At 40.6% G+C, this 106,685-nt stretch overlaps 1 protein-coding gene across 1 annotated transcript; it reads right to left on the bottom strand.

Annotated features, from left to right (window-relative positions):
- Window positions 1-26,375: 26,375 nt before the first annotated feature.
- opn5 (opsin 5) lies at window positions 26,376-102,964 on the bottom strand. The gene is made up of 7 exons (XM_030404516.1): window positions 102,768-102,964; window positions 82,774-82,920; window positions 55,391-55,510; window positions 41,996-42,166; window positions 41,420-41,754; window positions 39,178-39,422; window positions 26,376-28,775 (listed from the first exon to the last, which is right to left on the bottom strand). Exons 2-7 carry the CDS (start codon window positions 82,895-82,897, stop codon window positions 28,709-28,711), a joined length of 1,062 nt encoding a protein of 353 aa, XP_030260376.1. The 5' UTR covers window positions 82,898-82,920; window positions 102,768-102,964; the 3' UTR covers window positions 26,376-28,708.
- Window positions 102,965-106,685: the final 3,721 nt, after the last annotated feature.

The raw sequence follows: 106,685 nt of genomic DNA, 5'->3' as shown, positions 1-106,685 counted from the left end.
TAGCAATGTGAATACCTCTTTAACTCCAGTAAATCTTCCCCTGTATGGAAGTCCACATCTACCAGAAAAAAAAAAAAAAAGAAAATGTATACTATGTGAATACTATGTTTGCTTTGGAATGAACCAAGTCAAGAAAGTGGTGTTTCGTAATTAAACACGATATTAGAATAAAATATTAAAATAATATTTAATCATATTAAAGGAGAGTCCCGACCTAACAAGTTTTTTTCTTTTCTATTCTTGGAGAGTAAGTGAAAGTGCAGGACTTTTACCCAGGAGGAGGCTGCTCATGTCGGCTTTGAAAGTGCAAGTCAACTTTCAGTTATTTTTACTTCCTATAGTAGTGAAGTGATCACCTACATAACATAGCAGAACTTGTGTATGTGAGCAAGGCACGCTGTCCTGGAAACTTAATTTCCAGGACACATCTGCATGTGTGTTTTGGCATTTTTGAGCAGTAACGAGGCAGAAGAACCGGCTGACATTTCCCACATCTGCCTTTGAATTTATGACATTACAGGGAAGCTCATCGGTGCTAATTACAAAAGCCAAGCAGATGATGAAAACAGCCCATCTGGCACGGTGAGAGGAAGGTGGAATAGGCAGTAACAGGCAGACGAGTAAAGTGAGAAGAATGGGAGATAGAAATAGCTGCTGAACCTCTGAATTCTTCTTAATCTGCCACTTTTTTCCCCTCCAACTCCTTCTCGCCCTCTCCTGCCTGCTCGCATCTTCCCAGAAATGAAATATTTATGGAAGCCCTGGATTTTATCTGCTGCTTATCACCCTGCCAGCTGCCTGCTCTGCTTCCACTGCTGTGATCGCCGCTACAACAGCGGTGAGGCCACCGCTGCCGCCTGCATCGACGACACCTACTGCAAGTTCCTCGCTGTTTGTGTGGAGAGCAAAGAGTATATATGCAAGGGCAGGCTCCAGCTTCAGCTTCAGCTCCAGCTCCAGTCCCCCTCCCTTCCTTCTCCCCACCCACACAGCAAGACAAGAAGAAGAGCAAAATGGTGAAATGGAAAAATAAAGGCGAAGGAGCACAGATATCACAGAAACGAGAAGGAGGGAGGGAGGGGATAGGGAAGTAAGAACTGAGAAGAGGAATATATAGATGAATGGAGGTAGGAAGACACAGTGCAGCATGGAGGGCTGGGAAGAGCCCCATTGTATTCATATGATATTTCCTGTTGCTGAAATCACAGGGGCTCATGGGATTTTTTTTTTTTCCCACAGAGAGAAATACAGAAACATATTCCATATTAATGAAGGGAAACAAGCAGCACTGACTCCATTTTCAAAGCTTGGAAAATAAATTCAGAGATTTTGCAAGCATCCATGCTTGTGATGCTGAAGCTGCATCCTGTAAACCTGAGCAGCTCCAGAGCTTCACAGGAAGAGCAACTGCTCCCCCTGCAGGATCCTCTGTGCATAACTGTTTGATTCTTTTTTTCCTCTTTATAAAAGGAGAAGCGATTAAAGTCTCACGTCACTTCTTGGAGAAACAAACCTGGCTTTGTTTGTTACTTATGAGAAATTCCACAACAACCCTCCTGAGTTAAAAAACTGAGTTTATTTTACTTATTTTAACACTCTTTCCTTTTTGAAATACAACAACATTAAAAATGGCCCCCCAGATCCTCCCTAAAGACTGGCAGACATGCAGGCAGACAGACAGACGGACAGACAGGCAGACAGACAGACAGACAGATAGCATATCAACATTACAGACACAGTGTAACATATATATACCACAGATCTTTATATGAGTTAGATGTGCCACAAAAACTAATATACGGCAGACTGTTTATCCCCACTGGGATCAGACTGTTTAACCCACTCACTTGTTTGATTTTTGTAAATATTTTATGATTTATTGTTATTTGTAAATATCTCATTTCTATCTATTTATTTTCTATTTAACTCAACATATATTTGTCTGATTCTTTTCCTGAACTTGTGCATTTTGTCCTGTTGTAAAAAGTGAATTTCCCCGTTGTGGGATAAATAAAGCCCATCTAATCTAATCTAATCTAATATATGGACAACAGACTATGAGTGAGTCAAAAATCTGATAGGAATAATAATTTTTAAAAAATGAATCACGGTAATAATAAGATTAATAATAAAGTTATACTTTACTTTTATTGTTATTTAAAAATATATGTTTGAGTGTTTTTTCATATTTTGCATTACTTTTTACATCAATTTTAGTCTATGTACTATTTTATCTCCTCTTTTATTGTTTTACTGCATAATTAAAAAATACTTTATTACATAAAAATACATGTAATGATCATACAGATGTAGATAAAGTATTCAAAATCATATTTCGTTTTTTATGTTTACTGTTCAATAAATATACAGCGAGGCCCTACAGTCTGACACCACTAGTTGATATATTTCTTTTTGCACTTGTTTCCAATGTGAAAACGGAAAACAGAAAAGTAGAATCTTTGAAAATTGTCAATGTATTTCAGAATCTCTTAGCTTTTGGTTTGTCCCCCCTTTTGCTTTGATGACAGTGGACACTCCAGGTGGCAGGGACTCCACAAGTCTGTGACTCATGTTATCCCAGCATAATATCACAGTGTTCCACAAAGGTTCTTGTGATGTCCCAGAATGCTTGGCTGTCTCAGTCACCACAATGACACAGGTAAGTCTTACCATACTGTTGTGCTAAGGCTGCAAAAGATACAGCAGTAGGAGCAATAGGGTCAAAGTTCAAGGCGCACTGTCATGAAGTTGTACATCCCAATTGTATACATGCAACAGTATGTACAAACACACTGCAATTTCCCCCATAAACGTTGGATAGAGTCACTGAGGTCATGTGATTGTGAAAGACAAAGCATGACAATCAGGACTCCTCTGTCTTCTTTGGTCTTTAGGTAGTTCATGCAAAGCTTTTAGGCGTGTTTGGAGTTAGTCATGACTTGATGCTGACGCCTTCTTTGCTCAGAATGACATTTTGACTTCTGAGAGCCTCCAATGTAATGCCACATGGACACAGACAGACAGAAGAGACAGTGGTATATTTGTTCTGATGAAGGACACCTGACACTTACCTGAGCCTGCACTGAGGGCGGCAGCCAGCTGAGACACTTGTGCCCATTGTTCTTTAAGCATCCCCCAAAAAAATAAAGATCCAGAATGTGAATGATGTCGATACATTTTTGTTCTGTCGTCACTGGTTTGCCTCTGCACCGTGATCAAAAATAGGTTGCTTGTTCTTAATCACCCACAGACTAACAAATGTTCACATTCAGTCGACTGCGGCTGCCTTTACAGTGTGAAACCTTTAGTATGTTATTCATATGGGTGGCCAGTGGAGGGCAGTGTACACTGCTGATAATGGACTTCACCACACGACTTCCTAAGAGGTCTAAAGTCCATGTTTTGACAGGTCAGAGCTGTTTTGGCTGCACCAGGGGAAGCTTCACAATATTAGGCAGGTGGTAATAATGTTATGCCTGATCGGTGTATATGTACCATATGTCATTATTTACATTTTGTTACATTTTTTTATATGTATATATCTGCCCTTAAATATCAAACTCACTTGAATTACTGTGTTTAGTTCAGAGTGCATTATATTTTGTTTTGTTTTGTTTCTTTTACTTCTAGTTTTATCTTGCTGGTATATAGACATTTATTGCAGGTCTTCCTTGGTAATACATCTCTAGATTGAAACAGGAGGTCTCCAGATGTATACACAATAAAATAGAATACAATACACTCTAGTACAATACAATCCAGACCCGTAAATATAGTATAAAAATCAGCATCCTGTTTTCTGGCCATACCTGCCGGTTTGCAACCTTGGAAGTATTCAAACCCTTTTGTCTGATGCCTTAGTACTAAAAATTGCTCCTGGTAGGCTAGTAGTAGTAGTAGTAGTAGAACTAGATGTAGCAGCCTTGTAGCAAAGCGTAAAGATCCTGCATTCAAAGTCTTTTCTCTGCTCAGAAGTATTTTCAGTTAGATACACTTAGTATAAATATGATAAGTTAAAGTAGTGGCTCAGTGGAAGAGTGTCCCCTGTGACTGTTACAGGAATTGATTCGGATGTTATGACTGAATAGATCTGTTATATTCTTTTGTTGCTTTTCATTAATGTTTGCTTTTTTAATGAGATAATTTGACCTCTCCGTTTAAAACAATTGTTTAGACAAGGACAAGGACTGAAACAACCCGAAATAAACCACCATTGGAAGGCCTATTCAACTAACTCATGGCAATTATGGTAACTCAACTCAGCACCGAGTGCTGTATCGTAGGCAACCGGATGTGTTTTGGTTTCTTGAACACATATCACCTCTCATCCAAGAGGCTTCTTCAGTTGTTAACCAACTGGAGGGGAGTTGCAGGCTTTAAACCCTGTGTGGGAGTGAACCCTTACAGGGTTGTTAAGTTCTATAGTAAACTCTGATTCAGGGTCGTTAGTGCCGTTGACCCAACAGGCTTCCATGTGGGTCATTAGGGCGAGGGGGGTTTATCTGTGAATGGGTGAGGAGCTGTCTGGGGAGGGAACTCAATACTGTGTTATGTGTAGGTGGGTGATAAGTAATGTTGTAGACCACCTCCTCTGTTTAACGATGGTATGTGGAAACTAGGTGTTACACTTATATACATTTTTTCATCGTTGCTGCCTGTTTGAGTAAACATGAATCAGGTAGAAGAACTATGAAACCCTTTCAAACAAAAAATATAAATACTTAATATTATAGGAGTCAAACTCATACTATTTACTTTACAAAATGTGGTTTTGGTCTGATGCCAAGTAATTCAAGACCATTATTTCAGAAGGTTACTATCATAATAATCCGCCATTTTGATATTTGATTTGAGATATATTATCTTAGTATCATTAAAATAATTCATTTAGATAATACATTCCTATGGGCTCAATATAACATTTGGCTGTGTGAATTTACTGTATATACCTGGATATTCCCTGCCTCTCTGAATAGATGAACAGTGTCGACAGTCAGGGTCCTGATGAGGCATTTACCCTCCTTTCTTCTCTGCTGCAGCTCCATGTTCTCTTTCTCGTGTTTGTTTGTCTTTAAGTAAGTCTGTGGTTTTGCCACAGTAGTGAACAGCCTTCCTAAACAGTTCGCAATCTTTTCATTTACTGCTGCTAAGTAGCTCTAAATGGCGCTCCTCTTGCTATAGCCATCACTGCAAGTGGGATGAAACCAATGGTCAGGGTGTGTACTGCACAAACTGCATGTGCACAACGCCCGAGCTGTGCACACGACAGGCCGTGAGCATAGCAGTGGAGAAGTAACCGGAAGACTTCAATGTGTTCAGTTTAATGACAGCTCTACTTGTTGATGACAAGTAAATAAATGATAACAACATAACAAAACTGAAACTGAAACTGGTCCCTTAATATCCATCCAATTGACGCTTGAATTTATCAACAAAAGGAGTACGTAGTATTGGCAGTATGGATATTTTGGGATCAATCTGTCCACCCCTACAAACTATTGTTGGAAACTAAATGAATGTCCAGTGGCTAATTCACTACACAATGTCAGTCACAGTATACACACAGCCATCTCTTGAAAGCAGAAGGTGTCCAGATCTACTTTTGACCACAGCGTCTGTGAACCATTTTGGTATTTTGATGGTTTCTAACCCAAATAAGCAGCTGTTCGAAACCAGTTAATTCAAAACTAATTAATGGAGCTGCAACAAATCAATGCAGCAAACATTTGTTGGGAAATCACCTGGACGTAGTAAAGTCATAAAATTGTGGTCCCCCCCACAACCCAGGCAAGAACACACAGGGTTCAAACTGCCAGGGCTACTTCTGGGTTGTTGACCCAACCGGCCTTCATGTGGGTTGCTAGGGCTAGGTGAGCAAAGCTGTGAATGGTTGTTAAGCTGTCTGGAGGGATCTCATTACTGCCATCAACTCTTTTCAAAGACAGCTGTTCCAGTTTGACATAGATGGAGTCTTTTACTAATGTAAGGTAAGCACAACTGCGAGGCAGAGTTACAGGGGACACCAACACAACAAAAAGCAGAGCAGAACAAACAAGTAAGGCCCAAATAAAGCAACCGCTAACTGGTAGATGAGCTCAGTGTGCAGGTGGCAGGACAGGGCCTTTGTAAATGTCTTGATTACAGAGATGGGAAATAGCTGGAGGCTCTGACCTGATTGCAGCACACCTGCAGACAAATCACACACACACACACAAACACATACACACACAAGCATTGTAGTTGAAGTCAGACGAGCAGATTAATCCATGTAACTTTTGAAAATATTGGATAACAATCTGGATATGAATAATAATACTAATAGGACTACGACTGGACGAGGAGAGGTGGACTCTGTGTTTATAACATCGATGCTTGGTGCTCACACAATCAAAGTTGATGGACTCTAACTAATGAGATCGAGCACACGCATTATCCCTGCATTCTAAATTGTAGCGTTTCATGAACACATGCATGGAGAATATTTATCCTCGCTCTTTGTCACCCCTAAGGCTCTTACAAGTACTCTTCCCAACTCCTAAAAAAAAAAAAAGTCACCCCAGGAGCTCTCCGAAGGGTTAAGATGCTTTGTGAATAACCTTTTCTGTGAAAGGATCCAGCTATAATTTTAAGTAAAAAATTCTTAGAATTTCCTCAGAATGTCACCACTAGGAGCACCTCTTAGTTCTAGGAAACTTCATGAATACGGCACCTGATTTCTGGGGCTGTGGGCAAAATGGAGGTTTTAAAGGCTAGTCTATGCTTGAAGGGTGCAAACCGCACAGACAATCAGGGGAACAGAGATCGGAGGGGGCATGGTTCATTTTTGCTCATGACCTCTTATGCAACCAAGAGAGAGACAACATGAGGTCAGAAACAGCACTATGAAGACTGTTGGAGCCTCTGTTTGTCAGAGGAATAAAAACTGATATGGTGGATTAGATTATTTTATTTAATTTTCAATAAGATAATGAGAGTACTTGTAGCTTGTTTTGATAATTTGGCTAGTACACTTGGAGAATTTATGTACAAAAAAATATATCTTTAGTGTCCTTAGCTGTAACAATGAGAGCAGGAAGGCAGGTAGATGCGGCAGGCAGGAAAAACAATAAATTAAGTATATTTAGGATCAACGGCTGAACTGGAGGAAACACAATAGCAGGATCACGTAAAACTCAACAGATGACTCGACAATGACTGAACAGATGACTGGACTAAAACACAAACTCGATGGGATGAGGTGTAGGTGGAGGGAGGCGGAGGAACAAAAGTGAGGGTAATGTCTGGAATAACACAAGAAGCGGGAAGAGCTAATGAACGAGATGCAGTGCAGTTATGGAGGCAGAACTGGAGTTTCATTTATAAAGTTGTTGTCTATAATCTTTGATCTATGCAAACTCTGACCCATGCGTACAAACATGCTGGAGGCAACGCAAACAGTGAGGTGCTGAATTGAAGCTAGTGAGGCATTTTTTTGTGCATAGTAATACATCTATCAATTGATTTCAAATGTTAGTTATAGATCCACGTTATCATAAACACTCAAACCATGTACTTGCTCATGTAGTGAAGATAACGTATTCCATAGGCACCTTTTGAAATGTAAAAAATATCAGCCAACTCAAATGTGCAATCATATTTTCTCATTATCATCATCGGTTGTAGAAATCCATCCATCAGATGTCATCAAAACATCAATGCTGTCACAGGTATGATGTTAGTTTTCAACTACGAGCAGACCAGGACAAAGCGAAACAAGCTAGCTTCATGGTTAGTTAGCTAATTGCTAAGACGCTGAAACCTCTGAAACCTCTTGCCTCATGAAAACTCCATATTTTCACTCAACAATTTCACCTCAGATTGATAGTAGATAACCTTATAATGTACCTCAAATCATTTCAGAGCATTCCGATGTAATAATAAACAAATACAGTCCTCAGATGTAATTTTTAAAGTGATTTAAAGCTGATATATGAGATTTAAGAGGGCTGTATTTTTTCATCAGAATAAAATGATTTGAGGTACATTATAAGGTTGTCTACTATCAATCTGAGGGTGAAATTGTTGAGTGGAAAGAGGGAGCTTTCTTTTAATAGCAAGACTGAATTGAGGGGTAATACATCTCAGATCTGTCATTTTCGAGTCATTTAAAGCTGATATATGAGATTGTAGAGGGCTGATTTTTTTTTACTTCAATCAGAATGCTTTGAAATGATTTGAGGTACATTATAAGGTTATCTACTGCTTAAACAACTAAACATCAGTGAATATAAAACCAACAGGAATGGATTATTAAAAAATTAAAATTGTCTAAAACATTAAAGCCATTAAATTTTTAACTGAATATGCAAAAGTCTCTGGTTTCTGATGATGTGTCTCTGTTACCTACAACAGCAAATGAGCCCATCAGCGTGAAGATACGCTATTTCTAAGTAGTCTAATTCTATACCTCTGAAAGGCATTGGTCGGGTCGGACCACTGACGAAACGATTTACGGCAGTCAGACCGGAACTGACGACATTCAGGATACGGCATAGCTGTTTTGTTGCTACGCTAGCCAGTGCTAACCGAGCTAAAACTTTTGTCATGGCTGATAATGAGACAAAGAAAAGAAAAAGAATTCGAACCGAAGACCAACGAAAGGCCAAGAGGGAATCCGATCGAGCTAGGGTTAAAACACGGATAAACATTGGCGATTCCTTCCAGAGATGGAGAGAGTTGCAGGGCTTGAAGGGAGGGTCAGATCCAGAATTCGCCCAATTCCTCCTAGACATGTTTGTAAATTTTATTTCATTTATGAAATGTAATGCGGGACGTAGTTTACAGCAATACATGAATTTATGTTGTTACAACAAAGCTGGCTAACGTTACCACTAGATTAGCTCTAGATACTACACTCGTGAAAACGACAACAAACGTCTTAGATCACGCATTCATTTCAGCTGTGTGTATCAGCCCAGCCGACCTGCAACGATGCATCGGTAATATCCTCTGTCATTATAAATGATTCAGTTTCTTACTTAGAACAAAACATCCATCACAATCACTGTGACTTTGCTGTAACGCTAGCTCTTTAGCACCGTGGGTAATATATATAGCTGGGAAATTGCAGCGCAACAGCAACATTACTTTGTTTCACCGGCAGCATATTATATTAAGTAGAAATACAAATAGACACATTACCTCGTCCATATGCACGCTGCAGATAGCTGCTAAAAAAAAAAAAAAAAGTTTTCAAAGCAAGTCCCATCGTCTTTCCGACGTTTCCAAAACAAATCTACACGCGCTGGCCAGACAAACGTCTTCACGACAGTGGGCGCTAGAGCTCATGGGAAATGCAGTCTTCATTCAGGCAAAACACTACCGCTTTCGTCCAGCGGGGCCGCCAAAATCAACACTAAATGAAAAGTCTGTACAGGGGCTTTAATTAATGGTCATGACATTTATGTTATTGCAATTAAGTTAAAAAGGCCATAAAAACATGTTGTGAGCTGCTTACCTTTTAAAACATTTTTCATGGCCCCTGAGGGATGGTATGAAAACTGAAATGACCCTCGACAGGAAAAAGGTTCCCCACCCATGCTGTACATCCTCACCCCTTGCACATATGGATTGTATATGTTACAGAGGTGGATAGGACATAAAAGGAGACAACTCACGGACATGTTTTCCTGCATTTATTAATTGCCTTCTGGTCTTTTCTGCACCTCTGTTCCTCCAGCAGTGCAAGGCAGCACTGTGTTATCAGTCCATTCTCTCTTTTTTTCCCTCAACACACATACAAATACATTATAATAAATTCTCAGTTTAATTTGTACATTACAAGCACAGATCTTTTGAAATTGACAGGTACACATTTAAACTTTAACAAATCTCCTCAAACCCATGAAAAGCAATATACAAAAAGGGATAACAGAGACCACTGGTGGGCAAAATAAAATGGTGCGTGGGTGAAGGCGAATCAACAGAAGCAAAGGAAATATTAACATAGGGCTGGCCGATAAATCGGCAAAATCGATTAATTCGAGTTTTTGGTTTAGGACGATTTTAAAAAATGAAAAATATTTTTTATTTAACTTGCTCCGCGCTGCTCCTCATGGGCTCCCGTAGTTCATAGTAGGCTCTGCCCTCCTCCCCCCGCATTGACTTTCCACAGAAAAAACAAACACAACATCCTAAAAAGGCATCGTCTCGTCAGTAGCTTGGTTTTGAAGCGTCGGACCTCGAACAAACCACTGTCCGCTGCAAAGTTTGTTCAAAGGCTGTTGTAACTAAAGGCAGCGGACCGACACATTTATTTCAGCATCTCAAACAGACGCCTGGATCACAGTGGGACACTTGTTGTTCACTACAAGATGTACAGACCGCGGCAGCCCACAGATACCCGCTGCCAAAAAAGCAGCCAACATTAGCGGAATCATTTAATCATTGTGTCCCGTATTAGAAGAAAGGGTCCCGGTGGACAGCTGTTACAGATGCAGTCACATTGCATATCGCTAAAGACATGCTGCTCGTATATACAGTGGAAAAGCCGGAGGTTCATCCACATGCTGAAAATGTTAGACCCAAGGTTTGTGCTAAGAAGCCACAATAGGGCATGATGTCTCATGCCAGAGGAAGCAGACAGGCTTGTCTTCCTGGCCAAAAGTGTATAAAACACACAGCAAGCGCACACCTCATGTTCTGTACATCTATCAACATGTGATGTTTACTATGCAATGCATGCAGATGTTTAATTTAGTTTACATATCTTCAGGGATACAACATACGTTTTTGTAAATAAAGGCACCTTTTGCAAAATAAAGTATTTAATGAAAGTTATATTAACACTTTATCAATACCAATATGGAAACTTATCTGTTTTTTATAATAGCAAGCAATCTGACATGTTAAATTTATGTTTACAAAAGCATTTTATCAAAAAGGGACACAGTCTTTTCAAAAGGATGCGCTTTTATATATATTTTCAAGTGAGTTTGAAGCTGCACTGTTTACAATGGCAGGGCAAATTTGCTGTAAATCATAGCATTAAAATAAAAGCAATGCTTTTCATAATTTCTTTGTAATTTGAAGTTTTTTCCTGATTATAATCGATTAAAATCGTAAATCGAGTTTGGTGTGAAAAAGTCGGAGATTCAATTTTTAGCGATTTCGGAAATCTGCTGAATGTCCTGCCGAAAATGCATAAAACTATAAGAATTGAGAAAATAAGGTGATAAGCTGTAGATTAAGAGGGCAGGAAGATGTTAAAATGGTGAAAAAAGGCTAAAAAGGTGAAAAGTTAAAGGCTGAAAGAGTTTAAAAAGGTCAGAAAAGGATGACAAGCTGCAGAGTAAGAGGGCTGGTATAGATTAAAAAGATTAAAAAAGGTGAGAAAGGATGAAAAGCTGTAGAGTAAAAGGGCTGGAAGAGGTTAAAATGGTGAAAAAAGGCTAAAAAGATGAAAAGTTGAAGGCTGAAAGAGCTTAAAAGGGTGAAAAAAGGATGAAAAGGGATGAAAAGCTGTAGCGTAAGAGGGCCAAAAGAGCTTAAAAAGGTGATAAAAGGATGAAAATGTAAAAAAGTCAATGGGTAAAAGAACTTAAAATGGCTGCACATGCGCTGGAGGAGGAGCAACCATGAAGAAAGCCAACAAGATTTCCTACATTTTGTATGTATACATTGTCTATGTGAAGTAAAAGATTTGGGATCAAAATCAAGCTGAAGAGAATTCTTTCTCCAGTTTGGCTGCTCTACACTCTAGCGATGATGTCACGCACTCAAGCTGACGCAATACACACGCATTCTTCAGATACACACGCTGGAGAAGTAGCAGAGCCAAATGAAAATGTCCCCATAAGAATGAATAGGAAAACACCTCCCAAACTCCTGCGATTTTTGACAAAATTAACATTGCGGCTCATGGGGCAGCTGCTGGACTTCTTGTCGCTCTCTGGCTTCTAAATCCAAAACTGTAAGTCCTACATCTGAAATAAGACCATCAGCTGACACCCAACAAGATTTCCTGCATTTCTATGCATATATTGTCTATGTCAACTAAAAGATGTGGGATCAAAATCAAGCTGAAGACATTTTTTTCTCCAATCTTTGAAGCTGCTCTCCACTCTAGCGATGATGTCACGCACTCTAGCTGATGCAATACACACCCATTATAAAATCAGAAGAGGAGCTAAAAATTCTCAAAACTAAAACTGCGATTAAAACCATACTATATTTTTAAAAACTGAATACATCGCCAATAGTTCAAGGTCTTGCTGAATTTCTGAAAAAGTTGAAAAGCACAAAAAAAAAGCTTAACATTTTGATAGTTGAATGGTTTATATAGCTGAAGGTATGCTAAAGTTGTAGCAGAATGAAATTTGAAAAAATCCCCGTAATAGCCATCATGTCCTAAAAAAGGAAGGATAATAAATTCCAGAAGAACAATAGTCTGCCTTCAGCATTCACACTAATAAAGTGCATTTTTAACCCTGTAACACATAAGTGATCAAAGCTTGCAAATAAAAGCAGCAGCAACTCTCACATGTTTCACTCCATGTCTTCATAACCAGTTCTAGTCATAATGCAGACACCAGAATAAAATCAAAATATACATTTGTTAAATGTTTTTTAAACATTATCTCAGGGTGGTGGATACCAGTAATTCTGCAAAATGGATGCACTGGCACTACTGAGGACCATGCAAATGGAAGGATCAGGAGGGAGAGGGTATTCAGAGACCACGAAGATTTACTGGCCCGTAATGATGATGACTGACTAATAAGTCAATTTAGATTCCCTAGAGTTGCGGCTTGGATCCATGCATTGAGCTGGGAGCAACAGCATTAGACCGGCCAACCAGAGGCAACCATGCCATCCCCGTATAATTTCAAGTACTGACTACTCTGGGTTTTCTGGCAACTGGCTCAAACCAGCAAGAAGAAGCGGCAGGTATGTTTGATATCATACATACGAATTCACCTTTCTGTTGGAAACCCACTTTGGAAATAATACAATTATTTTCTATTGTGCCCTTAGATATTATTAATTTGACCAGTCAAGACATCAGATATCCCTACTCTGTGGGAGAACATGCCAACATGAAAAGGCAATTTGTGGCAATGTCAGGTTTCCCAAATGTAATGGGCACAATTGACTGCGCTCCTATTGCTATAATGGCACCATATGACAAGGAATTTGGTAAATTTAGTAAGTAGGATATCATGTCTTCTTTCCTAAACAACAACATTCAAGAACCAGTTTCCAACAAGCATATCTAAAGAAATTGAAACATCTCGTGCTCTTCTGATCTGTATCACTAGACAGTGAGAATTTCCTCTGACATCAAAGGTCACAATGTTGCTTTTGATTTAATGGCATTTCAGCAGTTGGCATTTACATTTCAGCAACTTTTCAACCACAATTTTCACAATTAAAAGCATATGTTCACCCAAAAATGAAAATTCAGTCATTATCTACTTAACCTCATGCAGATTGAAAATTAGGTGAAGTTTCATAGTTGACAGAACATTTTTGGAGCTCAACAGCAAAACAGCATTGAAGCCAAATCCACACAGGATCTGTCAGTCCCAAGTGACATCAGGCACTGGCTCATCCTGTTCTGTCCACATTCCTCAATTCAGAGTTTCAGTAGCTTGACCTATTTCCTTAACAGAATTTTCAATTTTCTAAACAGCATTACTTTTTGGTGTCATGGGGAAGATGCTAATAGGAGAATTACATTTAAATAGCCTGCCATGGTTCAGTCCGTGGTGGTCTAGAGGCCCATCAGGTACTGCTTGATCACTAGTCAAGCAGAAATCCGTTGGATCCATGTTGACGGTGTTACATGTGCAACACAATTATATGATAGCTGTGTGTATTGTTTTGGTGGAAAAAAAAATCTGTTTTTAAGGAGACGGGACATGGTTTGAGTGCAGTGTTTCATTTTGCAAGACATCTGTAGAGTTTTTGACAAAATGCTGAACTATTCTCAGTTTTGTGCTTAGTATTCAGAGAATTTGAGTTGTAGTTTTAGGAAACGAGTTAAAAGGATTGGAAAAACAGTCAAGCCATGGCTCACATATTTAACAGTCATTTATGGCTGTGATGTTTGGGTATCCCAATGAAATTCTAATAAAGACTTATGCAATCACTTATTAGTAGAATGTTGTATAGCAGGGGTACTCAAATACAAATCTTAAAGGGCCACAAAGATTTTTTTAAATGACTCAAAGGTCCATGTATTGAAGTCGGTCAGTCGGTTTTATTTCATTGTGACATAGATGTGACAAGAATCCTGCTTGCAGCTTGATATGACGATTTCAGTGCATTTATTTGTGTTGTGCTTATCTCAGAATTTTGAGGAAATGTCAATCAAAATTCCTATGCTTCGTCTCATAATGCCGTTTCAAATTGGAAATCTTCATCACAGCTTTTCCTGGCATATTGTAACGCACCTTGTGAACTGTGGCACAATGACTCTTGGGTATTCTGTTGGTGTTGGTGTAATTATGGTTCGTGAATGTGTTTGTGAATAAGATAATATGTAAGATGGTTGTGGGTTAATTCACGTCAATTGTTCTGTGAATAAATGGTGTTGAGTTTTAACAAGGATGATAAAAATGTTGCCACTGTGAGTGAAAGGGTGTTTGCCGGGAAAACTCCCCGTCCGTTACGCTCTTTGTGAAAATACATGAGACTAGCTAGAACATGTTAAACTATGTAAGGCCAAGTATTTGTTACCACTGCACTGTCAGATCCGTGGGTCTTGTCCTAGTTGGAGGGAGAATGAATGCAAATTTTAAGTTCCTATTTCTCTGAGTTGCCGATTTTCACTGTCTACTTTGTTATAGCATTTTACTTGGAACACGACATTTTCAATATACAATACAGGCAAAATGTGAATACGCGAACTGCTCCGAAAACGAAAGTTAAAGTTAAAAGTTGCACTCGCAGCGGTGAGTGACCCAGCTGTCTGTGTATCGTTGGCATGGAGACAAGTCCCGATATACACATGCTGAGCCAACCAAAACACATGGTGAAGGAATAACAGTTAGGGGGCCACAAACAGGAGGCCGGCAGGCCGGATGCGGCCCGGGGGCCGCCTATTGAGGACCGCTGTTTTATAGGAATGTATAGTTATAAATTCTCAAAAAGTCTATTCTCATTCTCAGTCTCATTTTATTGACCATGATTCCATTCATAATAGTACAGAGCCCTGAAGGTGACATGGATAGGTTTATTTTTTATCTCGCCAGCACGCACCAGTTACTATCTCTCGCACGCGAGATAATAACTTGCACTCGTGAGATAGTAAGTAAGATGCAGTGGCACTCAGGCTCAAATGATTGAATGAGGTGAACGTTGTGGTGTTAACTCAACAATGATGGGACGCTGGAATCATGAACAAGTGCCATTTTCTTCAACAACTTTATACTGTCACATTGTTCTCCTTAGCAGCGTCGTATCGTACATAGTCACCATCTTGTGGAAGAAAACTGAAGGTATTTTAGTAAATTTAGGTTTTCTGTCACATCTTTGAATATGACACTACCCAGCTAACAATTTATTGTTCTAAAAACGTTCTGAGAATGTTACCGAGAATATTCTTGTAATGTTTTCAGCGGGAAGTTTTCATTAAGTTTCCAGAATGTTTGAGGATAACATTCTCTAAAAACATTCTAAAAATGTTTTGTGATAACCTCCTTAAAATGTTCAGTGACAACATTGCTTGAACGTTATGCCCTAATGTTCTTAGGGAAGCGGGGAGTTTTCATTAAGTTCCCAGAATGTTCCATGATAACATTCTCTAAAAACATTACAAACATGTTTAGTGATAACCCTCTTAAAATGTTTACTAAAAGCCCTGTTAGAACATTATGCCCAAATGTTCTTAAAACATTTTAAGATGAAAGTTTTTAATGTTCCTGGAATTATACTATTTTAGAGTTGAAAAAAATCTATAAATGTTTTGCAGTAACTTTTCATTAAAATATTTACACATTAAAACATTATGACAACATTCCCACTTCATCTTAAGACAAAAATGTCCTCACTAGGATCACTGATAATTTCCTTAACTAGTGGAATTGGACTATTAACATATGTAAAAGTTTAATAACATTAATATTCAAAACAGAATTATTTATTTATATTCTTTTAGCTAAAACAAGGGTTAGGGTTACTGCTAGAACTAAAGAGACAAAAAAATCAACAAAAACTGGCAAAGCCCCCAGACATGTGTACTTTAAACCTAAACTTTAAACTTAACTTTTTGGCTACAACAATAATGTAAAACGTACTGTAAAACACTAGCACTTGTCATGAATTTATCTCTAATTTTGTCACCCAGATTGTCCATACTGGCATTTTACATGCATATTACATGTCTTTCAATCCCAGGAGAGGGATCCAACTCTGTTGCTCTTCCTGAGGTTTCCTCCATTGTGCACCCTGTAGGAAATCTCTCCCATGTAGCTGTGCTGTAGAATATACATTGTAAAGCCCCTTGACGTAATTTCGTGATTTTTGATATTGGGTTATAAAATGATTTGTTTGATTTTACCTGAATACCCTTGACTCATTGCTTGTGATTGCTTGTGATTGTCACAAGTTAGAATTACGCTTAGGTAGCATGATCCACAAATGGCCTATTGGAGATAAATCTAAAACTTTGATTATCAATGTATAGCTCACGAAACCCAGCTAATTACATCTAGGATACAGTACACGCCATGTTGTCGGCACTGGTAATAATGCCACCTGGTCACCTTTCTTTTGATATTCACAATTTATCCTAGAAAAGTCGAGACTAGGACAAATGGACATCAGGGAAGGGGACAGTCATGTCAATTAATCCCCTATCCCTATATCATTCAGAAGATGTTTTGCTACACTTGGATGTTCTCACCAATTTAAAGGTAGGCCTACTAGGCCTATGTGTAAGAATCAGAATGACACTGATGGCCATTAGGGCAACTGCAGACAGCGACCTTGCACAGGAGCGAGCAGCCAGTGGCCTGACAGCATGGATCTGGCATTAGTTCCTTTGTAGCTGATAAAGTAATTTGCAAACAGCAACCTAACCAATTTATCAGCCCTGGGACGGCCGGGAGTCTGGATGGATAAGCGACGTCATTGTGGTGTGTTTGGTCGTGTATTGGCTTACATTGACTTTTCTGAGGTAACTTAGCCTGCTTCCCTGGAGCTGGCACGGGTTTATGACATTTTATAAAAAAAAGTTCTGTTATCTAAGGCCTTAAAAACATCCCCTAAACATTTTCCAAATGTTGCTTTGAGAATGTTCTTCCTTTGTTAACATATCACATTACAGAAACGTTTTATGAAAAAACATTCTGTAATCTGAAGCCTTAAAGGAGAACTTCGGTCGATTTAAACATGCAGCTTCATTGCTCAAGCTACCCTTGACTTGCCAGTACCGAAGACGCGAACAAATTTGGTCCAACCATTACAGAGCTCCGTGAACGGAGACTTAGCATTGAACGCTAACAGCATGGGGTCAGAACTTTGCACTGTGTTTTAAGCGTCTTAACATGCTCCACATCTCACACCAAAAGTTATGCAACATCAGCAGACACCTTAGCACACAGCACTGTAGCGTGTATGACTCAAAATAAATTTAAAAAGTAGTTAAAATAGTGTGTTTGTGCAAGGAGCTACTTACCTGTTTGTTGACATCCGTGTGTTCCGGTAGCTAGACCAAACTAGCATATCCATCGAGTGTGCACTTAACAGGCTTAACAGGCTATTGTAAGGCTCATGGCTCATGACAGGCTGTAACATGGACATGTACATTATGAACATAAAAACGAAAATGCTGGATTACGTTTCCGTCTCCGCCAGTGAGGGAGTAAGTGCACGCTCGACGGATTGATTAGTTTGGTCTAGCTACCGGAACACACGGATGTCAACAAACAGGTAAGTAGCTCCTTGCACAAACACACTGTTTCTAACTACTTTTTTATTCAGTTTGAGTCATACACGCTACAGTGCTGTGTGCTAAGGTGTCTGCTGATGTTGCATAACTTTTGGTGTGAGATGTGGAGCATGTTAAGACGCTTAAAACACAGTGCAAAGTTCTGACCCCATGCTGTTAGCATTCAATGCTAAGTCTCCGTTCACGGAGCTCTGTAATGGTTGGACCAAATTTGTTCGCGTCTTCGGTACTGGCAAGTCAAGGGTAGCTTGAGCAATGAAGCTGCATGTTTAAATCGACGAAGTTCTCCTTTAACAACATCCTGAAAAGATTTTCTGAACGTTGCAGTGGGAATGTTGTTCTTTTGTGATCATGATAAATTGTGGGAATTATTTATAAAAAAATGTCCCCCAAACATCCTCAGAGTGTGGCAGTGAGAATATAATTCCTTTGTGATCATGTAATATCGTGGGAATTATTTATAAAACACTGTCCCCGAAACATCCTCAGAGTGTTGCAGTGAGAATGTTATTCCTTTGTGAACATATCACAATACAGGACATTTTATATAAAAAAAAATTCGGTAATCTGAGGCCTTAATAACATCCCCAAAAAATCCCAAGAATGTTACACCTTAAACATCCTTCCTTTGTTAATATATCATATTTCAGGAACGTTTTAGAATGTTCTTTTCTGTGACTGAGGTATCAAAGCATTTTCCGTGTGTTGCTTTGAGAACGTTTTTGCCTTTGTTATCACATAACATTGTGAGAACGTTTTATAAAAAAACATGCTGAAATCTGAGGCTTTAATAACATCCTGAAAACACTTTCCACATGTTGCTTTGACAATGTTCTTCCATTGATATCGTGTAACATTGTTGGGATGTTTTATTTAAAAACTCTCTTTAATTGGAGGCCTGAAAGACTTTGAAGACAGAATGTTGCTTTGAGCACATTTTATACTTCTTTAAATATTAAAAACATTAAATGAGTGCTTTGATGATCTGAATCCATTCATGCCCTTCATCAGCCCTGATATGGACCTTTTGACTTGAAAAATGTTTTTTGAAATGATTTCATTTAAGTGAAACGTTTTGAAGAACTCACGGTAGCAGCTGTATCTTCAGCACGCCGCCGTCCTGGCAGATCCCAGAGGCCTAAGGAGCAGTCCACCATTACTCTCCTTCCTGTTAGGTCGCACTCGGAAATCAACACTTTTTGTCTGTCATGACAGCGGCACGCCGAAGATAAAGCTGCTTGAGATACAGTGAGTTGATCAAAAACCTTCTTTTTAGTAAACTCTGTGTACACAAACAATTTTGTTAATGCTCGTGTTCATGTGTAGAGACCCTGGTGATACTACGAGCAAAGTTTCATGTTGTGTTGAGCCTTCTCAGTGTTTTAAGAATAGAGATTTTGATGCTAGCGTAAGAGTGTCCCAGCAATCCATGAAAATGAGCTTGCCTGAAAACGAAACTATAGTAAATCTAAAAAGTGCCTCTTTCATCGTAATTATGCTTCTAATCAAAGGTTTGACTCATTTAATCACAAATAAAGCCTTGGTTGCATTTTGGCGAGAGTTGTCACTTTAAGGATTTTAATAATAATTATTATCAGAGTGCCTCTGAATCCTGTCTGACTATCAACCAAAACCATGGACCATCGTAAGCTGGACAGTCATTTGTTTTCCATTCACATTAGATGATTATATATTAGATATACAGTATGTATATTAAAATCGGTCACGCTTCTACAAATTATTCAGTTTTTTTCTATGTTTATATTTTTGTCAATGCATGTGATATATTTTCTATCTATATTTTTCTAATTTTCATCTCTATTTATATTTTCATTAATTATTTTTAGTGTTGTTTGTTGTTTTGCAACTAAAGACCACATCAAATTCTGGTATGTGACAACTGACTTGGCAATAAAAGTGATCCTGAGTCTGATGACTTTGATTACATTTTCCATTGAGACATGCAGAGGAGCATGGGTGTATTTTGACCCGTGAGTTCTGAGTACTCATGAATTAAATGATGTTACACTGACAGCTGAATACTCATCGATGGAATGTCAACATGTTGATGCCGTTGCTGCTTATATGATCCCATCAGAAGATGGGCTCCAGTTTTATTTCTAGTGCTCTCTTTATGCTAATGCTATATTTAGTTTCTTTCCCTCTTATATAACACCCTGAAGTTTATTTTTCAAATAAAATAACTTGCCTCTGTAGTTTATTTGATGTTCTTTTTTCACCCCTCTACATATAGCTGCTGTCTCACAACTGCAACTGTCAGAACTGAATGGAGTTGCTATTCAAGTAGTAACTATGAAGTTAATGATGTTTAATTTGGTAAGTTTTTTGTGCAACTAAATTCATTTATGGTTAAGTCATTGGGGGTCACATTCATGTTGGGATATGTAGGCCTGTTTGTGGCAGAAATAAATGACTTAATTATGTATATAATTAATAAAGACATTAAATTAAACATTGCAAGCCATATTACTGTTTAATGTGATATTGTGACATTATATTCAAGGCTCCCTTTATGGATGATTTCGATGTTTTTGTCAGCACCGTCAATCTATGTGTCAGACAGCAAATCTGATGGTGTTGATGTATGAACCGTGACAAAAACACACTTTTTTGTGAGTTGTTTACAGGAGCCATCTTGTTTTTTTTCTTGCTGCCTCTGGGTTGTTTTTAAAATGCTTACATTTATATCATAATTTAAAATAATCCTTTCTATACCAAAAAAAGTGTTGACATGTCATGATTATGAGAGTAGACACAGCAATAAACCTGTCAAAATGATAGAAAAAGATACCAAACTTATAGCAGACCACATGGGTGCCTGATTTTATTGATTTTATTTCAAATATCTGACAGTGTTACTTTTTTTTTTTTACCAAAACAATTATGAATATTGTTTGAAAATTCACAGATTTTAGTTTAAAAGATGTTTACATTCTACTCTTTCATCTGAAATATGATATATTTCACATGATTTTTCTTCACAGTTTTTTTCAAATTGAAATGTTATTCTCTTGTTTTTGGACAACTGGTGGGTACTCGGCTGACATATAATCATATAAATTATAAAACTATAAATAAACTTATGTAACAAGAAAATATTTTTCATTTTCAACGGAATTCACTTATTTCTTTGCGGGACAAGTTTTTTGCAGAAGTACAAAGAATCACCAACCATAGGCATAGAGATCTGCCCCTCATATGAATTCATCTAAATTCATCATGACCTCATCTAAAACTGACAACTCCCCACACCTCAGACAGAGAGGATCTCCCCTCCTCTCACATCCTGATGTGTTCTAATCCATACATTGATTTCTGAATCTAAAATGGTTTAATTCCCACAGGAACGATTAAGTGAAGAGCGAAGCGATACAAAACATTTGCATTTATAATCTTGATGCTTTGGTCAGTCAGGCTCTGGATCTTTGGTACGGCTGTATTTCCCAGTATTTCTCTTTTAACCACTCACACATTGTAAATAAACCACATATTGTGATTTTTTTCTGCATTTTTGTCATTTGGTTCCACTGGTCAGCAGTCATCCTTTGTTGTTAGTGTTCGGAATTAGCCCGGAGGAAGGTTTTTATCTTAAAAAGAAGTCATTTTTTATTTTAGTGAAACTGTCTTCATCAAAGAAAAATCCAATGAGGCCAATCTTTCACACTACACACCAGAGTCTGTGAAACTGGTCCTCGCTGCAGGGACTTGCACTCATGCAGCCACATGAGCATGAGCGAGGTCCAAAACTGATGTTGGTGATAAGACCTGACTCACACGGCCTGTTGTGGTCGAGGTCGGGGCTACGTGCAGGCCAGTCATGTTCTTTCACACCGAATTTGTAAAAACCTTCTCTGTTTAGACCAACTGTTGCTCCAGAGCTGGAAGCACTCAAAAATAAGACATTGAGTGCTGCAGTGTTTCCTTAACTGAAACTAAAGGGGCGAGAACAAACCATGAAAAATAACCCCAGGTCAAAATTACACCCGTGTGGGCAGCTGTGTCAACATATAATGTATTGCCAGTTGTTTTCTGTCACTCCACAGGAGTTCATGATTAACCAAGCACAAACATTAGCTTAACCTCAAACTACTCGTTTTGAAATTCAGACATAACATTAAGCTAACAAGGTAAGAATGTGATTTGTATTGGAATCGTTCTTTTCATGCTTCATGCTGTATATGCAAATAAAGATCTTAATCAGTGGAGCACAGAAGCATGAAGTCCATGCAACCAAACCCAGTCAGAGAAAACACTAAACACTGGTGCTACTGTCGCATCAAATTCAGAATGGAGGGCAGATCAGTGTGAAGCTAAATAACTGAAGTCAGTTGATTCACAGGTTTTCAACTCGAGAGAGCAGGTAAGAAGTTATTTTCATGTTGAAGCATTCAGTATGAGCAAACATTTATAGACTATGTATGTCAGGTTAAAGCCCCTGTACGGAGTTTTTAACTGGATATAGAAAAGTCTCTGGTTTCTGCTGATGTGTCTCTGTTACCTACAACAGCAAATGAGCCCATCAGCGTGAAGATACGCTTTTTCTAAGTAGTCTAATTCTATACCTCTGAAAGGCCTTGGTCGGGTCGGACCACTGACGAAACGATTTACGACAGTCAGACCGGAACTGACAACATTCAGGATACGGCATAGCTGTTTTGTTGCTACGCTAGCCAGTGCTAACCGAGCTAAAACTTTTGTCATGGCTGATAATGAGACAAAGAAAAGAAAAAGAATTCGAACCGAAGACCAACGAAAGGCCAAGAGGGAATCCGATCGAGCTAGGGCTAAAACACGGATAAACATTGGCGATTCCTTCCAGAGATGGAGAGAGATGCGGGGCTTGAAGGGAGGGTCGGAACCAGAATTCGCCCGATTCCTCCTAGACAGGTTTGTAAATTTTATTTCATTTATGAAATGTAATGCGGGACGTAGTTTACAGCAATACATGAATTTATGTTGTTACAATAAAGCTGGCTAACGTTACCACTAGATTAGCTCTAGATACTACACTCGTAAAAACGACAGCAAACGTCTTAGATCACGCATCCATTTCAGATGTGTGTATCAGCCCAGCCGACCTGCAACGATGCATCGTTAATATCCTCTGTCATTATAAATGATTCAGTTTCTTACTTAGAACAAAACATCCATCACAATCACTGTGACTTTGCTGTAACGCTAGCTCTGTAGCACCGTGGGTAATATATATAGCTGGGAAATTGCAGTGCAACAGCAGCATTACTTGTTTCACCGGCGGCATATTATATTAAGTAGAAATACAAATAGACACATTACCTCGTCCATATGCACGCTGCAGATAGCTGCTAAAAAAAAAAAAAAAGTTTTCAAAGCAAGTCCCGTTGTCTTTCCGACGTTTCCAAAACAAATCTACACGCGCCGGCCAGACAAACATCTTCACGACAGTGGGCGCTAGAGCTCATGGGAAATGCAGTCTCCATTCCGGCAAAACACTACCGCTTTCGTCCAGCGGGGCCGCCAAAATCAACACTAAATGAAAAGTCTGTACATGGGCTTTAAGTTTGTCAGGTGTCGAACATTACATTCCTGAAATATGGCTTCTCTTTTACTTGAAACACCCTAGAGCTGATTGAAACTTGGCTTTGTACGGAGAGCTCAGTGTGCCAAATTTGGAGAAGAATGGATTGAAGGTTGCAGACATGTATTTCCCCATTTGTGACATATAGACAATTTATCATGACATAGAATATTTGCAAATGGAAATTACAGACCAAAGCACATTGGCGACCTGTGGTGAATTAGTATATATGGTGAAATTGGTATAAATCGTAAATGTTAGATTATTCTCTTAAAGCGTCACCATCTGACCCAAGACTCATTTAATTTGGGAACAGTTGTGGATTTGCTCCTGAAGAACTCTGTCTCCTTGTTGATACATTTAGATTAGAAGGATAGGTGGCACCAAAGGATGGCTAGAGAATCCACAATGTTTCCGACTTACTCAAGATGCGGTCATAATAGAGGTCAGTCAGGTGTTAAAGACAGTAGGGCATGTCCAAACACTTAGGCTTCAGCATCAGAGTGCTGACACATGCAGGAAAACAAGAGGCTCTATGTGTCATGGTTACAAAAGGCTCGGCAAGACAATGACAAAAAAAGGCTCAGCAGGAAAGGCGTCGTCGCCTCACAAGGGAAAGCCTGCCAGGAAATGCCACAAACAGTTGGGAGAGAAGTGTCATAATGACGGTTTCACTGGCAACAACTGAAGAATCCTAGAAATAGAGTAACAGATTCATTTTCTGAAACTTGCACAGGCTTTGCAAATAAGCCAATTGGCTAAAATATAGGATATATTATATTCAAGGTCTGCACTTTACTACCGTGTATTACTATTACTATGACTGATTGCTTTAGCATTGTCAAATATAATATTTGAAGTAGGTTCAAATCTGTTCTGGTGATAGATTTCACTTGCCACATACCACCATCCTACCCTTATATTCAACTGTGGTGGTGCAATTTCATTAAATACTGCATACCATCTCTGTTCAAGACAAATAATTCCATTTAAGTGATTAAGATTCAAATATTGAAGCCATGAAGACGTGAGCACAAAAACATATTACTTTTTTTTTTCTTTGCCATATTTGTATCCGTTTCAAAGTAGGACTGAGCAGTGTGGAGTTATTTTTGTGGTATGTATTTTTACACCACCGTATCAAAATACACCAGGTAAGAGTAAACCTTCTTGTACATTGTTTTAGATAAAGTAACCATGTGGAAATGTGTGTTAAGTTAATGATATAAACGTCATCACATTGATGATATTCCACAATGAGACATATGCAAAACAAGGGACATTGTTAACGGTTTAAAAAACATTGCAAAAAAATAATCTCTGTGGTAAACAAAAGTTTATGATACTTACATGTTTGTTCAGCAGGTTTTTCTTCACAAATGAACACCACTTTGTGCTTGAGCTTAAATGCAGTCACATGGATTAAAAAAACTGTTTAATGGCTTTAAACAAAGTGCATCATGCTTGTATGACTTAAACGTCACCCACCACTGTTTCTTACAGCACTACTATCCACACACATTACTATAAACTAAGTTAAAAGTAGTTAACAGCTAAGGTCCGCCTGTAAAGACAAACTACTGAGTAGATGAGTCTCTCTGTTTTCCGCTGATGTTCAATTTCTCCGACAACTCATTCAGTCTCATTCAGCCACTGGTTAGCTACCCCTTTTTTAAGAGCACGTAAACACTAAATGTACTTCTGTATTTTATGCTGAGAGAAAAACTTAAATAAATATATTTAGCTTGCTGTAGACACAGACAAAAGCTTGGGCATTTAACCAAAAGCCCATTAAAAAAACCCACTGGCTTAACCAGAAGTGCAAAAATGTCCATTTCCAGGGTTAGGACTAATTTCTATTGCATTCTGTAGAATGACTTAAATACTACAATATGCAACTTCCACTGGCAATTTATGACATTTATATCATGTTAACTAGGGATAAGTGACGACTAATCTTTTCTGTTTATGTTAAGCTACCAAAATGATCTGTGTCCATATCCGTACTCAGAATGGGTGAGGCGCAAACTGATGAGAGTGGGTCAGCTGTTCAGCTGTTCAACTGAGCTTCAGATCAACATTGTCTATCTTATAGTTGTCTTTTTTTTAATCCTGAATAAATAACTTCATTCAGCTACCCAGTGAGCATTTCCCTTCATCACGAGTGTGGATGATTGACACATGCTCTTGCTCCTCGTTCTTGTGGAGAGCACATTATCTGTACACTATATGTGCTGGACACTCATTTCAACAAAGTGCTAGCTCAAACTTAATGATAATCATAACCATAATCTTGTAAATCAGTGTGTAGTTGGTGTCTAGAACAGTTATACAACTAAATCTGATCTAAGCGGTACTAAGTGAAGAAACTTATAGAACTCAATGTGGATTCATACCCTCAGGTCTTCACTCGACATTAACCTGCTACGTGCTCAAGTATCTCAGGCATTATGATCCCACCAGAACATTTCATCGGACACAATTAACACAAAATAACCTGAGCTACATTGTTCTAATTGCTGACTTTGATTCAGCACGACGCTGAACTCACTTATCAAGCACTGTGCCATCACTCCTCTTTGCCTCCACAGTAGACATGTGAGCAGTGACCTTTGATTTACCCTGATGCTGCAGGCACCATCTTTCCTCAGTCAGGATTTTTCCCACTCCACCCACTTCATTCCAGCTAATCCTGCTGTTGAACCCTCTGAGCGCTCACGAGCCTCCCTGTATGTCAACAGAGAATCAGTCCCCTTCATTAACTTCCTCCCATCCACCTACTGGATGACATTTTGAAAAGCCTCACTTTAGCACTCATTTATGATTCATGGAGTGAAGGTCCGCAAGAAAAGACATGCACAATTTTTTGGAATATTGCTTATCTTCATTCCAGTAATGTGCATACATGGACAATAAACATGAACTTCAATAACATTTTCATGAATGAGACCCCAGGTGTGTACAACAGAGGAAATGCTTGACCAAGTAGATGTTCACTTTAAACAAATTCTTAAGATGCTTGTTTTTTGTGAAACGTGCTTATTTGCTTTCTTGACAAGAGAGTGAGAAGATTGGGAGACTCAAGTTAGTGCTTTACCATGCAACAGACACATGCCAGAAGGAGAAAGGCATCAAATACACCACATTCTGGTAGCTGGGTATGTTAGCTTGTACGTTTATCCTTGTAAAACTAGTAAAATCCTGTCCAGAAAAAGGGCAAAATGCAGTAACGCTGCCATGTTTCTTTATTCTTTTACCACTTTCATGTGCGTGATAAACTGAGAATCTAATAATTCTTATACATTATTCAGATGTCAAACCCATTTTATGGATGTATAATAATTCTGAATATTCCACTTTCTGCATTAGTTTGTGGTCAGACAACACAACAACTTGCTCTCCCGGTGCTTTACACAGCCAGCAACAGTAAACATGCTAGAACATTAGCTCACTAGCGGTAACTCAGTTAGCCCCCTCAGTCATGTGATTCGCAGGTTGTTGCAGCGCATTGAGTTACCATTCTCATTTATCGCCATTGAGCATGGAGCTGGAGGCAGAAAGGGCTTAGGTTAGCCTAAATTGGTGGTGGGGTGAAGTGGCTACCAGTATCCGATTCAAGTTCCAAAATGTAGCCCCTCTGGAGCTCATCAATCAATATGTTATTGCTTTACTTATTGTTTATTTCTTGGTTATTCTATCTGTCGACTAACCAGAATTCTTGGCGAGAAATCGAATAAGCACGTTTCATAAAACTATTTATGCAAGGAAAGAAGATGACTGGTTGTTCTATATAATCCAATGTTGATCAAAATATGTTAGGTCTTGGAAAATGGGGCAAAAAAAACAGGGTAAATCAACCAAAAAGACAATCCAGGCTCTAAAAAAATTTAAGAAAATGCAAGAAAGGAAATATTAACAAGCCTTTAGTGGCTAAATCTTCAAAAATAGACGTCATGCTCAGACTACTGCAGGTCAGGGAGAAGCCCTGATATTTGGAGTGCCTGCATTGCCTTTTTGTATGAAGTACTCCATTTCCTTGATGCATCATGAAAACAACACTGCTATCTCTGGCTGTGTCAAAAAAACAGCCAACAAACAAACAATAAATAGATTCAAAATGGTCCCTGAATTAGTCATAATTGTTCCTGTGCCTGTGGCCACAACTGTAGTTCTGGTAGTCAGTGAAAGAGTGACATCAACTTGTCTCTTTTAATGAACATGTGAATCCACTGTATGTATATATGCGTCTATCACAAAACTGTTATAAATGCATAATGAGTCGTTTTTGAAAGTTAAAGTGCAATCGTCCTGTGGGTGTGTTTTCTTTTGATGGGTCGAACTTCAACCTCCCCAGTTTCTAATAAATGCTGTAAATAAAAATGTGAACACCCTGTAAATGCAATGTTTAAGTCTCACTGATTATAGTCACATGAAGTCTCCTTGAGTGCAGTTGAACAGCTGATGAGAACATAAGCTGGAGTGATTCAGTGCATTCTGAAACATATCTATACAAGCCACAGGTGTAGGAGTACAAAAGACAACAGCCTGTACAAACAGTAAAAATACAACTTTGAGCTTGATCATCACACCAACACCTGATTCAACATGGCTCACATTGGGATGATTGTTTTCTGTTTTAGAAACATTGAAGATAAATTCAACATCCGAGCATTGTGTTGCAATTTAAAACTATAGCTACAGACGTTGCATGACTTTGGTTGGAATACTCCCACTGTTTCAAACCTGAGTGGAGCTGTACTATGAGAACATCACTGTAGGCAGTCAGCTGGTGTCAGGTCCGTGTGTGTTGTTTCTTTCATAGCAGTGACAGAAGGTGTGTCTGTGATACTGAAAAACAACAAAGTGGAGACGCTCACACGACATGTCACTTGTATGCTATAACCACTGTAAAGACAACGCGACTCCACACATTGAGGAAAAAACCTTGCTGGGAAAGATGTGTTTCCAAGGAGGAGGAGGTGGAGAGCTGCGGGAGCACATGGAGTTCCGGCGTGGGTGCAAAAAAGCAGCGAGACTCTGGAACCACCAGCAGCAAAGGTGAGCAAATGATGATGTCAGAGCAGGTGACAGGCAGCGTGTGATTGGATAGGTGTAGGGCACAGGGGGCAAGGGAACAAGGCAAAACTGTCCGAGTAGAAGAGGTAAGAGGTTCACACAGTCTAAAGTGTCTTTTCTCACATCTCGATATGAGCTTCTTTGGCCGGTGGAGTGTCCCTTAATGAGCCAGAGATGGTGTAGAACCTGCCAGGGAGGGGAAAAAAAAGACATCAGTAAAAGCGACGCAATTTTAATTAATCCCTACATCCATGAAACGTACACCTCAGATACGTTAAAGTGAAACTCTCGCCAAAAAGCAACTAAGGCTTTATTTGTGATTGAATATGAGTCAAACCTTCATGTAAAAGCATAATTACGACGAAAGAGGCACTTTTAAGATTTACCATAGTTTCGTTTTCGGGCAAGCTCATTTTTAATGGCGTGCAGGGGGCACTGGCACGCCAGCATCAAAGTCACTATTTTTAAAACATTAAGTTAGGCTCGACACAACATGAAACTTTGCTCGTAGTATCACCTCGAGTGCGACCTAACAGGTAGGAGGTCCACTTTTACTCTCCTGCCTGTTAGGTCACACTCGTGGTATCCACACTTTTTGTCTGCCATGACGGTGACGCGCTGGAGATCCAGCTCCAACAATGAGTAGTTCCAGAACCTTCTTTTTAGTAATCTCTGTGTACACAAACTCTGTTCTCAATGCTCATGTTCATGTGTAGAGACCCTGGTGATACTACGAGCAATGTTTCATGAGGTGTCGAGCCTTCTTAGTGTTTTAAAAATAGTGATTATGATGCTAGCGTACATCGTAATTATGTATTTACTCGAAGGTTTGACTCATATTCAATCACAAATAAAGCCTTGGTTGCTTTTTGGCGAGAGTTTCACTTTAATGTCATGGTTCGGGATTCTGTGTCTTCTTGCGTCTTATGTTTTGACTTTATGCCCTTTTTGTGTCTCTTCTGTCCTCTATGTTGTTTCCCTCTGTGCTTTTTCCCCTCTGTTTCCCTTCATTAACTCACCTGTCCTCTTCCCTCTTCACTCTCCTCACCTGTTCCTGATCCCCTCGTGAAGTGTCTTTGTATTTAGTCTTTGCTCTCCCTGCACTCGTTGTCAGTTCGTTTTGTCCCGTATTGTATATTTATTATTTTGGCTTTAGGGTTTTTCTATAGATAGATAGATAGATAAGCTTTATTTTCAGACTCAAGGTCCATGCAAAAAATAAAAGCAAGACACACAGTACAAAAGATTAAGAAACACACAATAAAAAAAACAAACAAAAAAACATAATAATCTAATGACTCATTTTTAAAAGACACTTATACCAGTGCCCCCAAAACTGAGACGTGCAGCGCGTGTCACTATACATAATGTTCACCATTGCCACAACATTTTGATTCTCAGAATCATTTAACCGGCAGATGAACCTGTGCATTACAATTCTCAGAACCGCTTGCAGTGTGTTCACTCCAGCGCTCACAAACAGCTCACTCGCACTGGTCCATCTGGGCCTTTTTAAAAGTATCCTCAAAGCGTCATTGTATGCCACTTGCAGTCTCTGGAGGCTGGCTTTTTTATAATTCAACCACAGATGTGCAGTGTGCATAGGTGAACAGTACGCTTTGAACAGAGTCAGCTTCACACCAACAGTGCACCAACTGAATTTACGTGCCAACACATTTGCTCGCACATACAACGTACGACACTGACGAAAAATGTCCTCATCATCTGTCAGTTGGTCTGTGATCACATGACCAAGATATTTCACTTCACTGCAGATATTTAGGACCTTACCTGAGAGTTTAAAGTCTGGAAAAGTCATATGTCTATCTTCCACGGTTCTGCAAATCATTATCACACTTTTTGACTCGTACTTTATATCATGTTGTTCCCCATACACAGAACACACATTAAGGAGCTGCTGTATACCAGCTGAGCTAGGACTAAACATCACACAGTCATCAGCATACATAAGATGGTTCATCACTGTACTGCCGACCATACAGCCTGTTTTACATGAGCCTAGATTATTTGATAAATCATTCATTTAGAAATTAAATAAAATAGGAGATAAGATGCTCCCTTGTCTTACTCCGTTACTGATATGAAAGGGAGCAGACAAGCAGTTGTCCCATTTAACTTGCATGGTCTGTTGGGCATTCCAATAGGACAGGATTCTGACTATACACTTAGGGACACCAGCTGCACCCAATTTTTTAAATAATTTCTCATGATTCACCCTATCAAATGCCTTGGAGGCGTCTAAGAAACAAATAAAAACAGATGAGTTTTTTCTCTTATAGTTGCTCAGCAGTTCCTTTAGCACATATACACACATATCTGTACCGTGTCTCGGTTTAAACCCAAATTGATTATCTGTAGAGATAATTAGTTCATTAATCCTCTCCAGGAGAATTTGTTCAACAACTTTGGACAATATATTAGCTAGAGCGATGGGCCTATAGTTTTCTGAGGAACCCACTTTTCCTGCTTTATCCTTAACCAAGGGAACCAGATGCACTGTCATCATAGAGTCTGGAAGAAAGCCATGGACTATGAGGGCATTGAAGCATAAGGCAAGAAGTGTACATAACCTTGAGCTAGCAAATTTAAGATGTTCAGCGGAGATATAATCCATACCTGTCGTTTTGTTAACTGATAAGTTTTTAATCGCTTGAGAAACCTCATGAGTTGTGATCATATCTATATTTTCAACATTTGCTACTTGATAGCCATTAGTCTGAACACAGTTAAACAATTTACTATAATGCCTTCGCCAGAGCTCAGCAATAGCACTAGCACCAGAGACTCCATCTACTGTATATGGTAAGGAGGGTTTGCAGTTATTAATGCGTTTCACCTCTTTCCAGAAATCTTTATTAGTATTATTTAAAAGTTTCTTGGCCATAGAGTCAGCCCTCAAAGACTGCTCGTTTTTACTAATGAAACGTATTGCATATTTATATTTTGTGTTTGTACTCTTTTTATATTCAAAAATGGGCCCCTGTCTTGGTTTACCAGCCATTGCCCAGGATTTAGTAGCTTCACGAGCCTCAGCATAGAATTCAGCCACATAAGTATTCCAACCAGGCCGAACTTTTCCTCTCTTTATGCGCTTAAGGTGAGGCTTACTAGCTTCAAGTAAAGCTGAGACAATATCAGTATACATTGCAGAAATATCTGTCTTATGTTTGGTGTTTGTACAATTACTGTTTTTACATATGAGTGCCTCTCTAGAGAGATATATATTGCTCAATAACTGATCAGTATTTTTACAGTAGGAAGCAATGTCTTCACATGGAAGAGAGGACCACTCCAATTTACCAAGATTAGAATTATTTGCAGTTGCAGGTATGTACTCAGATCTGATGACCATCTTTACAGGAATGTGATCAGAGGTGGATACATTGTATAAGATTTCCATGTGTGCCAAAGAAGCATGAGCATCAGCTGTAGAGAGACAATGGTCTAACCAGGACGTGGTGTGCCAAGCTCACTTATATGTGTGTAGCTTTCGGCTGGCAAAAGCTCTCTGCTAGACAGTACCAGGTTATTATCTGTACAGAGATGATTTAGGTGGTTAGCAAAAATTGACCTCTTGTCTGAAATATCTGCATTCATATCCCCAACAATAAAAATATTTGTGAAACACTCATTTTGTAAATAGGAACTAATAAAAGCAAGCTTATTTACATAGTCTTCTTCATTATGTTGACATTCATATGGAGTGTAAATATTTAAAATGATAAATTCCTTATCACGCTGACTGAAGTGTATAGCAATGCACCAGTCCACGCCAAGCCTAATAACATTAATCGCTGAGTCCAGTTTCTTATTCCACAGAATTGCCACACCTCCTGGAATTCTACCCCTTTTTATACCCAGACTGAGGTCAGTGGTGGCCTCTCCAGCACCATGAAAATTGTCACTGATGGAGTTTAGTCCCTTTAAATCCTGCTTTGCTAGAAAAGTTTCCTGTAGGCACAGAATGTCACAGTGCTCCAACAACTGATCAACAGTAATGCGGCGAGCTTTATCCACTGCACTTTGGCCTAAGCGCAGGCCACGACAGTTGTATGACAGGATGCTTATATCCATAGCAATATCATATTTAGGCATTATTGCCAGTAGCGAGCACACTCATATCCCCAGCAGATAAAGTAGCCGCATTAGCAATGACTCCAGCTTTACGTGGTTCATAAAAGCGCCGTACATATGCTCCCTCTGGCCAGAGCTCCGGATTATACATATCGCCAACATCTTTGCATTCAGCGGATATTTTAAATGATGCGTATCTGCTGTTGACAGTAACAATCCTTTCACATGACACGCCACGTTCCAGTTTATTCTCAAGATGAGCGCGCAGCAGTTCAGCACCTATGTCAGGTGGAAACCTAGTTGCAAAGACGCTCACCCATTTAGTTGTTATCATCTTGATGTTGATTTGAACCTTGCTATTCTGTTGCACTTTGTTTAGCAGTGTCATTTGCTATTTTGTTTTTGGTCCTTGGATGCATTTTCATTTGTTCTCCTGGGGCCAGTCGTTCAAAACATTTAATCTGGATCAAAATGATCCGGATTTGGAAATCCCATTTTTTGCTATTCAGGATCAGGTAATCCGTCTTACTTTTTTGATGGTTTTTCAAAGCAACATTGGACTGGATCACCCTGATCGATATACACAGTTTTCAAGATCACAAAATCCGGATTACTAGTGCTCTAAATGGGACAACATATCAATATCAACATATAACATCCACTTCCATTCATAATTTATTTCATGACCCCTCATCTGAGCCACAACAAATCAAATATCATAAACAAATACATTGTGGATATTTGAAAAAAAGGCCTTGAATTAAGAAAAAAAGGCTAAATGTCCAATAGTTTACAAAATAAAGAATGTTCAGGGTTCTTCTTCATCTGAGGAGGACAGACCAGCATTTTCAAGCCCTGCTTTTAGAAGGTCGGATCTGAAGTTTTGGTTTGGTTTGCTGCAGTTTGTTCAGCTCGATTTGTTCCTCTGCCAGGAGTATCTGTGCTTCTGCTTTTTCAATTTCTCGTTTAAGAAGTGATTCATAGGCATCATCATTTTTATTTGGCAAAGGATGCTTCAAGCCTCTTTTCTGAGCTCCTGTGACTGTTTGCTCTACCAGTGAGGATCCAGGTTCTTCTTCAACAATAGGGCTGAGATCCAGAATAAATGTTTCCTCTGCATTAGGAGGAACTGGCTCACTTTCCTCTACAATCGTAGGCTCACCATCCCCTAAAACACCTCGAATCCCGTGCAGAGTTTTAGAATTCTCACCTCCAATAATGACCAGAACCACATCTGTATATTCACCTTTCTTAAAGTGTTTGTTGCCTGTTCGGGTGGTTTTTGCTTCAGCAAGGTCCTTTGTTGCTCTGGCCCTCAAATTCTTCCATCTAAATTTCACTGGCTCCAAGGTCCTCTTCTGGCCAGACCCCATTGCATTCATATTCTGGGTTAGTCACTATACCACCCGCAACAGAGCTTCCTATTATTGAAGCATAATGGCACTTAACACCCTCCAGCAGTGCATTGGTTTCTGCAACAGTGAAATTAGGTCCTTTTGAGTCCATGGTTCCACCTCATCTGTTGTAGTGAACATAGTATAGGCCTTGGCATGATTGATTTAATTGCAATACACCACCAAAGAACTGTATGCTCGCGTTCACTTTGGGAATGCCGATATTAAGGACACTGCAGACCTTGTCAGGCCAAAGCTCCACGGAGAACCCGAAGGAGTCCCAGTCTGTCTGTGGAAGAACAGGTCCTCATTGCGCTGCACTTCTATGCATCTGGGACTTTCTATCAAGTTGTTTGTGACAATATAGGAGTGGACAAATCAACCGTGAGTGATGTAGTGAAAGCTGTGTCAATTGCATTGGCCAGCCTGGTCAATCAGTCTGTTTTACTTTCAAAGGATGACCAGATTGCCCAGACCAAGCACAAGTTTTTTCTTTTGGGGAACATGCCCAATACTATTGGGGTTATTGACTGCACTCATGTGCATATCCAAGCATCTCATGAGAGGGATTGGGAGTACATCAACCGAAAGGGGAGGCGCAGCATCAACATCCAACTTGTGGGCGACGCTGACCTCATCATCACCAACTGTGTCATGAAGTGGCCTGGGTCTGTTCATGATGCTCGTATCCTGAGAGATAGTGCTTTATACAGAGAGCTCCAAACCATGGGGACAAGATCTTTTTTTTTTTTTTTTTTTTACTTTACTATACTGAAAGGCTTAATTGATAGCCTATTGCTTATTATCTACTTTATCACTGTAAAGGTTATACAAGTCAAGTGCAAACTATAAATAAAAGTATATACACTAAGTGATACAAATGTATTATTTGACCAGTTTTACTACATTTTCTTCCTGAAATCCACCTTGGAATCCTACCCCCTGTTGGGATCAGGATAATCCTGTTTTTTTGGATCAAAGTTATCCAAATCCTACTGAAAAGTTTTGAACAACACAAACTGAGGGTTTGACCCAGATTACAACTAGGAATGGATTCCATGATCTAATCTGATTTCAGATTCCTTCTGTCCTTTTTGAACAACCCCTTTCAAGATTTGATCCAATCCGATAACCAAAATCCTATCAGATTACCTTTGAACAACTGGCCCCTGGTTTTTGTATATCTATATATTTTAATAAATGGTCATCATTTGTTTCCCTCCCATTTCCTGCCTCCTGTGTTTGGTCCTAAATTACAAACTCACCCTGACAGTTAAATGTCACCAAGGAAATAGAGAGCTGTCATACTGCTGGGCTAAAAGCAAGTCAACTGAGGAGGAAACTGAAAAATCGACTTTCAGACTTAAAAGCACCAATACATTCATGGAAAAAAATCTCTGTTACAAGTAAAGGTGCATTTAAACAAAAACTGCTTTAAGCTAAAACAGCAGCTACAACAGCAGTACTGTGATTGCACCTTTTTGCTAGTTGACTGGCCGATCAGACACATCTCTCCGCTGGCTAGCGAGAACTAAGGGCAGTTGGTGTAGTCGGGAATTGTAGTTGCTGGTCTTTCCAATCTGACCAACCCACACTTTAAATAAAGTGCAGAAGTACTTCCACCTACATTGTATGTATCAAAAGTAAGTAAGTAGGTATAAAAAGTAAAAGGACTAATTTAGCAGAAAATCAGCCTCTGTGACTGTAAATAGGCCACTTTTATCAAGAACATATATCTTCTTAAATAAGTGATTATAAATTAAAACAGACAAATAGAAATTCTAATTTAATTTAGAATAAAACATTATAAAAATAGGCAAACAAATAAACTAACAATTCAACAAGTCATGTGCCAGTTTTTGACATAACTGTCTTCGTCTTATACACAGTATATATGAGTTCTGGCTGATATGTCACTTTCCTGTAATGTTCCATCCTCTCTCCTCTTTGTATTCATGTTGTTTATACCATGGTCTGGGGGAATACTCGATTCTGATTGGCTGCAGGGTGTCCATTAACCCCTGATATATGGACACCTACTAAGTAGTTCCAGTCAAATTGACTGTTCACCGCTGTAAATTAATGCGCTAGCTGGCATATCAAATCTGAATATTTTATTTCCAGCACTGAGTGCAGTCTGTCAGTCCTTCAGCACCTTATCCTCTGAACACCACAGGGTGGCGACTGTAACACACAAACTGCAGAAAGTACACTTCCCCTCTAAATTTACTGATATGCGAATAATCTCACATCCCGTTCGCTGTTCAACTCTCTACTTCAGGCTGCGGCCACAGTAACTTTACTCACGGCCGATCATTTGTTCGTGAAAATCTTGCTATTGATTTGTCATTGACAATGACATGACTGGTTAGGTAGCTAATCGTGTTAGCTAGCATACTGTCAAATTATATTTACTGTTTGTCACCCGTATGCAATGTTATTGACTTTGAATCTTGCTAGCATAACGATAGCTTTCTGGCTCATCGCTGAGCGGACTAGAATATCTCCCGTTGCCAAGTCGTATCTATGGTCCGTTCTATTTACTGGAGGAGTGAACAACGTCTCCGTTGCATAAGAATCTTACGGGAGAGTAATGATTGTTCCAGGTATTAGTCAAACCCTCAGGCGTTACCAGGGAAACTAAGTTATGGCTTGTGAAAAACTTTATATTTTGATTGTAAAACGCATGAAAATGTAAATTAATGGTCCGAATTTCTTTTCTTTGGCAAGTGACCATGGTATAAGCGGGATAATGCCCATCGAGGTGTCCATAAACAGGAGTTAATGGACTTCGCGGAGGCAACAGGCCTCCGCGTCGTCCATTAACTCCTGTTTATGGACACCTCGGCGGGCTTTATCCCTTACTTAATACATACTTAAACACAGCAGCTTATGGCTAAGTATCTGTAACCGGCACTGTTTCATTTTAGGTTTTATATGAGCAGACATAGTAACACATTCCAGGAGTATCTACTGTGAAGTATCTACTGTGAGTGTGCTTACCTTCAACTTCACACAGTGGCATTGATTTATTCTCTAATTAGTCTCTGGTAAAAGGCATGTCTTTTAGTACTTTACAACAACACCCATTTTTTGTGATGGATTTTTCTTCAATGCATAGCACAGCTTGTAGACACTTAAATATGCAAAGTCACTTCAATAACTATAAATATGTATAGTGCATCCTCTTCAGGCCAACAGACAGCTGACGCTATGAATCTTGAGTGCATGCAAGTGCACTCGCTCTTAAGTGCTTCTTTGGAAATGTGTGTGGAAATTATGTGGAAAATGTTTTGGTTTTACAAAATTAACTCTAAGATTGGCCATTTTCAGGTAATATATCCCAGGGCAGTGGGGCTGATTTCAGCGGCTTCATTTAACAATTAGACATGATTGCATTGGCGTCACATGTCATTTCAGAGATTATGTCCATGTTCCTCAAAACAACATGCTGACGTGATGTGATGGATATTGCTTCTCTGCCACTGCACACTATAAAGACCTGAGGCTGATGAGGGTTCTAATATAACCGCTTATAGAAACTGCTCAGACGACAGAGGAACAAATAAAAAATGTAACTTAATTTATTGTAAAAAATATTTAACTCCGAGGCCACCCTGCTCGTATTCACAGTATCACTAACTCCCAAGTTGTCAACAACAGCAACTTGTTCAGTGGCCTTAAAATAATCTATGATGCTCTACCAGTCCCTCTGTCGTCAGTTTGCATGTGAAAGGCCCCGCAGTCAAGTTGGCGCTACTACATCTGGTAAGACTTTGAAAATAAAGCATGGGGACAAATTCTTCATATTGTAAGACATATGAATGTTCATATGTTATTAAAGGAGCACTATGTAGAAATCCATACTTTTAATATTTACAATCTTAATGAGTTATTCATAAGTTAATAACCAAGCTGATCTCAGAGGAAAAAAAGGTCTCCAGAACACTGTTTGAAGCTAGAAAGGTGGCAGGGTTCGTCCCATATAAACAAAGTAAAACAGTATAAATGTATGAATGAAAACAGTATGACCTTTGAGGTCAGTTTGTTTATTCGGTTTATTCATTCATGAAAGCAGAGTGTTTGTTTATTTTGTTTGTTTGGGCAGAAAAAAATCAGCCAGTGAAGATTTTTCTCTTCTCATTAACATTTCTTCACCAAAACTACAGACTACTCCTTTAACATTGTCAAATGGTTTCAGTTTGGTTAGGATAAGGTGAAATAAACAAATTGGTTATTAAAAGTATGTATATTCACTTACTTACGTTATATGAATTAAATACACATTACTCTTGACTCTTGGTCACAAATGGAATGCAAACCCTTGGTTCTTAGTCGTGCTTTCTCTTGCCTCCCCAGCCCTCGCTGACAAGGCTGATGCCTTTCAGTCTTGAAATTCCCAGAAGGCATTGCTTCATTTTTTACTTTTGCAAACAAATAATAAAATAAAAAAATGGAGGTAGATTTGTATTATTTTAAACCATGCACGTTTTTGAACATCTAAATAAGACATTTCGCTACAAAACAATGCAGACTGATGTAAAAGTTCATGACTGTAGACTGTATGTATTAGGTAACCATGACTGTGATTTAGAGACTTGGATGTGGTAAGTAAATACTGTTCAGATGTTACATTGGCAGATGTGAAGAAATTGGAGAGACTTTATAGTCATTTAGCCTCAGAATAATGCTTGACAGGTCATAAAGTGATTAGTCGGCTGGCCCACAAGGGCTTGCGGTTCCTCTAAGATCTGGCCATGTTCAAGATTGCCATTCTGTCACTGATGGTGGTAGATGTGAAGGGAGGTTGGGAAATTGGTGGGGCAAAATGTAAGTTTCTTTATAATCTGTGACAGTAGAAACACAAAAATCATGGGGAAATTATAAAATAAACATAGTCTGAGCAGTCAATAACTTTTGGTTAGGTTATAATGAATATGTTGGATGGATCTGATCAGCAGGTAGCCAGACAAGTGGTGCATCAGCCAATGGTCTTGAAGCATGAATGAAACAGATGGTGCCAACAGTGTTCTGCCTGAAGCACTGCTATGCGTCAAGACTTTCACAGGAATAAAGACTGTAAAAACCCTCTGTCTTACCTCGACTTTCTAAAGTGCCTGCGCTCCTTCAGGGCCTTAAAACAGGAGTATTTTGCACAGGAATTTTTCAGGTCCAAAACCTGGTAGATGATGGGGTTGTACATGGCTGCGGACTTGGCAAGCAACGTGGGAATGACAGACACGGGTATTGGCACAGAGTCAGGCTCGCCAAACGCTGACACCACTGAAACCACTGCATAAGGGATCCACGCTATCAAGAAGCCTGCACAGATCAGCATTGCCACCTGGGAGAGGATACAAAGAAATATTAACATTGTGGATTTGTCCTTAAAGTCCATGTAAAGCAAATTCAGCCATTTTTTTCTAAACACATTAAAAAGGTCATAAATGTATGTCCTTAAAACATGTAAAAAGCCATTCAACCATTTAGAATTTAATTTTGGAGCAAGGCTCAAAATCTGTGTTTCAAAATTTCTGTGTTCAGGATTTAATGGGCAGGTCAGAAATCGCGGCCATGATTTGCATAAACCCGGCCCTGCTGTGGAAGTGGTAGAAATACATTCAGCGCATTAGCTCCAGTGGTTTTTCCGCTTGCTCTCGAGTCTTGTTTGCAGCTAGCTAACCAGTCAACCAGTCAGCTAAACAGTCATGTCTCGTCCACATCGCTCGTGCATCTTTCCTGGATGCCACAGTGTGCAGGGTGACGGCGCTGTTAGCTTATTTAAGTTTCCAACGGACAACAACGTAAGGAAACGGTGGATTGATTTTGTCAAGAGGACTACTGTGCTACTGTAGAGAGTTAAAAATCACCACCATCACCCGTCTCTGCAGTGTCCACTTTACCCCCGATAGTTACAGCAACTGTCACCAGGTAAAGTCTGGATATCTGAAGAGTCCGTTGACGCTGGTCAGTGGGGCCGAACCGACCCTCTCTGGCACCGGCTTGCATCCTCCCGTCCCGCCGACAGCGCATGCTCTCATCTCCGCCGCCCGCATTATGTGCCCGCCTGCGACCGTCGCGCCGACAACAGGTCTCTTATCCTTCATTACGTGCCCGCCAGAGAGTGTAAGTTGAGTTTAGATTCTCTGCCCAAGCCCGACCCTGACCCGACCGGGCCTTGTCGGGCCGATGTTTCCCGTCAATATCCTCGGGCCGGGTCGTGCCGGCCCTTGATCAAGCATTTGTGTGTGTGTGTGTTTTTTTTGTGTTTTTTTTTTTATAACTCAAAATAATGACTGTATTTCCAGCAATAAAAGGCGCATCTCTCTCCTCCCTCCATGTTGTTTGTGCTGCTGCGAGGTTTTACACGTGAGTGAGTGTCCTTGTGCTGAAAACGTGACTTCTCGCGCACGTGACGTCACTCCCTGAGACGCAAGAAGAAAGCAAAAATATATATTTTTACTAAGGAAAATGACAAAAATAATGGTAACGCACAGTGATTTGAATAAGTAACTTTAATCTGATTAGTGGCTCGGCTCGGGTCGGGTCGGGCTTGATTTTCTTTGGGCCAGATCTAAGCTCTGAGTGTAAGTGTGTGCTTATGTATGTTATAAATATTGTAAATTTGGCCAATGCATTTTGCTGAAGGTGCAAATCCTGAAAGTGATTTTACATCGTGCATCCTGTCATGCCCATGTAATGTTAGCAAATGTTAATGCATTTAATCATGACATGATTTGGCCTCATTTTCTGAGCGGAGTCCATCTGACAGCACAATGATAATCTTCAGGTAATATTTTATGTGCACCAATATAGCTATGACAAGGAATTATATGTAGACTGGGGTTTTACGTTTGTGTGTAATGTAAAACATGGACTGTGAGGATCGAGGCTGAGCACTATCAGTGTCTGACTCAGGGTCAGTTTCTGGCTCTGATGGTTCAAACAGGTCGGGCTGGGTCCGTCCGATGACACTGCTAGCTTCCATTGTTACTGTAGGTTACGTCCTTGTACAGTACACAGAGGAGGATCCCCTCCCGCGCGTGGGCGTGGCTCCAGCACCTCTAGCTGACACGCTCCCAGCGTTTCACAGCAGAGAGAAGTGCTTGTTTTTCCATCATTTTGAGACCTAATTTTATATACTTGGCAATTTTTTTAATCTTTCAAATTTGGCTCAGTGGTCAATGACACATGTTTCTGTGGTGTAACAAACTCATAACAAAAATGTATTTCTGCTTTACACGGTCTTTAACATGGTTCCTCTCTGAGCATGACTAAAATGACTTTTCTCTGCTCCCTTTCTCTATCAGATATACTGTTTCTCTCCCACCTCTCACTCACCTTTGTGAGTTTCATCTCAAGGTTGTGGCTGTTTCTGATCCGCGCATCGAAGTGGGAAATCTCCTTTGCAGACGACTTGACCTTGAAGATGATCATGACATAGGAAAAGACAATGATGCCTGTGGGGAGGACCAGACAGAAGAACAGGATGGCCATGACGAAGGTCTGGCCGGAGATAGAAGCCTGTGCCAGCCACCAGTCCAATGTGCAGGAGGTGCCAAAGGGCTCCGGAGCGTAGCTCCCCCAGCCGACCAGAGGCATGGTGGCCCAGAAAGCGGCATACACCCACACAAAGGCCAGGCACAGGAAGGCGTGGTGGCGCTTTAGCCATGTGCCTAGGAATGAAGAATGATAGACTAGTGGTGAGCGAGACAATAGACTTAAATCTTACCTTCTCAAATACATAGAAGTATATACCATTCTAGGAATGGGTCTTGGTCTGCATCGTGGAAAGTTACAGATTTTTGCTCAAATCAAAATTCACTCCACAGTTAGTGGCCTAATTTGTCTTTATAGGTGAAAAACTAATGACTGTATGGAGTTTAAGTGACATTGTTAAAGGAGCTCCTGACTTACCATATCTAATATGGCAGATCTTGAGGTACCGGTCCAGACTGACCACGGTCATCGTGATGAGGCTCCCGCAGCCAAAAAAGAAGCCAGCCCAGCCATAGAAACGGCAACCCTCCCAGCCGAACAACCAGCGGTGGGAGAAACTCGATACAACGAAAAAGGGCTTTCCTGTCACTGCGAGGGTGGAGAGGAGGAGGAGGATAAAAAGACAACAGAATGAAAAGGAAAAAATCAGTGTCAAATTCTTAAGTTCAGGTATCTCTGAAAACTAACATTTCAAAAAAGGTCAGCAATCATTTAACATCAGCTACATGAAAGTGGCCACTGGGTCACATTGGACAGAAAAAAAGGAAAATCAATTAGAATTCATAACACTACTAATATCTATTATGACCTTAAAATTGACTACTGAACTAGTTAACTAACAGCTTTGTGGATGCATGTTTTCAGGATCTCAGAACCTCCACAACCATTTTTCCACCCTAGATTACACGCACATTTGACATTTCTTTTGCTACGTATAGGCATTTTGCAGCCAGTAAGCCAGCTTTGCATCACAACAATGTTGGTATGAAAAATAAGCAGGGCTCAACAAGAAGCCATCAACATCCCCCAGATGAAGAAAATGTGCCATCCAGAGAATTCTACACTATATTGTCTCCTGTATTGTGAGAACGGAGAATAAAAGATCTCTAATCAAGCTATAAAACACATAGGGCTGATCAAATATGAATCAGGTCCTGTCAATTGTCTGTTTTGCTCCGAAAATGTTGTTGAAACATATCAATATAATATTTGCTGTTTTGGCTGTAATACCAATGTTGCTTGTTACTTGCTTGTTGCAAGTCCAAGCACTGCCCAACTCCCAATACATCACCGTCACAGGAGTGTTCGGGTGCTGAAATTTGTGTAATTTCTAGAAGTATAACCAGCCCTTAGAAGACAGCAAAAACTTGTATAAGCTATATGCAAAATAGTGCATATGCCACATAAAAGTAAAAAAGAAAAAGAAAATCAACACTACAAAAAACATTCAGGGATGGATGGCTCAAGACACACAAATAGTCCAAGGTGCGTACCTGGCCCCCAAACACTCAGATCTCAATCCCATCAAGAACCCTTTGGAACATGCCAGAGTAATTCACCACCTCGCTTTTTAAAAATCATACAAGAGAGAGTTAAAAGTATAATATTGTTTAATTTCTGCTTTTATTTTGAAACTATGCCCGTGTGTGTCTCTTCTTACACCTCAGTTTCTCCTGTGTGTTTTTCCCCTTGTTCCCTCACCTGTCATCTTCCTTACTCACTCACCTCATCTGTGTGTGTGTGTTTGTGTGTGTGTGTGTGTTTGTGTGTATGTCCTAAAGCATAACCTCACCATAACAATGTAATTTCCTCTTTTTATTATTCATTATGAGGCAAAGATAGATAAAACAAACATAGTACAAATTACAATGATCAATAAATACAAAAATATATTTTGAAGTGATATCTCAATATATAGCAATATTTTGTAAGTTTTCACAGATTACAAAATCCAAATGTGTATGTGTAACACAGACATGAGTGCTGTGAGCCTCAGCCACACAAAAGCAAAACTTGCTGCGCTCGCCTTGTGACTAAGTAAAATGCAGACAACAAAATCCCAGACAGTGTCCTTTAGAGCTGATGACAAAAGCCCCTTTCTCCTCTCTGATTCAAAAGATTAAAGGCAGGAATCCATAAGATAGTTCGCGTGACAGCTTGTGACAAGTGCCTCATTACTGAAAAGCATAAAAGGAAATAGACAAAGGAGAGAAAAGGGACCAATTATGTTGACAGTAACACAAAGCAATACCAGTGATTCTTACGGAGAAGCTTGCTTGAAAGGTACAACTCTTTCCTATGAATGTGTGAATGCTATGGTAGCTTACCCCTTAACTCTTCACGCACAACAAGGGTTGTTGAGGTGGACAAAAAGCCCAAGTATACTCCTTCTTTTAGAAAACCACAGTGACTCCCTGATTAATGTGTGTGTATTTCAGATGTTGGCCCCTTTTCCTGGAGAGCAAGACAGGCAAAGAGCCATGTGGCATGCCAAGCCCAGGCAACATAATGGGGATAAAAATCAAAATCTCCTGAGGCCAGATTGCATGAGACAGGATGGGCCAAACATTTTCTTGGAAACACTGAAAACCCAGAGGGTCATGCACAATCACTTGCAAACAGTTGCTCACATGGTCAATGGCTTAATAACATTTACACATCTACTCTGAGTCACAGCAGAAAACGGCAAAGACCCTGTCACAGTTGGCCTCTTCCCAATTTCCACCAATTTACCAAGTTTACAGGGGTGTACTACTGTACAGCATAGTTTAAATGTAGTATAGAACCGTTTGGGGCTCTAGAGGAAGCTACAAGTAATCTGATAAATTACCTCCAGTGTTGCCATTCAGTGGCTGAGTTGCATTGTGGGTAATAGAGTCCACAGGTTTTGAAAAGGAAGAAGAAAATGTGTAATAAAAAAAGATGATACCTCTGGCTCTGAGGTATCAGTTTTTGAACTGTCTATACTAAGTCCACCAGTGTTATTGGAGGGCTATGTTAGACCAGTGGACTGCTTTTCAACACCTGCTACTTGCATTTCCCACAATGCACCTTAGCTCCTAAATAACATTATATATGATGACATCGATAAAGTGCCACAGGAATGAGTCCTAAAACCCAGAGAATACATTTGCATTTTCTGGGCAATGCTAACACTTGTGTTTGTCTGCAAAAACACATTACATTTCACGTTGAATTGGCTGATTGAGGTCATAATGACTTGCTCCAGACTGAAGTGTTAGATGGACAGGCCAACCAAATCAATCAGCTGATAACCTCATCATCTTTAGGTCCAACAGCGCAAAACTCGTTGCAATAATGGATTATATTCATAATGTTAATGTATGTGGTCTCTCTTGATCAGCAGAGTGTCTGTTCTGGATTGTTCTGTGCACTTCTGGACATGATTAGGTTCTTCTTGGCTATAGCTATCATTATCACTTAGCAGTGTTTTTGTCTCGAAATAGTAAATAACCGCGTTGGTAAGATATAAGACAGTTTTTGTACACCCTAAGGGATTAGTTTCTTCTAATACATTGTCTGTTACATGATGTTGGGGAGGCACACACCATGTCCTTGTAAGCCAAACAAAAAGGCTTAATAAGAGAGTAGGTGAAACCGTGGGTGGATTAGTAAGGATTAAAGTACTGAGGATGACATCAAGTCTTATGCAAGGTGAAAAATAAGTAATTACACAATTTCAGTTGCATAACATCAACGTACTTAAGCTAATTTTTTAAATTGAGAAATAGTCGGTAGCACTTTCTGTGATGACAGCATCTTTAGTGCATTATGGGGGCAGACATAATGAATCACAATGCATTTACAATGCTTTATACCTACACACGAACATAAAAAATGCTTTCTGGTGCACCATGTACACTATATTGCCCAAAGTATTCACTCTACCATCCAAATAATTGAAATCGGGTGTTCCAATCACTTCCATGGCCACAGGTGTATAAAAGCATGCACCTAGGCATGCAGACTGTTTCTACAAACATTTGTGAAAGAATGGGTCGCTCTCAGGAGCTCAGTGAATTCCAGCGTGGTACTGTGATAGGATGCCACCTGTGCAACAAGTCCAGTCGTGAAAATTTCTCGCTCCTATATATTCCACAGTCAGCTGTCAGTGGTATTATAACAAAGTGGAACCAATTGGGAAGGACGGCAACTCAGCTACTAAGTGGTAGGCCACGTAAAAAGACGAAGTGGGGTCAGCAGATGCACTGCACTTTCTGCAGAGTCAATCGCTACAGACCTCCAAACTTCATGAGGCCTTCAGATTAGCTCAAGAACAGTGCATAGAGTGCTTCATGGAACGGGTTTCCATGGCCGAGCAGCTGCATCCAAGCCATACATCAGCCAGTGTAGGATGCAGTGGTGTAAAGCATGCTGCTACTGGACTCTAGAGCAGTGGAGACGCGTTCCCTGGAGTTACGAATCGTGCTTCTCCATCTGGCAATCTGATGGACATGTCTGGGTTTGGCAGTTGCCAGGAGAACGGTACTTGTCTGACTGCATTGTGCCAAGTGTAAAGTTTGTTTGAGGGGGATTATGGTGTGGGGTTGTTTTTAAGGAGCTGGGCTTGGCCCCTTAGTTCCAGTGAAAGTAACTCTGAATGCTTCAGCATACCAAGAGATGTTGGACAATTCCATGCTCCCAACCTTGTAAGGACAGTTTGGGGATGGCCCTTTCCTGTTCCAACATGACTGTGTAACAGAGAACAAAGCAAGGTCCATAAAGACATGGATGAGAGAGTTTGGTGTGGATGAACTTGACTGGCCTGCACAGAGTCCTGACCTCAACCCAATAGAACACCTTTGGGATGAATAAGAGCAGAGACTGAGAGCCAGAACTTCCTATCCAACATCATTGTGTGACCTCACAAATGCGATTCTGGAAGAATGGTCAAAAATTCCCATAAACCCACTCCTAAACCTTTTGGAAAGCCTTCCCAGACGAGTTGAAGCTGTTATAGCTGCAAATGGTGGACCGACGTCATATTAAGCCCTATGGATTAAGAATGAGATGTCACTTAAATTCATATGGGAGTCAAGGCAGGTGAGTAAATACTGTTGGCAATAAAGTGTATATTTTAACTTCAGGTAATTTATGGATGATCTTGACTAGTTGTACGGGTTGACAGTTGGGGTTTATACATCATGATGCCTAACCAACCTCAACTTTCAACTGTAATAATATAGAGAGGACTCCAGCCCAACCATGAAATGTTATGATGAAATTATGATGACCTTACATCATCACCCTAACCTCATTTTTCCATAATGAGTTATGGCTGCTGGAGTTAATGACTAACAGAACACACCTTACATCGGAGCCCACCAATATTGTTAGTGCACTACCTAACATGTATATTTGTTTCTGCCTCTTCATTTCACTCAGGCCAGTCCTCTGTGATTAACTTGTATTTACGTGACATGAACCTTTGTCACATATGTTCAAGAGAAAAGAAATTCCCTTCTATGGGGCAGATGCTTTTGTCTTGATCAGCAATTTTCAATCATTTCTATATGCTTAACATTGTAGAATTTCAGGCAAGACTAAGTCTGAGTCACATATATACATACATACATACATACATATCATAAAAAATGTTGAACTATACATTCCTCTCTGTTTTAAGTCAGTGCCCCTAGCCCCAACTGTATCCATCATCACTAAACCAATTCATGTCAGACTTTCAACTCATAAATATACAGTTCATCTTGTGGTACTGCTTTACTGCTGCTATTCAGACGTTTTCAGTCTGGACCAAAGTGGATCAACTTATCAACCAACATTGCCATTTCTAAAACGTATTAGTACTTTTCAGAAGAACAATAGGTTGACTGTGAAAGCAGCTTTTCACAACCCATATTTATGCTTCTTGCTCAGCAATGACAAAGTTAGATTTGATCTAAGTGATCCAGCAGATTTAGTCACATTTTCAGACGACCTATAATAAATCCATTATTAAGGGCCTGTTATTAAACACAGTAGTGTGTTTAGGGCGTGTCCATGTCCATTTTGCTAGTTAAACAGTGGATAATCTGGGCACAAAGAGGTTGTATTTAGAGTATGAATTAGTCATGGGTGTGTTTTAGGCGGAACATAATCAAACCAATCTGTGTGTTGTCTCCATAAAGTATCAGGAATTTTTGTGATATCATCTAAGGAAGATTATTATTATCATTATTATTATTATTATTATTATTATTGATTGATCTGCCAATTATTTTTACAATTCATTGATTAGTCGATAAGTCAATAAAATGTCAACCACATTTCCTGGGGCCCTAAGTCACATCCTCAAATTGCTTCCCTTGTCCACCCACATGTCTTAAACTCTTGATGACTTAATCTATTGTAAAAATACTTTTAGTATAGTAAGTAGTAAGTAAGTATCTCTAGTAACTGCTGAATTACTAGTGTCTACTGCAAGTTGTTACTGCTATGTAACAGTTAACTTACCTGCTCAGAGGATAAAAGAAACCACACGGGAAAAAAAACAAAAAAAAACACATCATACGTGCATCATAAATTATAGCATATGCCAGCAACATATGATTTCCATCATCTCCACTGGTTAACTTATGGGTGTAATTATGTTATGATACAACATAAAGCCCTCTAGACTACAGCCTGCATGAACAGGTTGTGTACAAGTAGTCCTCATGCTTCCATGACAATATCCAGCATTTTGTCTGAAGTATAGAGTATACTGTATAAATGCTTCTCTAGGATGAAGTGCTCCTCATTTAACACAACATTCATACTGTATTTCCCTTTCATAATTCGACTTCAAGCTAGCTGCTTGCAAGTCTATGGTGTAAACAACATGGCACAAGGGATGGCAATGTCAATCTGTTATCTGGCTGGTCTATAGAGACTTGACAACTACTGAAATTAGATTGCCCTGAAAACTTTAAGACAGGATCCCCAGATGGCAGATTCTACTGCTGTATATTCTATTGGTGATCTCCATGAGGTGGACACATATTTTGTAGGCAAATATGTCAAAACTATTGTAAGGATTAAAATGGAATTTGACAAAGACATTCATATTCCCATCATGGTATCTTTTAGCTAGGGTGATCTCCTGAGTGCTATCAGATAATGATAACAAAATGTCCATTTTGTCCTGTCATTTCCTTTATGAACGCACGGCGCCAAAACTAAGGTCAACTGCACTGTTTGATGCAAATGTCAGCATACTGGCATGCTCAACCAAGATGACAATATAAGAATAAGAATATACAGAAATAAGTCTGTGGAAGTAATAGGGGTAAATGCAAAAGGGAAAACCACACAGAAATGACACCAAATAAATGAGTACAATTTTAAAATGTTTTATTGAACATGAAATGAAAAAGTCTATCAATGAGGGAACAAATAAACAGATATCCTTGACAACTCCTTAACTGAAGATCCTTAATTCATCTAATATTGTTTGTAATAGGTGCAGGTGCAGCACAGCAAATTGCAAAAAGACTTGGTGAAGCTGAATGTCAGAGGATGTTCATTAAATCAGTCTCACATGATGTTGGTCACATCACTGGTATTATAGCTCTGAAACAGCTGAGCCCATTAAGGCAATTATTGAGGCAATTAAGTACGGCCACTATACTGTAGCTCAAATGAAGAATCTGCCCCTCTAGGAAATTATCAATGTCATGGTGGTTCTGAGTATTATCAACACTGCATAGTTTAGACAGGTTGGGTTTGGTGAGTCGCCCCTCAATTAATCCAAGACAGAGAGAGAGAGACTGAGAGAGACAGGCAGATAGAGAGATAGAAGAGAGGGATACAGAGAGACTTTTAAAACAACATTTATTTACATCATGTTATGAGAAAAAGTCCTGTTCCATCCTCATCTACTTCAACTGGTAAACTGACACTAAACAACAACAATACATTCTGAAATAAAAAAACAATTTAAGACAATAAACTTCATTAATATAATTCCATCGTTCATTTTACACACACACACACACACACACACACACACACACACACACACACCCGCATGCTATAACAGGTTAAAAAGTAAGGACTAGTGAACCATCTTCCCTCAGTGAACATAAAGCCTGTCTGGTCCCCTGCAGAGCCCTGAAAATTCCAGATTGCTGGTCAGGGTATAGAAAATGTGGTCTATCTTTAGCAGGCTGTCACCAGACTCTTCAGACCATACATCAGTCCGACCCTGACTTAACATCTGATTCTTCCCTGTCTTCCAGATCGCTAGCATAGCAGCTCTAAACGGGAAATTCATTAGAACCAAAGTCAATCTTTTTCTGAACAACGCATCTAGGCCCAAAAACAAACAAGGGGACAGATGATTTCTCTCTCAAAGCCTCCACCCAATCCTGCAGTATTCTAAATAATCCAGTTAACCGAGGCCAAGTAACCACTCAATGCTCTAGTGTTTCCCTTTGTGCACAGAATGGACATCCCTCCCCAGTGCTTGGGTCCAGGTAAGCTATGTGTCTGTTCTTGGCTATTGCTCCATGTATAATTCTCCACTGGAGGTTAGCCAGCCTTTTATATAGAACCTTCCACCTGCCTTTAGGGGTACAGCCTGAAGCAAAAACCTAATTCTACCCCGACTCCTTGATTTCAGCTAGACAGCGAAGGTTCAACATAACTGTGATAGAGCTGCCTCTTCCCACAACAGCTGAAATCGCCCAGCACTGGTGTTTGCAGAGAAAGATGCCTTCAATTCTCCTCTTGCCACTCCCAAACAACAGACTGGGAAAAACTTACTTTTCATCGTTCCATTTATCAACCAGAGCACGATTCACAGCAATCACTCTCAGTGGCACAGACAGGGACTGCCAGACTTCATCCACAATCCTCCTCAGCATTCCAGAGGATCTGATGTCAGTGATACAACCAAGTGCTTCCATGGATGCTTTTGGGAGATGGCCCAGTTCAATTATGCCAGCCTCAACAAACTTAGTCCTTAATGTAGCGGAATGTAACTTGCTGATTGCAAAGAAGTCATTACACAATTTGTCCCATGGCCACATGCTGCCCTCCCCAACACAAACCCCAGTCGATTTCATTCATCTATCACTGTGTGTTTCTTGTAGAAAAACTACATCTTGTCTTTTCTGTTTGATTACTTCTGTTTTTAAGGCTCTTCTTTGTGCATCTCCACCTCAGCACCCATTAGTGTCTCAAGAATGATCCTTTGACCCTGCATATAAAAAGAGGAGAGGCAGGAAAAGACAGTGGAAAAGAGAACACCCGGTGTTGTATGATCACGGTACTTTTATCTGGAAAGTTTCATTTTCTTTAGCATTAACCCTTAACACTTTCCTTAGACCAGTGACACGTTTCCTGAGACGATAACGTTTCTTGCCATCCAGTAAATCGAACCCAACAACCCTCTGAAGAGTAGTCACTGATTTAATGAATTTTCCAGCATCAGGAAAACAGTCTTTGACATTAACAGATTTACTAAATATTTCATCCAAAAAGCAATAATAAAACAAGTCTACATTCTGAGACACTGTCAGCTACAGAAACACTACCAGATTAAGACTCACAACCCGTGTCAGCCTCATTATCATCATGACACCCGGCAGACTCCATCACCGGCTCCTCTGCCCAGCTGTCCAGTTTGACCTGCAGCAGCTCGACCTCGATTACAGCAAAACCCGGCACATCTTCACTCTGCCCTGTACCGATCACGAGTTCAGCCTCCACCGCCCCCGCTGCATTTTCTTTAAACACAGAGCCACCAGCACCACGGTTCTGTGAACACAAGCGGCCCTGGATGCAGACTGGCTACCATCAGCAGTCTCATCCACAGAGCCACAGAGCCACCAGTAACAGCGAGATATGTTCCTTCATAAATACAACCACCACTTTTTATTCATACGTGAAGCAAACGAGATGTTTCGGTGCCCCACCTGTTCTCCTAATGCCAACAGCACGTGCTCCACCGTGGTGTTGGGCTGCGTTACCACCCTTACTCCATGTTTCAGAGACAGGAACAAGATACACGGTTCACCATCAGCCAAAACAACCATGGAACACATGCCAAACTGCACTAACAACAACCAGAAACAACTACAACCCAGTCATACAATAAAACACACTGTGAATAAAAGAAGAAAAATTACAGAAACCATCCAAACTCCCCACACTCTCCACCACCAAACTGCCCGCATGCACTTAGAGAGAGAGAGAGAAACTTTTCCAGATTTTCCATCATTCTGTAATAATTAATATATATTTTCAAACAGGCTTTTAACGTTTTTACAAAACATGAAAACAGCATTATCGTCCACAGCTTTCTCTATTCTGTTCAGATACACGGCCATCTTTGCCCTCCCCAGAGTGAAGTTGAAAAGCTGGCATTTGTCTATATTTTTCTGTGAGTACCTGTAGCACAGAATGAACATGTGTTTAGAAAAAAAATCCCCAAAAAGTCTGAAAATGTGCTCAAACATTGTAAACAGTGGCAGCAGTCGACAACAGTCCATGAAACAATGAAAAACATGTCGAACCCTCCACTGCAGGTCAGCATGGTGGTTTATACAGCGTTCCCCGTTCAGGCCCAACACCATCACTAAGGCCTAAGTGAGCTCTCCATGGAATGTCAGTTTGACCATTCAATGTGTCTCTCTGCAAAACTTTAACAAACGTTTTATACATTCACTTTCTATTTGAATCTTGAAAAAGAACAATCTTGAAAAGTCTTTGGAATTTGGAGAAATGCTCAGCGAAGGGAAAACATCATTCTCATCAGGTTTAATACAGGCATCAAAATACTGCTGTCACTGACTGTGACAGCTTCTCTCCACTTACTGAGCAATAGAGAGATAGCCCGAGTCAATTTCACCAGTAAGCGGCAGGAAAGAGGAGCTGCATTGTCCATATTTGCACCTGCGAGCTGAACTACATGTCCCAGAGTCGCCACATTAGACACACAGGACTGCCTGAGCAGAGTCGACCCAAACTGACAGACTGCACTGAAACGGGTCCCATAGATGGCTGGTTCTTGGAGCAGCCAGTACACTGAGCTGTGGTGTCCCAGCCTCTTCTTCTTCAAAGCTACACACCTTAAATAGTTCACAATATATGAAAGGAAATTCCATGATGTTAGGCTGCTTAAAGTCCACCAGAAACAAAGATCTGTTCAGTCCAAGGAAACCTAACTGATTCAAAATAGTGCAAGCCAGTGGCCTCCTAACTTCATCAGCATGACCACACAGAAACATTTGTAAAAACTGGAATTGGAAGGTAGCCCCCCTGCTGCTCAGGTGGATGAGGCCCTTCCTCCGTCATTCCTCGGCAGATACAGCACACTCGGGAACACAGTAGGTCTGATCACACTTTATCACTTGTTCAATTACTCTGTTCAGCCTGGTCGCCAACACCTTGGAGAGGAGCTTATAATCAGAGAAGAGCAGTGACACAGGCCTCCAGTTTTTGAATGAACTGCAGGTCACCTTTCTTAGGCAGTAAGATGAGGACTGCCCTCCGGTGAGACCGTCACTCTGTACTGCCAGACTCCAAAGCTTTCACTGAATTTATCAAGGTTTCTATGACATTCCAAATATACTGTTGATAGAATTGCCTAATTTAAAACCTTTCCAATCTGTTCAAAATCAGATTCCGTACTTTGGTGGTTTTTCCAAAAAAACACAAACGTTGACTGTGAAGTTTTCATCCTTTTTACACATTTTATACAGAAGCTGTCACCAGTGAGTGATCAGAGAAGCCAACAGGGCTGATAACACAACTTTTAAATACTTAAAAATTATGTTTGAAACAATAAAAAATGATCAAGCGTGGCCATGGACAGTGAGTTTCTCTCTAGCGTGTGTCCAGGTGTATTGTCTATGAAAGCCTCTCCACACACCACACAACTCCTGAGCCTGCATGAGGTGAAGCAGACGAGTGTGAGAGGCAGCGTGAAGCTCTGCAGGGTTCCTGTCTAACCTGCTGTCCTCAGTATAGTTAGAATCTCCACCAATAAGTACATATTCTTCATTGTTATTTTTCAATTACTTCATTTACATCTAGAGACACTACTCTCTCCCCTCCCATAACCGGAGCATGAATATTAATAAACACCATCCTTACATTTTCACACACTGCTCTTTAATAACTTCTTCAGATTCTACAGACTGAGGAAAAAAGTTTCTAGACAAGAATTCCAACTCCACAACTGTTACTGGTTTGGTGAATTCAAAAAGGTTTCACCAGTCCATTCTTTCCTCCAGTCAGTCTCGAGATCAGGAGTACTGTTTGTCTCTGGTACCAAAAAAACATCCAGCTCTTTAAGAGAACACAGCTTGAAAAGAGACGCCATTTTTTTTTTTTTTTTTTTTATTTATGTTATTTATTTCGGGCATGTCAATTCATAAACATCACATTTCATCATTGTTCAAATAATACAACACACATGGCTGAAAGGGAAAAGCGGGAGAAGCCAAAGCTTATCAAGTCCCGCCCCCATTACCCACAGGATAAAATCTTCATCCTGATCTTTTCTTGTCTTTTGCAATTTACTTTTTTCTTTTCTTCTCATTTTTTCTTTTGTTATGACCTTTGACAAAACATATTACAGCAGTAGCATACAGAGCTGAATTTTCCCATCACCCCCGGCTCCATTTAAATTCAAACTGCCTATACTTATGTCCAACATAGCATAGGAAAAAAGTTGTTGAACAGAAACCAAAAAAGTCTATAAGGCTTATTATTCATCATTCAACTGCTTTTTGACCATTTGAACCAGTTTCTTCAGACGGTAAGTTGTTAAGTGCTTTCACTGACACACTCAGTGAAAGCTTTCTCCCCCAGAACTACACGAAAAGCCTTCACTGGATCAAAGAAGAGCTGTAAATCAGGGAACACCTCCTCAACTTTAACATTTCTGGCTCCCTAAGTGTTCTGCAGGAAGTTCTTGATTCTCATTAAAGTGTAACCCCTGCTCTCGTGAGCCCACATCTGTGAGGAAGCTACAGACTCCATGTCACCCTCCTCATCATCTTCACTCTCACCTGTCTGCAGGCACTCACTCTGAAGAGAAGCTTTCTTCACTTTACCAGAAGACTGTTCGCCTTCCTCTTCTTACTGTCGTTAAAGGAGTCTTCATCGACCAACATCTCACCTTCCTCCTCCAGAGAACATTCTGCCTCCTTTGTTTCGGTCTGTGTGTCGACTGTGTCTCTGTTAATGCAGTCAGTGTGTGACTGATCAATAACCTCCACAACAGCACCGAAACCAGTAGAGTCCAGACCAGCCGCACCCGAATCAAGAGACCCCAGATCATCAGCACCACGACCATCAAAAACTGGACCAACAGCGCCTGAACCACCAGCCCGTGAACCATCAGATTGAGTCTGTTGTGCACTCATTTTCATGCTGTGAACTGCGTCTGTCTTCTTGTTCTGGACCTGGTGCTGAAGTCTCACCACTATGTGTCTCATTTGTTTCTGTTGACAGGTGGGAATGAGGTGACCCTCCATTCCACAGCCAAAACATTTCATTCTCTGTGAAGACGCATCAATAATGCGATTAAAATCATCCACTCTGAACCTCAAAACCAAGTTGAACTCCTTAATGTTGCCCTCTGAAGAAACGACATGTTTCATATGTTGGGATATACAGCCCAGAGGAATCCGTTTTATTGGACACATTAGTTGCCCCTGGCTCACCAGTTCTCGAAGCCCCGTCCCTTCCAGTTTGCCTCATGGGACCTTAATTAAGATTGGTTATGTTTTTGTGTAACAGTGTACAATCAGTGAGCCACATTGGTCGTCTGCAGTAACTCTACACACAGTGTCGTACCTGATATGCCAAAGTCGAAGATGGCGAGATTAACAGTCATGAGCTCAGGAGGCTTCAACTTGGTCTTGCGTTTGATGGTCATAAAAATGACGTAGCCGTTCCCTGTGGCAGACATGATTCCTGTAAGACAGAGAGCAAGTTTGAGATAATTTACACACAAGTCACAACGGTTTACATGAACGTGCCAGTTTTGGCAGCAGATGTTCGTAAACACACATTTTCTATTCAACTGATCTCAGCACAGATGTAGCCACAATATCCCCAATTCAGTTCAGTTTCCTCCCCCTTTACTCTGATACCCTTAAATAAAATCCAGCGCAACCAGTTGCCTTCAGAAGTCACCTTGTTGGCAGAGCGGCAGGTCACAGAGGCTACCTGTGCGAACCCGATATAAAGCACCGAACTTGGAAGAAAAGAAGTAGACGAGAGAGACGCTCTGTTGCTTCTCGTGGCACTCAACACTGCAACTCCGCTCAGCTGCATGCAGTAAGGCCTTTTTATTAAACACGGCCACACGCAGGTGGCTCAAATTAAAGCACAAATTATATTTTGCCCATCCTCAAATAAACAATCAAAAATTCAGAGCACCATTCCACTTGCTCTCACATTTTTACAAAAAAAAAAAAAACACACATTACATTTACATACAGTCAGAAAATATCATTTTCCAGGGTTTTCTTTCAGTTATCCCCAAACATAAATTTAACAAATTTAATCAACTTAAACTTTGTTGCAGGTTTGGTCATTAGGTCTGCCACCATCTGGTCAGTTGGACAATATTCCAATAATACCTTCCCATCGGTCACAGTGGACCGTATGAAGTGGTACTTTATGTCCACATGTTTACATCTCTGCCTACTGACAGGATTCTTAGCTAAAGCAATTGTGCCTTATCCTCATACACTATAGGTAGCACAAACATGTTTATCAATGCCATCTTAAAGCTGTGTGAGGTACAGACACTCTTGGATGGTTGCAGCCAGAGCAATATACTCTGCCTCACAAGTTGACAGTGCTACAGTGGGCTGCTTTTTGGCCTTCCATGACACTAAAGTGCCACCCTGGGCTAGGGTTACACAATACCCAGTAGTACTACATCGATCATTTACATCACCAGCCCAATTTGCATCACTGTAGGCTCATATACCCAGGTTCTTATCACACTTCCTATAGCACAACTTCTTGTCACTTGTGCCTCTAGGATACCTCAGTACGTGTTTAACTGTACCAAAATGCTGATCAGTGGGTTCATTAAAGTACTGTGACAGTTTACTCACAATAAAACTCAAATCAGGTCTTGTACAGACAGTCAAATAAATCAGACTACCCACTGCCTCTCTGTATCTTGAAACATCACTCATCAATGCAGCATCATCTGTGTAGTTCAGTTTTTGTTCACAAGGTGTTGATCTAGGTTTACAATCCTGCATGTTGAACCTTTCCAGGATTTTTCCAACATACTTTGCTTGTGACATTGTTACACAGTTGTTGCTTTGTTCAAAATCAATACCAAGAAAATGTCTTAGTTTGCTCAGGTCCTTCATTTTAAACCTTGCTGTAAGCATGTCCTTTGTAACCTTCATAGCATTTTCATCATTTGCTGCAATTATTAAGTCATCGACCCAAATTACCATGATCACCTTCTCATGTTCTCTTTCTTGTGTGTAAACACAGTGGTCAGCTTGTTTTTGTAGAAACTTGTTTTGTGTCAGATACTCATGTAACAACTAGGGCTGTCCGTTTAACGGGTTAATTAGATTAATTAATTACACTGCAAAGTAACGCGTTATAAAAATTAATGCAATTTATTTTGAGATTCGGATGACCTGTAGGCTACTTGGCAGTGGCACGTCACGGTAGCACCGAGGAACTTGTCCAGACGCGTTCGTCACTTCCCGCCTGCGTCGCTAATCAAAGCAGGGTGACAACAGACACCCTGGACGCGACTCAGGGGAGCGAGGCCAGCACATCGTTGCTAGGGCCTTTGAACGGCAAGTTTATTTATGAAAAGAATGAAGACGGGACTATCAACAAGAACACGGTGATTTGTAGCTTTTGTAAAAAAGAATTCTCCTATCACCGAAGCTGCTCCAGCTGGATTTATCATTCAAACGCTAAACACGTCGGGATTGAGAGTCTGCTTAAGTGCCTATTTGAGACTCAGCCTTATTTTATTTCTGAATTTTATCTATTTAAGTTTATTTGTATTGCATTTTCGAATAATGCACCTGGCCTAATTGGTTTGCTGGGATGTGCTTGACCATTTTCTTTTAAATTTCATTTATGAAACGCATTTCACCAATAAAAATGTGGATGTCAAATCTTCTCTTCTTAGTGTATTCAATTGGTTAGTCATGCAATAAAATGTTGTAATGTCCTAGAATTCGAATTCTTTATTTGGGTACCTTTAGCAGATATGAGATTAAAATGCGATTAATTAGATTAATTAATTACAAATCCTGTAATTAATTAGATTAATTTTTTTAATCGCCTGACAGCCCTAGTAACAACTTATTCCAATTTCTCCCCGATTGTTTGAGCCCATATAATGACCTCTGTAGCTTGCACACCAACTTTCTGTCTGGGTGAGATCTCACCTCGTACCCTTCTGGCTGTTCCATGTAGATCTCACAGTCTATGGGTGCATTTAAATAGGCAGTCTTCACATCCATTTGGTGCAAGATCAAATTTTCCTGCGCTGCCTTCTGCATCAAAACTCTGACACTAGTCATGTTAGCTATGGGGGAAAATGTCTCCCCATAATCCACACCAATCTTCTGACTGTACCCTTTAGCAACATATCGGGCCTCCTATTTCTCAGATCCGTCAACATTGGATTTAATAGCATACACCCATCTAACCCCCACTGCTTTCTTACCCTCAGGCAAGTTGGTCAGGGTAAATGTGTTGTTCTCCTTTAGTGAATGCATTTCCTCATCCATTGCTTTGACCCACTCTCCCGATTTATCTGAGGCTACAGCTTCTGTAAACGACACAGGTATGTTACATATCACTCGATAACAATAATCTATGTTACTCTGGGCTAGATCAGTCTCCTCCTCACACACATATTTTGACACACGACAATCTGTGTATCTGTCTGGCCTTCTCCTCTCTCTAGAAGGGTAACGGCTAGAATCAGGCTCACACTTGACGTCAACTGTCTGTGGTTGGTGGTGGCTTACTTCAGGTTTTTGTCCTAGTGCAACATGATGTGGACTTCTTGATCTCTGCCGTATGAAGTCATCATCCTCAGGTGTAAATGTAGTCTGTGTCTGTTGTTCTACACCTGATTTAGCCACAAACTTCACCAATCTGTGCTTCTGCACCTTCTTACTGACAGGAAAACAGACAATATATGCAGGACTGTTTTTGGCATATCCGATAAAAACACATTTTTCACATCTTGGATCAGGTTTTCTCTTGTCTTGTTCATAAGCAAAACACTCTGATCCGAACCTCTGCATTTTAGACAAGTTGGGCCGTCCTCCTGTCAACATCTGGATTGGTGTCTGCCCTGTGCGTTTATTGAAACACCTATTCCTAACCACAGCAGCAGTCTGGACTGCATAAGTCCACAGTTGTTTTGGCAAACCACTTTCGATTAGCATGCATCTTGCCATGTCAAAGTGTGCGCCAATTGCGCTCAGCAGTCCCATTTTGGTGAGGAGATTAAGGTGCTGATGTTTGATGTCTGATTGCATTTTTAATGAGCAGAGTCTGGTAACTTCTTCCTGTAAATTCAGTACCATTATCGGATCTGAAGCATTTCATCTTGCCATATGGGGCTGTATCAGCCAGAAACTTCTCTGTAGCTAGTACTGTGTCACTTTTATTCTTTAAGAAATACACGAACACTGTACTGGAAAAATCATCAGTAAATGAAAGTGCATATCTGTACCCATCTCTAGACTCTGGGTGGATTGGTCCTGCCAAGTCTGTGTGCACTAGCTCTAGAGGGGTTTCGGCCCTCACATCAGGATCTCTGTTTCTGGTCTGGTAAAACCTCCCCTGAGTGCACACTTTACAATGTGGAGGTTTGTTTGTTGAACCCTTAATTTTCATACCATCAACAACATCTTGTACCTTCTGAATGTCATTGTAATTACAGTGCCCCATTATCTCATGCCACGTCTGCATATCTTGACATCCCTTGCATTGGTCATCACAATCACCGTCATCATCATCATCATTATTAATTACTGTATGCAAATAATATAGTCTATCATGTACGTGAATGTGGAATTTGGTGGATCAGCGCGTCCTTGCCTCTTTTGAAGACCACGGTCGCCCCACAGTTGCCGCTTTCACAGATAAAATGTCTTGAGGGTAGGATGGAATATACAGCGCCTGCCTCAGCGTTGTGTTCAGGTGTCTTCCTTTGCTGTCGATCAGACACACTTCTGCATCACCTCGGCGCTCTGCAACGCCCCTGCATCGCGTACCGTCCGCCAGCTCCACGCAGTGTGACTTGGCCTGGAACCTGTCATCAAACCTCTTAAACTTTGCAAGGTCTGTGACGATGTGCGCGGTTGCCCCGCAGTTAACCATCAGGCCCCTCACGTCGACATCTGCTGCTCCCTCGCTCACTCGGAAGGCATACTCCTTGTCCTGCTCATCTGTCTCCCCGGAGACCTTGCGTGCGTTGTCCCGGCCCCACCGCTGTTTCCGTCTGCAGGTGGTGTCCAAATGTGTGGGACTCTTGCAGTGACTGCACCATAGTCTGTGCTGGCAGGCTCTGGCCAGGTGTCCCTTCAGCCACATTTGAAGCACACAACCTCCGCTGCGGCCCTCTCAGCTCCCCGGTCACCTGCACCGGCGGGTCTTTCTCTCTGCTGCCGCACCTGCATTACGTTGTCATCTGCTCCTGCAGCGCGCATTTTCTCTGTGCCCTCGTAACTGCGAAGTTTTGTTTTAAACTCAGCAAAAGATATCGTCTCATCACGCTGTGTGACATAGATTGTGAATGGTTTGAAGGACTCCGGCAAACCTTTCAGCACCATCGCTACCAATAAGCCGTCACTTAATGTCTCATCAGCATTCCTTAGCGCTGTGATGGCGGTCTCTGCCCGGATCACGTACTCAGTCACACTTTCACTATCTGACTTCTGAAGTGAAGTCAGTTCTGTATAGAGGCTTATGATGTGTGGCTTTCCTTTACCTTGATAGTAGTCTCTTAAAATCTGTAGGGCTCCCTGCCCGTCATCGGCAGCCTCCCGCATCACCAGCGACAAACTTTTATCGTCCAGAAACTGAATGAGTTCCGCATAGGCTTCGGCATTCTTTCCCGCGTCGTCTAGCAGCTCTTCTGCTTCTTCAGTGGTGGGCTCAGTTAAAATTGTGTCCTTTAACCCTTGCAAACGAAGGTGGCCCAAAAATTTCGCCTCCCATAACTCGTAATTAGTTTCGTCTCCATCAAACAGGAGCCGCGACCAGCGGCTACTGAGGCGGCTACTCTTATCCGAAGCCTGTCCTCTCATGGTGCTAACTAATCGTCACCGGTACACCAGTGGAAACACGCTGCAAAACTGTCTTTGGGTTTACCTGGGCCCCATAACCTGTTGGCAGAGCGGCAGGTCACAGAGGCTACCCGTTGCGAACCCGATATAAAGATGAGACCAAAATTGATGTTTTTGGCCTAAATGCAAAACGCGATGTGTGGCAGAAAACTATCACTGCACATCACCCTGAACACACCATCGCAGCATCATGCTGTGGGGATGCTTTATTTCAGCAGGGACAGGGAAGCTGGTCTGAGTTGATGGTAAGATGGATGGAGCCAGATACAGGACAATCTTGGAAGAAAACCTGTTAGAGTCTGCAAAAGACTTGAGACTGGGGCGGAGGTTCACCTTCCAGCAGGACAATGAGCCTAAACATACAGCCAGAGCTACAATGCAATGGTTTAGATCAAAGCATATTCATGTGCTAGAATGGCCCAGTCAAAGTCCAAACCTAAATCAACCGGAGAATCTCTGGCAAGACTTGAAAATTGCTGTTCACAGACACTCTCCATCCAATCAGACTAAGTTTGAGCTATTTTGCAAGGAGGAATGGGCAAATATTTCAGTCTCTATATGTGCATCACTGGTAGAGACTTACCCCAAAAGACTCGCAGCTGTCATTGCAGCTAAAGGTGGTTCAACAAAGTATTGAATCAGGGAGGCTTATTACTTTTGCACACCATACTTTTCTATTTATTTATTTATTTTTTCAATTAAAACCATGTATCAATGTCCTTCCACTTCACAATTATGCACCACTCTGTGTTGGTCTAACACATACAATCCCAATAAAATACATTTACATTTGTGGTTAAAATGTAACAAAATGGGGAAAAGTTCAAGGGGGGTGAATACTTTTGCAAGCCACTGTACTTGAAGTCCTTTCTATCTCGTCCCAGTGATGTAAAGTATGCATTTATTTGCTCATAAAGAAGAGAAGAGAAGAGAGGTCTGCTCGCTTGAGACATGGGGAGATGTATTGAAATTCCAGGTACGAACAGGCTGTCATGCTTTAATCCCAAAGCACGTTCACACAACTTTGTATTATTCTGCAAATCTCAAATTCGGCTTTTGCTGGAGTGAAAGGTTTGTGAAATTATTGTATCCACACACAATGCACAGATATCATTGAAAGACGCAGGTAGAATATAAACAGGGGTGTGTTTCATGAAGCGGCCAGTTGAACAAAAGTAACAGACATGGTACACACAGTATATACAGTATCACTTCCAATCATGGTGTAGATAAGGCTTACCTTGAGGCAAGGTTTCTGATAAGAAAAGCCCAGTAAACACACAATGAGACTAAAATCTTCATCAGTGTAGCTCCCCTACAGACACCGGTGCATTTTATCAAGATGCCAAAGAGAATCACTCAAATCCCTGCTTATGTATAACTTGTATATACAACATATTCATATTTACCTTTAGGCACATTAAACAAGGTTTTAATGTCAATATTATTAATATATTATTATATAAGCTGATTATATGGTTTCATGCAGAAACCAATACACACACTTTACATACTGGGGTCTGTGAAGTCTTGCTTACATGTCAAAGCTTTAATTAAAATGGATTGAGACACATTTGACAAGACAAAAGGAGACAAACCTGATCAAAGAGGAGCTCAACATTATCAGAGGCTTTTCTGAAAACAAAAAATGAAGTGAAGATAAAGGAAGAGTTGGTTGATTTAGACTATACAGGGAAAGGACAGGAAGCATACCGCCACGGTCACCCAACTGGCAGTACAAATTTTAAGACTCAAATTAATTAATTAAGTCCAATCTCCTGGATAAAGTCTTATAGAAACAGTTCACCCAGAGCAAAAAGATCTATTCATGATCTCTTGTGCAAAGCAGCATTGCAGCATTCTCCTGAACCACTGAAGTAGCTGGGGACTGGGACTATAAAAACAAACATCAAATGGCTCCATACAGCTTGCTCAATGTACACCAAATTGATTTGTTAGGATGCGATTTACACACTTTTTAAAGTTGAAATCTTCCTGTAGCTGCTAAGCTAAAAGTGTTGGCACCAACCTGTATGTAAATAACATCTTTTCTAATCGATTTGGGATCTCTGGGCTTTCAGATAATTAGATTAAGTTGAACAAGCTGTATGGAGCCATTTTTACTTCTACTTCTGCTGTAAAGGAGAATGTTCCAGCGCTGTTTTGCTGTCAGAAATAATTCTGTTGCCTTTAAAACTTCATCTGACTTTGCATCAGCATGGGGTTGACTGGATAATGACTCAATTTTTAGTTCTGGGTGAACTGTTCCTTTAAGACACTGTCCAAAAGATAAAGCTAAGCCAATTCATTGCATAACCCAGGCCAACAAACAGTCAGTAATTAATTAAATTAAGCACAAATACAGCTTTTGATCTGGCTGGATTTAAGTCACCCATCTGGCTGGACTTAACCAGATTGGCGTTTAAAGATGGTTGGACCTTTTTCCTCCCAGTCTTGAACTATCAATAATCTAATGTCTAGCATGGGTGGCCCTTTGGTTGTGTGAAAAGTGAAGCCAGAGGCCATATCTCTGGCGTAATTTCTGATTCAGACCTGTCATTAGGACTACAGTGAAATATCACACCTTATTCATCTAAGACACACTGCTCACAATAGGTTGTTTCTTTGATTTACACAGATATGGTGAGGGTCAGTGATTCTTTTTTCTCTGTCAGCCTTCATTACCGTTACACACTATGTGCTGGTCCTATGAGAGCAGTATTAACTGAATACAGCCAGTGCAGAACACTGCTGCCAGCTGTCCAACGGGCCTAAAAGAAGTGACCACGCTACCATAATCTGTGAAGCCCCGCCTGTCAATCTATGAATTGATCCTCAGATTTTCCTGATATTTAAAGCTTTAAAGCTCATTTCTTTGATCTGTTACCTTCTTGATGATTGTGATCACTGCTTGAAGTCCTTAGGCTAGGGGTTGAATCTCACCTCATCATTAGAGTAAATGGATCTCAGACACATTGAGACAGGGTCTAAACACTAACACTAATTCCTATATTAAAGTATTTGTTTTATACTGTTTCAAAGGTGCAATATGTAAGAAATGGCCACTTGGAAGTCCTACTCCACTCATCACAAGAGTAACTGCCAACTATATTCTTTCTATACATCCATGACTGTGGCTACTGTTAGCTTGTTAACTCAGCCCCAACACAGGAGCTTTGTATTGCTGGGAGAAATGTTTTCAGACTCTGGGCTGGCTGGTTAGCTAACTTCAGTAGCTTTTCCTCACAATACATAGATGTCTTTAAAGATGCAATGTGGAAGAATTTAAGAACATAACATTAAAAAAATAACAGTTTGGCATTATGTCAAAGATCATTTAATTAAACCAGTTCAGTTCATCATGTACCTTTCAGTCAGACAACCTTGGCTTCAAGGTTCCGAACTCATCACTCTCCAAGGATACGTTTATATAAAGTTGTTAACCATGGATATCTTCCAACCATTGTTTCTTTGCTGTCAGCATGTGTGTTATTGTTGTAATCAGACAAAACACAACATGAATTAAATACAGCATTTTTTTTCTGGCCCCAAATTCAGTAATTTGTCTGCATTAAAGCATCTGCCTTAAAGTCTGCAGCGTTACATTTTTATTGTTCTGTTTATGTCTTCTATATATTGACATGTCTGATCGGTGGAGTTTTTGTCACTGCCCAACACACAACTGACGTTTGTCTGCAGGCACATGTCACCTCTTGAGTGGAGCAGAGGCTTCGGTGGATGCTTAACTCACATGTTTCATGTTGCCATGGCTCATTCACCGAGTCCACCACCAAGTTTGTCGCACTTGCATTTTCTTTTGATTGAACTATTAAACTGATTGAACTAATTAAACCTAAGCCAGAAATAAAATGTTTTAAGTTGATGTGCGTACTACTGTAAAAGACACTCATCCACTTGACAGCTATTTGCACATCGATACAAATAACTGTAATATGATATAATGTCTCCTCCTTGAACTGCCACCTTACCGTGGTGGAGGGGTTTGAGCACCTGAATGATCCTAGGAGCTATGATGTCCGGGGCTTAATGCCCCTGGTAGGGTCTTTCTAGGCAAACAGGTCCTGGGTGACGGGTTAGACTAAGAGCGGTTCCAATGCCCCTGATGATAAAGAGTACAACAAGGACGTTCACGTCGCCGGGAATAGTGTAACCGGGGCCCAACCCTGGAGCCAGGCCTGGGGTTGGAGCTTGCAGGCGAGCGCCTGGTGGACTGGTCTTTGCCCACAGGACCAGGCCGGGTGCAGCCTGAAAGAGCAACGTGGACCTGCCCTTCAGTAGGTTCACCACCTGCAGGAGGGTTCAGAAGGGGTCGGTGCTATGCGATGTGGGTGGCGGTCTTGGGTGAGGGCCAACGACTCAATCCCCGGACGGTGACCATTGAGACATGGAATGTCATATTGCTGGGGGGGAAAGAGCCTGAGCTAGTGCGAAAGGTTGAGCGGGAGGTTGAGCGGAACCGGCTAGAGATAGTTGGGCTCACCTCCATGCACAGTCTGGGCTCTGGAACCCAACTCCTTCAGAGAGGCTAAACTCTCTTCTACCCTGGAGTTGCCCGCGGTAAGAAGTGGCGAGCTGTTGTGGGCTTGCCCGTAGCTCCCCAGATCAGCCGCCATGGTTTGGAGTTCTCCCCGGTGAACAAGGGGGTCGTTTCCCTGTGCCTTCGGGTCGGGGATAGGTATCTCACTGTTGTTTAGGCTTTCGGGCCAAACAGCAGTGTAGAATACCCGGCCTTCTTGGAGGCCCTGGGAGTGGTACTGGAAAGTGCTCCAACTGGGGACTCCATTGTTGTACTGGGGGACTTCAACACTCACATGGGCAGCAACAGCGTTACCTGGAGGGGTATGATTGGGAGGAACAACCTCCCCGATCGGAACCTGAGTTATGTTCTGTTGCTTGACTTCTGTGCTAGTCACAGTTTGTCCATAACGAACACCACATTCAAGCATTAGGGTGTCCATCAGTGCATGTGGCACCAGGACACCCTAGGCCAGAGGTCAATCATCAACTTTGTGGTCGTGTCATCTGACCTCCAGCTGTATGTCTTGGACACTTGAAGAGAGAGGCTGAGCTGTCAACTGATCACCACCTGGTGGTGAGTTGGATCCGCTGGCAGGGGAGGAAGCTGGACAGACTTGGCAGACCCAATCGCATTGTGAGGGTCTGCTGGGAATGTCTGGCGGAACCCTTTTTCGGGAGGTCTTCAACTCCCACCTCTGGGAAAGCTTTGACCAGATCTCGAGGGAGGCTGGGGACATTGAGTCCTAATGGACCATGTTCTCCACTTCCATTGTTGACGCAGCCGTTCGAAGCTGTGGCCGTAAGGTCTACGATGCCTGTTGTGGCGGCAATCCCCAAACCCGGTGGTGGACACCGGAAGTAAGGGATGCTATCAAGCTGAAGAAGGAGTCCTATCGAGCATGGTTGGCTCGGGGGACTCCTGAGGCGGCTGACGACTACCGGCAGGCCAAGCGTGCGGCAGCATGGGCGGTCACGGAAGCAAAAGCTGGTGTATAGGAAAAGTTCGGGGAGGCCATGGAGGAGGACTACCAGTCAGCCTAAAGAAATTCTGGCAAACCATTCGGCACCTCAGGAAGGGGAAGCAGTCGTCCACCAACACTGTTTACAGTGGAGGTGGGGAGCTGTTAACCTCGACTGGGGATATTGTCTCATGGCAGTCGGGGACAGTGCCTCTGGACTGGTAGACCAGTAGTGGTCCCTCTATTCAAAGGGGGGACTGGAGGGTGTGTTCGAACTATCGGGGGATCACACTCCTCAGCCTCCCTGGGAAAGTCTATTCCAGGGTACTGGAGAGGAGAATTCCAAGCCAATAGTTGAACCTCGGATTCAGGAAGAACAATGCGGTTTTCATCCTGGCTGTGGAACACTGCACCAGCTCTATACCTTCCGCAGGGTGCTCGAGTATTCATGGGAGTTTGCACAACCAGTTCACATGTGCCTTGAGGACTTGGAGAAGGCATTCGGCCTTGATCCTCATGGCTCTCTGTGGGAGGTACTTCGGGAGTATGCCCTTCCAGTTCACATTGCCGGTAGTAAGTCAGACCTGTTTCCAGTGCATGTTGGACTCCGGCAGGGCTGCCCTTTGTCACTGGTTCTGTTTATTATTTTTATGGACAGAATTTCTAGGCGCAAAGCCTGGTGTTTTTGCCACTTGACCTGGCACAGAGGTACATACATGTGACTCGTAACTTGAGCTGCAATCATGCACGTTACAAGACCCTATGACTGTCCAATTACTTTTTTTGTGCACATTTTAAGGTAAAATTAACAAAATTGGACCTTTATCATTCTTAATAATAGATAAAAAACAGTGACATCATGAACCTGAACAACCTAAGCATTGGTTTCTTGCTGAAAACAGCTGGGCAGGTGTGCAGTTCCTTGATTTTACCTTCGTTTTTGCTTTTTAACTTTTTACTTCCAGCTAAGGCAACCTCACTTTATCTTATTCCGAACAGCTGGATGCAACTGTGACATACATCTGTGACAATAGCTTATTTCCATTGTCTGCCTTTTAAATGCAGCAGCTATTGTTCTGTCACTATGAGAATGCTGCGAATGCAACATAACAAGTAATGGCCTCAGGCCACAGCATCCACATCAGGCAGTCGACACCCACTGGCAGCAACATATTAATGCCATCATCCCTAAATGTCTGTCAACATTATATGCAGTGTACAATGTATAAAAATAGATACTTTCACGCTAGAGACTTCATTTAGCCGTAATGAGGGAGAAAAAGGAGGGTGGTGGGGGAGACAGGTATGACAGTGTGGTTATGAACTCCTCTACACTATCCACATTCTGCCTCCACAGGATGGCTCCTGTGCACAGGAGCACAGGGGCCACCATCTAATGGCCTGACATTTTCCATAGCAACTACATTGTTTTACATGGCTTATTGTGTGTTGATTCGGCATCAGCATGAAAACGGCATGGTTTCCTGTGGCCAGCAGCGAGACAAGACTGCAGCAGCATGGAGAGACAAAGCTGTTTTCTGCTTACATCTATCCAAAGTGTCTTTCGGTATATGATGTATAATGTTGACTGACCCTGACAGGGTTTCTCTTGTTCTTGAACTGTAAAAATTGTACAGATTGTGTGTGAGAGGGAGCATATTTCTTTCTGTCTTGTAAGAGTAAATAATAAACAGGATGGCCAGCAATGTGAAAGGAATCAGACAAATTCACACACCCACAGAGAATTTTCGTCACTGTAGTTTATGGGGCTACACACTCAATGACTCGCAAAATTAAAGGAGCACTGTATTTTTGTTGAATAAAAAGTTGATGAGAAGAGAAAGCTCTTGATTGGCCCATTTTCCATCTGAACAAACTAAATAAACAAACTCTTTGAATTCATGACTGAATAAACAAACAAACCAGCTTGTTTATTCACTTATGGAAGAAAAAAGTTTGTATTGTTACCTCATTAATATTGTAAATATTAAAATTCTAAGTTTAAATTTCTTACCTAAAACTAACTGGTGCTCCTTTATGCAACTTTTTCTCTAGGGACTTTCTCCATGGGTGACAAGAAGTTGCCTATGTCACTGACAAACAATTAGTCTCATTAACTCTGGTACTTATTGTAGTCATATTTTAATGGCTTATGTTTTTGTATAGTGATTAAATGTTGTCTTGTTACTGTATTCAACAGAGAGGTTGTTGCTTTCTCCTGCCCAGGGACTACAGATGTAAATAAGCTTAAAGCTAACTCTGGTACAGCCTAGCAGATGTGCACTGTCCTTGTCAAATAACATTTATAAAAGAACAATAAATACACATTGCTGTCCGGCTCCACGGCCAAGAGCATAGAGCCAAGGTGGTGTGAGGGAAAGTCTGCATGAATTTGTCAGGTTAGAATCTCAATTCTAAATGAATGCTAATGACCCTGATTAATTCTGTTGTATGTGTAATACCCAATTGTTTGCAAACAGGTAACCGATAACTTTATGAGGCACATTTTTTCTTTCCTGACCATGCTGATAAGCTACATGGTCTGCCATTATTATTTTGAAAAATAACAAAAAAGGTTAAACATGTAAATATTTTTAGCTGGTTCTGAAATAGAACTGTAGGCCTGTGGCCCTTATTTTCATTCATTTATATGCAGACATTAAAATGTTTGTGTTGTTGAGATTTAACAGTTCATGAAGTGTAAATATGTTTAAATATGTGTCGGATTATAACATGTTAAAACATTCATTCTATATACAGTTAAAAGTCAGAGAGAAAGAAGAGTGGTGTTAGTTGGTTATTCATAGCTGGTTGTCTGCACAAATACCAGAAGACCCAGTTTGTTTCTGGGGCGTTTTTTTCAAGGAGGAGGCGCTTAGCGTCACGACAGCAGAAGCGGCTTTATTGGCGTCTGAGCAGGATAGCTGTAAACTGTAAAAGTAACATAATACTCCCAACTTCCAAAGCTGACGGAGAGTCGTCCTGTGGTTAATGTGTGTGAACTCTGCCAGAAACTGCCAGAGGACCAGACATTTGCCGTAAGAGGGAGAGAATGAGGACCGGGAGAGCCCTGGACCATTGGAGAGAGACTGTAGCTGCTGTACTTGAGCGTTTGTTCACCGCAACGTGTTGCTGCACCCCACATTCCCTTGCCGCTAAAACCGCACATTGACTTTTGCTTCCCTTCCCCCCATCTTCATCTCTGACTGTTGTTGGACTTGTCAGTACACCTCTAACACCTTGCACGTGTTTTTTTGTTTATGCTGGGTAAAACCAGTGAAGCGGCCATTCATTTCTGGCCTCAACGCTCAGAAGCCTCGACCAGGCCTGCCACATTTTCTTTTCTTACATTTAATAACCCTGTGTGAATGTGTGTGAGTGTGGGCTGAGGACACTTGAGTTTTTCTGGTCATTTTGATTTTACCCTTTTTCTTTGGGTTCATCAGGGGTCATTTGTAAACCTGCAAGAGCATGGTATGAGAGTTTTGAATATTGTTATCAGTGCATATTCAAAGGTCAACAGAGAACCAGTTAACTAATTTCCAAATTACCAATTTGTGACTTTGTAATAAATAAGTCTTGTGTTTACTTCTTAAAAGTTATTGGAGGCACCGCCAAGTTACTTTACATCATTATCACAGTTATCACAGGTACATAGTGCCATCTTCAGACAAACTCAGGCCCCGTACCATTGTACTATAACACCCTAATTATTTGTCAGTCAATATTTACTAGCTACATGGGATTTGGGTTACAGAGCAATGACATACATTATAACTAAAGTGGAATCTGAAGCCCTTTTCATACAGACACAACGCATTATCGCCACAACGATACATCGCCTTTGTTCACAACAAATTAAGCAGTCTGAACAGAAGCACACGTCATGACGATGACATCCAACGTGTTTTTTTGGTACATTTTTCTCAAGGTTTCCACCTGTTAATCTAAACATGTGTTCGTCCCCTTTTTTTTTAATCATATGGATGCAGTTATAATGTTTTGTGATTGAAGTCCTGACCCACCATGCATTGTGGAAAGTGACAAAGTTATGTTTCTTGCTCTAAATTACATAATGACATAATCACCACCAGTAAACAGAGGACCCTGTCTGACTCTCACTCATTGGGAGGGATGCTGTTTTTCTGGGGGAAAGTTCACTAAAGTCTTGGCTGACAGTTGCAGTGATTTTGTTCAATTCAAGTTGCCAGTAAGAGTTCCTACAACAACGCAATGATGGAAGGAGAAAAAGACATGGTGAATTAAAGTTTTTTTCTCTGAATAAGGTCAAATAATCACCGCCATTCAACTGCTGGGGACGCCTGTCCGGAGTGACAGGATGACAGAGGCTTTTCTAAGTATGGATGCGATATCCTCATATAAGTTGCCAGTGTGGTTTCTGGGCTTCTCTTCTTTAAGGTGTCGGCGTGTAGTTTGATCATAAAAGGAGTCTGCGGAGTCAAGGCGGGTGGAATGAAGAAGCAATCTTTATTGAAACAAAATCTAGCGCCTTGAGTCCTGATCAGAAGCGGCCGTGTTCTGATATTATCAAATCTGTGGACAAAACAATGCCAAAAAATGCTCTGCCCTCTGCTCCCTCAAAACCTCAGCCTTTTGCTCTTAGGAGGTTTTTTCCAAGTGCCACCCCTGTTTCTTTCCCTGCACTGGCCTTTAGAGCCCCTTTCCCAGTAAACATCCACTTCTTCTAATTGGTTATTTTGGCATATTATCCAATAGCCTAAAAGAGGAGTTGACCTGTTTCTCTACTCTTCTCCCCTAACTCATCTGACCTGGCTGCTGTCAACTGTAGGTCTTGTCCCCAAAATGACCCAAATGGGTTCCCCATCCCTCTTTGGGAACATAAACGTTTGGGCATCTCCCACCATTTGGTGGGGGCCAACTTCAGGTTTTAGTACTTTATGATGGCCTGCCGTCTACTAACCTTTAGCCTTCACCAGTTGAAAAACTACTTTAGGACCCCTGGGGCTGTGAGCTTCCCTCTGTCTGCACTCTTTAACTCATATGAGGAGAAACAATTAGTCATCATTTAATCTACACTAAGTATATTCAAAAATCAGAATGTGTTGCCATCCAGACACCTCACCAGCTACCACACTGTTGGTGGGTTCTGTAACATTGCTTTGTGTTTTGAAGTGTTTCGCTTTTATTTTATGACTGAAGGATCTGTTTAGCTGTCAGACTGTTAACACCATCAGACCAACACACCCCTGTACACAACAACCCCTTATGTTTGAGTGACATCGTTATGATCCATCCTAATATTTATGTAACTGCTTGTCCATGCTAACGCTATGAGGCTAGAACAGCTGTCTGGTTGCGATGGTTATGTAATATGACTATCAACTGCTTCTGTACAGTTGCAATCTATGTTCAAACGTTCAAGGATAGAGCAGCGTATATGGTTAAAAGCTAAACCACTATCTCTGATTTAAAAAAACAGAAATGTTTTGAGAGTCAACTGTAAAATGTGTTGAATTTCACACTCCACAGGATGTGACAATCCACAGAGAGAAGGCAGGAAATTAAAGGCTCTATTTGAGGCTTTAAAGTAGCTATAACTAATAGTTTGAGATAACAATGGATCTAATGACATGAAAATAATGTGATAATGAATAGGGGTTTGGCTGTCAGGCTACAACTCTACTCTTCTGGTTCACTTCCACCTCTCTCGGAAAAGCTCTTAAACCTGTTGTATGCTATCTGCTCAACACCAACCTAATGGAGATTTTAGTTGCAAAAGAGCAGAATATGTCCTCAGGGGCTGGTAGAGACCAAAACCAGAGCTAAAATCTGTGAATGTTGGACTCATACTTGGACTCAAGGTGCGCAGACACTTGATTTCAAATGAATGATAATGCTGCACATTAGAGGTGGGAAAAAAAAAATCGATATTGCAGTATATTGTTGTGCTCTCTGTCGCAATAAATAATCGATACACTGACGGCAAATATTGATATTTTATTACAACACACATTATGGATTTAACCCGTTGTCACCGTCAGTACTTAATCTCTCCTGTCCTGTTTGTGAGGGCGCTAATCCCGTAAATGAGGGTAAAGTAGGCGTAAGCAGCGGCTGGTGAAGAAGATGAGTTAACAACAGAAGAAGAACAGATGCAAGAATGGCGAAAAATACGAACAACGAAAAACAAATCTAAGACCCACCCGCAAGTTTCCACTCTAAAGTGTGGACAAACTTTGGCTTTTACGAGACAGATGACGGGAGAACACTGGTGCGGTCGTTATCGCCGTCCGTCCGACTGACGGACGAACAGACGCTCTTCAACATCAGCCGGGGGGGGGCACTTTTTTTAACGAGAACTCCGCGGCAGCCCACTAACACCCGCTATAAAGCAGCTAACATTGAAAATGAGTATAGCGGGTCTCTCCAGCGCTGTTCCACCGTCTGGAGAGAACCCTGAGCTGGACACATTAAAGTGCATGAACATTAATAACATGTCTTATGTAAACCAGGACAGTGCTTTCTGATACTGAAAAGTCAGTAGCAACTTGTTTTATGTAAACTTGGGCCCGTTTTAGTTTAACAATAGCTAAACAAGATAAGAATAAAATCAAAATTAAATGAAATATTGAGCACATTTCAGTATGCAACCAATTATGTGCAGAGTTATGTTCACCCATCCAGTACCTGGGATGTGGGAACATAAAAGTGCTTTGGGCCAACCTGGACACATCAAGGCATATTACGTTTATAGAAAATAAAATAAATGCAATAGATGCATAAGACGTTTTCCTTTTTATGGGTATTTTTTCTTTTTCAGTCACATATCGTGATATATCGTTGACGAAATTTCTTGCAATATATCGAATATTGCAGATATCGTGTATCGTGATATTATCATTATCGTGGGCCAACTATCGTCACAGTATCGAATCGTGAGTTACTTGTATCGTCCCACCCCTATTGCACTTATAGCAATGCAATTTGTTAACTTTGCAATAACAGCTTACATACTGTAAGGAATGGCAATGCTGTACGCACGACCTGTTTCCACTGCCCCAAGTGACTTTTAAACACGGTATTGTAGCTTGTGGGTTGTCCTTTTTTGTGAAAAAGCTGTGTTAATATCTGTTTCTTAAATGGCTGTAGGGCCTCAATGACTGTACTATTAAATGCATTTGACTGTTATTCAAATTTAGTTTTAGGAACCTGCTCATGATCTAAAAAAAGGAAAAACATACCGTGGTTCATGTTATTTGCTCCCCAAATGTTTTACTCAATTATGACTTTTTGGGCACTTTTCCCAACATTGCTAGAGTACATGTAAAGATACTAACTGACAACATGAATACCTTGACACTGAGAGTGAGTGAAATAAAATCAACTTTAATTCAAAATACATTTTATTTATTTACTTTAATTTATAAAATGGGGAATGATAGCTGCTCTTCCACACGTGACTGTTATGACCTTTCACAATTTCATTGTTTTCCAAACACAAACATTACCCAGTGCATCATATATGGTGATCCATTTTAGGGGTGTGGTGCAGCACTGGCATCAGTCTTGTTTTTCTACTCTTCCCTCTCTCATCCAGTGTGGATGATTGTCTGCAGGTGTGCTGAGTCAGGGAGGAGCCACCAGCTACACCACGACATCATGATCCTTGCAGACTGAGCCGTCTGGGACGTCTGGGAAATTGCTTGTGCTACAGCTGCACAGGCAATTTTTTTTGCACAAGCATATAATATGCAGAAAAATAAAAAACTATATATAAGCAAGAATAATCAAAATAGAATACAAATATAAGAATGTACATTCTACTAGAAATGTGTCTATATATACAGTGTAATAAAAACTGCTACAAAATTATGGAATATTGCATATCATTTGTCATAATGATTGCAAATTATTTGGTTTGTCAACTCAATACAAAATACAAGGGAGAAACAAATCATCCTGATTCCTCCTTTTGACTCAGAGTGTCTGACACTCAGAGTGAGGAGAGGAACTGTTGAAATCCCTCCTGCCTGATGGCCACAGGCAGGAGGGATTTCCTGTAGCGCTCTGTGCATACCTGTCAACCCTCCCGTTTTCCCCAGGTAATTCCGTTATTTTAATCATCTGTCCCGCCGTCTTCCCGTTTACATATTTTCCCTTAAATCTCCCGTGTTTCCCCTCCGGCCCAGCAGGTGGCAGTACAGTAGTTGTAGCGCACCAAGTACGCATGAAGATTTGTGAGATTCGGGATTCAAGCGGGATTCGAGTCGTTAATTCTTTCGTTTCATTAAAACCGAAAGTAAACACGGTCGCTACATGACTGGAGGTCTATTTTTAGAATGGCAATGGGCTCTTTGCACGTCAACTTCCGCGTTCGTCTAATACGGCTCACTCACTTCCGGTTGCCTAGAGATGGTGCTCTTCTACAGTCGCTGCCTGACAGACCTGCCGAAGATGACGATTATCGATGTGCATCGCATTTGTAAAGCCTCAGCGAAAGCCCCGAAGAGCAAGCTGGAGAAGGGATTTAGCATGTACCCGAATTCTTATGTGTTTGAATATGAAGGTGAGTCTCCTATACTTGTATCTTTTTGGTTGGGATAGCTAGAGGCTAACGCTAGTTACAGTTAACAGTTACAACAGTAAACATTGAGCCTACTCGCGGACAATGACATACTGTAAAATACCAAATAATAGCCGGAGCGTTTGTTTGTTTCAATCACTTAAGAGGCCAGGCGTTTATTTGGGACAGGCATTTAATTACTTCCTCTCAAAATCTGGGATGAAATTGTTATGAGGAAACAATGTAGCCAATGTAGCGGCGGACGAAACGATGTAGCCAATGTAGCGGTGGAGGAAACGATGTAGCCAACCAGCACTCGCTGCAAACTCCTCATCTCTGTGTCACTCACGGTGGCGTACATTTGTTTCTCCATCACCCTGATCATTTTGCGAGACACTCTCTCATGGCGTGACTGTTTGCTGATAACTCATCCCCGCATGTTTATCTCATGCTCCTCGCTAGCCTTCTTCCTCCCTCCACCAGGCAGCTAGCTTGGCCCTGTTGCTGTCCTCCTCGGACAGACGCTGAAGCTCCGTTTGATTTTTTTTCGCCAATCTCTCCCTCTCTTCTGGTCGACAGAGAAACGTCTAGCTGCTAGCGGAGTTTTCCTCTGCATATTTTAAGACATAAAGTTTGAATTTCAAGTCGTACTTTTTATTGTTTATGCTGCACAGGAGCCATGGCGATCATCATTGTGATATTGACTGACAGAAAGCAGCACAATACATGAAATTGGAGCTACGTTATCAATTATATTCCCTCCCCGGTGGCACCGTGAGGGCAGTCCTACCAATCACAGATGATTCGCAGAGGATTTCCCTTATTTTCAAATCCCAATGTTGACAGGGATGGCTCTGTGGTGTGATCACTCTAGTACTGAATGTACTCCTGTGGCTGACCACCACGTCATGGAGGGGATTGGAGCCATTGCCCAAGAAGACATGCTCCAACGCAACAACATCAATTGCCTTGCGGATCAGTTTGTTCAGTCTATTGGCGTCAGCTACCCTCTGCTGCTCCAGCACACAGCAGCATAGAGGATAGCACTTGCCAACGGCCACCAGCTGTGTCATATGTACTCTGACATGTTCACTGTCATCAAGTCAGGTCTGTGAAAGTGTGAGACTTCAGGGGTAATATAAGCTGCTGATGGACAGGCCTAATGAGTATGATAATAACATGCACTTTTGTAGCATCTACAGATTTAACCTCTAAATATTTCTGTTTCAGGATGTGGTTGAATATTATGTCACATTTCAAGGGATGTTTTACAAATGTAATTATAATTTTAGACATTTATAATAATTTCTACAACTTGTGGGTAATCAAATCAAAGAATTCCAGTTAAGTCTGCACCCCGAGCAGATTCTCAAAAGGTCTGCAGGATCTCCACCTGAGGGCCCTTGTGTACTGGATGAATTGTGGGTTTGGACAGCCCAAGGCAATCGCAGACTTCCTACCAAGTCCGCAAGAGTGATGAAGTCTGAACATTTGGATGCAGATATACTGGTATACATTGCTCTGCCATCTCCACCCTGCCAGTTCCTCGTTTCAGCCAAAACCGTTAAAAGAAGGAAGGGTCGTTGCGTCTCTGAATCTTGCTTTACAAAGCACGATACTATCCATTTTCAGTCGTTTTTTCTGCACAACTACAAGGGTGGGTAAACAAATCGATTCAGATAGAACAGATTTCAATCTCCCACGATTCAGGATCCATTCACAAACGACAAAAATCAATTTTCTAAATGTTAATTGGTAGCACAATGTTGGCGGAACAAAAGGTGGAAATAAACAAGTTAACAAACACATACGCATCAACACGTTAAGCAAGCTCTGCAGTGAAGAAAATAACTCTCACTGCTGGACCGCTCAAAGCACTTTACAACACTTGCCACATTCACCCATTCACACACACATTCATGCACTGATGGTGATTGCTCATCAGGAGCAATTTGGGGTTCAGTATCTTGCTCAAGGACACTTCAACATGCACCTGGGGGGAGGCAGGATTCTAACCAGTGACCTTCCAATTAGTAGACGAGAGCTACAGCTGCCTAGGTATTAGCAGGCAACGTTAATAACACAGCAGAGCACACACCCTATTTTGTTTTCCACAGACATGCATGCCTGTTAGATGTTTTCAAATAAATCAATCAATTCATTATAAATTGACTGACTTAATACTAATCTCATTACTGTCAACTTTTTTTTTTAAATGAAAAGGCTGCAGATTGTTTACCTCTTTTTCCAGTTAGGGTTAGGGTTAGTAATTTCAGTACATTAAGTGCCCCAATTAATTGTTTAACACAAAATATACTGGCACAAAAGACTGAAAATATTGCCCCCAAATACATTCAATAGATTAATCTATATTCAATTGAGAATCACTTTAAGACTGCCAAAGATCCACAGCCTTAACAGCTACACAGAAATGAACACAGGTCCACTCTCATATCTCACAGTCCATTATCACAGTCACTACCACAATCTGACCTCTGAGTGGCTCAGGAACAGATAAGAAAACCTCCCTTCTCTTTTTTCTTACTTTGCTAAAAACAAACAAGAAGAAAAAAGTCTTGGCCCGAGGATACCAACATTTACACTTCTGGTCATAAACCTGCTGGCTTGTCAGCTGCTCTCCATTCACCCTGTAGGAGCTGTACAAAATTTGTCTTCACTTCTGAATAAAACTCATTCATACCAATTATTTATTGGTGCACTTGAAGCAAAATGGCATATTAAATTTATAAATGACACAATGAGTGCACTGTGCCTCTCCTCATTTCCATGCACTCATATGATGCACTGGACCAGGAAAATTAAATAGAAATAGAGGCTCTCAGTTGAGGTTGGGCTGTTGGAGCATTCCCACACAAAGAAATATTCAAACATCGATCTCAAAAACAAATTATTTAAATTGACAGAAAATGAATGGTCTATTCCTAAACGCACTCTGCCCGTGTGACTCCACTTACCTTGCTGCTTTATTATTTGATATTGGTTTTTTTTCAGAGGTTGACACACAATTTAGGCAATAATAATAATAATATCAATAACAGCTTGGATTTATATAGTGCCTTTCATGAGACATGAACAAGAATGCTATACAGAGTAGGATCAACACTACACAAACAGACAAATAAACAAACAAGTAACAAGGATCAGAGCCTAGAGCGAAGACAGGTTGTAGGCTATAGTGAACAGGTGGTGTTTGAGGAGTTTCCAGAGATGGAGCATTACGGATGTCAGCAGGGAGAACATTCCAAGGGGTCGGGGCTACGACCCTGAAGGCTCGGTATCCGAGGCTACGGAGTCTGGTATGGTGAATGGAGAGCAGGCCAATGTCTGGGGACCAGAGGGTCTGGGATGAGGTTTATGGATGAAAGAGGTCAGAGAGGTACTGAGAGCAATGAGGGGATTTGTAAGTGAGGGGAAGGATTTTGTAGTGGTTACAGAACTTAATTGGGAGCCAGTGACCGGGGAGGTTTGTCAGAGTGATGTGCTGCAAGGGCTTGGCACAGGGTGAGGGCACTGGCAGCTGAATTTGGACGAACTGGAGGGCTTTGCTCAGTACCCCAGGCAGGACCCCACTGCAGTAGTCCAAATCGGAGGTTATAAAAGCATGGATGATGGTACCAGGTACCAGGAGTTGCTGATAGATTGAGTTGACTTTGGCCTGGAAGAAATCCAGGAACTTAGAGCAGCAGTCAGGGTCACCTGGAGGTTGATGAGGCTCAAAGGGCCGGAGTATGCGCTTAATGGTTGAGAATAACATTCTGGGGTGTATGGCTGGTTTTTCCGATGAGGATGGAGTAGTATGGTGTCTTGGTTTTGTAGAGAGCGTCCTTGTAGAAGCTCAGATGATCTTTGTAGGCCTCCAGGTGGATAGTGAGTCCAAATCTTTTAAAGGGTCTTTCAAGGTGACGACCAGAGGCCTGGAGAGGGATGTTCAGTAGTGACAGAGCAGCTTTTTTCAGGGGGACGAAAGAGTCCAGGTTGAGGGACAGAGCAGTGTTGTAGTGGGCTGCCGGGGCATCCACTGTGGTCATGAAGGCCAGGCAAGTGGTTAATACACTTGTTAAGGCTTATGTGCTCGCTGATTTGATGCTCTGGTATATAATAGTACGCTTAGTACGCTGCCTAGGGAGGAGGGCAGGAATAGTGGTTGTCAGCTCATCTTCTGCAGACATCAATCACTTTCATCTGGAGATGTGTTCAGCTGTGCGTCACATAAGTTAATCATCAGGAGGGTGAGAGCTTGCTATGACTTTTTCTGGGCCCATTATAATCAAGTGTCTAAGAGTAGGAAAAGAGCCCGAACTGGGCAGAATTTGCAGGCTGACCCATTTCTGATCCTGTTTACTAGGATTAAAAGCATTTCATCAGTTTTCATAGGTGTCGTAACCTGTTATTAGTACCAAAAGACAGGCCATTTCCTGAGGAGCAGGAGTTTTTGTTGTGATTGTGTTAGTGCAGGCTGCAGAAGAGAGTGCATGCTATCAATGCAGAAACCAATGTCCTCATAACATCACATTGTTGTGCAAAAAGAAAAGCTGATTGCTTTGTCGTTTCTGCAGTAGTAAATCGACTTTTCTTTGACAGAGCTTCAAAGTATCATGGAATTCAAATTCAAATTCAAAATAGTCGACCAATATGTCTTTCTCAGGGTCTAATACCGATACCATTGATGGTAGCACTTTACATTACTGCATGGCAATAGCATGGTGTGGTATTAGTCTGGTCATAATGAAGTCATAATTAGGTAACACCATGTATTACCAAAGTAATAACCAGATGATAGCTTGGTATTAACATTGGGTGTATCTGGGTTCTATTAGACTGAAATCCCCTTCAAAATCACATGAAAATTCTGCAAAGTCAAAATTGGTATTAACCATATATCTTTAATACCTTGAATTGTTACCTTAAAAGACTGGTGGTAGTTAATGTGTAATAATCATGATCACGCCCTGATAGCCAGGGCCGATAATTGTACCACGATGACACACACAGTGTGTGATTGCTTTTCATTTCCTCTTGTTGTGCGATTTTCCTCACCAGTCTGCGTTCCCTCCACACCTGCTCTTCATCTCCCCCTTTAGCCTTTCCCTTCTTCCAGTGCCTTCGGCTTTTCCAGCCCATCAGCTCCTTCCCTGTCTCTACTGTTTTTCCATTTCCCTCACACGTGTTGCTCCACCTCACTCCTCCTGCACCTCATCCCCTTGTTAGTTGTGGGTGTTTATAGTGTTTGTGCTCACACTTGTCTTCGTCAGTTGGTCCTGTGTTACCACCCTGTGTTTCTCACCTTGTTATTTTCAGTGTCTTCTAGTGTCTGCTGTATGTTGTCCACTTTTTTTTTTGCACGTTAGTTAGTAAAGCTCGCCTTTTTTTCCTTAATCCTAACAGGGTATCTCCAGGTTAAATTTAAGACTTTTGTTAGACCGTTTTGAAATACCACTTGCGCTGAAATTTAAAGCCATCTTCACGGTCATACTAGCAAAATTATGAACAATATAATGGGAAAAGAAGGCAGGGATTTTAGGCCCTAATAAATAAATATTTACCAAGTACTTATATATATTAGGATATTCTATTTATACGCACATATAAATGAAATATACAGTAACTTGCCTGAAAAATATGCATGTCCCATAAACTGTGATCCAAAATACCTGAACTGCACTGGTCATCAAACCAGTGGTGAAAAAAAGGGACAAGCTGTTTAGTCTTCATTGTCTTGTTCAGGCAAACTGTGCCAACATGACAACAAAAACTGGTGTAAACTGCGGGTTAGGATAAAAACATTCTTCAGAAGAGGAAGATCTTGACACAGTGTCCTGGGATGTTATTTTCGTTATTTCGTCTACGTTTATTCAACTATGGAGAAAATACTAATTTCTGAGTTTGTATTTCAACATTTCCAAAATGTACAATATTTGCAATATTGTAAATACATTGTTGGTTTTATTTGCATACTTTTGGTTGAATAGAAGTGTTAAACAGAGGTCAGTAGAGAAACTCATGCCCCCCCCCCCCAAGTACATTCAATTAAAATCTCCTCTATCAATGCTCACAGATTGAATACTGAAACAGGTCACCTTTATTTTACCTCAAAGTTAATGTTTTCCTTCTGTTTTGTTGCTCTGTATGAACTCTGTTTCCCATAAATCCCTTTAAGTCCCTTTAAAAACACAATGTGTGCTTCCCCTCGCCTGTTAGCTTTAATAGAATTTGGCCATGATTCATTGGTACAAAAATGTGCTGCAGTGACGTTAAATACTTAAGGCCTGCCAGTCAGTTCTAAACTTGCACTGTAACCAAACGTGATCCCAACAATGACCCCTTTCAGCTCCTGCCGCTCTGACTGCAGCAGGATCTTATTACCAGGAAAGGTCAGTCATTTGATCTGCCGTTGAACGGTTTGAATTGCACTCAGTCATCTGCACTTGTGATTTGGGATCATACATATCATAAAACGGCATTAAGTAATAAAATATATTACAACCAAATAGAATACAATCATCAGTCTGCATTCTTGACTCCTTACAAGAATGCACCATGACGATTATGTAATGTGCTGAATGCCAACCTTTAATATAAAGTCCAAAGGCAGTTTTCAGCGGGCCTTGCCTTCTAATACAACAAAATGGCTTTTGTGGACTAGAGAAAAGAGAAAAGGGAGGCAATGTTTGAAGGACTGGCTGGGATCACAGATCCTAGGTCCTCTTGAAGTAGGATTTAATGTGCACGTATGAAGAAGCTTCTCGTTGTTTTATTTGCTGTTGGTCTGTAACCAGTTAGAGATTCAGACACTTTCTCTTTTTTATGAGCCCAGTCAGTGTCAAGGATGACGTTAAACAATACTGTATCATATGTTTAAAGGATGTCAAAGATAACACTAATGGTTGTCTAACTGTGGAACATGTCTCTGTGTCTCTGTCCAAAATAAAAAGAGAAACTAAATTGAACCAACTCTCTTTGAGTGACTCAGTTGACTCGCTACGCCAAACTTTGCTTCAGAAGCATTGGTATGCTCTTTGTCACGTGAAACTATTTGTATCTTCGTCATTTCATTTTGCTAATTAAGGGTCGGTCTCTGAAACAGGAGTAAGAGAGAGGCGGGAAGAGGAAAAAAGCATGTAGAGCTTAAATATTTTCAAATCTAACACAGCGAATTTAGGGTTTATTTTGACCAAACCCGAGTTGGCGATTCTTGTAAGAGTGGTAAAAACTAACCAAGACCATGTCCACTTAAGTATTCAACTACCAAGCTGCCAAGTCTTTTTCTCCAGAAACTTACAAAGGCTAATTTCCAATGTCATCTTCTAACCAGCCAACTCAGCCCACACTTAATCCCCTTGTTGCCTCTTTTGCTCTTTATTCATGCGTTGCCTCAGTCTGAAAATGATGTGCTGCAGGACACATCATTTTCTAGTCAAGCCCATCACACGCACAGGGGGTTGCAAGTTGCTGGAATTTCCTTTTTGCTTAGTAACCACTGTATCCTTCCTCCACAGCCAGCCAAAGAAAACTCAAACCTTATAGACAGCTTCCTGTGTGTCCCACACACCAACATGTGCAAAGTCCAATCAACCAACAAAAGAAATTACATGCCGAAGTGAACTGCTTCTAAATGGAAGGATCAAATTTTACATATTTTCAGCCATTCATTGCATGCCTGCAAATGATTATTTTCTTTACATTTTTTTTTTTCAGTGAGATGCAAAGATATTCTGGCATTAAAGCTCATTGAAGTGACACATTTTCAATTCAAAAGAAGAAGAGATGAATACAAAGAACTCTTTGCAATCATAGACTGACCTATGATACAGATGTAAAAAGCTGCGACGATGTCCGCCTCTCTGGAGAGTTTTGAGGCGAAGGGGTCACCATGGAGGAGATAATGGGGGACGTATGAGGGGTGCGGCCACGTCTCGTTCTCCATCACTGCCTTGAGTGGGGAATGTCCTGTGAAATGGAGGAAAAGGCCGAAACAATGAAGCTCCTTCCTCAGATTGAAAACCTCTCACACACACACACACGTAAGCATTAGATAAACAGGACACATAGCTGCACAGATGTACCTATAACTGCAGTGTGTGAAATGTAAACAGATACATGCATGGAATAATTCATGAGCCCGTATCTACAAACTCTATAATGCTCTCAACCATGACCATGACTCTTTCGACAGCAATCAAAACCAGATGCCATGAGTGTCAAGAGAAAGAGATTGTCTGACGTCAGTCTGCATACACATTCCTGAATGAAATGATCATTAATGTGAGAACTTATTTTCAGGTTGATGTTTGTCTCAGTTGTGTGGGTTCAAGACAACAGAAAATGAAAACCATTTAAAAACAATTTAGAAATGTCACAGTTAAAAAGGCACAGGTACAAGCAATGGAACAAAATGGCCGAATTACATTTGGCTGCTTTATTTTCAAGGGCCTGGCGTATGCTAGCTCACCGTCATGGATAATACGGGGCAATTATTAATGTAACACCTCAGCTTTGCCTACTGTGACAATTGAAATGTGTGACCAAAACATGGGAAATAATAATCAGGAACCTATAACAGAAATCAAAGTGAGGAGCGAGCGAGTTAGCCATCTCTTCATTAAGATGCTAAGCAATAGACCATGATCGCAAATGGAGTTACAGTAAGAAATAAGGTGTGTACGAAGGGTTCCATATTTCTAGTTTATAGTATATTGTTGGATTTTGCAATATTTTCTCAACTGACAGAAGCAAGAAGCAAGCAAAAATATTAGGAACCAGCCTGAGACCCTTTTGAACTCATCCTCACTGTTTACAAGACTCTATTCAAATAACTGACAGTGACTTAGTTCAGCCTGAGCCCATTTAACATGTGAGCACGACAGGTAACTAATTCAGCTGTTACTCGGGGAGATGTCACACACACTCATACATAATTAACCTACATTGGGAGAGCGAGCAGGGACAGCTGTTCTGTAATGTGGCGACCCCAAAGACGTCACACAAATAAGTAAATTCACAGCCTGAGCATACGACAGCTTGCGGCACATGTCCCAGCTCTACAGTGAAGTGTGTGACATGCTCAGAGCTGGCAGCATGTTCAGATGTGAAAGACTGAGAGAACTCAGACAGATACAACTCAAAGAAAGGGCACGGTGATGCCGCTGTACACATTTATTCTTTAATGTGTTTTTCAGTTCAGTTCAAAGTTCAAGGAAAACATCTGTTAAGAAAATTCTTTCTACAAATGTAATAGATGCATCATGTTGCGAAAGTCACTGAATAATCATGCTGTATAACAAGCCTTTAAAAAAGCACATAAAGGCCTCTACATCCTATGGAAACTTAGGAAGGCTCAATTCAACACTGTTGTCAGCTTTCACAGAAGGGCAACAGCGGCTGATTAAAACCACCACTGGTGAAGTGAGATGTCTGCACAGAGCCTGAAAGATACCAAAGGACAACACCCACCCAGCCACAGTCTGTTCACCCTGCTGCCATCTGACAACAGACGTACCACACAACTACAGAGAGGCTTCATTCCCCAAACTCCCCAATTCACCACCAATGCTCCATTTTCCCAGACTTGATGAAGCAGGTCTCAAGCGTCAATTCTTTTTTTAAACCCGTGTTAATCGAAACTGACAATAAGTTAACCTTGTACCTTTTGGACCATTGATTATGATGTTTGCCTTAGTCGAGTAGCGCTCGTGTAAAGTGGACTGAAACTCTGCATCCACCATGTCCAAACTGTGTGCATTAAGATCAGCAGTTTACAGCCCACGCAACACTTCCTTCCTCTGAACACTGATTCAGATGTCGATTATCATTGCAACTGTAGGCACTTCAAAGCATTTGGGTCGGCCCTGATTAGTAAAGGTTTTCATTACAATAATTGTGGTTCCGAGATCAACCAAATGCTTCACAACCACACTCTGTTCCTCAGCTTATAAGAATCTCACACTGTAAGGGGACTATTTAGATAGGCAGTAGAAGACTTTCTAACAGCATCTATCTTGAGAACGTTAAAGGTTTATTGATCAAGTGTCAAGTATCGAGCTGTAAAATCCTGTGCCCCAGGACTAAACTGAGAGATCACACGACCAACACACATTTTTCACAGCTGAACCGCGTGCAGCACATGTCAGTTCAGTTCACGTCTCCAGTCTCATCTCAGGTGAAATTTAAACCCCAGAGTGACACCAACTGATTCAACAGCTGAGACAAACCTTCTGCTGACCTCTGCCCTTTATAATCAGCATGGTTGATGGTTTCCGTGGTTTACCCTTAATCGAGTGAGTTATATCTGCTGTTTGAATAGAGATTCCCTTTATCTCAGTTGACCTCAAGCAGACACAGGGAGCTCCGATTGTCCTCAACTCACAGGACTCCAGTCCTATGTGATCTCCTTCAAATGCCTTCTCTGCTCTGTTCCCCATGCAGAACAAAGAAGGCACATACTGTGTATTTTTTTTTTTCCAGATTTCAAAACTAAAGCTAATGTTCCAGCTCAAAACTACTCCACAGATTCCATAATAGCCTCCATTTTTCTGCCTCTGCACTTAACATGATAACCACATGTTCTCCGATAATATCACTCTTTGTGTGCGCGTGAGTTCTCATCGAGTTGAATAACACTTTGCAGGCTTGTCCGGTGAGTGAAAAAACATTGAACTGAACGCATGTTTTTCTCTCATGCTGCTCATGGTGAGAAGTCAAACCAACACTTAAAATACTGTTTCCTGTACACAAACACAGAACTGGAGATCATTTGACCTTGTAGTACAACATGGTAACATTTACGTATTCGCCACTGGGGGACATGGCTGCCTATTAGGGGTTTTACGATTAACAGATAATTGGTATTGTGCTATTTACATTTCATGTTTGAGGGTACAATATGTAAGAATTGTTCAGAATTGCACATTCATACTCAGCTAGTTAGCTCAGTTAGCCGTGCAGCTAGAGTTGCTGACTGGAAGCTCCAGGACGAGGGGGGGTGTTATATTTTTCCTTTACGTCTTTTTGGTTTTGCATTTCCACAACAACTGAGCTACCTGCTTAAAGATGTGTCTTTAACCAATGATGAACTTGTCTTGATCCCAGCAGTAGTCAACAAAGTGGCTCCGCTTATCCAGTTGTAGATCGTTTAATTTCTCATAACCTCTACACAATAAAAGCCCTACATTGCTTTGTCATTTAAAAGCTTTTATTGTGAATGAGCACTACAGGAAACATTAACTAAACATGACTCCTGAAAAACCTTAAAGAGAATGCGATGAAACAGTCAATAACAGCAGATGCCTGAAACTATACACAGGATGTGAGAAAACTAAAGAGATTCAGTTAGAAGCTACAGTAGCACTGAGAGCTGAACACAGTGACTTTTAAAAACATCTTTCTCTAAATTTTCCAGCACAGACATGAGTTCAGTATTAATTTGGAACACACACTAATTTGATGGGGAGATGAGTGCTTGTTACAGGTGATGCAAAGACATCACCGCAGCCCGCTCGGAGGCGGGGGGTCACGGCTTGGCCCTGCTCATGAGATGGTCCGGCTCAACTGGGTGAGGCCAAAAGTGCTGGTGGAAAAACCCCATCAGTGTTTAAATCCTTAGCATTCGAGTTTTGGCCAGGGATAGGCCAGAGCTAGCTGGTTAGCATGCTAACTTCAGTTGATATCTCTGCAAAACAAGTAGAGATGCACCGATCAGGATTTTTGGGGCCGATCACCAATCACCGATCACCGAAAGCAGTATCTGCCGATCCCGATATTGCCGATCACCGATCACAGCGTCAAATCTATAAATTTTTCTATATTGTTGTCTTGTGTAACTTTCATATATTTAATTAATGATTCTTCTTACACAACATTGACATTGTATTATTAAGTATAAAAATTAGGAGATGAGAAAGTATCATGAATTGACCACCGTTTTATTGCAGGCTGAGGCAATGTGCAATATTTCACACTCTAGAGACTCTTTTAGAGACAACTTGGACTCAGCTTACATAGAGTAACTGTAGCTTACTAGTGGGAATGCATGCAGTCAGGATGGAAATTTCATAATTTTAGGGGCAAGTCCATTTGGCCATCGCTTTTTTTTTCAGGGGCACCAAGGCCACATGACAGGGCACAAAGGCCACTGAGTAAAATGTGTTGATTTACCTTTCAGACTGATACCATAACATCCTAATTTATAATAAGACATGGATTATGTATTAACACATTTTTTAATACCAAAATCAAGTTAAAGTTACATTAGAAAGTAGTTTTTGTTAAGTAGGGTTAGGGTGAGGTGATTTTTGTGACACCACACTGAATGTTAGTGTTATTGAATATTTCTCCCAATAGAAATTCCCCAAAATTATGGCAAAGCAAATTTTTCCCAAACAAAAAATTGTAGAATAACCAGCAGGAGACCACTGATGTGTGGAGGGATTTTGGTGACACTACACTCTGAATAATAGTGAAGTTATTGAATATTTTTTGTAGTTTCTCTTTTCGGTGTTGCACTTTGTAGACGGTCCCTGCGCCCTCGTCTCACAGACGGCTGACCATACAGACCAGAGTTAATGTCCAGACGCTCGTTTTGATTAACATACGGTTTTAGCTCGTTGTCTTCCTCACTACGGTAGGAAAGAGCCGTCGTTTGTGTTTTAACAAGGTTTCACTTATAAGTTATTGATCCGGGAAGTTCGAATCTGTGAATATATTTCCAACTTTACCGAACTAAATCTTACCACATACGTCAGTTACGTATCATGTCAAAACCGGCTGCGCTCGCTCGCTGTGCTTTAAGTTTCGTACTTCTGTTTTGAGACGCTGCTGCTGCTGTTTGAGAGACTTTCCCGAGAGATCATCGTGATGATGAGACTCCACCTGCGCGAACCACGAACTCACTGAAGTTACTGTGAGTGACTACTGTGCACTCAGGTGGCTGTAATTAAAGGCAAGCCCGCTACGCTGACCGGGCCAGGGGCACAGAGGCCACTGTGGCCGTAAGATTAGTTTTTTTTCACGCTGCATCAAGGCCAAAGTGCGGGGCAACGGCAGCCATGAAATTCCCTCCGTGCATGCAGTCAGTGCACTGTCTCTATATAGAAATGTCATCTGATCGGCCTGATTTGATCTATTTTGAGAACTCCGATCAAAACCGATAGGGGCATTATCGGCCGACTGCGATCGGTTGCCGATCGATCGGTGCATCAACAATAGACAGACACCAGAATGTAAAAAATGCTATTCCATCAAATTATGTTTATAATTGTAGGGAATTTATGAATGTGTTCAACTTCTTCATATGTATTGCCCCTTCAAAAAGGACAAGCCACGTGGTATCATGTGTAATACATTAACACACAAAAAATAATATTGTATAATGAAATTTTGTTTAACAACTGTAGATGTAGTCCCCTTAGCTACATATACCAAAAGAAAAACAACTATCAAAACTAATGAATTTATTGTAAAGTCCCATAAATAAAGTATCCGTTGTCGAGGATAAGTTTAGGTGTCTCACAGCGTGATATATATGTGGCAGCAGATATACATATAATTAGATATATATATACATATATATATATATATATATATATATATATATATATATATATATATATATATACATATAATTATATATATATATATATATATATATATACATATATATATATATATATATATATATATATATATATATATATATATATATATATATATATATATATAAAAGCCTATTTTGCATGATTTTTGTTTTAGAATGAACTTCATGACATCCCTCCTGCTCACTGGTCATTCAGCTATATTTTAGCTATAAACCTTTACAAGTTGTGTTTTTAAAAATGTATAAAAACAGATGTATTTGGAGCATCAATTAACTGCATTCACTGTTCTTATGATCAGATAACAGTGATACAACAATACTATCATCTTCAAAAAGTTGTTACTGCTGAGGTGTTCGAAAACAATTGCTTATTTAAACACACAGCGTACAGAGGGTGACAGCATTGATTTGGAATCATGTTTCTGCCCATCTATGTCAGCAAAATAATAATTCTCATTTAATTATTTTAATAATTTTTTTATTTTTCTATCTCTGCTGATCTGTCATTTGATTCTGAACAGGTAGTCAGCCGTCATTTTATCAGAGCATTTTTGCAGAAAACAGCCTGCTTCAACGGGAGATTACATCAAGTAAAGAGTAAAGCAAAATACACTAAAGTCATATGACCAATTGTAGTAATTGAAAATACTAATTGGCATTAGACACAACCTGTGACAATCCTTTTTCCAATTGCAAACAGTTGATTTTTTGGATTGAGCGTATCCTCATTCCTTCCAGCCATTCACAGTTGTTTTTCTCCATGACGGCACTGATTAAAAATAAACATCCACGGGGTTGAAATGTTCTTCAGTGAACGATCACAATGAACAGCTTGTCTTCTCTTATTTCTGTCAAACTTCTGCTATCACCGAGCAAGGAGAGCCCTGACGCTGTGTTACTGCCTGCAGAAAAGTACCCATGCCGCTCTTTGTTTACAAGCAGTCACTATAGAGGGAATGTACGGAGGCCCAGATGTATCATGGGAGTAAATAAATACGATTGCCTCTACTATCTCATTAGACAAAAAACAAACAAGTAAAAATCTGAAAGATAGGCAGCTCACATACGCACCTCACTCACACTCCAGACTTGTGATTTCTGGAAATAGCTGCAGGTGAAATTATAGGGTGGGCCTGAAATACAAGTTGAGGGATACAGCCTCAAACCAAAGCATATTTTTCTACCATTTTCACTGATTGCGTTATTTTTTTCAGTGTCAACAGCTTTCAGTAACATGTCTCTGAGAAGCACGTTCATACACATAATGATGATATCATGCTTTTTATTTTTACTGAGGCCCTGACACTGTGCTTTGATTTGATCCTGAGATGTTAAGCACCCTGTGAAGTCTGTTTCAGTGTCCAACCGATAGATTAAACACTGAACATCCTTCTGACATTTATAATGATGAGTTATTACGATGGTTTCGGTTTACAGGTACATGTGTGGGTGCTGCAAATAAGCCCGGCCGTGCCTTATGGTTCACTGACGGTGCTAATGAATGGTGGAGCAGGCACAAGTATTGATATGCAAATGATGATCTAAAGGTGTTTCTATAAAGAACAGATAGAGCAGAAGTGGAGGCTGTGTGTGCACGCCCATTTCCACTTCAAAAGAGATTTATAACACCGGATCAGGTGTACATACTGTACCTTTTAATGCATCTGGTCCCATTTACAAAGCTTATATTACCGTTGGCTATGTGGAATTCGGGGGGGTCGGGCCGTTACAGAGTTCACAGAGTGTGGGATGAGCAAGGTTGGAAGGAAGGAAAGGAGGACAGAAGGAAGAAAGGAAGGAAAAGAATGAATGGATGATGAAGGAAGAAAGGACCGAAGAAAGAAAGCAAGCAAGCAAGGAGGACAAGAAGGAAGGACATTATGCACTGAACTGAACCGTACTACACACTGTTTACAGTCTACTGACAGAGTTGCACTGTTAAATGAATCCAACTTTTGATTTGGTCATCAGTGGTGAACTTCTGTCTGACAGTCCAGGACATCCAGTTCAGAGAGGTCCAATGCAGGCAGATCCAGCTCAGAGAGACCCTGCTCATGGAGATCCAGACGACAGGATAGTTGTTCCTCAGATTCAGGATAACAGGTGTGTTTTTTTGAATACTCTGATGAAGATATACATAGCCGTAGAGGTCTTCCCTGGTCTCATGAAATATATTTTTGAAGAGAAGAAACGCCACTTTTTTTACAGAATTGGCTCATTCTAATCTATAATAGAAAATGAACGTCTACCTGAAACAAAGAATTGTATTAGAGTGTATCGTATCATACCCAAACCGGATCTAATCGGATTGTACCGAATCGTTCCAAGATAAAAAAGAATGGTATTGTGTCTAGATACATATTGAATCGTCCTGTATGGGAGAGGTGCACACCCCTACGTCCCATACACTTCAAAAATTGCTTATTTAGAGTAAAAGCCAGTTCCTCAAGGCTTTGCCATATATTTTTTTATTTTTTTGCCATGATGAAAAATTGTTCAAAAAGGGTCATTACTGCATTGATTGTCAGGCTTTTAGCCTGCCCTCGCTCTGTGTCGTGCATCACAACATACAACTTGTGCCTGGGAAACACCTCTCCTGAGCATAGGCGATGTCGGACGCTGTGCACTGTGCAATCAGCCAGCTAGAAATCAATGTGGCCAAGATTGAAGAAGTAATAATCTGCACAAAACAAGATCCCAAAACAGTGTGGAACTGTGGAAAAGTGCTTGGTACAGTTCAGGATGCCATGTGAGCTCTGAGTGTACAGTACATGAGATGCTCAAAGCGACAGCAGCCTCCGTGTGAGTCAGCAGATTTAAGAACTACTGTACATTTAAGACCAGTGTACAAAACTACTGCTGAGAGTGTTTTTACCATCCTGCCTGTAGATTTAACTTAGATTGGTAACCCCAAAAGCTCTCGACTCAGCTTCTTACAGGATGGATGGAGCAGAAGGTAGAGTACTCTGGCAGATAGAAAACAAAGAAAGTTGTTTGTTTAAGCAGAAAAAAAATCAGACAATGAAAATCTTTCTTTTATCATTAACATTTTCTTCAACATAAGTTTAAGCCCAAAGCACCAGTTTACGTGGCTTTAGTTGACAGAGGGGCACACACACACTCACACACACACACCCAAGCTTATCATACTTGGTGTAGGGTCTATTGATGAACTTCAATTTCGAGCACGACTGTTGTTCTCTCACATTTTTATAAAGCATTGATCTTAAGGAGCACATTACATTACACATTACAATTTCAAAGCAGTTACAGGTCCAAATATAAACTGTACAAACAACTGTAAGTATGAAGTGCATGACACAGTTGTGTCACAAGAAAACACAAACTACCACCTGAGAGAAAACTGGTCAGGATGGTCAAGAGTCAACCAAGCAAAAGCAATTCTGCAATAAATCAGAAGCTGCTGGAAGACAGGTGTCAGTGTCCACAGTCAGGTGTGTTTTACATCAACATGAGCTGAGAGGCTGCCGTGCAAGAAAGAAGCTCTTGCTCCAGATGCAGCACCTTAAAAGTTGACTGAAGTTTGCTGCTGATCACATGGACAGAGAAAAATCATTCTGGAGGAAAACTCTGTGGTCAGATGAAACAAAAACTGGGTGGAGAGAAGGTGAGGCCTTTAACCCCAAGAACACTATACCTTCTATCAAGCATGGTGGTAGTAGTGTTATGCTCTGGAGCTTTTTTTGCTGCAAGTAAATGGAATAATGAAAGAGGGGGATTATCTCCAAATTCTTCAGGGAAAACTGAAATCATCAGCAGAAGATTGGGTCTTTGCTGCAGTCAGGTGTTCCAACAGGACAGTGATCCCAAACACACATCAGAAGTGGTAAAGGAATGGCTAAATCAGGCTAGAGTTGAGGTTTTGTACTGACCTTTGTAAGTCCTGACTTGAACCCCATCGAGAACATGTGGACTGTGCTGGAGAAACCAGTCTGTGTCAGAAAGTCAACAAATGTAGTTGAACTTAAGAGATTCTGTCAAGAGGATTGGTCAAAAAATGACAACCAGAGGCTTGTTGATTGCTGTCAAAAGCACCTAAGTGAGGTGAATATGGCCAAGAGACATTTAACCAAATAACAAAATTACTGTTTGTATATTTTTGATCCAGTAGATTTGGTCACATTTTCAGAAGACCTATAATAAATTCCTTATCGTAGAAAACTTCGAAACATCTTTAAGATGTGCCTTTGATTCGAAATTTTGTGTCACCTTGTCCTTCAAAGCGCACCTCCTTACTTAGTAGTCAGCTCTAGTGCTAGGCTGGTAATGACAAGCAAAGCACAAGACAGCGAGGGCATTTCCTCCCCTCTCAGGGAATAAATTATTATTAGAATTTGGAGAGAAGACCCCACTAACATGTTGGTCTCGCTACATTATTATCAGCTGATCTGTTTCAATAACGTTAGCTTGAAAAAGTGTGCCCGCGGGTTAAAATTCAACCATAGTGTTCTGTGGGGAGATGCAGTGAGTTTAAGCTGCAAGGCTAATTTATGCTACGGTATCTTATGCTATGTTATCTGAAATGCCACAGGCTAAATCTAATAATGGACACTAACAAAAAACAATTATTGTCTCATTGATGTTTATTACTGATCCAAATCTTTATACTTGTGATAAATGTTCTTGTTGTCATGTTGAATTCATTTGAAATCGTATCATGGTAGACTTTGTGATTAGGGCTGTAATCAACCAAAGAAATCCTTGGTCAACCGAAGCCATTACATTTCGACTAAAAACCACCTAGTCGAGGGGGGGGGGGCTCTTGGTTGCCTTGGTAGCCTTCTGCTTAATTAATTAAAAATAAACATAAAGACTGGTAGTCTATTTGCTTTAGATTAAATAGTTTTTGACCCAATTATTTTGCACTGAAATCAATTAATTCAAATGAATTAATTAATAAACACACTCGAGTCTGTCGGCTCTGACAGCGTTTTGCATCACGTGCATCTGCGCAATATCATAGCCGATGATTTCCGAAAATATACTATGTCAACTAGTGATATCAGCACAAGAACTGTTGAGGAATATTTAGACAATTGTTTTTGTCATGTAATAATAATTGATACACACTATCATTTCGCTCTGTGCGTGCCCTCGGATGCTGCCGTCGCCGGCAGGTGCGCCTGCAGTTATAAAATGATTGTTAGACTAAAACATTGAAATATGCCAATTCTGATATCTTTATATACTTAAAACGGACGGAGCTACCTAACGCAGACATGTTTAGCTTACCATTTTTAGGCGATATGCCATGTTTGTAGTCGAGCTGTGATATACAAACTGTTGTTTGCAAATTTTGCATTCGACTTTTTTTCTATTTTCTATTTTTATAAAATGCTGCCACCCTGCTGATGTCTTTGACATGGTAGAATAGGAATGACTGTAAATGAAACGCTTAAAAATAAATAAATACTTAACAAACCACCGGACCTAGGCCTTCTAGTACATTCTTCAATTTGTTTGTCTGTAGTTGGTTGGGCTAATCGTAAAATAGTGAAAACAAGGGGGTGTTCTGAAAACACACTGTTACCTGTGAAACAGGGGTGCTCTGAAAACATCCCCATTAGCACTTTGTACTTTCCTCCTGATGAAGTCAAATATGCCATATGCAGGACACACAGCATTGGGATGGAGAGGACCCGCTGCGTGTTTACGCACTGCCATAGCAGCATGTAATTAACACGCCAAAAATCTGAATTTTGGTCGAGCCAGAACGTATCGACCAATAAATCGACCAGTCGACTAGGAGATTACAGCCCTATTTGTGATATCTACAAATATTCCATAGTCATCTTAAGTATCAATATATCCTATTGTGATGAAACTTGTGATTTACACCCCTCATGAACAGAACAGGCTTCCAGTCATGCTGTTCTTGTAGTTTAATTTTGTATGAGTAGACTATTACAAAAAGCTAACACACTGATGGGCTTAATGGAGACCTCCTTTCATGCATAATAGCTGCGTCAGCTTGCTTTAAAAAAAAAAGAAAAAAAAAGGTTCAATACACGTTCTTTTAAATTACACATTATGACTCGCGTACAATAATATTCCTCAAAATACATAACTTTAGCCTCTAGCCTAGAATTTCCTATCCCAGGCATTAAACAAGACGATGTCATTTACTTGCTTGCTGGCTTTGAGGTTTCTCATTTCTTACTTTCACAAAATGTTATATCACTTATTAGTTTTAATGACAAAATTGGCTTTTTCAAGTTAAACAATCATCATTTAAATCATCAAATATAATAGATTTGTGTAATTCATGGAACAGCTCAAACAGGATAAATATAAAATAAACTGTCTCTCATCATTAACAACTGTACAATTGTACTTCGGCAGGTATTTCTGTCTGTCTGTCTATCTGCCAATAGCTTCAAATTAAGACTTAGTTCAAAGATAGGTGGGTCAAAACGATTACTACTGAATGCTAAGGCAAAAATACACTAATGATTACTGAGAACATGAATGAGTAGACACACATCGCGGCTTCAATGTCTTCTGCGTAGATCAAACTGGTGAGAATAGTTGGTGAGCCTTGTTATCTTTAGCCTCAGTGTTGCGGCACAATAACACTTACATGAGTGTAGCCATCCAGAGCACATTTAGGAACCTTTGAGTAGAGTCATGTAGTCTGTAGTCCTAAAACCCTGAAATCACTTAGCATTTGGGCATAGTGTTCCCTCAGCTATTTATTAGTTTTCAGTTAAATAAGGTCTGTAGTCACCACAGGCTGAAGATATTTAAATGTTTTGTTCAAAAATCACAAAAGTGGTGTTCATCTAAGAAGATTATCTTGCTGAACAAAAAGTGTAAGAATCATAAACTTGTGCCCTGCTCTGCAAAATTAAAAAACAACAATAAAAAAAATCCCATGGGCTTTTTGTCGAGGGAATCCACTTCCAGGGTAGCCTACCTATCTCATCCTTACACCACTCTATAGGGTTGTCCTTTATAAACACATCAGCTTCTGGAAATATGAAAAAGTTAGCCAGAAACACTGTTTTAACCAACTCATGAAACTAACATTGGCTCTATTAGCCAGCAAGCGAGGCTGCAGCAGACAGCATGAAATCAAGGACCCACAAAAAGAATTGCAATCTGCCACACTGTCGGTGAGAACTGCATATGTGCAGCATGAGAGTGGAAAGACTGACAGGCAGAGCAACAGTAACACGAGGGGGCCTAGTAAGTCAATTAAACAGTTTGGTCATTAAATGCTGATGAAATAAACTGAAAGAAATTATGACAGATTATTTCGCCAAGAGGTCGGAGTCAGGTAATCTGGTGAAACACCCAGGACTGATCATGAAGGTTACAATAAAAATACGGATAAGAAGATTACGGTGTAGCCCACAAGGCTTGAAGGTGCAGTACTGCACAAGGCATCAATTTTCTTCAGAAGAAGTGACCTAGAGATGGTAAATGGGGGGGGAGTCTGTATATGCTCTCTAAAAGAATTCAAGAAAAGGTCAAACCACTCTGAAGGAAAGACGTCACAACCTGAATACAGCCGAATTAAAAGAAAAATCCAGGCTTTGTCTCCATTTTGCTTTTGTGCAGCTCAAATTGACTTTCAAAGAGACGGAGGCTTCCCACAGCCGCTTCATTTAGTCTGTTCGTTTGGAAGGCTGATCGATACCACGACAAGATGTAATGCAGAATGAGACACTTGGTGTTTGGAAATCAGGGGTTTAGCCAGGCTCAAGGGGCAACATCTAACAGCTCGGAGAGACATACACACACACGCAAACACACACACACACACACACACACACTGACTCTCACACACACACACACCACTGCCTACAGCAGTGCATCAAACATCTAAAGGGGGATGATTTCTCTGGTTTCCACAGACAGATGTGACCTGGAATACAAAATGCTGTGTACATCAAAGAGTGCACAACATTCATATTATGTATTTGATATGTTTGGAGTCCGGGATCTTCCTGGTGAGAGTTGAACAGAATAAAGTAGCACTACACACAGAAATAAACCAGCATTGGGCCATGATGAAAGAAAAGTGACCTGAAGATTGTACAACAACCAAACAAACCTGGATAATGAGAACTAGACTGGTTTCACCAGCTGAACATCAGTAGTGGCAAAAATCCACATTGTTGAATTATGTATCATTGAACCATGTGAGCACCCTGTTTTTATCACACACATCTTGTTTGGTCATCCAGGGGCCCCGTAGTGAACGGGATTGTGCCAACATGTTCTGCAGCTTTGATTCGTCATGAAAAAAACCCACATAGTTTCTTCCCCCGGGCCGACGGGCAATGGTGGTAGCCAAGCGACTGTTGTTGTTCATGTTCAGTGGATCATATAGTTCTCTGAGTAAATTTGTTTCAATATCCTCTCTTGTGATTTCATAAAAGTGAAACTTACTTAGGTCCTGTCAGAGTTCACATTTTGACTGGTTTTAACAAAAAAACATTCTGGTCAATGTATCCACTTTTCAGACAAGGCGAATGTAAAACTGAGACTTTAAATGAGTCAGAGTCAAATGAATCAAATGATGCATGGTGCTCGACGCTGACTGCTAGAATAGGGCAGGAATAACAAAATAAAAACAGGAGAGTGAGACACTCCAGAAATTCTTCTAGTTCTTCTGAGGGTAAAGGTTGTTTGATAAATTTGTATGATTAATTTTATGCACAGTGCAATGAGGGGCTGGATGACTTTTAAAAAGTTATTGCTTTATAACGAGGATTTCTATGTTTCCCCAGCAACAAAAAAAACAAAACATTAGTATTGTCATCAGCACTCAGCCATATTGTTATTCTAACCATTCGTGTCGGCCCAGATATTCTACAAGCAGTGCATCCATAATGCAAACATCTTAAAACCCCTCAACAATCTTGCTCCATTGTTGTGCTTCTTATTCTTCCTTACGTTTGAGTAAATAACAGCAATATAACTGAATAAGAAGAAACAGTTCCCAGGTCACAGTTCTACAAATACAATAAATAAAATGTGATCTTGTCCTTTACTTTCATGCAGTGTGTCACGCAAACTGTGATGTTGGAGTGAGTGTTAAGCATCTACAAGAAAAAGTAAGAAAAACAATTCAAACTAAGCAACTAAAAACAGCGCTGACAAGTAATGATGAAAAGCAGAGAGGTGATGCTAGATTGCATGTTTTTGCAGGTGAGATTAATATCAACACCTCGGCTGGAGGCTCACAGTGCGATAACAAAGGGGGAAATTGAGAATGTGCGGCCCCTGTCAGATAACGGACGAAAGCCAGGAAGTAGTCCTGTCGAACATGTCGCCTTAATCTCGGGGGCTCATGTCAACCTTCTCTCTCTGTCTCGCTGTTATCTGACTCGAAAATAATCTAATCGTTTGGTCCTTCCACCCTCGTCTCTGTGTTCAAAGCTTAATTCCTCCGGGCTCCACTGATGTTGTTGTTAAGAAAACCTAAACGCGTGCTCATCCACAGCTGGAAATAGTGTCCGACAAATGCACTATTTCTAAGCGATGTTTGGTCCAGTGACCAGCTTGTTTTATTACCCAGCCTTTTTTAAAAAAAAAATCAAACTATATATTCATCAGGTGATTTTGAAAATGTGCATCTTTATCTTTGTATTTGGAGTCATCATTTTACACACAACTACATCTTCCTTTCTACTTTATACCAAATCCATCAGCCAACAATTCAGTACTTGTCTTCATGGTGACGTGACGAAGCATTCAAGAACACATTGGTATCAGCCTAGAATTTGACAATCAGTGTATCCCTAATGAGAACATCATAAAGGTACAAGGTCAAAGGTATTGACGTATTGTGCTTTTTTCATTTATTTTCCCTCTCGTTCAGTGTGTTACATAGGTGTGTGTGTATGTAGAGGGTTTTGAGTTAAAGTTAAAAAAGCCGGTGTCTGTGCCGCACACTGCTCCTGAGGAACCCGTGAGTCACACATTGAGATCATGTTATGGCTATATTCAAGGACGAAGTGACGCTAACTGGAAGCAAACTAGGGCTGCCCCCAACCAAGGTGTTCTTGGTCGACCAGTGGTCGTCATTTAGAGCGATTAGTCGACTAATCGACACATATATATATATATATATATATATGTATATATATATATATATATACATATATATACACATATATATATATATATATATATATATATATATATATATATATATATATATATATATATATATACACACATATATACATACACACACACAGGGTTCTCCCCAGACGGTGGAACAGCGGCGCTGCGCCGCTATACTCCTTTTCAATGTTAGCTGCTTTGTCGCGGGTGCTTGTGGGCTGCCGCGGTCTTCTCGTTAAAGAAGCGCCCCTCGGCTGACGGTGACAAGCGTCCGTTCGTCGTCACCCACCTCGGACGACAATGACCGTCCACCCCCCCTCTCTGCTTTCAAACGTTCAGGCCGCCATGGGCAGGTAGCTAGGCTACTTAGATGTTTAAGCTGGTACATCATGTTCGTCGTGGAGGAGTGATAGGCCAAGTTTTTCTTGCAAAGTTTGCATGTCACCTTCTTGGGGTCATCCTTCTTCTTTTCAAAATGATCCCATATTTTAGACGTCTTTCCCGACATGGTTGGCTATTAATTGTTAACTGTCTAACCGCGATGTCGAAGGGACCTGCCGTGTTAAAAAATAAACACTAAGTGAGTGGGTGTCATGACTTCCTGTATCTGGCCCTTCAAATTAAAAGCCCTCCAGCCTTTTATACACAGGCCAGCCGCCAGTCACATAGATTTTGACTTAATTTTGACAAGACACAGCTCCAAATGTTTTGTTTTTTTTTTTTTTCTGCGACCAATCAACCAATGGAATTTTGGTCAGCTAATGAGTTTTTGGTTGACCAGTGCTTGGTCGACTATTTGGGGGCAGCCCTAAAGCTTACCGCTAGCAGCGTACGATCAGAGCAGGGTATTCAGGAGGGGGGCCTGGAGCACAGCGTCTCAGACAGTGGGAGGATACAATGCTGCGACACTTGATAGAATAAGTAGAAAACTGACGCATTCTTGAGCATTTAAGCTAGTAAACCTATTCTGGAATTAATCCACAATAAACGATGTATAATGCATGGTTAGCTAAGTGTGTTTGTCTGTAAGGTGACATGTGATGCAGCATAAACAGTGCGCAGACATCGCCGGAGACTATTTGCTACAGTGCTATTTTAGACTGTCTCTGTTGGAACATATCAGCCACTGTCACATTTATCCTCAGTGAGATTTAATATTTCATGCTTGAAGCTAACCAGTCGTGACAATTGTTTGCAAGCGACTCTTGATGAACTTTCCGTGAAACTGCCAAAGCAAAAGTTGTGGCGGTACTGTTAAAATTTCACTCAGACGACGATGATGGAAAGGAATTAGCCAAAAAGCAAACCCATTATTCGCTCACATGAATGCTGCCATTTTAGTGTCTCCGGTGGGAAAGAAAAAAAAATGATGGTCGCTTTACATGAGATTAGATTTCACACATTATTTGCACATGACCATCAATTACTTTTCAGGTACTTTCAGGGCAATAGCTCTGGAGGACACTCTGCAGCTGGCATGCCATACAGACTTCCTTCAAAAAAAAAAAAGGGGACATCTGTGGGATTGTGTTGTATGATGCAGTATGGTTGTTCTGATGCTGATGCCAGTATTAAAGAAGATACTGTCTAAGATGCTGGATTGGGTCTCGGCAAGTCTAGTACCAATCCAGTACCACATAAGTTATTTGCCACAAAACAGGACCCTGCCACTTCCCAGCAGTCTCCTGTTTTTTTTTTTACTAGACAAGTAGTCCATATCTGGAATCTATTTTTGATGGAAGCGGACCGCGGCCACTTCAATCTGCACAGAACAGATTTGAGCCAGACAGGAGGTCAGACAGCACAGCGGCATAACAAATCCAGTCAACAAATTTAACACCCAGGCTCTACAGGACAACACAGTTGGACACATGGACAAGAAAGACACTGAAAACAGACAAATAACAAGTTCACTGTGTAGCCTACTCAACCGCAGTACAAGTACAATAACCATGGAAAAATGATGAAATAATAAGTCTGAGCAAGTCAACAACATCAGGCAGGCGTGACGCTCTGCTTCTGAGGCACTCCCAGTGGGAAATGAAGCACGCAGAACAAAACAGAGGGGCAAACACTTTCATCGAGAGCAATACTAAATATACCAATGAAAAAATAAGACAAGTCTCTTAAAATGGACAACTGACTGGTTTCCCTTTAAGAAAAATCTACATTTTTATAATACTATACAATATGCTACTAACACTATATATAATGTATTGTGTAGTTTGGGGGAGTTTAAATACTGTTCCAGGACATCACAAGATTTTCCTCGACATTTTGCATTTGCTCTAATTTTCCACTTGTTTTCCATGACTGGAAAACTGGTCAACAAGGAAGAGTGGGAACGCTGATGTAGTTAAATCAGCAGCTTAATATGCTACACCAGTCAGGTGGATGGTGAAGGAGAAGTTCTCACTAACAGCCTTTTGTGTTTTTTACAGAACCTTTATGTTGCCATCATCCCATCCATAATTATTTTTTTTTAATTAGTGTATATAAATGACATCACACTGCTTTATTCCAAACATGTCTTATCAGATTTATGTTTATCATCATTACTATTATTATTATTGTTATGTAGTATTTCATTAAATTATGTATTTGTAAGTCTGCAATCTCTAATTGTTTGATTTTGTTCCATCCTAAAATGTTCAAACAGCGCTTCAACTGCATTAAGAACTTTGTGACGGAGGTTTGGGAATAGAAGAGGAAGACATGGCGAGCAGTTTGGGGTTCGGTGCGTTGCATAAGGGCGTCTCTGCAGTGCCCGGGAGGTGAGCTTGCACCTCTCGAGCTACTCACCCAGGCTCCGTACTGACTGGTCCGAGCAGTTCTTGAACCTAACACCCTCCAATTCCCAAAGCCAAGCGTCCATGGACTGAGCTACTGCCACCTCTATGTATATATGATCAGGTATAAATAACAGTTTTTATCATCAAAAGGAAAGAAAATGTGGCATAAATGTCTGTATTAATGCACAAACCCCAGTGAAAGTGATAGGAGAAGCATAGATAGATGACTGATACTGAGATAAAACTCTATTCACATCTCCAGGAGTTTTAAAGGAGAACATGTTAATGAGAAGAGACGGGACAAAAATAATAATGTTTATTGTAAATATATTGTAAATATTAAAATTCTCAGCTTGAATTTCTTCTCTACACAGCTGACACATGGTCACTAAAAACGCCATTGATCGTTACGTCTTTATTATCTGATTCAGCAAGATGTTCAGTTTGAGCGTTTCACAGCTCAAAAAACACACTTTGCATGTTTACACAGCATTACCCCATCCAAAATGTAAAACATAATAATAATAATAATAATAATAATAGATTTTATTTAAAGGCGCTTTTCAAAGCACTCAAGGACACCGCACATAACAACAGTACATCAAAAATCAGAAAAACATTTTAGTGCAATTATGAAGATAAATAAATAGAATAAATATCTGATTGGACGTTTTATACCTGTTCATAACAGGCCCAAGAGGAGTTTGTTTTTTTTATAAATGGCCATAGTCTAACATAAAGCTGTTACATCACACTGTGTAATAACAATGCTGCAGGTCATTTTTGTATTATCATACCCTCATCACATGTGGGGGGATTTTTTTTTTTTTTTTTTTTTTTTTTTGATGGAGGTGAAAACAAGGCTTGATTAAAAAGAAATACAACGTTTCATCTACCTATCATTGAATTCATTTGAAAAAGTCTGTGTGAGGCTGAACAGAGGCTCGCGGTATGTAACAGTGTCTGTCTGTCTGTCTGTGTGCCTGTTGAAACGCTGCTTTAATCCTGCAAGCATCAACTTTTATATCCCACCAGACCTTTACCCATCTGGACTCTAGAGACTGGACGCTCGGAGACAGTTTAAGGGAGGAAAAATAATCTCTCATCTTTCTTCACTTGACTTTAGTTGTGCTCAGTTGCATAATATTACGGCTGTTTTCAACTAAAGACAAGCAGGAGAATACCATGTCTCTGTAGAGAAGAGCAGGATCACACTGTTGGGAGCTCAGCGGACAGAAACGGAAGACATGAGGAGAAAATAATATATTAATATTAAAACAAGCATAAAAGTGGAGGTTGGGTTCATCACTCACCTCCTGATCATCGGTCATCGGTCATCCCGCAGCGGAGTTTAATTCCCACTAATAAACTGTGGCGCTCTGTGCCCGCAGCAGCAGCAGCAGATGTGAGTGATGGACACACACACACACAAACACACGCACGCACGCACGCACACAGCTGTAAAGTATCCCTGCGGTCCAGATGTAACTTTCTCCTCAGAGCCTCCACCTGTGAGTGGCAGCATCAAGTCCGGCAGCCCGGTTCCGTCCCAGTTCGTTTTGTTACTTGGAGTCTATTGACACCGAGCGGCGGGAAGGAGCGCAGCTTCCGCTCAAATCTTTCAAAATAAAACCCTGTCGATTTTCATCATAAGGCTTAATTGGACTCAGCTGCGCCTCATGGAAACTGACTCATCAGCCTAATTGGACCAAATGAAAGCCTTTTTAAATTCGATTAATTTGGCTGTGGGCCTCTGGATGTGTCTGTGTGTGGGTCTGATGTATTGATGAGTGATGTGGGGGGATTCTTCTGTCCTGTTATGGGACAGAGAGAACATATTTACCTACTAATTAACCTTTGTCCTCTACAGTTTCACCAGCGCAGCGAAACAACACTGACAGGCATGCTGACCTTTGTATTCAGTGCTAATCACTCACCCAGGAATGTGAATAAAATGCAGATGAGGTAGACATTTTCATCAGTAATGATAATCAGTAACTAATGACAAATATTAAACAAGTGCAGATTAATTAAGTAAAAAAAAACAAACAACTATGTTTATTTTGATACACTCAAAAAATATCGAAACTATATACTACATGTAGTTGAAATATATGAGGTCTACGTATGCTTGGTCTCTCAGCGGTCGCCTCTAGGCAAGATACCAGCAATCGAATGCACCAGTGAGTTATAGGAACATGTCAGATTTGGATCGCTCCAGTTCTGGGTGGCCTTTCAGTATTTTCTGCCTACTTATTGACAAAACCATTCATTGTTCATAATGAATGGTTTTGAAAATCATAAAAACAATAGGCAGACGATGATTGAAAAGATCTCATCCTTGTATTCATTGCTGTTTTTCTTGTATTCAGAACTCCCACCATTCCTGGAGCCTTCAGGGGCCCTGCAGCTCAGCGTCAGGGAGCAGCTGGGAGTCGCTTGTTCTCTTGCCCCAGTCAATACAAGCCTTCATGGTCAGAGGTTACCAGCGTTGCCAGAAGTAGCTACTCAAAATTGTTTACCTATGGGTTGACATGCATTCCAAATTTTACTTTAGCTTTTAAAAGTACAGCGGTGTAGTTAGTTTCTTTCCACCGCTGTAGATGACCTCATGTAAACACAGAAATACCTTGAGGACACTGTGCATGGAAGGTTATTAGGTCCCCCTGTAAAGTGTCCTTGAGTGTCTTGAAAGGCGCTTCTTAATTAAAATGTATTATTATTATTATTATTATTATTATTATTATTACACAGTGCTCTTCAAGGCAAATGCACAACTTTACTTTGGAGGGATGGTGTCCCATTTCCTGTTGTGTCAGTGCCTCTGTGCGTCTGACTTGACCCCCGGCTGTCAGCACAGGAGCCGCGGCTCTGCCGGAGCCTCGCAGCAGCTGACTGGATCCAATCGTTGCGGGCGACAGTGCAGCAGGTTGGATGACTTCATCACAGAATATTCCACGAAATAGACGAGGAGACAAACGTCGCTCCACTCTGACAGCATCCACAGGCTGTTTCAATGTGGAGGGACGTTTGTTTCAATGTGGAAATGTGGTTTGTTTAAATGTGGACTCATGCACATGAGTAGAAGGTGCAGCAGACCTTCAACATTATTAAGTATTTAAACGAACAAACCACCGTTTTAGAGTGAATCTCAAAATGCAACTTAGGCTTTTTTTTGTGAATGTATATGAGTCAAACCTTCAGGTAAAACCATAATTACGACAATTTGCTTGTGAGATAGAAATGTAATGGCTTCTGACTTCATCAACACTATCATTTTAATCTTTTACCACAGCAATTAGAGTCTCTGCAAGCTGAGGGATGAGGAATGATCGGCTATTTGCTGATGTCCATTAAATTGAAACTCTCCCCAAAATGCAACCTAGGGTCTTTTTGTGAATGTACCCGAGTCAAATGTTACGATGAAAGAGGCACTTTTAAGATTTACCGTATTTTCGCTTTTGGGTCAAACTCATTTTAAATGGGAGTGCTACGGGCAATTAGCGATAGCATCAAAATTATTATTATATTTATATTTTTATATTATTGTTAGTATCACCAGGGTCTCTACACATGAACACGAGCATTGAGAACATTGTTTGTGGACACAGAGTTTACTAAAAAGAACGTTTTTAAACAATTCATGTTAGCAGTAGCTTGTTCTGCTTGCCGCCGTCCTGCCAGCCGAGAAGTATCGATCTCAGAATGCAACATAACCTGGAGGAGAGTTAAGGTGGACCGCTACTGTCTTCCGGCAACAACTATCCACGCGACATCTCAGCTTTCCAGCTTTTTATTTTAATATTGTTTCTTATATGAGGCTCCTTTTTCAACCTCAAGGTCAATATTGTTTTTCGCTAACGACACAACGACATAACAACATATGGAACTAAGCTTTAGGAGCGTTCCACCTTAACTGTCCCCCATGTTATGTCGCATTCTGAGATCGATACTTCTGGCTGCCAGGACGGCAGAAAGCGGAGGAAACGCCTACTAATGGAGTTGTCCAAAAACGTTCTTTTTAGTAAACTCCGTGTACACAAATAATGTTCTCAATGCTCGTGTTCATGTGTAGAGACCCTGGTGATACTACGAGCAAAGTTTCATGTTGTGTTGAGCCTTCTTAGTGTTTTAAAAATAACGATTTTGATGTTATCGTTAATTTGCCCAAAAGCACTCCCATTTAAGATGAGTTTGACCTGAAAACAAAACTACGGTAAATCTTAAAAGTGCCTCTTTCATCATAATTATTCTTTTACACAAAGGTTTGACTCATATACATTCACAAAAAGACCCTAGGTTGCATTTTGGCAAGACTTTCACTTTAAGCATTGTAATGTTGCCTTAAGTGAAGTGTGTGGCCTTAAGTGTGAATCTAACATTTAATAGTGTGTATTTGTTTGATTGGCTTAGTACAAAGACCGTGTTGTAAATGAGACTCCGCAATTAACTCCGCCGATTACATCGGGCTGCGTGTCGTCATTACGCGGTTGTCGAGGTGAGCGTCAAACATGCAAAGATGGGGAAATGCAAAAGATGTTTTCGTTAGGGACCATGGGGCTCAAAGCCGTCGAGTCGCATATGAAAGGAGGAAAGCACCAGTGGTACATGGCATGGCAGCTACCCATAGCGGGGCCAGGCTAATCCCTGCATTGTTTGCAGCACAACCTAACGTTACAAGTTCAGGCGCCACCTCTCAGTCGGCTATGGAAAGCTTAATTTCACCGCCAGAGACCCAAAAGGCAGCGGTACTGTGGGTTGTCCATACTGTGATGAGGTAAGTAACGTTACGATTGTGTTTGAAATCGCATACTATTATTCTACTCAGGTCACAGTCTATGTTCACTTTGACAGTCTATCAGGTAACAACACATTGGCTCAGAGTTTAAGGGGTGTAACTGTTGGTACTACCAACTGTTGGTACTACCAACAGTTACAGTGGAGACTGCTTTAAGTGTTGGAATTGTTATTATCCTGTCTACTTGTCTGTGTGGATTCTGTCTCCTTATTTGGAGAAAAAAAAGGTCCCTAACAAAAGTATTTTTGCAGGATTAACAAATGGCTCCTACTGAGCCCTGATGGAAACTGCTTTAAGTGTTATTATTTTATTATTCTGTATGGTTCCTTCATGCAATGCAGTGTGTTGTTTAACGTAATGCAACCTATCTGTGTTACGTTGGCTCTGTACTGAATCACAATGGAACGAAAATGCCAACTGTGAGCTTTGATTG

The sequence above is a fragment of the Sparus aurata genome, chromosome 22, assembly GCF_900880675.1.
Source record: "Sparus aurata chromosome 22, fSpaAur1.1, whole genome shotgun sequence".
NCBI classification, from domain to species: domain Eukaryota; kingdom Metazoa; phylum Chordata; class Actinopteri; order Spariformes; family Sparidae; genus Sparus; species Sparus aurata.
Note: the sequence above shows the minus strand (reverse complement) of the source record. Positions and strands in the feature narration are given on the sequence as shown.

Excerpts from the sequence above, each read along its gene's own strand:
- opn5 (XM_030404516.1), bottom strand. The coding sequence starts at position 82,897 with ATGGAGAACGAGACGTGGCCGCACCCCTCATACGTCCCCCATTATCTC. Across the intron at positions 41,755-41,995 it reads GATCTGCCATATTAGATATG|GCACATGGCTAAAGCGCCAC; the intron begins GTAAGTCAGGAG and ends CTTCATTCCTAG. Across the intron at positions 28,776-39,177 it reads AGGCACTTTAGAAAGTCGAG|GTTCTACACCATCTCTGGCT; the intron begins GTAAGACAGAGG and ends CCTCCCTGGCAG.